Source organism: Neodiprion lecontei, chromosome 6 (genome assembly GCF_021901455.1).
Source record: "Neodiprion lecontei isolate iyNeoLeco1 chromosome 6, iyNeoLeco1.1, whole genome shotgun sequence".
NCBI classification, from domain to species: Eukaryota; Metazoa; Arthropoda; class Insecta; order Hymenoptera; family Diprionidae; genus Neodiprion; species Neodiprion lecontei.
The window spans coordinates 17,452,405-17,563,116 of NC_060265.1; the positions used below are offsets into that span (position 1 = coordinate 17,452,405).

General features: G+C 37.1%; 3 protein-coding genes and 3 long non-coding RNA genes across 17 annotated transcripts; 4 read left to right on the top strand and 2 right to left on the bottom strand.

Annotated features, from left to right (window-relative positions):
• Nucleotides 1-7,645: 7,645 nt before the first annotated feature.
• Nucleotides 7,646-12,885, top strand: LOC124295136. Of its 7 annotated transcripts, none has more exons than XR_006905051.1 (6): nucleotides 7,646-8,331; nucleotides 8,419-8,542; nucleotides 8,615-8,680; nucleotides 9,321-9,555; nucleotides 10,304-10,463; nucleotides 11,257-12,885. It is a non-coding gene; the product is annotated as an uncharacterized LOC124295136 (long non-coding RNA). The 7 variants fall into 7 exon arrangements; XR_006905052.1 differs by having other exon boundaries at nucleotides 7,647-8,331; nucleotides 8,615-8,672; XR_006905048.1 differs by lacking the exon at nucleotides 8,615-8,680 and adding an exon at nucleotides 9,844-10,100 and having other exon boundaries at nucleotides 7,655-8,331.
• A 984-nt stretch (nucleotides 12,886-13,869) lies between these two features.
• Nucleotides 13,870-15,627, bottom strand: LOC124295145. Its single transcript, XR_006905071.1, has 3 exons — nucleotides 15,544-15,627; nucleotides 15,242-15,474; nucleotides 13,870-14,288 (listed from the first exon to the last, which is right to left on the bottom strand). It is a non-coding gene; the product is annotated as an uncharacterized LOC124295145 (long non-coding RNA).
• Nucleotides 15,628-15,792: 165 nt separating this feature from the next.
• On the top strand, nucleotides 15,793-92,425 carry LOC107225769 (rab11 family-interacting protein 4). Of its 4 annotated transcripts, XM_015666339.2 has the most exons (11): nucleotides 15,793-16,172; nucleotides 45,817-46,190; nucleotides 50,756-50,830; nucleotides 51,448-51,495; nucleotides 53,881-53,919; nucleotides 56,572-56,689; nucleotides 78,370-78,534; nucleotides 81,342-81,711; nucleotides 84,612-84,760; nucleotides 87,425-87,475; nucleotides 88,773-92,425. In XM_015666339.2, exons 2-11 carry the CDS (start codon nucleotides 45,832-45,834, stop codon nucleotides 88,893-88,895), a joined length of 1,497 nt encoding a protein of 498 aa, XP_015521825.2. In that variant the 5' UTR covers nucleotides 15,793-16,172; nucleotides 45,817-45,831; the 3' UTR covers nucleotides 88,896-92,425. The 4 variants fall into 4 exon arrangements, with proteins under 4 accessions (XP_015521825.2, XP_015521824.2, XP_015521823.2 ...); XM_015666338.2 differs by lacking the exon at nucleotides 87,425-87,475; XM_015666337.2 differs by lacking the exon at nucleotides 51,448-51,495.
• Nucleotides 59,703-75,552, top strand: LOC124295132. 2 transcript variants are annotated; one of them, XM_046743990.1, is made up of 5 exons: nucleotides 59,703-59,750; nucleotides 61,293-61,892; nucleotides 63,740-63,856; nucleotides 64,748-66,893; nucleotides 75,048-75,552. In XM_046743990.1, exons 2-4 carry the CDS (start codon nucleotides 61,509-61,511, stop codon nucleotides 64,931-64,933), a joined length of 687 nt encoding a protein of 228 aa, XP_046599946.1. In that variant the 5' UTR covers nucleotides 59,703-59,750; nucleotides 61,293-61,508; the 3' UTR covers nucleotides 64,934-66,893; nucleotides 75,048-75,552. The 2 variants fall into 2 exon arrangements, with proteins under 2 accessions (XP_046599946.1, XP_046599947.1); XM_046743991.1 differs by lacking the exon at nucleotides 64,748-66,893 and having other exon boundaries at nucleotides 61,293-61,931.
• Nucleotides 90,721-109,190, bottom strand: LOC107225771 (tubulin polymerization-promoting protein homolog). Its single transcript, XM_015666343.2, has 4 exons — nucleotides 108,993-109,190; nucleotides 100,707-101,022; nucleotides 99,829-99,958; nucleotides 90,721-94,610 (listed from the first exon to the last, which is right to left on the bottom strand). Exons 2-4 carry the CDS (start codon nucleotides 101,009-101,011, stop codon nucleotides 94,431-94,433), a joined length of 615 nt encoding a protein of 204 aa, XP_015521829.2. The 5' UTR covers nucleotides 101,012-101,022; nucleotides 108,993-109,190; the 3' UTR covers nucleotides 90,721-94,430.
• LOC124295146 lies at nucleotides 104,437-108,099 on the top strand. 2 transcript variants are annotated; one of them, XR_006905072.1, is made up of 2 exons: nucleotides 104,437-104,679; nucleotides 107,739-108,099. It is a non-coding gene; the product is annotated as an uncharacterized LOC124295146 (long non-coding RNA). The 2 variants fall into 2 exon arrangements; XR_006905073.1 differs by lacking the exon at nucleotides 104,437-104,679 and adding an exon at nucleotides 104,737-104,848.
• Nucleotides 109,191-110,712: the final 1,522 nt, after the last annotated feature.

Below are 110,712 nucleotides of genomic sequence, written 5' to 3' on the forward strand. Positions count from 1 at the left end.
GGGCGTTAATTAGTCTAAACTAAGTGCTATTGTCTCGACTCTCGTTTGCGCCATTCAAGTTTACTCCCGAACACCGCGGTCGGACCGAGTTTCTCGGAGGAAGTGTGAGCCGTGGGTAGGACGGGTGGGCAGATTGGTTGGTTGCAGGTACGCGTCATTCCGTACGGCGACAAGTTTATTACCCGCACGGTCGGAGGATTTTGGTTATGCAGGGCGAGGGCGCGGCGTGCGAATCCACGTACAGCTATAACACCCATTTCTCCCTGTATGTATACCGGGGTGTGGGTATTATCTAACCCGAAGTTGTAGGAGATGTGTAACGAGGTTTTGGTTTAACTGGAAAACAGTTGATTACCCTTCAATTATTGGAATTATTACCGCAGCTTCAATCCATTAGCGCGCATATAAACTCGATTTTCAATTACCCCTATACGTGCAGGGTATTTATTACCTCCGTGTATCTGCACCCCTAAGCCTCTACTTATCCACAGCTATACCACGAGCACACAGGCCACATTCGCATATTGCGATACACACGCCGATCCGGCGACTATCGCTACGAGTTTTCACGATCTATATTTCCGAGCTGGTACAATCGTTTCACGTTTATCCGTACTTGTTTCACGAGACTCTTTCGTAAAATCCTAGGCAATTTTCATTTCGAAAAATATTCTTCGCCGCAAGGAGCTTGAACTTTATCGGACTTGATCGAAGTATTGTCACTGATGTATGCCCTTTATACATGCCAATCGAAACTCGAAGCGAGTTTTATGTCTTGTTGCTAACGTGTTGTTCTTATTGTTAACTGCGTTTATGTGTATACAATTCATTTCAAAACTGTTTATACAGGAAACGTATTTAATTACTATGCGGAAGTAAGGATGATCTCTTCGACTTTCTGGCTTGTTTGCACAACGCAACTTATTGCACAAGTCCCGTAAACTTGTAGCTCTTGAATTAACTTTTGCGTTGCGAGAAACTCTTTTTACGTCAATTGCATCACGGACTCGCAATACTTCGTTATTTAACATCGATTCTGAGCTAATTAATGCTCATGCTGGCCGCTTATTCCTTACCGTTGATCTAACTTATGATATGTATTTATTGGCTTGTCAACTAGCCTGCTTTCATTTTACTCCTGCAATGTTACTCGATATTAACAATTGGTTTGAATCGTATAATAATAATAATAATAATAATTAGTAACTAACTTTTTTCAGATTTTTCAAATCGTATGTACCCAGCCGAATGACACAGTCTTGAAATTGTTTCGAAATCAGAAATGAAAAAGTTAAGCCAACTGTCGTTGCTCGAAATCTGACTGTTCTCATTTCATAAGATAATCTCACCCGGTGAAAGATCTATTTGTGTATCCATTATCTCTATGATAGCCTGCATCTTCCGGCTGTCAGTTATAGTTATACATTTGAAATTTATCATTTTCGTTACCCGTAGATGATAGGACACGATTACTACCTGCTTGCCTGCTGGGCTCTTTTGTTTCACTGGCTAGAGGAGGAAAGAGGGAGTGGGGTAAGAGAGGGAGAGCGAGAGAGAGAGAGAACGAGAGAGGGAAGGAATATAAGCATGTATTATGTACATGTTCATTAGCCTAGGGATGTTACTCCTATGATTCAAAGATCGTATAATATTGCATACAATTTGAATACATAACGAAACTTTGAACTGAAAGTAACGAAACATTAACAAATTACGAGGAGCACGAGTACGGAATAGATAGAAGTCAAACATGCAGACGGTGTAACTTGTGGTACGTATATATTTTACTCGCAATCAGGGCCAGAGAAGAGTAACGTGGAATAAGAATCGACCTCAGGAACAAAACCAGACTTCATATGTTTCGTTTCTTATTTTCATTATTGTTTTTCAGCGCCGAATATGTACCCCATTCGTTCCGCTGACTGGCAAACTGCAGAATTTGTCTAGCACAGCTCTTTACACGAGTTCGTACTCGTGGCGTAGTTGTGATACGAAAAGAAAAATGATGGGAAAATAAAATACGGTTTGTGCTACATAGGTGGAAACGAAAATATACAACTCATCGGTTTATCTGCACGGCAGTGCGGCTTCGATGTTTTATGTAGGTGGTGGACCAACATGTGTGCACATATCTATGTACATAATCTATCCTAGATCCGTATAGTGTCGGCGTACATAAATATGGTTAGGCAGCATAGGCGGGTAATGGAAATTGGCCGTTTAGCGTTTATAGGTTTCGGGATCAGGTTCAGGACTAGCTCCATACACATGGCTGGTAGTGAATTGTCGTACCTTTTTGCGGCATCCGGTTGATTTGCGAGCTTTGGTGACTCTGGTGTTACGAAATCATCCTACAATGTGCAGGTTTATCTAAATTTAACATGTACACGGACAAAAAAGACTGCTCAGCTCGGCAAAATATTCTAATTCGTTCGTATAAATGCCGATTTTAACCCATTCTACGGTACCCTTATTGCGTTGAATAGTAACAGCGTTAAATATTATTGAATCATTTAGTAGCCCAGTTCCGAGACTTGAAAGAATTATGTAGCGAGAGCAATTTGTTAATTATTGCAACACGAGCATAATTATTCAACTTTATAATTCACGTAGCGCATCACGTTGCAATTGCCCCTAAATCGCAGGTGAGTATTATGTTTAGTACGTTCGTCGTCTCTCTCTTGCAAATAAACTAACTCCTCGAACTATTCGACACATGAGCGAATAAACTTGTTTTTTGACGCGAAGAACAAGATGTATTTGAAGGGAAGAGATCTCCCGGTCCGTGGGAAAGAAATTGTTCAATGTGTGATGGAACACCTGACATGTCAGTATAAACACGAAAATTCAGACACCGGTTTTGTTCAACTGAATGAGATTTTTTTTTTACATCACACGTTTTACGAAGGAGAAATTTTGTTCACTTTAAGAAAAGCTTGTCAACCTCGCCATATTCGATGTGCATGAACGATATGTCACATGGCATAGAGTCACATGATAACGGCCTTGATAGAGCTGTGTGTATAACACACAGGATATTTCTGTAATTCATGTTTTTAACACATGGTTAGCTTGGCAACTGGGTTAATTGATATTATATTCCCTCATTACTAGTACATACGTGCCTATCATGACATGAGAAAGCAGATTAGATTTTTTTTAACTAAACACTGTGTTTTGTACTTTTCATTATACGGAATATACTGTACGTAATAACACACAGTAATGGACGTACAAGAGAAGTTATGATTATCCATATTCCATGTAACGTGTCTCGGATTCCGCAGAGATTATATTATATTTTATCAATGTGTTGCGCGCAATGTAAATACAGTTTTCATTCTACTCCTAGAAGAAATCTTCTACCACAATTCTGCAAAGTCGAATGTTACTTCACTCTCACTTCCTGATTGCGTTGACAAATTCTTCGTCTACATAAAAAAAAACATTTGTTTTTTCACTCACAATATCAACCAAATTCTTATGAGATAAATTAAGCGGTAGCATGTTTTTTCTTTTAAGCCTAAAATCTATTTAATTGAAAAACTGACCAGGAAGCATTAATAAATCCTGCGCGACGCTGTTCGAGTTATATGAGAGGTATAAAAAGGTCGGGCACGAAAAAAAAAAAAATTGCACTCTGGTATCAAGCACGTTCATTATGTAAAGATGATTTTTATATACATGAAAATGATACTTTAAGCTCTGCAATCAGTTACACGTGTATGATAGGCAGATATAGAGATATATGTATAAAGGTCATTTTGTGGTTGCTCAATAAGGTTTTGATCTCACAATTTTGTATTTGCTGAAATTTTTTAAAGTGACTCTCTAATTAGAATCATCTCTAATGCCACATAATTTTTTTTCTATGCATAAAACCGTTTTTTATTTATGAACATTTAAGCCTCTTCATGGTTCCATTTTTTTCCGACTCTCAACAAATTCTTAAAAATATCATTTGTTGTTCAGATCATTACCCGATAGGCGCCATGATATGAAGTTCTCTGTTTTCTATCTTTTTCTCACACCTTGAACGTTTTTGATTAACAGAAATTAATGTTTAAGATTAATCGAATAATAGGAGTAGAAACGATTCAAGAATTGTTTAAAAAGTCTGAAAATGTTCAGGCGCTAATTTATCGTGAAATCCAAAAATTTTCAAAGTGTTGAACAATGCACTCAAAATTACAAAACAAAAAAAAAAGCCAATTGACAATTTCCTGAGAATTTAAAAAAAAGTGAAAGTATAAAAAAAGTTTTAATATTCGCAATTCTGAAACGGTTGCAAGAAGAGAAAAAAAAAACTTGAATAAAAAATAATTGAGGGTCCTAGAAGTTGTCTTATCGCCTGAAAAAGTTTCCTCTAAATAAGAAATGATTGATGTCAAAACCTGATCGACTTGGCATGGAACATCTTCACACGTGTGTAACTTGTATGTGTGGGTCATGCCTTTAACTTGACCGTAAAAAGCACACGTGACAATACGCGTAATTCGGTTGCGATTCAGGGGGAGGGGGGCTACAGTTGTTTGCCAATCAACATACAAAAGGCTCAATTTTACTTGCGGATTAAATATCACTCCGATGGTTCTCTAGGCGGACATGCTGTTACACACATACGTAAATACGTATGTGCATCCTGGTACAGGCGAGTCGGTGTAACATCCGTAGAAAAGCGATATTATTTCCCTCGCAGGAGTTTCTGCGCTAACGGTAACAATGCGAGAGAATAATGCGCGGATACAGATGCATGTACATACGCACATTGTACAATGTACATGGGGAATTCCGTGCGAATCCGACCAACGTCTTACCCTCACAATTTCTGATGTTATTTAATATTTTTTCTGCAATCGTCGCAACTCTGAAACAGTACCCTGATTTTTTTCAGATTTTTCATTCAATTTCTTAGTTATTTATAAATATTGAAACTGATTTTGAAGAGGAAATTTTTAAAAATTTTCAAAAAATTCTCATAAACTGTATTTCCTATTTCAAATACTTCAAGACCGGGCCCATGATGAGTTGATTTCTTTCCATTTTTTTTTTACGACTCTCAATTTTTAGCTATCAATTTTATAATGAAACCGGTCTAGAAATGTTCTAAGTGAAGAATAGAAGTTTTGAGGATTTTCTGGGAATTATAAGACTGTTTAAACAATGTTTTAGATGATCAAAAAAATTAAATGTGCTAAAAAAAAAAACTGGTTCGTCATGGGTGCGGTCTTGAAATGTTTGGAAAAGGAAGTACAGTTTTTGTGAGAATTTTTTGAAGATTTTAAAGAAGATCCTTTTCAAAATGACTCTTAATAGTTATAATTAATTGACAAGTGGAATAAAAGTTCTGAAAAACTTCAGAGTACTGTTTCAGAGTTAAGCCTATTGCAGAAAATTTTTTGAACAAAATCAAAAATAGTGAGGGTCAGGCGATGGTCGGGTTCGTATGGAATCCCCCAGATACACATGCTTTTCATCTTGATGGATATGGGGTGTTCCATGCAAACTCGATACATATTTTTTATTTTAGCCAGGGGACTTTTGTATAGTTCAGTCCCTGTAAACAGTTCTTAAAATTTTCTTAATTTTTTAGAACAACTCATGCTCAGTCTATGAATTTTCTAACATGTCTTAAAGGCGTTTCAATTGATTTTTTTTATAAGAAATCGCGGAATAAGTAATTTAGTTTTAGATTTAAAAAATTCTTACGCAAACCTCGGAGTCGTATTTTTTTTTTTTTTTTTGGTATCTAGTTTTCTGTGTTCATACTTATGTTAGAGTAAAAACAATTTACGGTCGTTCACACCTCAACATATTGAAATTGCACGATAACCTGTATTTTCAAATATTTCATACGAAACCTGTTACGTACAAGGGACAGTTCATACCAATTTGGCCCTTCGAAGATCTGTAGTACTTAGATTTTATTGTTGATTTTGTTTATGTGTTCCTGAGAATTTGAAACGCTCTCGTAACATAAAAAAAAAACTCTTAACCGTTTCTGAATTTGAAAAAAGAAAATTTTATGCAGTATAAAATCTGACGGAAACAATTAGAAAAGTACTTCTATTCTGAAGTTTAAATAAAAGTTTTCCAAATCGAAAATCAAGTAATTTAGTTTGTAAATGTTGAAAATCAATTGGAACATTTCTGATAACGAGAAACGTTTGAAAACTCGTAGTTTGAAATCGAGTTCTTCTGAACATTGGATATTTTGAAAAAAAGGAAAAAAAGGGGAAATTGAAATCTTTGTATGGGTTTTGAATCGGACCTGCTGCATTGTTTTTCGTTCTTTTTTTCTTTATTTATTTTCCTTCTGTCACGGTCCCAGCCTCGCGATGCGCAGCCAGACGTAAAAGGTCTGAGGACCTACTCTTTGTACCTTAAACGTCTTCTTTTTATTACCCGCGCTTTATGCGCGTTGCAATCATATATGCGAGGAAGCTCTACGTGATCTTGCATCTTTCAAGAAAGTGTTGCGATCCCTGCGGCCAACTTAACGTCATCTGTCCGCTACAGATTATCGTATACCCGGTATTTACGTATATTTTTTGCCATTGATTTTTGCTTCTTTTTTTGAGTGCTACATTATAGACACCGAATGATTGCACATGTGTAAGAGTGCGAACAAGTTCACAATTATTCTATTTTATATTATTATTTCCACTTACACATACTTCTGTAGTCGGTTTTTATCGCCTGGGACGATACTTAAGTAATAATTTTTTTCGTGAAACGATCAAGCATATCAAGTTATGTGCGGTGAGCGTCGCTTATATGGTGCATAGTAAATTAATATATGTACATACGTATGTAAAGATATACGTCCCGCGCAGTTTGATTTACTGACAATGAACGGCGTCGTGGTATTCTTTACAGCGTGATATTCAACACCTTTCATTTCTTTCTTTTCAATGTATCCGCGAACCATCTCCCGTGCAATTACTATAATAAATTATTCATGAATTTTCTGAGAGCTATTACGTATCGTGCAGATACATTTAGGTGGGTTACAGAAAGTTTCAGTTTCGACACAGATATTTATCAACGTTCAGAGGTCGACAAATAAAAAATCTGTATAAGCCCACTCGTTTTAAATGCAGATACGTATACAATTTTTTTACATTACGATTAGTCAAATTGATGCAAGCAACAGAACAGTTTCATTAAACGTATATATACCCATACCACATTAATAAAAATCAGTATGTCGAATGAATTAATCAATTCGAGGTAGAATTTCAATTTTTACCGTCTCTAATTTTTCGAAAGTATCCAGGCTTTTGAGTTATAGCTACAGGTGTGCAAAATTTGGGCAACAGTTTTTCTTAGAAATTATACACAAACAAACATTCTTTTGTACATAGTAAACCAATAACCCCAACTTGGAAGCCTACAGAAACAGGCAATACTTAAAATGTTGGTGAACTGATTACACTTCACGAAACAACCATGACATAAAGTTCAAGCATTTTTTTCAATAATAAATATTTCTTGACTTTTATACGTGATTAGTAAACTGAGACGAGTTTTAGAAATTCTGGTTTTTTATTTACATCAATCAACACGAGATTTCGAAGAAATACAATGAAACGCAACCAACTCGCTATTCCTCATTTCTCAAGATGAGCTTCTTCTATAAATTTTGTCACTGAAGCGGCAGCGATTATTCGCTATTCAGACGCGAGACGTTCAAATCACGCGCCACGTTCAAACGTGGGTCACGTGGCTCGGCGCACATCGGCCATCATGGTATCAGGCGTCTGCTTTTCTGCGTCGTTGCGTTACATCTGCGCTGCTTGCATTGTCTGTCAGATATCGAGTTCGCGATCATTTATGAATTCAGTCAATGTTTGTGGCTAGGACTTGGAACCAATCAATCTCTTGCATTGACATATTTATCAACGTTGCAAGGTTAGAACGTGGTTAGAACGTATTTTAAATCTCAATATCGTCCTTAGCGTCAGACTTGGAAATTATATCTGCTACTAAACACCAAGTGAAGTATTCGTCGCTCCGTGCTGTCAAAATTTATTCTTCTAGAAATGCTTACCCTGCACCGATCAATCTTTTCGCTTTTTACGCTACGAACGGGTGGAAAACAGCAACGGTATTTTTCATCGTTCTCTGCGATGAAAGACCCGCACCACGGATGGATCGACGGAAAGATATTTAAGTCTCCGATAGCCAGCGTACCAGCCCCTAACCTCACTTCGCCTGTCTCTTCGTTAATATCTGACGAGGCAAGAATGATTTGTGACAATCAGTGGTTTCTTAATATTTTCGAAGTTTACAATTTTTACTTGAATATTGCTACTAAGGACCGTTCTGGTGATATTCAATTTGTTTCAATCTCAGTACAATGTGATATGTATACTGAATATGCGTTCTTACATCAGTTTTGACTGTATTTTGCAGATATCGTAACACGGTGCTTGAAGCAAAGTTACCTGAGCAACCAAGTGAAAATCAAGTAGTGCTAATTAGCTGTTCGCATTGTGTCTTGGCAAATTTCATCGGAAGACAAACTTCTGGCTTCAGAGTACGTATAATTATCAAGCTTTCAAATACTGTGAAAGCTTGATATTAACTGGATGCAATTGATGATTTACAGCGATATGGACAACGTTCCTAATAATCCAGAGAATCGTAACAATGCCCTACAACAAAAAGTAAGTCGGTAGTAAAAATGAGTAATACCTTTGTTGATTTATATAATTTATCGGCGAGTATTCTAGGTACTTCTAAATAATAAAAAATTCAAAATAGTTTCACAGTTCATTTTATCGTAAACGTTAAAAATTTGAAAACAGCCAATCGTTTCAGATGCAAGGATGTGGCCATCATTTTTTAGCTCAGTCGAGCAATATTTTACTGTATACAAGGTTCAAGACCAATTCGGCCTTCAACATTGTGCCAAAGAAAAAACGTACTCTGCATATCATGTTGTCTTATATATTTACTATGTTTATAACATAAAGTATACAGTATTAGCTGTGTCTTCGTCATATTGAGATGTTGCTCGGAAATAGATTCTACTCCTTCTAAACTATGTCAGATTGTAATTAGGTCAACTCATGCTATGCTACTATTTGCTCCATAAATTGCCTTATCACATTAAACAGTGTCTTCAAAAATAGTTGTAAGTGTGAAACTTATCAAATCAACTATTCGTAAATTTGTATCGGATTGTTAAAATAGCTCAATTCTTAGTACAAACATCAATGGTCTTCTCTGTTTACTGTTCAAACATTTATATCTATGCGTGAGAGTGTTCTAGTAATTTCTTTCTGAACTAAATCATGAGAGTTTTGTTTCAGATAAGAACTGCTTTGACTGATGTGTGAGATATAAATAAACACACCATGTTGTGTCATCTGAGATTGGAGTTGTCAAGTGACGTATGTGAAGGATTGTAGTCAGCCGCTGAGGTAATTAGAACAAAAAATGAATGAATGTATGAAGATAAGCAAGCACAAGTAGTCGTACATCGTCACAACCATGGGCTCGTAGGAAACTAGTGCGAATGTGATAATATGCTTACTGCAGTGAAAGGTCAGTTAACAAAATTCTTTAGAAGACATAGGTATTTGGATCATTCAAATAAGACTGATAGAAAATCTCTTGAATGTATGTATCTATGAGTACATAACACGTACTGCCCACTACAATCATGTGTGCTAGAAAATTTATACAAACAACACTGTATGTAAGAACTGGACACAGTTTGCAATATGTCGTTTAGATTATCAGATAGCAGGGACATTGGTTATTAGATCAATCAATTGTTCTTATATCGAATACTTAGTTATCCGATGTTCAGAGTAATAATAATGATTTTAGACAATGCAGATAAGCTTGACAAATAGTAACAACTTCTGAGATACCATGGTAAAATTTCAATAGAACGGGAAGTTCGCTGGATTTTTTCAAAAAATATCCTGATGCAAAGGAATGATGAAAAAATAGCAGATGGGATGAAAATAACTTGAAGAAAATGCGTCTTTTATTCGTCAATTGACTTTTAATACATTATTCTCTAAATGAATCTAATAATGGACTGAACGATTTTGAAGCCTGGAATTTTTTTTTTTAAACTTGTATGTGCTTTATCAAGTGATGTGCTTTTTTTTTGTACTATAATACTAATGAATTGATTCCACATAACACAAGTGAAATAACTTTTCATCAAACTGTGGCTTGTAATTGTAAATGAAATTGGATTGTTCTGGAAAAAGAGTTGGGTACCTGTAGATAAAATAATCGCTGATTGACTATGAAAATTCATATTTTCATGTTACAGAATTCTGTCTTCGTACAAGTAACGTAAATATAGACCAACCTGGAAGCTATTAATGAAAATTCTTGTTTGACCGGTGGTATTATCAAACAAGAAACTGAATTCGATCATTGCTGTCCTCAAATAGCCATGTTATCAATACTGGTAACCCCTCCTTTTCAAGGTAAACTTGATCACCAGCTTTATCTTGTTCGGAACTACTTGAACTCATACTTTTTGGGAGCAGAGTATTTTAGTGAGGTATTGCTCATGCTTCTCAGTATATATATATACGTATATCGATAAATCGTGGCTTCGTACATTGGACGTGTTGGTAAAAACTCCGAAATTGCTCTCGCGATCTGTTCCATTGTAGATTCAATCCCCAAGTTAAATGTAACTACTCAAATTTTTTCAAAGAAAATTTGCTTCTGTTTTTTTATAATTAATAATATTAAAACAGCAGTATTAACCTGCACCACTGACGATCGATAAATGGTTTGATTTCTTTACTCATATTCCAATATTCTTTCTACTTCGAAATGACGACAAAGAAGAACAAATTTACGATGTGCAGAAATTATCTTACCCGTCTATTCAATCATTCCGATCGAATTTTCAGCGGCATAACCGAATATCAATGCACGAAATGAGACTCTATTTCTTTTCTTAATTTCTTGTACTTCCCATTATATTCTTATTCAAATGGGTTTGTTAAACTAGGCCAAAATTGAAATACCAGGTAACTCTTCAACTTACTGAATCTTATCAAATAGGTAATGTATCGTCGCCAATGCGTGGTAGTACCGTTGTCTTGGAGCAAGAAGTGCAGTTGATACGTATCTTAACGTTTCACAAGCTTGGCACACAGATAAATATCAAGAATTTATTGTTCCTTGAAATGAGCTGTGCTGACAATTAGGTATAGTTGAATTTATAAGATGGTTTTAACAAGCTGTTGCTTTACTTATTGTTAGCAGATATCAATCAGCATCAAGTGGAGTTGACTGAAGTTGGGATTATCGGAATGGAGAGAAAAACCAAGTAACTCCAACCTCCGAACGAAATTTGCTGAAAATAAAATGGCTTTTGACAGCTTAGATTGATTACCACGAGCCGATATTAAAGAATGTATCACAGATGAAATCAGCCACTTGAGATTGTGATCTTGTTTTCCATCACACATCTAGTAGATTGGACATCAAAATGCTTACATATAAAATCCAACGGCACAAAATAATACTTGACAAAGATTTCGTAGCAAATCACAAAATATCAGTTAAGCTTGAATTTAACTCGATAATTAACTTTAGAAGAGCAATCAGATATTTAAGTAGGCACTTGAGAAATACCCGTCATCCCGAATCGTACACAAATGTATATTAATATCTAATTGCCACTTTGATATAAGTACTTTATGCGAAGAACTATGTATGTTCTGTTCTTTATTGCGTTGTATATACGTTTTACAAATTTGTTTATCATGTTGTAAACTCGGTCCATTCTATTACTTATCTCGGTAATTCCAATGCAATCATTCCGTGTTAACTCATTGTCAGGCCCCATTGTTGACAAATTACTGTCAAGTAAGGCTACACGTATTTTTATTTATGACATTAGCAAAGTTACTCAATGTGCTCATATATTTTTCGTCAACCATGATATGTGCCGTGACGTCAAATATGAAGCTCAAACACTTCTATTCGCAATAAAGGCATGTGTATACTGCGTATGCATGCATTTTATATGTTATTAGCATTATTATTATTATTATTATTAGCAAACCGCCAATTAGCTTATATTCTGATTATAGTCTTGTGACTTACACAGTGTAGTACTTTCTTTCTTTCTTTATTACATCGAGTTACAATGAAGTGCAACTTTTCTTTTCGAGTATTCAATTATTTATATTCATAGGCACGGGTGAATACAAAAAAATGCGAATTCGCTGCATTGCAAAAAGTTAGACCTACCTTCACCTAGGTCTTGAATTTTCAAATCTTTACCTGATTTATAAATTTGAATCCCCGACATGCCGGACAATCGTTGACACCACAGACTTTACCTAAAAAAATTCAGCAATATGAGTACGAAGATATGCTGAATTTAAATAAATTTTTCTTCATCAAAAACGAATGGATAAACGTCGTAATTCAATTCTTGAATATTCAAAAGTGGCTTGTCCTAATTTAAGAATATCTTGCTATGAATCAGTGATAAAAATAATCTAACAATCCAATCAACAGTTGATATGCTTTCCCATGACAACTACGTGATTTTATATAATTCTTTAGCCGGTATAGAATCCATTGAAGATTTTGGGATAAAAAAAGTGTTACCTACTAGTGGTAAGAGTTTTAACTAATAAGTGAGAGAAACACATTACCTTTTTGTTTTTCTCAAATTATACAAATATTGAGGTAAAAAAAAAACTGTGTACAATTTTTAGAATTTTATTGTTACCTACAATTTACCGTGCCTTAATGTACGCCCAATTTGACAAAAACGATGACACCTCCATTTTCTATCCTAATCATGTGTGCCTATGAATAAAACTTGCATTACCACGGTCTTTCAGTGCAGACCAGTATTCAAAAAAAATTTGATACGTAAATAACAGTGCCATAAAATACTTTCATCTGTGAGTTGTAGCCCATTTTAAGAATTCTTAGTGATTAGAACTTTGTTAAAACCGAAATTATGCTTCGGCTGTTCTAATTGTCAGTTTATTTTCCATGGAATGATAATTGATACGTAACTAGAGACAAAAATAGTGTATCTAACGACGATCACGTTGATTTCTCCGCTCATTTTGTACCCAAGTTTGAACTTGTTCAACAAATTTCGCAATGAAAAATGTTTTCCTCTGCGTTGTGAACTCTAAATTTTTTGGACATAATTTCATGCCAAACATTTTCATCGAAGGGTTAGTTTTTATACCAAATAGTCGACGAATATTTTATCATTTTTGAGAATATAGTGTACAGAAGTCACCACTTGTGTACACCTACTGCTACACTGAACTGGCATTGTTAACTCTGAAAAGTGTAAGTATCCGTATAAACGCTATAACTTGCGAATTCGCGTGTATCTAGTCATTTTTTTTTCACAAATTCATTTTTTGTATTCAATTTTATGACGTAATGACTGGCTGCTTAAGTGCTCTCCGTCGTTTTATATTTACCATTTGAAATTTATTGTAGAGGCACAATTACTTTTCATCAGCTAAATGGATGTAGGGAAAGTACTGGTTTCTGTCAAAGATGACTTCCCAGTTTTAACAAATTTTCACCTTTTCGAATTCCGAGCATCCGAAAAAGAGGCTTTTAGAAAAATTTATTTCTATTTATTTATCTGTTTACCTATCCAGACGAACTACCGCGATGATCTCGGAAACGGCTCGATGAAACAATCTGATAATTACAAGTTTATACGAAGTACATAGCAAGTATTTTACAAATTACTATAAAAAGATTAAAACGCTGCAATAGGAAACAATTTTATTAAATATACAGAAACCATTTTATGAGTAAAAGAAAATACTAAGTATAAATTTTTCAGATAATAGTCGATACCTCTAGTAACTGAATTGGTTTGACAAGTAACGAAAAGTGCCGCGAAAAGTATTTCTGGGGTCGTATTTGTCACCTTAATTCAGAATACAAAAGAGAACAAAGCGTTATGAAGATATAAGTTATTGACATTTTGACTCAGCAAATCGCATGCGGTTTTTCTATTGAAACAACCTTTTGTACAACCTGACGGAAGAAAAAGGAATAGATTCAAATGACATGGGTCAAATGTCGTGGTATATCAAGTCCCACCAGAGCTGTATTATAATGTTTAGCGCACTTGAATCGTCATCTCTCCTCGCTGCGCAGGATGATATACCTATAAATATATTTATGTAAGGTCAGAGTGTGGAGGTCCTTTTCTTTCTCATGAGAATCACGTTTAAGATTGGCTGCAGCATTGATGAACGTGTACAGACATCGCTGCACCTACACACCTCAAGATCAAAAAGAGAATGGCTCAGGTCAGACAATGGGAATACTGGAGGTGTACAGTGACGGGTCGTATTTATCGATAGACGTTAATCCGCAATGTGTTCGATAACAGTTATTTATTATATTTCCTCAATCAATCATAATAAATAATTCATCGCATTTTAAATAAACACCTAAATAAATAAAAAAAACTTGATCTAAATCGGAAACAAGGTCAAGTGATCCAATCTACAAAAATTGTTCTCGAATGCATCCGTTCATTTGAACTGTCCCTGTCCTATTTCTACAGTGTAATTCAGTCTAAACGACTTTTAATGAATCCAAAATAACTGCTATTAGTTGAATCAAACGTAGGAATTAGTAGTTTAAATTGACGAGCGAAGAAAAGCAATATAGTAGGGAATCGTAGCGGTTTTAGCAGCGTACTGTTCTGCTCTCCAAATTTCCCCAGACAGTAAGCGTAGTTGTAAACGACGACTGTCGCGTTGCTACTAAAGCGAATGAATGAATCAAGGATAACTCTAACTTTTTCTATAATTTATCTTTCATTGTTTCGTAATTTCTTCGTACTATTATCACCTTCTTTCCAAGTTTCTAGTCTTCACAATGGAGTTTTTGTTCAACAGGCGCCAGTGGCGTTCACGTCAAACTTTCTAACGATAACTTTAAACACTTGTGGCGTGGCGTTGCGCCGCGCGTTGCTCTTTTGCAGCCAGTGTCCATTCGTACCGGGAACATTTTCGTTCACAAATTTCAACACAAGAAGAATTAAATAATAATCTCCGTTCACAAATATGCTTCTATTAACACAAGGGTGACAAGCGTATATTACAAACGAAAAATAAAATTCGCAATTTTCACCTAAAAAATTATTTGTCGTCGCAAAATAATACTTTGGCCAAAAAAACTCGAGCGACGAGTAAAACTATCAAGTAACGTTAAGAAAATTAAATACTTCTCGACAGGTTAGAAAATCATTTAGCCACATCTCCTCGAATTTTGTCAAATTTAGTCCACTATTCGACCGAAAGAACATCCCTTTCCTGCAAACGAGTCACGATCCTACTCGCGGATAGAGAAATTTGCATCTATTTCGAGGTCATTCGTGAAGACGAGTTGCACTCTCTTCGACAGCAGAAATTCGGATTCTTCGAAACTGATTCAATATGGCGAGCAGAAGGACGAATTCTGAAAGTCCCCAGAGGTAATAATATAAAAAGAAAAATGAATGAGACAAAAAAAAACATCCCCACTTACTGTTACATCCAACGAAAACGGATGGCGAGGTTGTCACTCTACGATAATTCGCACCGTTGACGCATTACGTAACCGTCGTACGAGCTCGGCGCGCATTGGCGGTTGAGAGACACTGGTGATCCCTCGTACCTGCAGGTAACAGCCTACATTTCTAGTTTTATTTTTCACCGTCTCTGCGCATGCGCGAGAGGCCTCGCAAGCAATGCTTCGCGTATGGTGTAGGTAGCTCGGTTATTGGTGCTGGCACCGAGGTTTCTCAGTTCGGTTGAACGTCTGATCAACGGCTCGTCGTCGCACGGTGACATATCCGAGACCAGGCGCAGGTGCCCGTCGTGTTTACGTCGTGCCTTTGCATTCGCAACGGTTTATATTATGCTCGCCTCATCTTCGATTCAATGCTAAAATACCCAAAGGCGAATAGTTAGTTGTTTTTGTTTGGTGCTAATTGTTGTAGTGGTGATCGCAAGTGGTTTTGCGGATCAGTTCTGTTGTGTACAAACACACGCACACACAGCGTGTCGAATCGTGCACCCTGCCAAGTAAATTGCAAGAACCCCAGACACCCGGGTGCTTTTGGATTACACACGTATACGGAAATTGGCAGCAACTCAAAACACCTTAAACTCAAGGTGAGTCTTCGCCCCTGATCTTCGCTACTTGTCGGTTCATTTTCGCTCCTTTTCTCTCTATCTCTCTCTCTAAAATTATGTGTCACAAGCAGTATGCATACGTTTCCGTGCACTTGCTAATAGGGTCGTGAAATCAATTCTTAATAGTTTTATTCATCTTCGTTGCAAGGATACCTACTTGGATGATTTTTTACGCGGAGAAATGGAAAGCGTTAAGTCAATGTGTATTCCACAGTACACAAGCCCATAATTCGCGTGACGCGCGGTGAAGTTTCAAAAATATTCCTTTGCTGTATTTCACGAACATAGAATACACAGATGAGATCGTGTCCCTTACGTCATTCGGCCGGTGACCGCTGCGCCGCATAGTCTGTATACAGAGTTGAAGTAGGTTGCCTGGAAAGGGGGGAGGAGACATTTTTCTCACACGCTGCATTCAGAATTTGGTGAAAATGTATTGGCGAGATAGTTAAATAGCTGTTTTGCTCGATGCTCAGCTTAATCAAACACTTTTGAATTTTCGTGAGTATCGTTGTCGTTTTGAATTCAACAAAAACAAAACAAAAAACGGAGATGACCGTGACGTTGCGTTGTTTCGAGTTCTTCTCTTCTTTGTTGCTTGCTTCATTTGCTTTTGATAGTCCTGTGTCCAGCGGCTTGTTATTCTTGTTATTGGATCGTAACATTTCAATTGGCAACCGTACAGACGTGGGATTTTAACGATCGTTTTTGTCAAGCTTCACTATTTCAACTACCGGAGTTTTTGTTTTTTCAGATGTCTGTAAATGTGGTTAGTCAGGACTCGATTACATATTTTCCTATTTCTATTCACCCTGACCCGCTTTAGCGCAGTAATTATACGCGTGTCCGTATTCGTGGATCGTTTTTATTCGTACATATCGTTGAAAACACGTATAATGAAGAAACTGTAGTCTACCGCAAAAGGATAACTGGCGGAAGATTGTTGTACACGAAATGCAACATAGATTTGATATTTGTAACACTGGGTCTGTGCAAGATCGTCATCAATCGTGTAGTATAGTTGAATGTTGGGAAAAAGGAATATTAACTTTTTGAACCATAAATTTTTTCTTACAGTCAAATTCCATGAAACTGGGTCCATGTATAAGGATTCTTGAGTTTGCTGATTTCAAAAATGGGTTCAGATCTGAGAAATTTTCAAAACTTCAAATGGCGGATCCAATTTGAGCGAATAGAATCAATTTTTATATCTTCAATCTGCCATATTTTGAATTTTGAAATTCTGACATCAGATTCGTTTCCAGCCACCCAGAAAACCCCCGAATAACAAATTTCAAGCGAAACGGATCATTTTTATATTTTCAGTCCGCCATATTGAAACCGCAATTTTGAATTTTTTGAAATTCCGACATCAGATTCGTTTTTAGTGACTTCAAAATCCAAGATTACCGAGTTCGATTTTTTAGTCTTTAGATTTTGTAAAAACAGGCATTTTCAACACTTTGTTTATCCATAGCGCCTATTATATTCACAGAATCATTATAATCCTTCTTAAAACATCAACATTGATATCTTAGAAGTCCAATCATGCAAAAAACTGACAACGATACCTCAAAAATTGAATATAAATCTTGAATCACCGATTCGAAAAAGGTGTCTCATATATGTTGCGCTGTGGCGCAAAGGGTTAATCGGTAATATATACTTGAACTTGTGTAAATCATCCTAGTATCGTAATAAAATTTATAAAGTAAACGATTCACGAGTGCAGGTAATTTATATATTTTTGATTAAGGAACAATGTCGGTGGTAATTTAATTTTATTCAAAGCGAAAACACAACGGCAGCCCGTTTCAGAAACGTTAACTCCATGAGACTTCGATCTGCGGCGGCAGGAGCAGAGAGTTTACTTGTGAGTAATCACAAATTGAAGTTGCGCGTTGCGGTTCGTTTTGATTTTAAGTAGGCAGACGGTACGAGGTCGTCCGCATCGTTATCTCAATTGGCATAAGGTTCATGTACGTATTAGGCATGAGGAACGGTGACACGACGACGGGCTTGCACTTGTGCACAAATTTTAGTTTCAGGAATGAGTAAGTATGCGAAGACGACTCCTATCTGTCCATACATGTGTGTTTGATTCATTGCACGTTACAGAGATCCTCACGCCCACGTAAGAAATTTTCTAAACAACGCGACGAATTTTATTCAAATACTTACGGTAACACTCGCTTCATAAGCCGCAGCTGCGAATTCCAGAAGTTTGTCATCATAAATATTAATTGCCGTAACCTCTTTACCTTTTGTCTAATATGGATATACGTACCTTCTAGGTGTCTATTATATAGCAATGGAATTGTAACAACTGTTAAATGACCTAGGAGTTCGTGAAATGATTTAGGAGAGGGACGGAAGATAGATAAATAGATAGGTAGATGTGTACATTAATATCCATATCAATGCTCGAAAAAGCAAAAGAGGTTTATACACATTTCATGATATTGCACATACAACGAGCATAAATCTTCTGAGAAGAGGAAGACGACTAGACGAGTCGTCGAATTCAGTTTCGAAATAACTAAGAGTGATGGAAATCTTTGAAATATTACAATATACTTGTTTGGATATTACTGTAACTGAAAGATATGTTAATAGTCAGATATAAATATAATAAATGTTGCATTAATAATAAAACGCATTACTTCATGCTCAATCAAAGCGAATTGGTCGGCAAGTAACGATTTATTTTGCGCAATGGATTTAAAGTACGTACTTTTTTTTTTTTTATAAACGAAAACCGCTATTTCGCGACTTGGGAATTGTCTGAATTCGAGTAAATCGTAATAAAGTAGGACACACTCATATTTTGAAATCCAAGTTTCTTTAAAGGCATTGGAAACTTGAATATAGTGAATTTCTTTCCAATGTTTTGTTACGATAACGTTAACAACTTCAGTCTCGTTCAAATTTCATACGAAATGCCGAAGAAATAAATATGTCACATCCATCATTCGGAGTAATTCGATCGTTACTTGCCGACCGGTTCTGTTTGATTAACCGTGAAGAACATGTCAAGTTATCGATATCCGGACGGATGTGCCGTTATCTTTCGAACATTTGAAAAAATGACAGACCATTGCGAAGTAAATTTCAATTCAGATTGCATTTTTCGATGAATTGAATTCCGTAGCATGGCTTACAAATTTTTTCTCGTGAATTCCAGTACGAAATGAATCAGCCAAAGTTTTGTATTGTTCCTCTTTCCAGAAAATGATCACTCTAGAAAAGTTTCACTCTTTACATTTTTCGATAAAATTTCTCATATTTATGAAATATATGTATGGATAATTTTGAAAGAGTTAAATTGTTTAAATAATCTATAGCCGAAGGTAATAAGACGATTCGGTGTTTCCTTTTTACTTCCAGTTCCTCGAGTTACTTCCTTTGCTCATTGCTCCGTGTAAATCCTTGTTTAAAAAATTCGCTTCAGATACACGTTGTCAAATATATATCTTCCGATGAAAAGTATTCCTATTAAATGATTTTTTTCTACATCTACCTGTGACGCATCGTGGCGCCATTGTTAAATAAACTATTGAATATTTATAGGCCTGCCGGCCTGCCGGAATTTTACGAAAACACACGTTTCACAGCTTTATAAATATCGTTCAATTAGCTCTATGAAATTAGAATAAACCGCCTTGTCAATAATGATAATATTGGTCTGTGTTTATGCTAGAATATTATAATATCAACGCAAGTCGAAAAGGTACTCTGCATATTCGGCAGGTCTATGTCCAGGGTGTCTACTGCTCCTTAAATATCCTTCAATCCTGGAACTAATCTGGGAAACAAAAATTACTCCTTAGGTCCTGGACAAGTTCTGGAATATTTTGATTTATCCTGGAAAATTTGATATAATACATTTTTGATTGAAAACTGCGACATTTTATTTGTAACACGCGGCCTTGAATGCGTTAAATTTTAACAAATGGATCATGCAGTCCTTAGCAATTCGTTCTGTATATGAACTACTACATATATGCATAAATTTTTTGATCCAACACCTATTCAACATTCCTATCCTTGAAAATTCGTACGAACACAAAATTAAGGTTCCAGAATTTTTTACAATCTATTGTCCAGAAAACTTCTGGAATGGTCCTGGAATTTAAATTCTTAATTACAGTAGACACCCTGCATCTCGAACGATGTATAGTTACAATAACGAAGTTCATTTCGTGGTGTAGAAAACGAGTTTGTTTTTATGAGTACGCGAAAAAATTCTACGTTTATCAAAAAGAATTCCGAAGATCTGGCAATCGTTGTCCAGACGTTTTCAGGGGCTAGGTTGAAATTCCGAATTTTAAAAGTTCCGAAAGCACCAAATTCCGAATTTTTTGATGGCGAAACTTGAAGTAAAGAAATCAAACTTGGACGAAACATCAATGTTTCGAATGGTCCGAAACCCGACACTCAAAGTTCCATAAATGCAAAAGAAAGGGTAAAATTCCGAAAGGACAAAATGCCGAAAGGGCATAACTCCGAACAAGTTGAGATTCCGAATTAGGAACTTTTCAAATTCGGAACTTGAACCCTGCCCCGTTTTTCAGGATGAGTTTAAATGGAAGTGCGTCATTCAATGTTATATTACATGAAACCCAACACATTGCAGGCGAAACCAACGCGATTAGATGCCTCGTGCAACAATATCGAGAACCGCATTGTATTGTGTTACCAAAATAATTATCCATCGAGCTACGCCCCCGTAATCATTGTATATATGGAGTATTCCACGTCAAATTAGCAGCCCATGTTCCTCATTCTCTTCGATTTTAATAATTTTTTGGTATGATGTTCATACCAACCCAAAAAGGTTTCGGAATTTTTTTCAGATTTTTTTCCAACGTTGAACTTTGAAATAAATCGAAAAAACAAATCCGAAAACAACATTTTTAAAAATCTGAAGTAATTCACACAGATTCTATGATTTGAAATGTGATTTTCAAGCATCACATGATAATGAAACCTCAATACTTACTATTTTTTTTCGAAAGTTTGTAGTTTTTCCATGTCGGAATTGGAGTTTCTGTTTTTTGATCCCCGGTCTAAATAGATCACAGAATCATGACAATAATGTGATTCCGCAATCTTTTAGATCGAGGCATATAAAAAATACAAAAGCAAAAACAATTCCGTCACGGAAGAAAATAAAACTTTGCGAAAAAAATAGTAAATATTGAGTTTCCATTATCGTGTGTTGCTGAAAAATTACATTTTGAAACATAGAAACCGTCTCAGTTTTTTAAGAATTTTACAAACCGCGTTTTCGTAACTGATTTAGCGATTTTGTATAAATTTCACCAGTGGCTGAAGGAAAGTTGGTAAGAACATCATACTAAAAAATGGTTCAAATCGAAGAGGATGAGGTTCATGGGCTGCTAATTTGACTTAGAATCTCCCATATATAACCTGATCTCCCTCACGCACTCGTCCTACGCTATACTTCCTCGGTTTCTTATGGGTCATTCGGAGTCAATTTTAAGATCAGAGCGCGTACCTGGTTTATACACCCGCACATACGTACATACATTCCGACTACCTTCGAACCCTGCAAACCGCTTGAAATTCTTTCTTGGCACGACGAGGTTTAGTCACGAGCTGAGGACGGGGACGTGGCTTGTTTGCCTCTTAGAATTTCACGCGTCATATTATATGCTGCATACCTTTACGTATCGCTCACTTCGCACTCTCCAAAAATCCTTGGATTTCGAATGATCAAGCGTGTATTTTCACTATACAGAAAACTGTGAATGGTGTTACGTATGATAATAAAACATCTAGTCTACGATTGGAACTGACGGAATTTGTCGTTTTATACCATTCGGTCTGCGCTAATAAATGACTATTGGTCACAGAAAGAAACAATAAAATATCTGTTCGTTGAAGATTATCGTTTTTATTATGATTCTTTGAGTTTATTGGTGCACCAATTATAACCTATAGGAATAGAACAGGCACTACCTCTATAATACTTGAGTGAAATATCAATAAAAATAGTCTTTATCGTGACAGATACTATTTAAGTCTTCATCAACAGCAATTTACAGTTATAATATTTTGTTTACGGTTGATTTCTTGCGCTATGAAAACAACAGCGACTTGCGCACAATTCTTGTACTGCAATCCATGATACATAAACTTTATTTGAGTCAGGTGCGTACCACGAGCTTGAGATAAAATATAAAAAAGTGACATTTTTTCAAAGGGTTTTCATTCAGATCTAAAAACCCAAAATATTACACCGAAAAGTAACGCAATGTCGAAACACTGAATGTTTCGAAACAAAAACTGTCCGCCCTGAATTTTCCTGAAAGAATTTTGCGTTTTCTATGGTACCTGCACGTGCACCTCTCAAGTCCAATACTTGGTGAATACTTTTCTGCGCCACTTTTAACAGCGAGGAAGCATGTTTCGTTGGGCAAGATGCGCACTGAATAGAAACAGTGAACATATTGTTTTCTCAAGAAAACTTTGGCTTCGTGTGAGTAAGCAAATTTCTGTTTCGAAGGACAAAAATTAAGTGAATATTGCTGATTTTTAGTTCAACCTAGAAATTACTCCATAAAGCGATACTTATACCCAGATATCGGTGCAGTTGATCATATTTTCTTGCAAGACTACACGAAATCCAGAAAAATTGGCCGAAAGAAAAAAAAAAACTTTGGCTAGTTCGACCAAAGTTTTTCTTCAAGTGTCGAATTACACAGGTGGATGAACAGCCTCAGGTATGAATTCTTTCTACCAACAGATCCCGGAAACCCTCTGCAATCTCTTCGACCCTAAGCTAGAGTCTGATTCCTGATGCGCCTACAGGAAAGGTGGATTTTTATTGTGATCTAAGTGGTCGTAAGAGTAAAATCCAACCACGAGTCTGAACACATAATTTCCTCGTCGCGATCATCCTTTCTATTATATTCGAATGCTGAATCTGATTCAATGAAAGTCGACTTTCATCTATCTGCTGTATGACTGACTGTTCATGCTCCACGAATTAGCGGTCAGGTCTTGAGTATTCAAGCGAACGTTGCAATGCGCTGCATGCAGCCATTAGAATGGGTGCATCTTTGCAGCGGATTATTTATCAGAATAATTGACGCATTTGCGAATTTGAGTTTAATGACTAAAGGTTTTTCCTTGAAACATGGCACAACTTTTATAAATTTTTCTCTTTGCAGAGTTATCATATGTACATAATTTATATTACAGGATTTTTTTTCTTACGTAGATACAGTATTAACTGAAATTAGTATGAAATCGGAGAAACCGCCACTCCTTGAGTCTTTAATTTGTTTCGAAATGAAACGAGAACATGACCATGGATTAATCGTATAATATCCAACAGGTGTGACAATCGATTTCAACAAGTTTAAACCCACGTACCTCCCTAATTACCTATTTCACAGTTCTAATTTTTTACTTTGCCGCATATGTTTGTCCGTAAATTTAGGCGTATTGTATACGAGGGTCTAAACGTGTCGAAATTAAGGTTTCGTTGTTTTTATTACAGGCGTACGGCTTCTTCTGCCCGGGGGGTTTTGTTCACGGCTACTGGTTACCGCAGGCTTCGTTGTTATAGTTATAACTAAGTATAGAGAGCCGCTCTCTTCGCGTTAACGTATTTATTTACTCACGTGACGGCGATGGGCAGCAAATCAACTTGCAGCCTGCGCTTCCAACGCTTTCAGGCGAGCTTTAAAAGACTCCGGGTAGTCTGGTACAGAAAACAAAGACAATCAGCAGGAATACCTGTATAACACTGCGTCGCGTCGGGTCTTTGTTCACCACTATCGGTACTGGGTCAGTTTACTTTACGCTGATTGGAACGTGTGTCGCGAGTTGAAAGTCTCGACCGAACTCACCTTCGTACGATAAGAATAAAGGAAATGGATACACCATCGGCGGGAAGAATAATAAAGCTGAAGGTTAATATTTGGATTTAACAGGTGTTTGTGATAACGCTGATGGAAATAAGGCTGTGTATTGGGCATTCCGCGTCGATTCGACCAGGGTCTAACCCTCAGCCTCTTGGATTTGGTTCGAGATTTTTTATATTGTTGTCCCAATTCGAAAAATCATTTCAGCCCTCTTTCAGATTTTTCCTACCTTCCAGGTGCCCCAAATTATATAAATTCTGTGGTTGAAACTGAAAATGTTTGAACCAAAGTCGAAGTAGGCAGGCGAAACGGTGATTTTGTATTAGATATCATTTTAAATAATATGTAACTTTTTTTAAATTCATTTCGATTTTTTTTCTTAATTTTCAGGGTTCGATATGCTGATTATGTCTCCACTGACACAAAAACAATCTGCAAATTTCAATTGAAATTCAGAAATAACATTCAAAATTCAAAACCAGTTTTTTAGTTATTTTGATTTTTCAAGTTATAATTTTTATTAAAATTTATGTGTTGTTGCTTTATTACGGAAGATACATCGAAGCCTGAAAATTCCCTCCAAAAAAATGTAAGAAAAAAAAAAAAAAATGATGGATTGGTTAAATAATTAATAAAAACTTTCTGTTTTGCCTGCTCTCTTTTAGTTGAAATATTTTTGGCTTCTCCCATACAATTTATGTAAGTTTTTAATATTTTTCAAAAATGTGGGAATCACTGTTAAAATACCATTTAAGGAGCTCTGAAAAACCTGAAAAAAATTGGAATGATTTTTAGAGTTGAAGCAACAATATAAAAAATCGCGTACTAAATCCGAGAGGGTGAGAATCAGAAGTGCCTCGTATATAGAGTTGAACATTAAATTTTGTCAGATTTCGTGGAGAGCTAATTGTTTTGTAATTTATTACATTGCAAACCAGCTAACTCGATGACGATTTAACTTTGTGGAATATTGTGTTGATATCAGTTCAATGATAAAAAAATATGTTCATTCCGTGTTCAATTGCAAGTCGCACGAGGCAAATGTTGAAATGAATCTTCCTCAACACAATATAGCTATAAGGAATGGGGATAATACGAAAACAATCGTGACTGGACGAATGGTACAAGGTATAACAATAGACCGGGTTGAGTAGGATTACTCCGTAGTTTTGTGAGCATATGTTGAGGTTCTGCAGTCACGAAATCTGATTAAATCTTCGGCAAGTTAGTCACGTTACTGCATCGACGCATGTTTAAGAAAAATTACTAATTCGCACCTTTATGACTTTCCGAAATTTAGTAAACCATTCACTGAGAAAAATTTCATTTATTATAGTAACTAGAAAAATTCAGTAAAACAGGTGTCGTTAAAAAAAACTATTCGAATATTGTTGGAATTACGAAAAAAGAGGTACGCGTAACCATTTTGGGCTACGTTCGATCCTATTTTGGTTATTGCAACGCAAAATCAGTTTGCGAGGTTTACTCTACTTTTTTAGTTAAGTAAGGCTTTAACGCCAATTTATTGTTGCACAAGCATTAAATTTTCGCAACAGTGATCGTAATGAGAAAGAATAGTAACGGATAATAGACTTTCTGGTAACAGCTAGAAAACCAATTTTCATTATCTACCTAGAACTGTATTTTTCGGTTGTGGTAAAAAATCGAAATAGTTAAGGACTGAGCGTTAACCGGAACTAAAAATTTCTCTCGCGATCGGTGTTGTAAATAAAATGTACTCTTATTTTGAAGAGCCAACTCCTCGAAAGTGATTCTCTTTACCCTGTTGTATCGTCGTAGGCCAACGTTACTAACTTCAGCCTCGTCACAATTGTCCATTGCAGGAAAATGATGAATTGTTCGGTTAGCTGGCAAGCCCGCGTTTAATTGCGCATCTTATACCCGCATTCTGTTGTTTCCGTCTCCTCGTCGTCTGCGTAATGTATAGTCGTATACCCTTTCATTACAATTCGTATACATAACGGGTCCCTGTGTTTAGTTCCACCTCGAAACGTCGTCGCGCAGCTTACGACAAAGATCACAGTATACGTTATCGGTACCTACCTATGTTTGTGTAGGTTATACGGTTACCGGCTGTATTTAATTGCTCGAAACGACCGAATCAGTCACTCGAAATCATTCCATTTTGTATTATAGGCACGTATCCCGAAAGCTTATTACACGGTATTAATCTTCGAGGAAACTGTAAAATGAGTACAGATCTGACATTCGAGCGCACAGACGACAAGTTTTTCGTTTCCCGGATAAAGCTGTTGGGGTATAAAACAGGCTAATGGATGACAGGTTCGTCGATAGTTTATAAATTATTATCTGCACCATTAAACCCGTCTATAGATATACTATACACACATTATACTGTGTAATATGGACATTTTGAATTTTTTACTTTCATTCAGCTATAATTGGCATAATGCTCGAGTACTAAATGTATTATTTAAATGTATTTATAATCCAAATGGGGGCGAGTCGTTGTGATTTCAGTTTGTTGTGTATAATGCTATATCTTCTTTGATCGACAAAATATCTTACTGGGCCTTGTAAATATTATTCGTGTAAACGGACAATTTGTTTAACGTGAAGCGTGTGGATCTCAATCTCTATTTAATTCATATTAATTATTTTTTATTAGTTCTAAATACGGAATTTTTTGATTGAAAACTACTTAAATTGTCGTTTTGAATAAATGTGCGCTCAGTACTATGCAAACGCATAGATTATTTGGATCAATTAATATTTATTAAATATAATAATTTTTTTTTCTCAGTGCACGAAATTACAAATTCAACAGTTTTGATCATGACCAATAGGTACTGTTGGTTGATCTTCGTCCGAATTTCTTGGTTCGTCATTCCGCCTTAAAAAATACGTGTTCATTTAATTTCTATTATTTCGTTAGTCAGTCACTTGCATAGTTCGCAATTAGAACGTGTTCGTCAATTAATTTCCATCCAATGTGGATAAATTAGCCCGATGAACTTTTACCTTTGTAATTTTCACACAACCGTGTTATTGTTTAAAGTCCAGTCCAGAAGCAGTAAGCATTAATCATCAAGTGTTGCGCATTCTTTGGAAAAGCATGAGGAAAATATGGGAACAGACATTGAGTAGTCACTCATACATGCATGCGGTGAATCGAACGAAGCATTGCATACAAAAGATACACCATTTGCATCTGGCCTATCGTTGCCCGTTCGTTTATAAATTATTTTGCGTCACTCTACCAGCGTCGTGATTATATATATATATAGAATTAGTTCGCTAGGTATCGGCGTGAATCACGGGACAGTATACGAGAAGAGAGGAGGCCATACAAGAATTTCCGACGCAGGTTCCACGGTCACGTGCAATCGAGAAATTTGTTTAATCAATTGTAAGGTACAAGGTATGCAGAGTTACCCGCTGCCACGTGGCTCGTACAGCACGTGTGGTATGCTCACGATGATTTGTTACAGGAAACTTGTGTATATTCAGCCACGTTATCAGGTTAGTTGATTTTTTATAATATCGACAAAGGTCGAATACGTCGTTGAGAAATTTGTGCAGATGCCAACCTATCTGAAACGTGTTTGCATCAGGTTGTGTACACGATTACGTATAATTTAGTATCGGTCGAGTCGGTAAAACTAGAAAATTACCGACGCGTACAAGTTGCGCTTTATTTGTAACGTTCTCACAAACGGCAGAACTATCATAGCTTCTGCAAAATTGCAACGTAACAAGAAAAACGCCCCTGCACTCTCTCTTGTCGGTTGTTCACTGCCTGTTCGACTATACCATAATTAACCTGAATGATTGTTATCATTCTCTCAGAACTTACTGAAGTTTATTCAGTCTACCAAAACTGCTGCGTTTTGTGTCATGTGAATTACAATCTAAATTTCTTTTTAATCTCTACTTTGCGAGCGAATAACGAATTCCACTGCGTGGGAAAGATCTAAACAAATATTGAAAGTGTTTTTCTCGTCTTGTTGCGCGAAATGAAAGCGCCGGGTACACAGACGTATGATAATATCAAGTGTCGATTGGCCGAGGAGAGAGAGTACGAATTTTTATTTTCCAACCTTGTAACCGCTTGCGTTCTGTGTTAGCATTTGGTCTTTGATAAACCGCAATACGTATCCACAGTCGCCAGCAGTTGCGGTAATGGTAACTGCAACTGTCACGGAAAGCAGCGTTGTATGGACGAAATAAAATTATACCCGGACCATATAATGTAATATCCACGATGATACCTTATTCAATGGTATACTTTGCCCAGAGATCTGGCTGTGTTACGTTTCGTTTAATTAAAATTTGATCCTCGTAACTGCTACAACGGTATATGATATAAAATTTCGCAAATGTAATATATTATTTTTTTTTACTTTCCATCAGTTTTTTAAACATGTGGGCAAAAACTTTTCTGGCAGTTGAAGTTACAATAATTTTGGTATATTGGCTTCAGTTTAGCGGAACGAATATTAATGAGGCAATCTAACTTTTACTCCAATAATGTACTGAATTTACGTATCTGCTCGTATAAATTGCAATAGATTATTTTTCTTTACAATTGAAGTCATGTTCAACTTTTGTGCGGAAATTTCACGGGCTCAACTAATTTGTGGCAGCGAAGTTTGCAAAGTTGCAGAAATCTCTGTAACAAGACTTACAGTGAGTCATTGTAGACAAAATGTGATTACGTACTCGAATAATGCAGCACGTGAGAATATCACGTTCATTGTTTGCACTTAATCAAGAGGACTACTCCATGTATACAAAATGAGGACACTGCTCAGTGACTCGTCTTGATATCCGGTGAAAAAAAGTTTCCTGGATGGTGTTGAAAGACTTTTAGTGAACTAGTTTAACGTCGTTAAAATTCAATCTCACGTTGAGAAACGTCCGAAAGACGAGAGTATTTTTTGGCGTGAACTTGACGCAGACTACATAATACGTTTGGGTTTGTTCGAAATATACAAAAAGCAAACTAAGTCAAGCTCTTTTTTACTTCTCCAGCTGTACAGATTGATGTATACAAAGGATATGTAGAGCTACTTATACCTGCAGAAAGATATGTATGGCAGCGATCGATGCTAAGTGGTTTATTATTTTCGTAGAAAAATTTGCAAATCAGTTTAACCTGACGACTAGCTCCTTAATATAAGCGGATTCCCTTCTATACGAGTACACCGAGAACAGCTCCATATAACACGGTGCTGCCCATCTGCTATGGTTCAGTAGAATCAAGTATGTTGGGTTGAAGACTTTTGCGTCGTTTACAGTTAAAAAAAAAAAGGTTGCGGATGCGACCTTATATCGTTTATAAATGTCTTAAATAAAAATACATTTTGGTGTTTAAAGGACGTATCCACCTAATGTAAGACATTTTTCCTTTATGTATTTTTTTCGGCTAATTTTAATGTAGATATGCGTTTTGCGTACATTTGTAGCCGATGCCGTGAAAAAAAAATCGTCGCCCTTTTACTAACAAATTCTATACCGTTGCAGGCACGTTATATATTTGGGACAAATGGAAACGTTTATTTTTACGACAATTTGCAATTCCTCTACCTCGTAGCAGTCATGCTAATTTTCGTTTTCAACGGTGAAATATTTTGAATAAGTAGGCTATTTGTCTTTAACTTAACGGTAAGTTAGCTTGATGTTTTTTCGGCTCACTTGCGTATTTCTTCACACGGCAAAATATCTATACAGCAGGATAATCTTATAATGACGTGGTGTGTCGACACGTTTTGTGTTATAAATAAGAAGCTGCCTATTACTCGAGGATCATTACTGATATTAACCAATTAATAATTTCATTTTGTACCTGGCGTGTTACTCTCGAATGTAAAAAGTTCTTCAATGTAACGGTTAGATCGCAACTCACTTGGTGAGTATCTATGCAACTCAGAAGTTCTAGACTTTTTCGTGTCAATTATATTCAAACTTTATTGCCCTTTAATGAAGGTATAGTTGCTGGTTCAAGAAGGATTGCCATTACCTTGTGTAACCATTGAACAGTTAAAGTTCCGAATGATGATGATTATTTTTTTTATAAACATCAAGTCTTCATGGGTATTGTAAAGTTATGGAGAAGAAAGTCGTCAATCAATCTGGCGAAGACCTTAACTTCAGAAGAAAAGATTGAATTCATAGGACGTTTCTTGGTCTTTACACAATTTCAAGCTACGTCGAAGTACTTTGAACGAATTCGAGATACTTTTGAACCATGCGATGTTCACCATTCTATGAATCGGGATATACCTGCAAGATGGACTGCTCTTAAATACACTCAAGGGTATTTAATAAAAAATTTATATAATATAAAATTTAATAAACCATGACTACTGATTCCATTATCATAATTATTGTACATTCTAGCGTGAATACTGCAGTTAGGAACAGCGTCTCAATTCTGTTTCTGTAATGGTAAAGGGTGAATTGAGGAGGATGCGTCGCGTCTTTGTATTCGACACAAGTGTAGGCGGAAATGATTTCCACGCCATACTATACGGCGTTTAACAATTCATGTTGTGTCTCATGCCACGCACGATCGCTTGGAACGGAGTGTCTCGTACGAAGTAAGTAGGTGGACACGAGTACCTGCATGCTTCATCGTACAAACTCCATTCAGCGTAGGTGTCTCGATACTCATTGTTGGTTATTTAGTTCTATTAAACAATATCCAAGCCTCTAGCATCGCTGATCGCTTGACGGCATCGCAGGTCGCAACTTCTCTCGCATTATATAGACTCGAATATGTATACAATGTACCTTATTTATCCTCCCTATAAGCATGATGTCACTCAAATACTGCTCTTCCCTAGTATTTGATCAGAGGCTCATGACGGATTTTCACCCTGGGTATAGACATTTTTGTGCAGAAGAGCTCCCCGAATCATCCAACTCAGTCCTAAAAATTACTGCAAATATTCGGATCTTGTCCTCTCTGAGACTTGCATTCGAAGAACGTATTGCGGTTGGTGGGTATGGGTCAGAGGCAGTTTCGGTCGGCATGAAATGAAATGACCCATTGCGACTTATGCCTCGATGTATAAATGAATAAACTCTCGCCGATGCCACGTCATGCTTAGCGCACGAAATTTGTAGATGTAAATTAGAGGCTTCCAAAGCACTGGGCAGGTGACATTCGTTACTACGTTGAATTGACGGGGAATGGATGGATGATTGTGAATATTCCTGATCAACCAGCGAATGAGATATCAACGATTGTTCCTACGTAAAAACTTGCTGAATCACGAATATCGGTGTGATTTCACAGTAGCTTACATTATCGGTGAATCGGCTGAATTTTGATGATCACATTCGAGTGTTTGAACTCTACCGTGCGAGTTTTTTTTTATACCTGTATATTTGCATAGGCGGTGAGAAGCGGGTTGGGTTCGAATATTTGCTGAACCATCGCTCCATTGATATAGTATAGGTAGGCATTTCTGAAGTGTATGTTCCGAACCGTCTTTTTTATTCTTAACTTTTTTCATTTAATAATAACGTCGTATGCGAGTTGTCGGCCGTATCGGATAGACCAACTTATCGTTAGGAGGTATCTATCGCTAGCTATTAATTAATGAGTACAAATGTTTTGGGGATGATAGATTCGTACCTACTGATCGTAAGTATACTGTACAAGTGATCTAGTTCGATGCAATAATAAGTCGTTATCGCCTTTTCATAAATTGTTTCGCACAATAATTCAGATAGAGTCAAATCTGATGATTATGCTTGCGTATGTTGGTACGATGAACGAAAGGTTTGACACAACAATTTTGAGGTGAAAAATTGACGTGACGAATCCGCGCTCTTTCTTGTCTCCCTTTCGTGTTTTAACACAAACAGAGGAGTCATAATGTTGAAACAGTTCCTTAGCACGATCTGCACAAAGTCAAGTGCCTCCTCGATTTGTCATCGTTGAGAAAAAAACTTCAGAAGACTCCAACCTGGAAGTAAGAGTTGAGTCACTCGCACGTTCGTTTTTCAAACGCGCGTTATCAAGTTTCAAAACGATGAACCGACTCAGTTGAATCAGTTCAACATCGCGAATGAGACACGGCTAAACCCATGGAGTGAAGATGTCCCGAATAACTTTTCATGTCACCCCCGTTTTTTGGTCTGCAGAATCGTAACCTCCTACAAACTGTTTACGAATAAATTACTTGCACGATGCTTTGAAGCTACAGAAGTACAAAAGCTCTTTTTTCTCAATCGACTTGAATTAGTGCTAATGCATCTGGTCTGAAAATAGGTCATAAGGTATACTGTATTACGATCAAACTGCATCGGATGGTAGAAACTAGACTTGGATTGCCAAGGGGCTATTCACATTCGAGTATACTCGCTTCTTACTACCTTACTACTGGCGACTATCGGCGAGTATCGACGAGTATCGACGAGTATCGACGAGCCTTTGAATAGATAGGCAAAATAAGTTAAATAAGGTAGTAAGAAGCGAGTAAACTCGAGAGTAAACAAATAGTCCTTCGGCGATCGCACACCGAACCATCCTAATACAGTAATATTCATTAATGGGTTTCCAGTGGCTGACGTTTTTTTTTTAAATCAAAACTGAAACGAGCTTTCTTTCCACGGAAATTTTACGAGTCCACGATGAACGTACCGTTTGTTTCTCCCGTCACTTGCGTCGTTAGTCGTTGGCGTGTAAAATTTTCTTGGAAAAGAAACTCGTTCCAATTTTGATTCGAAACAAATAGCGAACCACTGGGAACTTATTAATGAACATTAACTGTGTATAATCATCAACGGATTGAGCTAATCTTTTTTGCTTTATACTGCTCGTACATTTTTCAAGGTGAGGTCGTTATTTCAGGCTATGTGTACCTGTAAGTATACGAGATGTGGACATAGTGTGCATGTAGGTGTATCTTACCTACGGCTTACCGTCGTGCATACGTTCCTGCCGATACTTATATATGTATGTACAAAAGGCGAGGCTACATGAGAAAGGTGAGATCCAAACGGTGTGTCACTCCATTCCTTATAAGCCGGCGTACCCTGTGTACCCACGTCAAAATTAATCGCGGATCGGCTTTTGACGGAGATAGCATTTTTCAGCTGACGTCATCTCGTCAGAATAGTCGACAAACAGACAGGTTGCTGACTCTGAAATTTCTCACCCGTGTTCTCATCTTGCTCGTGTTTCAGTTTCCAGAAAACGAATCGGGTAAATTCTCTCTGCATTCTGGTTGCACAGACTATGGGCTCGAAAGTTTGCTTGCAGCTTATCCAAGTGGACAAACAAATCGTCTAGTCGAACTTATTGTTAGACCGAGTGTTGTAGAGTTAGGAGGTATATCGAGCGCTAAACAAAACCATCGTTGCAGCTTAACCGTTGTTGATGTGACATGTGCTGTTAACTATGCATACGTAGGTGTAGGATGGCTCTGGGTATGTGGGTACTGTACACACTATGGTGCAACTCGATACGAAAGGCGACGTGGCGCGTAGAGTAGGTATATATCTATGACAACTTCCGTTTCCGGTTTCTGTTATTTCCTATCATCAAATACCATCGAATCAAACCGGCTAACCGATCGGGGCGGCGCTACTGCTGGTTGTAATGATCGGTGTCCTATTTCTATACCTATAAAGATTTTTTTGGCATTCTGGTGAAATTCATTCGTTGCAGCTTGAAACTTTAGATGAAAGCAAGATGGTCCGATTCGAATTCCAACACTATCCCTCCAATATCTCTATACAAGTATAAAAAAGTCCTGAGTGACGTTTTAACGACCAGCCACAATCCTTGGACCGAGAAACATGGAATTTGGGGGGGATGTTCCTTTCATCACGTAAGCACCCATGATGGACGGATTTTTTGAAAATCGACTTCTGAGAGGAGGAAAAGGATTGAAGCGTGTGTTGTTTTTATCGATATCTATTGGAAGTGATGAGATATCGACTTGGTTTTTGCTTCTATGACGGCTGCTCATTCAAATACTTGAAAATGAATGTCGGCATTTCTTTTTTTCAATTCCATTCTTGAAGGTGTGAAATAGGATGAAATGTGTTTTTATGAATGGTTCGATATTTTTTAGACCCAATGCGATATCGACTTGGATTTGCTTCTAAAATTTTTAGTGTGCCAAATCAATTCTCCTCACTGACAATTCGTAAGGCGTACAGGGTCGGTACTTAGAGAGATAACCCCTAGTAATTCAGAAACTAAGATGTGTTTGGAGGTATTATCTGTATCTGCACTCGTGCGACTGACTATTTGCCGTAGAAAGTCATTACAATGCAAGTAAATATATGATAAGTTAGAGTCTGATATCTGATTCTGTAGCATAATATGATTACACCTAGCGAGTTATGTCTTCCTAGAGATCGCTGTAGGATCACACCTTACAGAATGATCCCATACGCGCGCACATCGACGAACAAAAAGTGCAGACGCTAGACGTGTCAAGTAGGCCATATTACACGATTAATTCGTCTGTAAAGTTTGTTAGTGGGTCACGTTATGTGGCCCGCTGTTTCAGGTCGCGTTGTAGTATGCGTATCGTTGCAAAACAACTGTTTATAATTGTCCGATGCAGTAATTAATTGTTTTATGTCGGTATAGAATCGAACGGAATGGAATGGAATGAACGAATAAACACATTACGAAGCTCTTTGTCAATATTGCGAAGAATTGCCAGGCTGTAGGCTGACATTCCGTCTGATGCCACGGGATTTTTTACGTATCTATATCGGTATGCATTGTATATTTGCATTGATTGCTGCCGCTGATGCGTTGCTTTATAATTAACTGCGAATATGTTCAAGTACGAGAAACAATGGGAGAGCTGGATCTTTGATTCTAGCCTCGCGAGGTTTCTTTTCCTGGCAGTTTCTTTCGTCGGTTAGCCGCTAAAGAACGCTTATGGCCATGTATACACTAATTTGCGTATAAATATCGTGACGCGAAAATGTAAAAACTTTCCCTAGTTGTGTCAAGCACTTTCTACCTACCTGTCTGTCCTCGTGTAGTAACGAAAGATAACACACGTGTTATGTAGGTGGGTACTTTTTGCGATTCGGTCTATATATAGCGGTTGAAAACCTTTGCTCTGATCCCGTTTACTAGATGACAAAGTCCTACTTTCAATCGGCATTAGTAACACACGTCTTACAAATTCGGAGACGTTTATGCAAAGTGGTAGGTATCCGGCTGTCTGAATATTTTCTATATATAATTTATATCCACGGAACCAAATTTTTGTTATTTTTCAACTGGTTATAAAATTAATTTTTTACGTGTCAAGTTTATTCGATGCTATGCCATTTTTTTTTTTTTTTTTTCACGCAAATGTTTTCGTACTGCATCGAGAGTGTTCGGTGAAAAGTCCCAACGCGAGCGATTTTTTGCTGGGAGATGGGAAATCCGATAGCCATGCTATGCGGGACTATGAAATGAATGTGTGTGCAAAGTTTGAAGTTATTCCATCGATCAGCGTTTGAGTTAAGAGGCCCACCACATCGGAAAATGTTGTTTCGAGATAAGCGCGTTTATAGTTTCGCCCTTGGATTTGAAGTTCATTTTCAGTCACATTCGCAGCTTTCTCGCAGGCTGATCTTTCTAGCCTTGAACTCTGCTTTAACGATGCGCACACGGTTGCGCTATTTCACTCAAGTGTTCACAATTATTTCAATTTTTGTAAATTTCCCATCGGCTTTGGGCCAAAATGATTTTAAAAGATGTTGCTGTAATAATGTAGAAGGAAAATGTTCACCGATTTTTTTCGAAAAGTTGCGACCGGATGTCACCCCTTAAAGTACAAAGTATAGTATTTTTAAAAACATTCGAATGGCATACAGGTACATACTTTTAGTTACGCACGTTTATTTGGATTTCGAACGTTTGTTGTTAAAGAGTCAAATCATGCCCTGTGTGTTGGATAATGTATGATTTCCTTTTTCTTAGTTTCCTAAATGGATGGCAGATCACTTTCACAGGTTTTTTTTATACACGCAGGAATCGTTTCAATCTGCATGTGTGCTGCTAAAAGGTGTATTACCGTTGCTCAAAGCGGGTGGCTTGTTTATTTTCACGATAATGAGTTTACCTGATATAGATATATCAGTGCATCGAAAATCCATTACATAGGTATACCTTCGAACAGCTGATGTAACGATGCCAATTACGTGACCGCGAAAAATATTATTCGTAGTGTTGATGAGAAAATTACGTATTATTAATAGAAATAAAAACGAATATAAACTTTACTATAGGAATTTTACCGACGAACGGAATATAATATAACGCAATAGAGCATCGATATCGGCCGACGAAGATCGACCCAATTAATTTCATCCACGAGGCGTATATACGAAAAGGGCTAGCGTTGCGTCACGCGAAGAGTGCGCCGACAAGTTTAAATTTACAAAAACTCTTGGCTTCGGACCAAACTTGTTCTGACCACCTCGAGAGGGTCCCTCATGGATTCTAGAGTGTACGAAGATGACGACGTCGGGGCATACAGGCAGAGGCTATACCTACCTTTGTGCCTTGGTTACATACGCAGTCGGACGTCGCCTCGAGATAGCTGCGAGAAAACGCGACGTCGTCTGACCGCACACGGCGATCTTGCGAACGACTCAATGGCTATTATTAGATCATTGGATTTTATTCAAATTTAGAAAGCCTCTACGCGTCCCGCGCGCTGTTCTCAATTCAAGCTTGAACCCGGAAGAATTTTTATGCGGGCCTAATCTAGAGTAACGCTGCTTATGTATGGGAAATTCCATGCGAATCCGATCAACATTGGACTCTCAAAAACTATATTTTCTATTCCTTATAACATTTCAAAACCGGGTCGATGATGAGGCCGATTTTTTGCCATTTTTTCCAGTACCTCTAATTTTTTTGATCAATCAAAACATTGTTTGAACGATCTGGAAATTTCTGAAAAATTCTCAAAACTTCTATTTTTTACTTGCAATATTTTTAGACCGATTCCTTTAGGAGCGATTTTTGTCTATTTTTTGGCACATTCTACTTTTTCTCATCAACTTCATAATAAAACCGATCTAGAAATGTTCTAACAAAATAACTGAGAAACATCTTTGATGGAAGTTCAGAGAATTGTTTTGGAATTTCCGGACCGTTTAAACAATGTTTTAGTTGGTCAACAAAATTTTAAATGTCGAAAAAAAAAAAAATTGAAAAATCAGGCTCATCATGGTCCGGTTTTAAAATATTTGTAAAATGAACGGTGAGGATCAGATGTTGGTTGGATTTGCATCGAACTGCCATATGCATGTATCCTCGAGATTTTACCGACCGTCATTCTACCCGTGTGCGTTCCTTTTGGCACAATCACGAATTACACGCACAGGTGTTAAAGTTGTGTCGGAGCGTAGGTATGAATTTCGACTGCGGAACAGAATGTAAATTCAACGCCCGTAGGACCTTAGCATGAACGGGTATGCAAAACTTTCCATCAGCAAATGGTGTATAGGTACGGTCTGCTGGTCAATTATTTATGGAACGAAGAAGATCGATATGCGGTAAGGACCATGCTGTCTATTCCTGTACGAGCAAAAATGTAACGGCCCAGCGAAATTCAGATTCATGCAATAAGTATCGAAGAGTGCAGTCTCGTCATCGTGAAGATATAGGCAATGAATGGGGAAAAATTTTGCACTGATTGTAAGGTCAACGAAATTACTTGATGGTATTATTTAGCCAGAATTTGAATCGTTTTTATATTCACCGAATGAATTTTTGTTGGTAAAATAAACGTCACTTTTCAACTTGATGCGTGCGTTTTTTTGAAAGCGAAGTTAATTTTATCGACAAAAATTCATCCGGTGAGTATAAATAATAGGGTCCGTCAGCTTTCCAGAAATATTATGCCAGACACAGAATTGAGAAATACAAAAGAACTGTTTGTACAACTTTTTGTGAAATTATAAACAATGGAGAAAGTCGTCATAATTTTCGTGTCCAGAGTAATTACGAATAATCGTTCCTTCACCTTGTCCGAAAACTCTTTCGCGCACGGCGGTTACAACTCGATATTAAATTGCAACACATAAATTACTGCGTGCAAAAGCAACGTTCTTTTTTACACATGGAATACTTGCAGATTTAGGGTAGTTCGCTAAGTTACCAGAAGGGCATCATATCAGTGATAAGTTGAAAGTTATACAGATTGTTTTTCCTTCCATGCAGAGTTATAACATCCTGAACATGATCATGGAGTTAGGATGGTACTCGACTTCTTTATACCTCGACAACTGGGTTACGAACAGTGATTTGGTACATTGGAAGAAGTCAAATTTTCAAAATCTGAGTTTGCTGATGCTGTATTGACGGTTTGCTAAATTCAGGTAATCCTAAGGTTGAAAAATAACGACATTTTCTGAAGAAGAATCAATAACGTTGCAAATTTCGGTCTGATGTTATTTCGCGGTCAAGTTTTCCCTTTTCGCAAACACTTTTCCTTGCACGAGTAAATTTTTTTTCTTCACGCCGAAACGCACTTCATACGATTTCGTGTCGAAGTGGGCCTCGCCAATTCAAACTTGTTACACGCAACTCCTCGATCATGTTATCATACAAGTACAATGTATACCTATACCCATTCATATATCAGATATATCGGCATTCATCTAGGCCGCCATTTACGCGATAATATAAGTACATATAGACTATCGTTGAGCTGCAAGTAGACTTATTTTGCAGGCTACGATACGAATTAGCGGGCGAATTCTATAGATAGAAACGTGCGTTACTCCCCTGTCAATTACCGAGGCTCTGCTCTTGGCATTGGCTCTCTAGCATTGCTGACGTGAATGTTTCCTGCTGTCCAATTTACTTCCACTTCGCGGTCGTTAGCGCTAGGTATTAATTGTTTTAGCACCCAGGCACCTCTCCTGTAGGTCCATGTCAGCGGAATTCTGTATCGTCCGAGTAGGAACTGAGCTAATTCAATTGACATCTGTACACGATAGTCCTCAATATCGACAAGCACCGTGTGAGGTGCAAATATTTTCATAATTTCTTTTTCTACCAACACACAGACTTCAATGATTCAAAAATCCAAAAGACCGATGTCACTTTGGTTCAATCAGTAGTTCCAGCTGCAAATGAATCAACGGGCACTGCACTTTATAGGCTCTGCGATTCAGCGAAACGCCGTCAGTTGTGACTCGATTATTTTTTTGCTTGCATGAGGGAAAGCCGAAAGTCTGCACTCCTGGGTTTTTAGTCCTGCCGTGCTGCACCAGTGAGATTTTATCGCTTACATAGCCACCGTTAGCTACGTCCGACGAATTGTTGCGCGATGACTTTCACTGGATTTAAGGCGGCGCAAACTTGCTTGGGTCAATTTTTCATGACATTCAGTTCGACAAGTATATATACGTATAGTTGATACGGTATAATACCTGCGCACATTAATTGATTTACGAAATTGAGTACTCGGCGTTGAGTTTCTTGTACGAAAAGCGATCGTGGTTCAGTGAATCTTTCACCAATCATATTCTCTTCTAGGTTTTTCCACTATACGACTGAAAGATCAGATTAGCAGTTTTAATCCCGTAGTCCTAACATCGCGATTCTGGGATATCATCATCTGACTATGTATACCTGTCGTATGAATCAGTATGCGAGATGTGTATAGTGCGAATTTTTAACAGTCACGGTATTATAATTACGCGAATTTTTTATATACTTAAAAAAACAGTCATGTTTGGAATCGATTCCGGCAAGTCTTCACTTCCAAACTGTGTAACAGTGCAGTGTATTCTTAGATCGGTGGTAACGGTTACCAATAATTTTCTATTCCATCTATTCAAGCCATTTATATAATATTTAGATTAATTGAAATAAGAGGCAGCTGTAAGAAACTGCTCTTAACTTAACATAACGGAATATCAACGCACTTTACTCCAAAGGCTAAAAACCGTCTGACCCGCGATAACTCTTCTCGAATAATAACTCAGGTTTATGGGTTTGAGTGGAACTAGAAAGCGCCGACAGTGTCATCGTTCTTCACGCGAGTGCCGGACTCGTTCGTTCGGTCATCGGTCTGGCCGATTCACGAATGCAGCACCTATAGATACACGTTTTCCTCCTCGTGGCTTATCCCACGCTTGTGAGAGGCACACCGTAAATTTATTTCCAGTGACTCATTCGAATTCTGTTGGGCTTACGGCGCGAGTTCCTCTGGCTGTTGCAGGTCGGTCGACCTCCCCAACTTCGGATTGGCTCATCGTCAGTTAGAAATATCTTGCACCGGTGCGGCATGGAGAAACTTGCAGACAGACCTGAATAGCATAGGCAAAGATAGAAGAAGTTCGCGCGATTTCACTCGGTTCGTTGCTGCGGCAGCTGGATCATCACGCGGACTGCGATTCGCGTTTTCATCGCCATTCGTGGCTTCTCTGCAATCCAGCTTCGTGGATACAAGTGGCAATCTACGTTTACAAACGCCGACCACGTCTTGTAACTCGTCTTCGTCCCGGTATTGCGGATGTAATGATCGTCTGTGGAATGCAGATCAGCGGTCCTCTATCGTGTTTTCGTCCGTGCGATACTCTCGATATTCAAAGTGCCTCAGGTACATGGTCTTTGAGCTTAATAATTCAGGCTATTTTTCTCACGCTCACGAACAATCTCCACTTTTCCCCCTCCTCTATTTCCGCCTCCGTATCTTCACATCCCGAGGTTCCTTCAACATCGGGCAGTTTCACATGGTATAATAGTCTTTATTACGCTATACCCTCACTGGGAAAATATCCGGAGACGCCATGCTCAGCTGTCCCCAAACGTTGCAGTTAACATTCGTACTCGCTGTCTATTTAAGGGTCGCCTAAGGTTTGAGTTGCACCTTTTTTAGGTACTAGCCAAAACACGGTTAGTTTTACTATCGTTGCATAAATATTCAATATTCGTAAACCATTTTCACAATTGGGTGTCAGGCATGAAACGAAGAAAACCTAAATTGCGTCTGCATGGTCATTGAAAGGTTACGGTGCTTTTTTGAGTCAGCAACAAATAGACCTGAATAAGTACGCGCAGAAGTCGTAGAGAGTTGGCTGCGATGCTGGTTCGATTTAGCCTTTTTGTAAGAAGGCAGTCAATGCAATTGTCGATAAGTGCTGTATCTCTTTCGAGATGACTTCACGAGTTGTAACGAGTGAGAAATTAAACGTTTGTATACTGCTCGCGGAGTACAGCGTAGAATCTGCCAACCTTGGAAAGATTCCCTCTGGTCCGATGCATCTTACCTCTCACGCTTTATTCTCGATACTTAATATCCGCAACTGGTTGTAAACTGGATTTCGTTGAGCACGAGTTGTGCAGAAAATTGAGAGTCAAGGCTGTTAACAACGAGCGATCGAATATCTCTAGATTTTACTTTTCTTGCTGTGCAATCTAACCCAGCTTGTATGGTCATATTTTGACGTATATCACGGTAGAAAAATTCTATCCCCATATCATGTTTCTCCGCAAGTAAGCGGACTAATTTTCAAGAATTAACAATCAGGCATCGATGTCTCGCCGCGGATAACCTTACCTGTCGGTACAACTCCTAGGTATAGTTTACTTCGTAACTGTCCGTATGTGCATGGCAATAACTTCCGTTAACGGTTAGATCATTGAAAGCGGTGTGACCGGTTGAGTCGGTTGAGCCGTCTAGAAACGCTACCGTTAAACGGTGAATGAAATCTCTATTTACGTTATTACTGACTACTGCAAAGCTTGAAACATGTGTACGTTGTTATATTATACGAAATTACGAACGAACTATAGGCAAGGAAAGTGTGGAATCCGGTGAACGCAGGAAACAGTCGGTTAGTAATTAGAAATCAAGTTGAAAGTGTTGTCAGTCTATCGGCGTACTGGAGGCAACGAGGTTTTCGGTATTACATAGATTATTTTCACGTGCGTCATCGACATACCGCTTGTTAAATTAGTGCATCATTTGACCGTTATTCATTATTCTTAAGAACAATCGGTTCTCAGTGAATGTGTGTATCATAATGATAGAAGAATAGCCCAGTAGTAATTTGTTTGAAAAGGCGAAACGAGCCTTTTGTGAGTTGTATCGGAAGACCGAGTTTTTCTCTTTACCCTCGTCCTTCTTCTTGTTCTTTTTCTTCTTCTTCTTTGAAGCGGGGAAGACCGCTCTGTTAATTTCGCGTTGATGAGATATACCAGAAGGCTGAATTGTCTCGAGGGGATAATAAACGAGAACGCGAGGAATGGTATCGAAGTGCAAGGTGTGTAGAGTGTGTTTTATTTCTTATCGTCAGTCTTATCTAATTTCGCCTCTTTCTAAAAGTCTTACGGTGGTGTTTCTGGCGTGATTAGATATACAAATCTTGAAGTTTGAGACTTGCGATAACCGACTTGTGCACGTGCTGGACGATGGTGTGGTCGGATAATTTACTGAAACGTTAGTTGTCACGCGAAACGAATTCGGCCAAAGACAGCCAGAGGTCAGAGGTCGCGAAACTAGCGGAATGGCGGTTCTGACGTAGAACTCTACCTATACCCAAATTATTGAGCGTTATAGGTAGACGTGTGCAGACTGCTGGCGTATTTCAAAGAAACTCAATACCTTCTTCTTTACACACTTAAAAAAATTGATACGTTCTAAGTAGACGATTACTTGACTATACTTAGCAAGTGAATTTTGTTTTAATTTGAATTCATTCACTTGTTCCAAGGAAAGCTTTTTCATTTTACACCCAATCAGAATGTATTTAAATCAATATCAATTTATTTCATTCCATATGATCAATTTCTTATTTATGTATGCTAATACACAAGTAATATTTTACTTGCGGAGATGATTTAAATGTTTACTTTTCAGTGCAGTACATTTCGGGATTCATCGAAATCCTAATTTGCCGTCGAATATTGTTAGCGTGTAATATAAAAAAAACGTTAATTATTTCAATTCCATATAGCCGTTGGTAGTCTGTAGGTATTTTACAGTGAATTTTTGAATCAATCTCGATACTGTAATTGTAGTGAATTTCTTAAATTTATATTCAAGTCATATTGTATGATAAATTTCATCCGTTTCCTTCAGCTTCAAAACCATTCTCTTTCACTCCATAATTTCTACAACACGCACATGTAGGACACGTTTTCAATAAAAATCTTCAAGCAGGTAGTCACACGTGAACTTGAATACGTAACGCGTTATACGTACGTAACGTATATATGCGCATTCGTATAGTACAGGGTTATGTATTTGTATAATACCTATCCACGCATGCATGTATAAACAACTTTTAAAGAATGCGCAAACGCATCTTTTCCGAAAATTTACGTCTGCGCATGAATTCTTTTCAATGGGATTGAACAGTTGTGTACCTACGTCTTACACCGCATGTAATTCCTTCGAACTATGAATAAAAGTTTCATATAAAATCGCCGGCAACAAACGATCATTATAAATGCAGCTGCGTCCGTTTCGCCGATCCGACAATGAGTTCCAACAAGTACTGCGTTGTTCTCTTATTCTATCCTCTCCTTGTCTTTTTTCACATCCTTTGCTCCTTCGTGCATCCTCATTCTTTCCCAGTGCACGATCCTTCGCAACGTCCTGCGTCGCCGGTGTGAAACGCCGAGGAATTTACTTATTTACGCAGGAATTTCTCTCGGAGCCTCCCCCCCCCCCCCCCCCCCTCTTACCTTTCTGATAATTAAACCACTGATTATTCATTCTTTCATATTGTATACCTGCTTTTCGCACGCATTATCACGGGTTGTTTACCTGTCGCAGTTCACCGCTGCTTGGAACAATTTTTCCACGTCTCTGTACATTGGAACTTCCGTTTCGTATAACGCGTACTTCAAAAAGATCCCGCCGTCTTGTTAACACTATATGATTCGGTCTCTGATAATATGGTTTACGTGAATAAAGTTGTTACACAATTGTCTCATGTGCTCAGGTTCACGTTTATACACGTATAAGTGAAGGCGGCAAAGTTCGTTCTGTTACCGACGGTATGACGGATTAACTAGTAGTAAACTACTACCTGTAATGAGAAAAGGTTATCATCTTACTCGAGAATCATCCGTGACCTGTGAGTGATAGAATGAATCTCGCTGACTGTAAGTGCATTGTTGTTACATTGAAAATTACCCAACGTTACGTTTTATTCGAATGCACGCTAGCCAAAGTGGCAGTTTTTATATCCTCTGTTTCATTGGGTATGATGTACAACAGCTTGTACGTACAATCCGCGTGTAGTTTTACTGTTCTCGACGGCATAAGAGAAAACCGATTTCATGAATAAATCTAATGGATTTATAAAGAATTTTTTTTAACTGACATATTTTTCGACGCGGCTAATTTTTTTTTACATGTAGTTACGTGTTTGAAATCAATGGATGGTAATTTATTCCAGAAGAGTAAGTCTCGATACATCTGATCACAAGCTTGAGGGTCGTATCTCTTTTTAAATTATATTCCAATACCATATATAGTTGAAAGCAGTGATTCAGATTTGCTGCACTCGAGACGGTGGTGAGATACGTACTTGGAATACCGATGAACGGAATAACTAGATTATTGAATATCTATTTCGCGCGTTGAAGTTATTTTTGTTTAAAACAATGTATTTGATAAATTTTAAGATTGCTGTATGGAATTTGAATCGAGTTACACAAATGTGTTATTAAATTCGCAGATTGTGATTCGCTTTCATTCAATTTGTCGGAAATAAACTAATTTGTTACGTCATAGTGATTTTCTTCGGGCAACAATTATTCGAACAAGCGAACGAATGCGAATAATTGCACGAATAGACGGCGTTGAAAAGTGACGACCAATGATTGCGCGCACAAGTATCGTAAGAGCGTCTGTTACACAAGTCTTGGAAATCTCGTTATATTTATAGATTTCTTAATATTGCATACTCGGTTCTATAAAAGATGCCTCAAATTTTCTTTAATTAACAAAGATTCAATTCTGTATTCGGAAGTCAAGATACCGATGAAATTCCAGAATTATCTCATCGAATGTATGGAATCACTGTTGTTTCCAGTTACGGAAAACTTATAAAATCTCTGTACCAATAATAACCAGAAAACCTGCATCAAATTTTGTATTCAAATTTCGAGAAAATTGTAAGACTGTTGCACAGTAATATCGTGACTAATTTCGGCCTTTTCAAGTTTAAATTACTCCAATTTTATAACCGAATATGCCAATCAGATTCAGAAGGTCCCAAGTCACATTGATATCGCATATTTAATCATTTTTCCAACCATATTTCATCTTGTTCGGTTGATTGAATTAATTTTCTTTGAATCGAGAAGCTTTGGAAAGATGATTTTTTTTTCTCACCTAAATCCACTTGGTAGTTTAAAAATATTCCTTCTCCGTCAGCTTACACTTATATGATTATATTAATGGAACATAGAGTGCCGTAATTACTTCAAACTATCCTATAAAATGTGTAGCAAAATTGTATGCTGCGCACATCCCAGAATTGAAAACAACCATCCGCAGTGTAGAATTGTAGAATCAGTGCGACATGTTGGGAAATGACGACGTAAATTATAATTCTGGGAAAGGCATCGTCGATCTTGGAATTCTCAACGCGCCCGACTTAAGTTAAATGCATACTGTAAAACACCCCATCAAAACTTGTCTACTCATACACATTTCGCTGTACAGACGTTCATACCCATAGCATAATAAAATATGTCGGCTAATTCGCGTCTGCAGGATACAAGGTCGAGTATGGTGAGTTCCCGATCCCAGACAGCAACGTCAGCCGGCGAGGATACCAGGAGCGAACTCCCCTACAGGAACTACTATTCAGCGAGTGAACTTCCTACGGGGGGAGGCGGGGGTACGAACAGCGGCCCGGCCTCCCTTTCGATGTCCGTTGACATCCACAACCTGGTCTCGTCCTCCTCGGCACCCGCCGCAGCGCCATGTCCCCCCAGCCCGGATCCCGAGGGACCGCCGAGCGTCGCCCTTGGAGCGAGTAAAAGCGACCCCGAGGAGGAGGAGGAGAGCTACGAAGGCTTCGGATACGGAGACGGCGACTCGCCCGGAAGCTCGGCACCCTCGCCGACGAGGTCCAACCCCCCACGGTAAAAGATCTCTCGAGTCTTCCTATCTTCACTGCACTTACTCTCCCTTCCGAGTCCCTCAGCGTATGACCTTTGCCGTCTTGCCATTTGCGTCTGCTAAACGTGGCGGCTTGTTGTCGGTGTGCGGTTTTCTTTTCTTTCCTAGCGCGGTGTCTGTTTTCATTACCTGGTAGCGGAAAGGTGCAGTGTGTAAATACCTGCTGAGCGAAAACTTACACCGGAAACGGAAGCCCTGGGACCCGGTTTCTGATAACTGTTTGACTTGGGTTTGATTATTTATACGACGCACTCTTGTTACTATTGATGCATGGATAATCAAGCTAAGGAATTATGTTCGAGGAGCTCGATTGTGAGTGAGAGGATGAAAAAAGGCCAGCTGCGTTGGATTTCTGATGGACCCAGTGCATCTGTTAGAAAAAACTAGACGAGTATATGAAGCACTTCCAAACACTCGGGACCAGCCTCTTTATCCTTATACGTACCTGGCTTTTATATTTGTTTGGGTATGGTGCAAGACTGTGGGAACAGCTCAGTGCTGAGTAATTTTTAAACATATACTATTAGGCGAAAATTGTACAAGTTAGTAAATTAGAAAAAATTATTTGAATGGTTAATTGGATCATACGTTGAAAACTTTTTGAACTTGAAGAAAAGCAAGGTTTTCGTGCAATGTAAAGAAATTTGTTATCCTTTGGTGATATTGCGAAGTCTTCGGTCGTAGGTGCACTAGAAAATAAAAAACTGATCAGCTTTCAACTTAGGGACCTAATTCTAAACTGAAATTGGATAAAGATTGAAAAGTTAGTGATCTAGATCAAAGGAATATTTCGAAACTATCTTAACAAATCCTTGGAAGATTGCGCAGTCATCTCTGTATCACCTTTGTATATCTTGCAAATATCGCGTGATTGAGGTCGAAAATGTTCAGTCGTAAAAGTTAGAAAAACAATTTCTCCAGGCAAACTAGAAACATCGGGATTCTGTACAATGTTAAGATCTTTCAAGACTAGTAAGACTAGGAATCGATGGTAAATTTATCAGCTGCGAACCTGGAAGTCCACTTCCTTGATTAAAATGAGGGTCAAGTCGAATATTTCGAGTCACTAGAAAGCGATGGATGGATAGATCCAGAAGGATGCTGGAAGGATTGGAATTTTAAAAGATAAGGGACTCTGTCGATGCTCGACAAGAGACGACGCGATGAGGGAAAGACTAATCTTTCGTTGCAATGCGGCCAACGTTTCAAAAGTCAAGGGCCTGCTGCACTACTAATTCAAGTTTATCTTCTCAAAAGCGAGCGTGGGAACAGGGGTACAATATTCAGATCATGATCAACCGCATCTTTTTGGGCAATCGGAAGGCTGTGGATATTCCGCGTGTCCGCTTTCAGAGACAAAGTTACGAGCTGTGAGTTTTTCCAAAAATTTAATCCGTCCTTGGCGTATAAGGAGAGAGAAAAGGTCTATAACTGTAAGTTGCAGGTACGAGTAACAGTCGATAGAATGCATATAGCGGACTTTTCGATTGTCTCGAATTCGTCAACTGTATCGTGAAACTAAGTGGTGTAACAATTATGACGATGGTCTAGTGCCGTGCAGACATCCGTTTGCTGCTCGGCCTTGTGCATGAAACTGTATCCATTGTAGATATGATGTAGTTATTTACACCACTATAGCATAGGCAATAGGCTGCTACACATATGGGCATGGAGCGAGAACGCATGCTTTGGTACGCAAAGATCGTAGTTGACTACCAGCAGGTGGCCTTGACGGACCAAACGGTCCCGACGTGTGTGCCAAGTGCAAAACAAGTACACGGTGACCACCTTATCGCACTTGCAACAGAGCACAGCGTGAGAAATGCTGAAGTTGGAGTTAATTGCTTAATTGCGCGTGATCCGATAGTGGCATTCCGTGACAACTCGATCTGCCGCTATCTTCAATTTCTTCTTGCAATTATAATAATTATGTTTTGGAACACCTGCAAGCGAGAATACGTGAATGTTTGCCATTTTTTCCTAAAACTTTTTCTTCGTATTATAGTTCTAATACCTTTTAAATGTTGGTTTATTTTTCTTAGCATCAAGCGTCTGTACACTTCGGTTACTGCACATAATTTTTTTTCGCGAAACTCAGTTCAATTGTGATTTTTATACACTTACAGGACGTTGTCAGACCTCTTGAAATTTCTAAAACAAATATTATTTTCGTGATGTTGTTATTATTTTTGTTTTTTGAATAAGACTCGAAGTTAGAAATTTCAAATTGAGAAAATGTAATACCAAAAATCTTTGTGCGAGGTAATTGGAATATTTAAAATTATTTTTTTCCTTGTATAATTATGCAACTTATTAATCCAATTAGTTGAACTATAGCAACAAATTTCACGTACTTGATATACTCTATACAACGTCCCGTTGATCGGAAAAAGAAATCGGAGATGAAGAGGGTCAGCGCCGGTAACATTTACTGGAATGCTAGATTATAGTAAGCTTCATCGGCATGCTTACGAATTAGATGTATAAGTATATATTTAAAGTACAGGTATACACGCTTACGTAAGACGGCGAGGGGGAAACGGCAGTCATGCAAGACGGGGAACAGGTGCTGCGAAAATTCCATGCGCAAATCAATTTCACACCGTTCCGTTCGTTCCCCGCGTACAATATACTGATATATTTTTTCCAGTCTTGATACTGGTTAGTCCATGCCGAACACGATTACTTGCAACAACTTCTGGATCACGCAATGCGCAAGTCACCGAATGTCAAGTTTACACGTCAAGTCAAGTTGCACCGGCGTTATCTAATATTTTCACTTCAACCAAGTGTCGAGATGAATCCATGGTGATGATAGTATTTAGACTTCAAAGTTTTCGAAGCAGACGATTTTCTCCGGCCTAATTTAGATGGTTACGACAAATTTAACTGATTTTGAACGAGGCTGAGGTTAGTAACGCTGATGTAAAAAAAACATTTTTAAAAAATCATCACTTTGGAATCTGAGAATGGTTTCGAACGAGTTGGTTTCTCAAAGTATGAGCCCTTTATGCTTCGTTACGGTTTAACCAATTTCGAACAATCCTTGAGTTGCAAAAAAATATTTTTCCTAAACATAAATCGTTACGCTAACGTTATTAACTTCAAACTTGAAATTGCTGATGATTCGAATCAATTCAAACCTGTGTATCGGAGTATCGTAATCTCGTTTTACGGCGAACAGGTCCATGCGCATAACCTGAGGAGATAAACTTCCACAGGTCACAATTTATTTCTACGACAATGAAGGGTGAACAGAACCCAGGCGTGCCGTAGGTTTAGAGCCAAGGATTACTAGGTGCATTTTATCTTTCCCAAAAGAGTGGATCATGACGAATGAAATTCTGCAGGGCTGTGAAAGCTCGAACTCTTCTCTTCTAAAGTAAACTGTGGCGTCCACAAAAATTGTACTTAAGGTTTACACTCGGATCTAAACTGCGTACAAGCTGTTCTCTACTATGCAGCATGTACACATATTTTCTTACGCGACGCTTGGGTACACAAATATACATTCTCTAGCCTTCGGATGCAGCCTCTGCTTAACTCAACGGCCACCCCATGACGCGTAACGTGTCGACTTTATTTATCGAAGACGGTTCGAGGGCTGAAAACCGTTCCTCAAATGTATTGCATCTGTGAAAATTCGTTATTAACAGAGAACAATAGGTAGACAAGGACAATTTTTGCACTTGAAGGCATATCTTGATCAGTAGGCACACGTTATAAGAAAGTGAATTTGAACGACGGTCAAGGTGCAGTTTCCGGTGGTAAAACCAGTCGTCGTTTGAATACACATTTTGTAACGACCATTTCGAGGGCTCGGGAAATCAAGCCCAGTCATTATGGTAATTTCTCATGCAGACGTAAAGAATTTACCGTGCCTTGCGATGATTAACAAGCATGCTATCTCGGAATACACAATCCTCTAGTTGACTGAAAAAAATCGCATTTATATACACGTTTGACCTTAAAACCAGTCGGAAAGGAAGGACTTGTTAGACCCGCAAATTCGTGGCTCGGAAGGACATTTTGGTACAGGTACACCTCGGTAAGATAAAAGCCGTTTGCATTGGAGTACGTGTTCCTAACTACTTATACCAAGAGCGTCCTGCTTGTAAATTCGACTATTTGAAAGCCTCGGTTGGGGAGGAGAAAAACACAAAGGAAGCCAAGAGCCAAGAAACTCGCGTCCCGTCTGAAATTAATTCACAATGCCATGTCGAGATAAGGCTCCGGGCTCTAGCTAAGCTCTGTACTCCTTATATCTTACAGCTATACTTTTATATACTCAGGAATTATTTGACGGGTTTTCACCGGCGTCGCGTAGCTTTGCCAGCGGTAATTTCATCCTACCAACAGTAAAAGAAGCTTACGATAAAGAAGGATCTAAAGAAACGTGGAAAGTACTTGCTAGCTAAAACTGGCGCCAGAGGCACTTACCGCAACCATGGATCATTATTTTACGAGGGATAAACTTACCTAAATGATGCAAGATGTTTTCTATTCCTCTTTTTCATGTACCAAGCAGAGACGGAAGAAGTCCTCCATGCAGCATCGGCAGACATTCTTGGCTCAGAACATCGTTGAGACGAACTCCACCTAGGTAAGCCGCATTATCGATTATGACGCTTCTTCCACCACTCATAAGTTATTACATACTCGAATTTGTACTCATTACGCGTCCCTCTACAATATTCGATACTCTGATCTCACCTAATAGTTGCGATCAATGTACAAAAAACGATAATCGAAATCGCAGATTACAAGCAATATTAATACGATATTTAAAAAATTGAAACAAATCCAGCAGTTCGTTTTTCTAATAACATGTGTCGCGGATTGATTTGATATTGCGGTAGTTTGTTAGAATGAATAAGTCTCCGAGTTGAATTTCTGTTAAACTTCATTAGTGTGAAAACATTTCACAGAATTGCCACGGTTGCGAAATGAAAAATTAACCACAGAAGCTTGTTGTTTTCGTATGAACGCAAAAAACGAAACCAAATTAAGGAAAAGAAATAAAGCTTATTCCGTATTCATAAAAACAGTTTTCCACAATATCACAGTTGTAGTTGTAGATTCTGCGTTCTGTACATTGATCATAAGTTAAAATATCTGTTAAACTTCATACATACTTACATCTACACACGCCACACGTAGATAAACATATATGTAAATTGAGAGATAAAGCTTAAGGTAAGGCTTGTGATTGATTTACAGCCATATGGAAGAAGGTTTACCGAACAGGCGCTGGGGTTCCTTCAGACAGTAAGGAAACAATCTACATCTAAATAACCCTTAGCATTTTCCCGATTGCAGTTCGCTATGTAATCTCTGATCTATCTTTCTCTACCTTCTATTGCATCCTAGTGTTAAAGTTTAACCTTCGTACGTGTGATGGGAAACTAATGAAATTGCGATACATTATACTTGTGGAATTTTATGCACTCGGGAAGTTGAAGTCTTTACTGATTCGGTACACATTGATCAAGTTACTTTAATTGTCTCTCCTAACAAATGCGTTCTATGTATACGTATAGAGAATATAACAAATTTATATGTTACATATCCTCATCTTCTTTGATTTTTCGTGCTATATTTGCATTCGTACAATTCTGATTTTCTTCGGTGCGGTAGGATATCCTCACAGTTGATCGAAGCCTAGTCTAATGCATGGATTTATGTACCCACTTGTTCAGGTATATTAACCTATAAAGTATGAGTCATCGAGAGACTAGATTTCTCCCGCCAGGAACGGTGTGGCTTACCTGCTACTATAGAGCTAATATAATCCGCTAGAATAGTGATTGATCATGGCTTATCCTCATCGACGTATAAAAAGACAAAGAATTCACGTCTGCCGTTTGTTTCATTATTGATACTCTTTGTATAGGTATGTAGTTGTGTGCATTCCATTGATACATATTTATCGTTTCGAAGTATGACCGAGTAATAGTTACGTTGCAATAGGCGTAATTTATTATCTGTTCGGTGTATACTGTGCAAAAAACGTTGAATCATGATGAGACTAAACTTACGTAATGCTTCGACTGCATGTAAAACTGTTTATTGCTAGTCGTGAAAATTTAAACTCAATAAGAGCTCACGTTAAATAGTTTCAAGTAGTTCCTCACAAACGGTGAGGAAAATTCGGTTCGATAGAATTTAGGTCCATCATTTCAAGTATGTATGTGTATACATCGTACTAAATTAATATTTGAGAACATGTATCGCAAAGTTCGCATTAACAAGTTTTTTGCATGCGTAGATATATAATTTACTCAGCTGGGCGTAGGTAACGTGTATACCTGAGTATAATGTGTATGTAGTAGTATTACACGCAAAGCCTGAAACGGTGAGAGGCATCTTCTGTAATGTAAATAAAAGTTATTGCAATGGTTGAAACACGCGCTTCGTGTTATCTTAACGGAAAGGGGGAGTAAACATGAAAAACATCGCACAAATCACGTTATGAGTTTCATGCACTAAATTTTTGATTCAATACGGTTTAAAAATCACATGTGCATGAAAAGTGGGGCTTTGCTAGGCAGTTTAGCGGGAGGAAAGTAACCAATTTCACCTCAGAGTCGTAAACATAGGTTCGCGCATGCATGTACGTGAAGTCAGCATATCAATTGTCAGCAAATCAACAATAAAACGAAGTTCTCTTCGCATGCAGCCGAGTTCTATAGTTACTGATACATTTTAGTATTAGTTCTGTCGATTTGAGTAAAAAAAAAGTGAATCGAAAAAATGATCTGCCAACTTCCCCTAGCAGACCAATTTACAGCAAATGAAAAACACAACGGAGTTCTCTTCGCATGCAATCGAGTTCTATAGTTCCTGATACATTTTAGTAATAATTCTGGCAAAATTGCCCGAAAAAAGTAGATCGAAAAACAGAACTATTACTAAAATGTATCAGGAACTATAGAACTCGGCTGCATGCGAAGTGAACTTCGTTTTATTGTTGATTTGCTGACAATTGATATGCTGACTTCACGTCCGGCGCGCATGCGCAGTTCACAATTGCTTCACTTTCGCCCCTAGGGAGAAAACATTGAGCACTACCAGGCAAAGCCCCACCACTTTTCGTTCGCTTGTTGTAAAAACTATCGTATGATTCGGGCGAAAAGTTGACGATCGCAACTCGCGTGATTCTTTCGTCCCTTGGCATACAATATACTATTGAACTATCGATCAAATAATTACAGTTTAATTATATTTTTTATTCTCTATCAGTTATTCGCACACACTTCCACTTTGGTTCTCATAATTTCGACCGTACGTTTATAACATCAACATGCATATGATTGCCTCTGTTATAGACTCATCATAAATTTAGCCACGATATAACACTGTTAATTAAAGTCGCTTATAATTGGAAGAACAAATTGACGGTGATGCAACTGAAATGACAGTGCTTATGCAGATTTACAGGTGCAGGGATACCGCGGTTATTTATTAAGTTTATTTTGACGGGAAATTGAAAATTGGTCAACTATTCTAAGCTTAAGCCTGATTGGCCTGTTAACGTTTTCTGTATAACCACCTTTGCGGCAAGCCTGTGTAACATACTCCAGTATATAACATCTCTCCATATCTTTTTTTGTCTCATGTTTTTCATTTCATTCTTCCATTCTTGTTTTACAGCTCTGGGAACAAGCGGCTCAGCTCCAACGCGTTAGCAAGGTGAGAACTAGATGGAAATAAGTAATTACTTAAAATTATACAGTACTTATAGAGTGAAGTGAACTTGTGTGGTGTACTTATTTTATTGTTAGTAACTTTGTTTTTTCCAACGATCTTGTCACGTAAAGACGTTTATAAATCCGTAATTAGTGAAAATTCTGTGAGCTTGTTTCGAGAAGAATAACCTTTGCGCAAGAGTGGCTTATGCCGCTTAGGTAGGAAAGGGTTAAAAAAATTCATGTAAAAAATTGAATGAAGCTGTTCTGAGTTTCGGGAAAACAAAGGCTGAAATAGAGTGCCCGTTTTTCCCGCGTAAAAATAAAACTGTCTACAATAAACGCTCAGGAACAACAGCTTCTCTGTTATATTTACAGTTTTATGCTCAATGAACCAGGGTCTGCAGAAGATTTGAAAAAACACATCTGTGTTTATCTGCGGACAAATCGCGGGATTGAAAATATTTTTTTATCGTTTCCTCGTCGCCGCCTGATGCCGTCGTAACCCGTCTATTGACCCACTGACAACGATCGGCTCAACTAGGTGTATACATAGTTTATTATTTATGTCATATTGATTTACCTGCGCGCAATGTGCCGGCCAGCAGCCGCTAGCTTGGTCAACGCTCTACTTGCGCCGTCCGCCGACGCTCGGCAGACAGTCTAGTTTTCTTGCTTTCTACAATTCGGTATATTATGACTATAAATGGGGATAACTATGCACACTATACGCTCAAAGGAGAGAGCAAATACGCATAAAAAATTGAATCTCAATCACTGAACTGATGCATTTTGAATCCGTCGTTGGAACAGTTAGATTCGTATAAAAAACATAAAGTTTCGTTAGTAAAAATTTTTCTCCATGCCTGAGAAAAGTTGGCAATAAAAATCTACTTAATCCACAATTTAAAACGGGGACTTGTATCGATTTCCAACGATCGCGCATATTCGCCGTCGCGTCGCTTGATTCCACTTTTTTTTTAAATGTGTATACTGAAAGTCAGCAGAATTCTACATTGCCGACCGTAGATAGCTTCCCTCCAATTGTTTCTATCTGCTCTACCGTTGGCGCCATCTGCTGTTAATCTGTACGAAACTCGCGCGGCTCATGCAATGAAGTTTGCGCTTACTTGGTAACTCGCCCGTTCTTTCCGTTGGTAACTGAAAATAATATCTCTCGAAATATTGGTATGACAGAACTCTGTTTCGATACCATTCGATGATGCCAGTACTTGAGATTCTGGGTGTTTAAAATTTACAGGGTTCCGTACGCACAGGGAAAACCTGGAAAACCGGAAAAACTTGGGGAATTTCGAAAATAAGACTGGAATTTTAACTCTGTCGAAGAAATAAACTTGTTCTGATACAAAGTACTTTCGATCTTGAGAAAAAAAAATGCACCTAGAATTTCGGTTCATCGCATGCACGCATATATTCTATGTTCATTACTTAATACCAAACCTTCTTTTGTTTTTTTCTTTCTTAAGGAAAATCGCAGGCTATTGTTTGTAAATTAATGATCAAATAGCAAAATATTTGCTAGATAATATTGAAGGAACATATTAGTATTAATGCGTCAAAAATTATCCTTATTCAGTGGCATATTTCTTGAAAGATTACTGGAAAAATTGTATTATCAAGCTCGCATACATAGAAATCTCGGGGAATTTCAGGTTCCAAAAGCTTACAATTTCTGAATTGACAATGATTTTTTGTTTGCTTTAATCATCATTGCTTTCTAAAATCAATGTAATATATAATTATTTCATACGATTTCAATGCTCTGTCAATAAGTAATTATATATTTCATTTTCCTGCAATTGCAGCGTATAAAATAATAGAGTATAAGAGTGAAATGCAGGATCAAAAAAAAATTATAAATGGCAACAACGAATTCTTGGAATATGAAGTGTGGGTGTTTATAATAGCTATTTTATGAACTATTAAAACGATAACGTTGAACGTTAATAAAGAAAAAATTTGGAAATTTCACGACTAGAAATTGTTTTAGTAATAATTTATATTTTATTCGTTCAATTTCGAGGCAAAAAGAGAGTTGACGTATTTAGAAAATTACAAATTTATACAGACCTGCAGGGAAGAGGCAATTCAATGTAGTAAACGAAGCTTTGATTGATTTAGGAAAGTTTTAAAATTTTTACTGATCGTAGCACTGGCTTATGCTAAACTACAGCCCGACACACGAATAGGTAAATTTAAATTCATCAGCAGAACTGTTGTAATTATTATAACCGCACGTAATTATCGGCGAGTATTCATCTGTCGTAACAGCTTGAGTTTCATTTATCCTGAGAACCATTACAGGGGTTGCCATATTTAACGAACGGCAATTATCCAAATGACTGAATTAGCTACGATTAGTCTTCGCAAAATGATCCGAGCTCTGTACATCCATTCGAAATTTTAATACCCAAGATTCGTCGAGCGTCTCTGGTTCTGTTTTCGTCAACAACCCCAGATATGGTTTATTAGCATTGAAACAGATTCTATTTGCATCGAGCCGTGTCAGGCCGGCTGAAGCGCCAACAACTGTGGTTCACTGATCACAGTTTCGCAATTATCTGCGAAGATCTGCTTCTTCTTCTTTTTACTTCCGTATTTGCTTAGTATACTGACGAGACTTTCCGCCTTGCAGTCAACTCTATCGAAGCAGCAGTTTCAACAGTTCTGGGAGAGGATCAACTTGCGACACGGCAGACGAAATATACAGCGACGTGTCCCTAGAAGATGACGTCTTAGGTCTCAGCCATAAGGTGAGTGGTCATCGATCTTTTATGCTTGACAATCAGTCGTCATTTCAATTTCACGCCGCAGGGAACGGAGTTGGAAATTTGCTTGCTTGCGCGGTTTCGAATATATTTAGAATTGATGCCGCTTATCAATATTTTATTCTTCATTCTCGTCGTGCAAAGTAACAGTATAAAATTACGATTGAATTTTACTTCCTGTACTATACGCTAAAGTCGATTTGATTACTTCGACTTATCAAGCGTCGTTGCCCCAATCCGAAAATATCGTACAAAAGCCCATCGATATACATGGTAATCATAAACTATTTATTGCGACCCGAAGTAGGCCAAACACGATTTTTTTTTTTGCGAATTCACCATACATCGCGATTAAATATGGCCTAAGAATTGATTTCCTAATTCGAATAAATGTGGTTTCATTTAATTACGCAAGTTATTGTTCTGGCCAGTTTATTGTTGAGTCCAATAATGTTTCTTTGTAAAATTCAATTTGACAAATATTTTCTCTATGTGTGGTATTCAAGAATTGATGTGGTTGCAGATTTGCAATGTGAAAAGACAGAAGTATGTTTGAAATAATATAATATTTCAATATTGAAGTAGCTTATCGATATTTTCTGTTGAATTATTTTCGTAGATTAATCGCAATCAAACCTGAATTCGGTTTTTATGTTGATTTATTCATCTACTGGAAAAATGATTCATTGAGAAATTATAATTGTATATTTATTATTTTGAATTTGAATTTATCAATCTTTGTAAGTATGGTCGAATTAAAATTCTCAGGGTCCTTTCTGTTTTTCTTCCGATTGATGATTCAAATTGTTGAAAATAAAATATTTAGTACGAATAAATTAAAGTAATAGTAGAAATACGGTTATTCAATCTGTCCGGACAGAACATAAATTTCTTGATTCGAAAAACCGCGTTTCTGGATAATAATAAATACGGAATACAAACAACGAATTTCACTTGGGAAAATTGCAGAATATTATAATTGCCGGGCATTGCCCGATGAGAAATCGACTTTTTAACGTCTGCTGATCAATCGAGAGTATAAAATGTAAATGCAACCCACTTTAAAAGTAGATTACACATTACACTTGGAGTTCCATACGTTCTGACCTTCTAGCGCTTGCCGATGCTTCGGAAACTGAAGATTCTCGTTAGGAGCGAGGGAATGTCAACGGCAGAACTCGATCAGGACGACTTTTACTCGAGTCACACGATCGACTCGCGACTGCCGCCACAGCTTTCCACTTGGAGATATTCGCTATCGGATCCCTTACATATATGTGTCGAACGTTTTAATTGGCATTTCTAACGCAAACACTGTTTCAATGACACAGGTGTATCCGTATATTCAATGCCAAATCAGCTCAGGATTGTTTAACCCTTCGTTGTCAGACTGGATCAAATAGACCCATAGTCTGACTTCGAAGCTGAATATCTGTAACGGAAAGGGCACAAATGGGTCCTTTTGTACTATCTAACAGTAGTTTGCGGAACATTGTGACCAACTTTTTGTGTCAGAATGATTATGCTTTTCGAAGCGTACACGACCGAGCCATTTTTTACCTCAGAGTAGCCCATTTTGAAAGTATCGCCCATCAACTTTATGAAGAAATATTCAAAATTGAAAAGTTGTAATTTTGTACGTAAATAGCGTCTTTTTGCAAATTGGTAGCATTTTGATTTTTTTTTTCCACTACCTCGATATTTTATTTTTGAAAAAACGATGGATTTTTATTCTAGAATGGCTGAAGTATGGTTCAGATTTTTTTGGTTGACATCAGACTGATAGTTTGCTTGTAACAGCCATTTGAAATCCGACGTGGGTTAATTTGACCCAGTGTGACAACGAATGGTGAATTCCAGTCGATGAAATTTATTTTTATCGAGGTCCTTTTAGCGATTTTTTATTCGTTTCCAAAAATTGTAACCATCTCGTAGACGATAAATAAATTATTGATACGGTGGAATATTTTACTTCGTGTAAAAACGGACTTGCCTTTTTGGATACCACGTGATGGATCGGTGGATTTGCCACGCGTATTGATTGACAGCTGGCAAAACAACATCGCCACGTGTTTCAATGCTATTTATAAAACTTGCAAATACAACACAGTTGTCAATGTTTCGTAAGGCAATTTACCACTTCGGTACGTTGCACTAATTTCGATTTGGTTTAGAACTTCCAAACTTGCATTTCGTATACTTTGATATTTTCTCTTGTGCTGTATGAGTGGCTTTTTCGAGTGAAATTGCTTGAACTGTGCCAATATTTCACCCAATCGACTTTCTCAATATATAATTCATGTGTTTATCGTTAGTGTAAAGTTTAATACATATAATATAAGCGTCGATCTGAAAACGTCCACTCTCAGACGTTCCGAAACATATAAGACTGTGTCAAATTTTATATTCTGTTTAATTTCTACAATATCGCATTCAACGCGTTTTTACCTCTATCGTAAAAATCTTGAACCGTGCAACGATCGAGGAACAATCTACGGTGAACGAGCCGAACTGAACCGGTCACCGGAGTCTTTGGGAAGTTGTCAGTCGGCGCCGGTCACTTGACTGGGACGGACGATTTTCATCCGTTGTGCTACCGTCCGCAGATGGGATTGTGCGTGAAATGGTACGCAATTAGTCCGTGTCTTTCGAATCGGTAAATCGCCTTCGCCTTGAAGTCGATCGGTCTTCGTCAGCTTGTCCGAGTCTCGGTGGCGGGTAATTCAATCCGTAAGCGGGATGAGCGATCGTGTCAGGCGGCAGAGTGTGGCGAACAGAAGTGGATGAACGATTGAATCCGAGCTGGATTGGAGGTGCAAGTACGCGTTTAGTCGTGGGTGGGTCGAGGGACGCCCTGGTGCGTGAAGTTGAACGAAGCTCGAGTGTTCGGTGGGTGCTGACGCCGAACCCAAGACTCGCCTTGAAACAAAGGAATGAGTTTTCGAGAAGAGAGCTGAAATCGCGTTATTCGATGAGTGCAGTGAGCGAATGGCGAGGGATTCGTAAGTGCGGTGACGATTAACGACGTTGAGGAATCAACTCGGAGGTTGAGTAATGATACAGATGGAGTTGATGTAAAGATGAATTGTATACGTATTGGTATTCGTTCGTAATTGTTGATACCTATCTGTAGAAATTTTGGAGTTTTTTTGGGATACCGATAACGAATCCACGATCAGACTTCCAAAATTTGTAATGGTCGATCCGGTATAGTGGTTCCATTATCCGTGGGCTTTAAAATCATTAATCACGAATTTGAATGCGGAATTCGGAATTCGAATTTTATATAATTATTTTTTTTTTTTCTCTATGAAATTGCAGTCTGCAGTGTGAGACGAGAAATTCGAGAGCTGGTTCATGGCTAGTCTAAAGCGATCTGTATGTTTTTGCATGGTGAAAATTAATTTTACCAACTTATCAAAAAATCTAGTAATTCATTCGAGTAAACGGAGGCTTAGGATATGTCTGAAGCTCATTGTCTTCAGTTTTATCACCAGCTTTACGCGATAATTGCGAAGAAATTATGAAACTTCAAAGTTTCAACATAGTGACTCGGTTTTTAAAAGATTTCAAAGTTCATCGTTGGGTTAATTTCACATTGTCAGAGCTTTTGTAACTTTTCGCTAAAAGAAATATGTTTGAATCTTAGTTGAAAAACTTAAGAAATATATCAGAATCGTACTTTTCAAGAATAATACCGTAGACACAATTTGATATGTATTTTTTCGTACATGATACGATAGAGGCTTGGATAAATAGAATTGGGTACCCAAAAACTGAATTAATATCACGGATCAACAATTCAGGAACATGGACACGAAAATCTCAACAGCAATGGGTTGTAATTTTCTTATTCCAATGATTCGCGGAAGAATGAACTTGGTTCTACATATTAGAAAATTATTTCTTAACAACTGCGGTACAGGTTTTAAAGGAATGTACCTTCGTCAGATGAAGGAATGCGGACGATGAAAATTATTCTTACAGTAGATACCTCGCATCATTAGCCACATCGTAAAGTTGCATGCACGTGTATGCACTTATTTGTATGGATAGTCATGGCGATGATTCGATCGTGCGTTTGTTGCGCATACATACGCATGCATGTATATACTCGTATTGACGAGTCGAAAGACGCGAGCTACGGAAGTAATGTAAACCCCGGGAAAACTATCTTTAGCCCATTTTATACACACTGAAGTATAAACTTGACTCATCCAACCGCTGTAGATGGTTTTATCGACGCCGACTTACCCTATAAACATGTATAATATAAACGCAACGATCAAATAAACGAATCAAAAAATGTACAATAAATACCGAATGTTGTACGGATGCACAAAAAATTTATAAATATTTTTACTCGATGTACCGCTAAGGGCAAGCATCCTCTATGGACAAAAAGGGCAGATAAGATTACGCGATACTGGAATGTTCGACCATGGTGCACGAACCTCGGTAACGGAAAAATTGGTATCGAGCCTGCCTTCAAACTGATAAAAAGATCCCAAAAGAAAACAGAAACGTTCTCTACGATAGCTACATGCCAACGACGACCGAATACCAACATGGGACTCTGTTTGTTCAGTCGTCAGACAGTACACACACTTAAAGCGGGTTATCACCATACGTTCACTTGACCGTTCAGCGCGTACTTCACAACGGACCTGCGTTGTCAACTAATATAGCCTACAAAAATATCCCGTGCAAAATTCATTCTCGAATAACCGTGTTTTCAAAATTCTCCGTTATGAAATTGTCTCGGCGGAAAAAGATCCGGTAGTTTGTGGTAAAATTCGGTTATATGGGATCGAGTCCGGAGAAATGTTGCTGCCAGTCTCCTCACTCGGCATCAGCGTCCGCGACCTACAACCAGGAACGACAAACGCATCCGACCTACGACCCTACGACTCGGAACCAGCAGCCGCCGTTGCCCCGGAATCAGAATCAACCCTGTCATAGTTTTACCCCGTACAACCCGCCCTGCCCAAGCAGATTGTACCCGGAACCTAAGAAAAGCACGTTTGGATCGACACTTTTTACCGGGCTTATCATCCTCTCGATTTTTGCCTTCCTGTACTACTACTACACGTACGTCCTACCCAGGACAGGGTTTCGAAACCTGACTCGTTCCCCCTTTTACGAAGGCCACAACCCGACGAGTTTTCACTTGACCAGATCAACCATGGTAAAGATTTCACCGTGTAATTCAATGTTGTATATTCTTGTAAGTAGATTCGTGAATTTGTCAAAAATTGATGGAAGGTAGATTTTTTTGTCAGTCGATCGTTGCTTTCTGGTACTCTGTATGATTAGGAAATTGAATTAGATCGAAGAGATGGAAATATTTACTTACACATATACGTATGAGTATTTCTTAGGTAGACCAGATTCAGGTTTTACCGGTTCGAGGTAATTTCGTGTCACTAGTTAAACTTTTCCGTTGATGGTGTATAATATGTGTGTGCATGTATAATACATATGTATATTATATATTCTGTCAAGGTATGATATGATTTCATGTTAGGCTTGATAATCGAGATGACCATTTTTTGTCCCGACGAAATCATTCGAATATATAATTTAGAAAATCGAAGAATCTATTGAGATCCATCGGATTGGACTTAACGATCACTTGCATTTGAAAGTAACACTCTCTTGAACTAAAATAAAAAATCTCTGAGTAGGCAACTTTTTAACGATTGCGTGAAACGTGTTAACTTATACCGGAGATTAAAATTGCTCAGCGTCGCGGATGCTTGTTCATTAATAAATTGTTTGCAAAAACGAAGGCATCGAATGCTACTTTGATGAGAAGTGGATTTTTTTTTTCGCGTATCGCGTCGCCTTAAACAGGAACTAAAGTGAATGCTGTTAAGATCAAGCCCAACTAATTGGATACATGAGTAAATATTTGTGTCTCTTTGAAGTTATATATATATATATATTTTACCATACGATTTCTCCTACATTATATTTTTGTTTTTTGGGAGACTTTTGGCTGCAGGTGTTCATCGCTGGACTAAAACCGATACTTTTAAATGCACATATATATATATACATATATATATATATACTGGGTGTCCCATTTTAATCTTACATCTAAATTATCTCGAAAAATATTGCTCTGATCAAATTTTGTTTGAAACAAAAGTTTTAGAGTTCAAAAGGGGACGTTCAAAAAAAATTTTGTTGAAGGTCCCAAATTTAAAATAGCGACGCTACGATGGCTGACATGGTTTTTTTAAGGGAAACCTAACTTTTTTTTATGACAAAACAATGCATTGCATTGAAACTAACAACTTTTGTAAGAAACATTTTTCGATTCGATTGTGGTTTTCATGTTGGAACTCCATTTTTGACTATTTAGCGCTGTCCGGAAGGTACCATACAAAACCCAAACAAACCCAAACAAACCCAAACGAACCCAAACAAACCCAAACAAACCCAAACGAACCCAAACAAACCCAAACAAACCCAAACAAACGTGTGCATGCATCTGTATGGTTTGTATGGTACCTTCCGGACAGCGCTAAATAGTCAAAAATGGAGTTCCAACATGAAAACCACAATCTGAATCGAAAAATGTTTCTTACAAAAGTTGTTAGTTTCAATGCAATGCATTGTTTCGTCATAAAAAAAAGTTAGGTTTCCCTTAAAAAAAACCATGTCAGCCATCGTAGCGTCGCTATTGTAAATTTGGGACCTTCAACAAAATTTTTTTTTGAACGTCCCCTTTTGAACTCTAAAACTTTTGTTTCAAACAAAATTTGATCAGAGCAATATTTTTCGAGATAATTTAGATGTAAGATTAAAATGGGACACCCTTTATATATATATATATATATATATATATATATACACACACCAATGACTGAAAATGTAAGCTCTCTTTATTTTCGTTTTACGCAATTATTTATCCTTGTCCTGGTCCCAGAAAGCTTAGACTTTGGATTGTTACATGCATCTGCTTCTAAACTTTAAGAGTTACTTCACCTCGTTCCGTACCCTCGTCCTCGACGTTTTTCCTTGTAGGGATATGCGTCGGCGGATGAGGTTGGCGAGTCTGACGAACCCGACGATATTCACGAAAATGACTCCGCCGAGTTCGTTGCCCTGCAATCTTCCGGAAGGGGCAGGCAGCCTTCGTTGGTAGGTGCCAAAGCGCGACTTATTGATCATCGACCCATCCCTTGACCGCGATATCAACGATAAGCCTCACGTCACTCACGCTAGTCGTCTACCGCATGGTCATCGATTCTTATAAGATACGACGTGTGTGCAGAGCTTTGAACTGTGTCAAGGTGGAGTCGAAACTTTGGTTCATTTGATGATGGATACAATACGCACGTGTGGTAAAAATTGAAATGTATTTTTTTCTTTCATTCTGATAGAAAATCAATCTTGTTTTGCAAAAATATCAACACACTATTTTGACGTTCGAAAGTGTACGTATACGACCGTTGAGGCTTGTTCATTGAATATATAATACTTGTACTGCACAGAATCAGTTCAGTCCGTTACCGACTTGCTGATAAATCGCATAATTGAGAACGAAAATCTGTGTGGGTTCAAATATTTTCAAAGTATTGTTATAGTTTGATATAAATTTTATTTTACATCTAATTAATTGGTAAACTAATTGAACATTAGTCAGATTCTTTGAGAATATATTTAAACCTCAATTTTCGGAACAGTTAATTTTCCTCAAATGAATCACAGTTTTTGGCTAGTAAAATATTTTCTTTTACTGTACGAAGAAGCCTGGTTTTCGAGATAAGTTTTAGTGCCGCAATTACGTAGATTGCTGAGAAAACTTTCCAGACGAGAACTGTTTAGTACAAAGTTTTGCCCAAGTCGACAAGTTCCGCTTCATCCATAACGCACACTGCACAAGTATCGTCTAGGAATCGGTGACAATCGAAAAATTTCACATCTCTAAAATTCATGGAAAACTTAAATTTATCGGTTTGAATTATCACGTACAGCCAGAAACTGGCTGGCAACGATCGACTCACGTGCAGTTTGATTTTTCAAAAACAGCAGGGAATTCGAAGAGATGTAAAGCCTGGTCAATCGACGGAGCCTTACCTTCGCTGCACGAGGGTTTCCATCGATTCTTCGTCAAGGAGACAAGACTCTTCCGACAACCTGTCTGGTCACGGAGGCAGGAGCAAGTCCTGCCTGGATGGCGTGCCACGTTTGAAAACTAGAAACGCCGGAATATAACCAACTTTACGTGCAAAAGATACTTATATCTTCCAATCCCACTTCTTAGATCTCCGGCGAGTCTTCCGGCGATAAAGTACGTTCGTACTCTTATAGGCGTCGTGATCATTATACCGAGTTTCATAGTTACCGGGATATACGGGGTGATTTACACACTTCAGGATCTCGGCGATCATTAGAGGTCTGATCAGTGATATTTACGTACAAAGTGAGAGAGGGATTTTCATTGAAAGCGATGGAACTAAGCTACTTGCTGTGAGAGATGATTCAAATAATTACATTCCTTTGCGCAAATGTGACGACAAGGTGCATATTTATAATGCAGGGACACTTATGCAATTACAACTGTGCAAAGACTTGAGCCGTCGTATAGGAGAAGGTATCTCTAAACTCAAAGCTATGATTCTCGCCATGTCGTTCGAATTACATCGTTTTAAATTCATTAGACACAAGATAGTAAACAAACCGTTTGATCAAACTTCACGAGGCAAACAGACTCCTAAAATTTCACCAATTTTAACCCCAAACTAGTACAGTAATGAGAGTATTTGAAAGTATTGAACAGATCATAAACTTCTCCCGAATATTGAAGTATGCTAGAGTTCCGGACGGTTAAAAAATGTTTCGCTCTGTTTAAAAAAAAAAATATAATCAACATTCAAAGAGTACGGTTTGATCAGTTTTTGGCTTTATTTTAATGCGTGTATAATGCAACGTATACATCTTTAAGCTTGCTATTCAGGACTATATCCTTGAATTCAATCGTGCAGGTAAAGCATATATCTATCGTTTCTAAGATACTGTAAAGTGTAATGCATGTCATGAACGGATGAAGTTTGTTAGGATTTAAGGCATCTCTTACGTTTTTGCATACCGATGAATAACGTAAACGCACGAGTTTTTGAAATTCATCAAACATTTATGGTACGCTAGTGTTATAAACAGAAAACAGCGGTACGACTGGATCTTGAGAAATAATTCATTGCTATAAGTAGAGCAAATATTGACAAATCTGCGTCGTTTAGAAGTTTAGAGACATGATATCCACTCAGACCACAGATAAAATATTGATTGTACAACTGAACACCAAATAGATTAGAATGCAAATCACGTCTTAGTATCTCGATTCGTTCGTTGAATTTTCTGAAATTATGTAAAATCGTTTAAATTTTTTATGCTCATGTGATGCCAACGTCTTGTGTCATAACTAATTGTAAGCTAATGATAATCCTGACAAGATTCGCAAAGTATTAAACGGCTCGCCGTTCCCGTTTCGCATATTGTTCTTGTGATCTACTTTATTTTGAGCAATTTTTAAGAGCAAGGCTCATTCCACACGAACATGCTTTTAAATGCGGTTTCTTTGAATAGCTGTGACGAAGCGTTTGGCCAGTCGCAGGATCCAGTGGCGTGAGTACAGTGGCCATGTTTAATAGTGACGTGGAGAATCGAGGAGGAAACCATCGCGTAACAATAGAGGAGCTGAGCAACGTTGGCGTGAAAAAAATAAAAAATAAAAAATAAAAACGCGAAAGCAAATCCCGTGATGTTCTTTTGATAAATTTTCTTTCGTCAATATCGACACTAACTTCTCTATGCGATAGATAAATTTTAAAGCGTAATAAAATTTCTATACATACATTAAAATTTGTTCAGTGGAGCTTGGTACAGATAATTATATAGTGAATAACGTCATCCGATGAATCAGAGCGTTTAACAGAGTCCGGGAGTCTTGGTTGCTTCCGAAGACGAGCGACTCGGAGAGGATAGTCATTCTTCCGATTACCAGATTATGGCCTGCAAGATGCAGCGCGAGAGCTTCATCAGTTGGAGCGGCTGGCCTTTCATCAGTTTTTTGATTTTGTTGGGCAGCGTTGGATACACCGCGTGGACGATGTACAAGCAACACGCTCAGGGTGGTTCTTCAGAATAGGGAAGAATCATTTCTCAACCCAAGAAAGTGAGAATTTTTTCCGATTAACTGTGACATCGTTGCAAGTATGTATTATTCGTGAAAGCCAAAGCCTTGGCCGCAGTATTTGAGCAGAGTTATTGAATGATAGGGTTCGATATTGCTGCGCGAAACGCTGTCAACACCTACTCGCTACACTGAGAGAAATTTTTAATTCCAGTTACCGCTCAGTCCTTAACTATTTTCATTTTTCACCACAATCGAAAAATATAGTTCTAGGTACAAAATGAAAATTAGTTTTCTGGCTGTTACCAGAAAGTCTAGTATCCGTTACTATTCTTTTTCATTACAATCACTGTTGCTATATTTTCTTGTAACTGTTGTGAAAATTTAATGCTTGTGCAGCGATAAATTGACGTTGAAGCCTTGTTTAACTAAAAAAGTAGAGTAAACCTCGTAAACTGATTTTGCGTTGCAATTACCAAAAAAGGATCGACGATAGCGCAAAATGGTTGAGCGTACCTCGTTTTTCGTAATCCCAACGATATTCAAACAATTTTTTTTAACGATACCTGTTTTACTGAATTCTTCTAGTTACTATAAGAAATGAAATTTTTCTCAGTTTATCGAAAAACCGTTCCCATCATCTGCATCATGTATCTAATTCATGCTTGAGCAACGCGCGGACTGGCTCTCGTTATCGGCATAATTAAACCACATCTGGAACATGGCCATCGTCTGGTCGGACGCCATCTGAGTTTCGACTTGCAGGTTCACGGTGAGATCCGTGGATTAGAATACAACTGTTACCCATTAGTGCCTCTTCGAATCGGTCGTTGTACGTACAATATTTATGTGTCTATGTCTGTTCATATTGTCAGGAGATGTTTGATGTTAGCGAAGCGGTTTTCACTCGGCGTTGTTGTTTGGATTAATCGAACTTGATGCAGCTAATTATAGAAAATGTAGTTGTTGCTTGACGAGTGCAAGTGAATGGCTCTATTTATGTGCGTATCGGCCAGATAGTGACCACAGTGATTGAAAACGAGTCGTCATTATTTTTTCTGGTTAGCGGTAATTGAACTCTTACAGTTACAGTCACGATATGACTGCCGTATAACCCTATTCGGTTTTACCCTTTCTTTATTCTTTCATGTTCAGAAGAAAGGTGAAAATTGATTTCACTGTCAGACCTCTCCATATACATATAAATAATAATCTTGTTTGTTATAGGCTCGTGATTATTCGTAAGCCTCTGCTTTTTAATTCCTCTCTTCGTCTTTAAATCTTAACCGTCTTGATGACGGTGCAGGTCTCTATTTTATGCAGCCTGAAATTTGTCTGCTAGAAATTATATTTCGAATGATATTGACGAATGCAATATTGCACTTCATTACTCACCGCAACTTTGCGTTTGATGCAATTTGTAAGGTTAACTTTTATCCGATGATTAATACGTCGTACACTTGTAGTCCAGGAATTTATCATGAGTTATACGCGTCAATGAGTCCATGAATCGCGAGCTTTCTTGGATCCCGAGAATTCCTTGCGAATTAAACAAACCCATTCATGTTTACATACGTTCAACCCGTTCCACGTCGGACGCCGTATATTACAATTTATCTAGAGCAGTGACGTAGCTTGAAGAAACCCCAGCGAATTCACGCTGTAGGCTTTATTATTCCCATTCAGGGTGCTCAAAAGTCATATATGAAGATTTTTCAAATTGAGCGTAGAATCAACCGATAAGTCAAAATATCATTACGTGCATTCTTAACAGAAACATTATTCATAAAATGTGTAACATGCTGAGATCACTTGGTTATCGAATAGTCGCAGACGGAGAAAAGACTTTTTATAGGTACTTCCTCCAATAGATGATCATCGGTCCCAATCTTATTGTTAGACATTCATTACCGCATGTATTTAAGTGCGTGGTGGGTATATATGGGACCGTTAAAGTTTTCTTATAAGGAGATAACCTCTCAATAGATGGGTTTGAGTAATGGTTTTTGTTTCTTCTTGCATCCTAAGTCAAGAAGTGAAAGAGACAATGGCATTAGTTCTTCGATGTTATTCATTCCGAGTTTGGAATTTTCAATTCGCATTATATGCTGCTTTCTGTTAGTTGAGATCATTTTCTTTCGTCTTATTGATCAAATCGGTTCGGTTAGAAAACTTCACTGAGGGTAATATTCACGCCTTTTTCCGAATTCTGCCATTTCACACGTAGACGGTTTAATTGGAAAATGTCCCAAATATTGCAAAAAACTCCACATCCTACGGTACTTACTGAAAAAAAGCGTTAAAGGAACCGTATAGGACGCAACATCAATCATTTTCTCCTCAAAGTGCGTTCGATGAAGCATCGGACATTAATTTTACGTCCGTCAACATTATTACGGTACACATTTCTTCCTCGTTCCAACGTAGCTTTTTTCTTTCATATATTTCATCGTTCAATTCTGAAGGAGGTCAAGTCATTTTCCCCTCCATGCTGCACCGCCGTATACAATAAACTTATCATACCAATGAGCAAGCTGTGCGTGTTTGGCTTTCGAACTGTTACCAGTGCGAGCTAGAGTGATCTACCAGTTTCGACTCATTGTTTGTATTTACTCCATTATTCATCCCCGCCTTCAAATCATCCATACCATTTATTTTTATGTGCTTACATAATATATTGAGCCTTTGTGGCCGAAACTTGTCGACGGTAATGTGAACCAGACGATTATCATTGCGTATATTAAACGTGTATAAACCCCAGAAATGTTTCGTTCTATCGTAATTTTCGAATAGCGTGAAATACTCGCCGCTTAGCCAAGTTAGCAAATTAGATTCCATCTTTCGTGGGTTGTGTCCGATGTGCGCACCAGTCAATTTACTGCCAACCGTGACGTGAGATGGTTGCAAAACGAGCACTGCGTGTAGTTTCAGTCATTCTTTCGAACTGTAAGTAATCTGATTTTTCTATCGTTGTGAAAAGGTATAACGCCCATACGTACAACTTGATACGAGCACAAATTTTTGATGAGGTGTTTCCATTGATACACAACTATCGAAAAGAAAGGTTTCTTATAATTTTTTGTCACGACCGATTATAGGTGTCAATCACTATTTTTGCCATTATTTTACGTAGAGTGATACAAGCGTACAATTATTCTGTGGTGCCAAATAAGAAAAGTTCGGTTGAATATTTTTTTTTTACGAATAGCATCGAAAGCCTGATATTCCAATAAACCACCGAAAGAGTTTTCGAAGTGAGGAAAATGAGGTATTTTTTGCTATATAGTTCGAACCATTTATAGTTTCACATTCCGTAAGTTTTTTTTCTAACAATAACAACAGGCAGGTTATAAATTTTACTTCAAGTTAGTTCAGTTTTTTTCCTAGACATTTCAAATTTCTTATCTAACAATATATTCTCATTTTCCATGTAATTCGAAACTTACAGATTGAATAATAAGTCTTTTTCTTCAACCTTCCCAGTGCTTTGACAAGTTAATTTTCTTAACTTTTTTTCGAAGGCAAATTACGGAGAGTGAAGTTGATTCGTTGTTAATAATTGATTTACGGAGTGTGTCGTTTCAGGGTTGAAATTCAATAGAATTACAATTGTTTTGGTGATTCAGCACACTGTTTTAATCCCATGTTTTACAATTAATTTTTTTGTCAGAAAAATAACGAATAATTAGACCATACCAAAAGTGAGAATTTAATTAATTAATCTTTCAATTTATGCACTATAATGACTAACGGAAAGTGAATGTACCGAAGATATCTTACTGACACATGACACACTGATTTGTGTAAGAAATTCATTTCATTAAAAGAAAGAAAAAAAATGTATAAACTGAAGAATTGAAAGAACTGTACTTTCGAAACAGAGCCATGACCAAATTAACATCACTCTTAAATACTTGAATTTTGTGATTAATAACCAACCGAATCAAAATCACAATTCCATGATTTTTTACGCAGCAAAAACTTTGAGCGATGTAGCGAAAACATTCGTGACATGTTATCACAACCGTTTTTACAGGCAAGATGTTTTTCTCTTTCAAGTAAACGTTAAAGTTAGCGAAATACAGCGACAGTCAGTGGCGGGTCAAGTTGATGCACGGTTAGAAAAAAATGTCCCAGCAGGTCCACTACAGTTTTTGGGTTCGTTTGACCATTTTTTTAATCTATTACTAAGTGAAAAAAAGAGGAAAATTTACGGATTACACGTCGATATGACAATTTAAATGTTAAAATGACAAGCATTTGTGTCATATTCACTGACAGAAATGTAACAAATAGCACAAATATGAAACGGACCTGCTGGGACATTATGTTGAGTTAAATTTTTCCGACTGTGAATAGAATGGGCCCATAAACGTGGTTGCAATCGAACGTGAACAATACCCAACGTCGCATATTGGCCGCACCCTTCTTGTTTTAAAGCGAATGGGTCGCCTGTTCGTCCGTTGCGTTTGGAATATTTGAAAGTCGTAATCAACAGCAGCAGCAGTTTGGTATAAGGCTATCAGAGCACACAGGATACATGAGTCATTGGCTACGCACCGGGTAATCGGAGGGTCAACAAGGGTCGGATGACTTGACCACCACGGCCGGAGTTGGTTTATAGTCGGTTGATTCGCTCTTCGTGTCGTCTCTGGATGAACGTTACGTTACGACGATCAAACGTACCTACGTTACCCAATTCTATAACCCCCGTACGTGCCTACCCACTTGTAATGTGTGTTTTATTACACTACGCGGCTCACACACCCCGGAGAGTGGGCGCGTCCGTAGGTAGCGTTTGCATATCAGAGGCTGGAAACAGAAAAGCATGGAGTGAAAAAATAGCAAAGGAAAGTACTCACCTGGATCGAGCGGACACGTGTGTTTCACCGGTGTCGGCATTTAACTACGTATATATACCTTTTATGCACACACTCTGGGCACGCACGTTAGCCGTACTTTCTCACTGCGGAAAGGAACCTGAGCCTGATTATTATTACATTAATCATGTTTTATTGTACGATTTAGAGTGTTTTTTCATTATTATCAAAACCATAATATCAAGTGGGGGTTCCTAACATCCATTAAACCTACATCTTCCCACAACCGGGTTAATAAATCTCGCCCAGGAACTATTGCTTAATTGTTTTTTTTTGGTTATTGTTATTAATCATTTGTCGCAGAATTTCCAATGAGTATGCCTGGCCATGCTCCGACTTTTTGGAACTGACCGTCACATCCAAGATTTCCCATCCTTCTTATATTACTTAACAACGGTCACAAAGAAAATTTCTTTATGTTTCAATGGAGTCTTGATTGGAATAATGTAGAAGTGTATTTTGGTCCAGGAACCAGTGACAGTGAGATACCTGTACTTATCTGCAACAAGTCACTTTGTCGCAGTTTGCCTTCGTCATTCCGGTAATTTTTTAACTAGTTGTAACGTATACACTGTAAATTAATGAAGGTATCAGAATGTTTTCTCTTAGGAATTATAGATCGTTTTTGTATTTTTTTTACATTTTATAACTTTCACTTACGACGTGCGAATGCAGTACGATATCTTTGCTTTTGTAAAGTGACTTATTTACGTTCCCTCTCTTGCATCAGTTGCTCATATTAGGAAGTAGAGTCTTTTAATTCTTGAAGCGTCGATAAAAATTAATTGCTTATCTCAGCGTCGATGTTGACCTTTTGATAATTGATCCAGAACGATTTTCCTTTCCCTTATCTTACGAACTAATGTCGTAGGAATACATTTTATCGTTCAAGGTCGAACAGTCGTTGCAGTCAGAATAGTTGACGTTGCCTACTGAGATCATAGAAGCTCTTTTCGAAATTAGAACTGTTGAAACAATTAATTTTCTCTTACACAAAGTTTTATAACTTGGTTAAATTTTATGATTCGAGTTATAACAGTTTTTCTATAAAATCATCTTTAGATTACATTTTCTTTAGTAATCTAATGTTATCAATTGTACAACGTATGGCATGAGATATTTTTCCTTTCCTTTGTCGTTTCTATTACGTTAAATCATTTTTCTCAATAATCCGTGTTAACGACTATATATACCATAAATTCCGTTTCAACGATGTTATTTCCTGCTTTTTTCCTTCAGCCTGAAGGCGACGTTACTTCGCGGTTATCACGTGATAGCAGTGCGCACAGATTTATTCATGACGGTCGTGCGTAATATATATAATATATACATATATATACATGCGTATGCGTGTAATTGTATATATAACGCATTGTACGACGGGTGTGCTCGTTGCTTGGTAGCTCTGCATCGTCCATTCATTCCTAAGCCGCAGTGGTGGCCGAGCGTTTATATTCCTAGACAGTTTGATAAAAATGCAAAAGTTAGCAGATAGAGAGCATATTTAACACGGCGCGTGAGCTTGCGGCGTAAATAGCCAGAGCTTTGGCGCGTCGGTTAAAGTCCGACGCCCATGTAAATGTAGGCAAGTAGCAACGTTCAGTATCCGAGGCGCGAGCGCCGACTTCGCGTCGAGGGAACAACGCGCATTTAAAAGTCAAAGCGGCAGTCTCTCTGGCAAAGCAACGCGCGTGAACGCAACGAGGATAAGAAACGAGTCCGTCGCTGTTGAAGAAGCTAAGGAAATTCGCGACGTGTCGATTGTTAATTTAGCGTAAGACAAAATAAAAAAAAAAAAAAAAAGTAAAAGATGAAAATAAAAAAAGAACCTTTTCATTTTACTCCCTGATAATTATCATTGTCGTACCGCGGGTGGGTTTTACGTGCGTCGAGTGTAGATGCGCCGATTATCCTGTTGATTGACCGTATTCCGCGAGGATTCGAGTTTCGTTTAACGCGGTGAAAGTGAAAACGTGAAGTTGAAAACGAAAGAAACAACAACTAATATTAAAGACTTAAACATGTACGTAAAGATGTATCGCCGTTGAAACGTACCTACTTATATATATGTGTGTGTGTGTGTGTGTGCGCGTATGTACGTATAAACTGTACAACCTACATGACGACTGTTTTATGATTCTTCGGCTATTTCTGCAATAGCGTAAGTTCGGCGGATGGAAATTATAAAAGCTATACAGGTTTTGATATACTGTAACGGTGAACGCAGCGGAGAAAATTGCGAGCAAGAATTCCCCCTCGTGTAGTTGTTGTATACAATATGGTATTGTGAAAATACTCCATGCTGGATCATATATATTATATTACCGCGTATATTGCAATTTCGCGCACGCGTCAGCTCGAGGTTATAAATTGATGAGCTAAGCGAGTACGAGCTGTACGATTGTATTAAGTGTTTGCAAAATAGAAAAGAATTATAATAATGATACGAGAATACGATTAAGCGTTAAAGAACTCTGCGGAATACGTTTTCGGTTCGAAGTATACGTGCTGCATCAAGTGTATCGTATACGTTAATGATTGGTAACATGCGCATAGTTTAATCGTTTTGAACCGACAGAAACACGTTGAATTATTGCGAAATTTTTACGCGGACGTTTCACACTGACCAAATTAAAAAAAAAAAAAAAAAAGAGAACATAAAGTCGTTAGGAGAGTCGTTGAACTTGAATCGTACCCGTCATATGTTCATAAACACACTTATAGAAATCTTATAAATATTCTGAAATGATGAATTTAGATTTGCGTACGCGTGAAAAATTAATGCGTGTAAATTTCTAACTAATAGGAATAAATTGTTACTCTCTGAATTGCATGATACGGAAGTATGATTTATTTGAAAATTTACCCATTGCGAAGAAATATCGTAACAGTCCGTATTTCCAATTAATCATTTTTCTCGTTGTATATTTTTTGATTGACTTATAATTTAGCGTCTCACATTTATTTTCCTTTGCGATATTATATATATATATATATATATATCTGTATATGGAATATTTTGTTGCAATTCATATATAAAAAAGAAGATAAGCTCCTTTCTCCGCGTCTCTCCCCCCTCCTTCTTTTCAATCTTCCACATGTATTATATATATACACCATTACGCGCAGTTGCGATACGTGTCGCTGTAATATCATATTATATCGCTTATTGTTAGTTTGCCGGTGCTCACATCGACAGCAACAGCCCAACGATTCGAAACAGCGTCGGGTGTAAGAATTCCTGCAATACCTCCGCGTTTGTCTTGTCGTTGAATTAAATCGCGATCTGCTCAGTTCAATTTTTTGGTGATTACAGGCAGATGTATGAAACGCTTTTATCAATATTACGAACATTGAACGAATGACAGTCAGAGAGGTCATTTTAAACTGCGAAGCGTGACCCGCTGATTTATTGTTATTGCTGCGTTGTTATTGAACGTTCGAGTGTCGAAGTATATTACATGTTATAATCACGAGACATTAAATTTCTCGATTGCGGCGAAATCGGTTTAAAACTGTGTAGTGCCAAAGTGAAATAACAATAATAATAATTAAAATAATAAGGTGTAAGTGGCAAACAATTGTGTCGCACGTATAAGTGAGAAAAACAAAAACTTGGGACAAGGTTTATTCGCTTAAATAGCCAGTGACTCACGCAATGCGCGACGTTGCTCGTCGTATTCGTGTAAATATAACTAGGTGTGTAAATTTATCGATCTTTCGTGCTGGACTGCAGTGATAATTTGGGACGCGGTGGAGATATCGTAAGGTATTCGGAGAAAAAAATCGGGACCAAGAATCAGACGGAGGTTATTGGGGCGATGAACGCCGTCGCCGTTCCCGTCGATCTGCAGGAATCGGAACTGGAGAGCCTCGAGAATCGTCGACGTCGTGGAATGTCCGTCGATCGCGGAGCGGGGGCGGGTGCAGGTCTTGAATACGACATGTGGGAGGGTCAGTTCCAATTTCTTGGACCCAACGGCGCGTTGATGGCCACCAGTCCCGTAGGGCATAACTTTGGTCAAAACTTCGATCAGGACTCACCTCAGAATTCGCCCAACGACGGATACAAAGTTACCCAGGTCAATCAGTGGTGCGATCATCTCACGGATCACGTAAGACACCCATCCAGTTGTCAATGAACATTTTTCAATTACCGCCGAACCTTATTCAGACGGCTTTAATCGCAATTTCTCAGCCAGTTCTATAAATATTTACTTTACACGCGTCATTGAAGAAAATATCATTTTTTATATACTTATTAGAAACTTTTTGTGAAACGGGATTCGTTGTAGTAACGATTTGAATATTTCTTGAAGCGCAACAAAAAATTTGGTACTAGTTAGCATTTAGTATTAGAATTTGACATGTCAGTACTACATTTTTTGGTTACTGCAATATTAAATATGTTCCTTTAGTTGTTTACTGCATTTTTTTTTTTTTACTTTTTTACACTGTTATGAAATGGTCGCAATTGGTAGAAGAAAACATACAGTACGTGACCACGGTCAAAAAGAATAACAAGATCCATTATGAAATATATATATATTTTGGTCATAGTTACAAGCCTCATTTTCATTTGCTTCCCGAAAGTTTTTTTTTTTATAGTAAAAAAGGAATATAGTCAAAGACTATAGTAACAACCGGCAGAAAATTTTCTCAATGGGATTAAGCGTAAATTTAAAATTTAGGCGGAATGCAGATTCTGTCACTTATGGGATGATTAGTTCGAGTCTTCGAACTCTAGCACAGAAATCAGACAAACCCAGCACTTTCGGTCAATGCTCAGGCTTGTACTGTAAATAATTTTTGGTTCCTTGATGAATTAGCAATTGACTATTGTTACGTAGAAATAAGCGAATTCAATTTTTTTTGTCGTCGAAAATTGACTGTGTTTCTGTAAAGTCGCCCAATCGATTATTTGTTTGAATTTCACTTCCTTGGGTCTCTTGATTCGCCACAAATGAAGCCTCTTTCTTACGAATAGAAGTAGCTTTCGACGACACGAATATTTTGGTTTAGACGGTTATTCGAATTTTCGTCGGAAGGTTTGAAAAAGATTACCGCAATAATGTTGATGAAAATGAACCAATATTAGATTCGGAAAGCCTGAACCTTCATTCGCGTCATTGTGTTTCTCAGAATACAATTTTATGATATTGTGACGAAAGCTGCATTTTCCCCACTTGATAGAGTTGATTCATACTTATTGTTAGTTACACTGAATAATCTAAACTCCGAGAATTCAAACTGATTGGCAAATCAAACGCTCCTCGTATATTTTAAACGCATTACCAGTCCTCAGAGCAAGTATTCTGATTCATTTAGAACTTATTTGTAACATATATTGTATAAGGTATAGCAATACCTTAAATACTTTAGTTCACATCGTGTACCTGTTTACAAATTTAAAAATAATAAATCTCAAATACCTGCCGATGCTAATTCGAAGTAAATCGGTCAAAGATACAACTCGATGACGTTTATTCTATACATATTATTTTCTATATATATCATTTTCTAAAATGATTATTTTTATTGTGAGGATTTTACACATTAAGTGATATAGGTTTATATACACATCTATTTCACTTCGTAATGACTTATGATTCTAACCGAAACAGTGATCCAATTTTGAAGTAGCAACCCGAATCCCTCACAGCTACGTAGTGAATATAAATCAACCTGCCATCTATTTCAGATATTTCTATTTTGGATAGACTCAAATTTGGTGCCTATAACATTCGGCACAGGTACCCGCATGATCTTATACGGAAACAATTGATTCAAATTACAATTGTAAACCTTCGGTTAATTTATGTCATTGTCGGCAATAATTGATTTGTACATGTAACGATTTGTCGGAAGATTGTACTCTCGACTTGTTTTTTTCGTAGAGAAAAATAAAAATAATGCACAGACCATTTACGATCTAATTTTTCATGCAATGTGTATTTTTCACCTTTTCCGAACAATCAGCTTGGTAACGATCACGTGCCGTAATTACGACGAATATTTTTTCCCTTCTCTTTTCGATTCCCGTTAGATAAAAGCCAGTGACGAGGCGTTTTAACTTCGCCACTATCAGTGGTGTCCATTTCGTTACCAATATAGCACATTATCGTAGAAAATAATTAAAGCTGATCGATCGAGCGTATGAAACTTCATATCGACAGATTTAACTCCGTCGGCCATCATGAAGATCATCACGGCCATATGCACAAGAGCGATTTTGAAATCGTGGCCATGTTTTCCTGACGCTCTTTGGCAGACTGCGTATAAGTGGCAGGTTTCCAAAAGAACGATCAAAAATAGTCAACTCGGCAATGTCCTCTCAATCTTGCGGACGGGCAAATTCAAACGGTGAAAAATGTTCCGACGCTTGTTCCAAAACTCGCTCACCAAGCTCAATGAAGTACTGTATATACATATATACGGATATTTATTTGCGTATTAATAAGAATTACACAGAGTATATCGGCAAAGGTTTATTTTTATCTAATCGTAATTAGATTCTTGCATAAGCTGATCGATTTACTAATTTTTCAACCACAGTGACACTTGACAAGCGCAAGTTTGAGTATTGGACATCTTTTCGATCCTCTTGTTCAACTTTTCTTCTTTCACTTTTGTTCCAGGTTCAATTGCTTCAAGAGCAAATGGACGCTTTGGCGGACACCCGCTCTGCAGGCGAGGAACGATACGCCAGGGCGAAACAGGAAAATGCCACCCTACAGGCCAGGGTCCTCATGCTTGAAGAGGCGCAGCGCGACGCCGAGACAAGAGCCGAAGAACGACTTCAGGTGAGAATTCCAAGTCGAATTTAACGAATATAAATTCTATAGCCCGGTCTTCAGGTGCAATGAGAAAATTTCATTTGTTATAGTAACTAGAAAAATTCAGTAAAACAGGTATCGTTAAACAAAACTGTTTGAATATTGTTGGGATTACGAAAAACGAGGTACGCGTAAACATTTTGCGCTATCGTCGATCCTTTTTTGGTAATTGCAACGCAAAATCAGTTTGCGAGGTTTACTCTACTTTTTTAGTTAAACAAGGCTTTAACGTCAATTTATCGTTGCAGAAGCATTAAATTTTCGCAACAGTTACAAGAAAATATAGTACCAGTGATCGTAATGAGAAAGAATAGTAACGGATACTAGACTTTCCGGCAACAGCTAGAAAACTAATTTTCATTTTGTACCTAGAACTATATTTTCTCGATTGTGGTGAAAAATGAAAATAGTCAAGGACTGAGCGGTAACCGGAACTAAAAATTTCTCTCAGTGTGGCAGGTAAAAATCTTAGACCAGTCATTTGAGTTTGGGTAATGAGAGGAGTTTCTTCGAAACACCTACGAAGTTATTACTTGTGAAACCAGTTATCAGTGTTGAAAATACGATTGTTCCGAATGATATTTGAAAGAAATAGAAAATCGCATAACTTCATCGATTTGGATATCAAAGGTTAAATGAACTATTGCAATGAAATGCTCCCGTAATTATTATATTGTTTTTAAACGTTTGGCTGATACATTATCCAGTAAATAGATTACGGGATAATGCGAGACGTCCGAAGGTATACATATAGTGGTAGAGGATACATAAGATACGTGATCTATGACGTTGTACGAGTCATACGTGTTACGTAATGGGATTTGCCAACGGTCGATAAGCTTAGAAAAGAAAACTGCACAGGGGAGTTTGAACGTCTTCTCTAATTCTATATTCTCTTTAAAGTAATATATAAGTATACATGGATCGCTCCATGCCAAGTCGAGACCAAACTTCATGCAACTCGGACTTTTTATATAACATTTTCCATCTTCTCGGCAGAGATCTAAGATAGTTTTCTGATGTACCTGAAAGAATTCAAAAAGTCTTGTATATAGTGAACGTTTCTTCTTCAATACGGATGAATTCCGGATATTTACAGAGTATTTTGGCTGCAGTTTATTATATACAAATTAAAAAAGTGAAAATGAAATGAATTATCGGTTAAATCCTAGGTGATTAGGGTTGAACCTGATAATGAGGCCGATCGGCGTGGAATATTTTATACGGATGCGGTTGAAGTATTCATTAAAAAATTAAGAAACTTAAAAAACGGAGATAATTATCGTACCTTCACCTCCGCAGCTTTCTCATAAATCAATCCGTTCTTGCGATTTCGCATGACAGTGACTTTGATAGAATTCCATAATTAGTTTACGTCAAAACCGATTTGTGGCTGACCCCATTAAATATAAATAGACGCAAGTCTTTATTCTGCACGCATTCGCGTAATTCAATTCCATTACGATACGTGGTCTAATTTAATTCCGGTTAAAGATGTATAGGTATAGCTATAGTCAGAATTATCTTTGTGAATCTTTTTTCCTGATTATAAACTAGTTCTGTTCATTCGTTGGGGTGTTCACTCATTTTAACATATTATTTAGCATTAGCTTATAATCATCCTGTATGTACAGGTAAGCGTCCGAAAAAATACTGCTAATAAAAGTTTAGCAATAGTTGATAGAAAATGTGTTAGTGTTTTGTTCACTGTGGTGTGGGATTTTCGAATTGTTTGGAAATTGCCAAAACTTGAAGTGTATTTCAAGACTGATTTGAATGACAAGAATTCCATTTCCTGGAAGCTCCCAATTCTTCGAGAAAATATATGATGTTACTTCATTTCTAAAATCACCTGAATCTAGATATATTTCCTACTTCAGAGTCTACAAATATACAATTTGAAATTCTTCAGAATATTCGATCAGCTCAATTTTTCGTATATTTTACCAGTTTACTCGTATATGCGAGTCCTATTGATTGAACAGAGTCAAAGAACAAATTCAAGTCAAACCTATTAAAGCCATTTTAAGTAATTTTAATCAGCCATATTTTTTTAGTGCTCTACACTTTGATAGACTGCAACGAATGGAAATAAAACGAAATTTTAGGTCAAAGGAGTTTGAAATGAACGTCTGGAAAAAATTTAAAGCTAGCGGTGTAATCTTAAATTAAATAACGTCCTATCCCAAATTTCCGAAGTTTGGAATTGTTGAACGTATTTTACTTTACCGAGCCCTGCAAGCTATTATTTCTCCCATCTGTACTGAATTACTGATACGTTAGGAAGGTCCCTTATAAAATACAAGCGCTGCTCGTTATTTGGTAAGGGACCTTTGGCTACTAACCTAAAAATAATCGATCATGACTCGATTAAATCGATAAAAATACACCAATTAATTGATTATTTCGTAAATTTCAGTACGTAGTCTTAATGTTGGAAAAGTTTTCTGGTGATTTATAATTCCGTTAAAAATATTTTTCAATTTTGGGTAAAAATATTCATATGCGTTTCACTGATTGTATCAAATAGGTACTTAGTAAGTAAGATAATGATAATAATTGATACTTCAATCACGTAAATTGCCATTGTATCGCGTCGTTCATGGGTGTGAAAAACAAAAACCGATCGTGAAGAAAAAATAATCGATTGTACTCGATCAATCGGGAAAAAATAAAGGATTTAATCGAAAATCGATTATTTTCGGTGATTATTAACCAGCACCAAATACGCAACGGCGGAATGTAAAACGTATTTAAAATTTGTTATACCGCAGGCCGAGCAACGACGACACAGGGAGTGGGCCGGGCGTTTGGAGCGAGAGCGTCAGCTCCAGCTTGAAAATTATGCGATAAGACTGCAGGCAGCCGAAGTCGAGAGTACGAATCTTCGCGACGAGGCGGCGCGGTTACGGGAGCAGCTCGAAAAGGCGCGAGCTGACCGCGCCGCCCTTCAGGAGGCTGTCGAGGACGCTCGCCGAGAATCTCAGGAGGCCCAGGAAGCGGAGCGCAAGGCGATCGCCAAGGCGAACGAGGCCCAATCACTGATGCAGGCAGCGCGCGAGGAACTCGTTGCCAGGACTGAGGATCAACACCGACTGGAGGAACTCGTTCAGGAAGTGACGCGGCTCCGAGCTCGGAACAAAAGTTAGTTGCCGCGGTGTCGCGAGACGATTCGCGAGGCGCCGATTTTATTTTTATTTTATTTTTTCCACCATTTGAAAAACATTTTTCAATCAAGGGGTCCACGAAGTATAGATACAAGGAGTCTGAACGTAATGTTGAACGAATGGTCGTAATTTAGGGGACAGGTTTTTTTGCCGGTAGAGTGCGCCACTTTTTAAGAAGCACTCGTTTAAATTCTTACGCGGGAAGTCTTGTTGCTATTGACACCTCTCTGGAAAAAAATATTCTGAGAAATGTGGAATTAAATACAAAGTTTTAGGATTTACATTTAACTTTTCTCTCCGTAGCACTTTTATTAAAACATTTGACTAGAAAATGCCCCCGCATTATTATGAAATTGTTAATTATTTTTTTTGTTAATTCTTTTTTATGCTCGTCACAGCCAACAAAAATTGATATATTTCTTGTCGTATCGTCATTTATATCAGAGATTGTTGAAGAATCATTATTTAATAGCAAGCTACAATTGTTTTCATTGTCGTCATTAGTATGTGATTTTGGCTCAGCTTTCTTCCTCAAATGAACTTTCTGGTATTCATACACATATACACTACCATCTTTTAAAATCTCTCGATCAGTTTTAATCACATTCTCTGGATTAAAGTGTAATTCGCAAATAAAACTGCTAGCTTTTAATTCTTGTCCCAAAGCTGAGCTCCATTTACTACGCAATTCAACATCCTTAAAAGTAATATATATTTTTATATTTAAGCACATAAATAAAAATATTTTTCAAATATTAGAAAACTACATAAATTTTAGAATTATTTGTTAATAACACAAATTTTCAATATTATTTTGAGGTTACTCACTTTTGGTGCTTTGAATAAAGCTACTTTCTCTACATTCTCACTTGCCTTTCGGCCACTAAGACAACCATGAACAGCACAACACCTACCCATTGTTTTCTTAAAATTAATTTTAAATAGATAAATTTTTATTTTATATTTAATTTAATTAATTTTAACATTCGCGAGCTAGTATATGGTGTATGTTTACGTGTAATAATAATAATAACAACGGTACGTCCTGAGTACTTGCGCAGCCAGTGGCAGAAAAGAGAACTATGATTTAGGTTTATTATTGCGTACATTAATACTATGAAAACCCCGATACCGTTCAGACTCCTTGTATCTATACTCCGTGAAGGGGTCAATCACTTTGTAAAAGTTGCGGGCACTGTCTACGATTACACGGGTTACACGTGAATACAAATATTAGTAAGATTGTGAAAAGACTGCAAAGATTACAAGAAGATTACACGGATCGCAAAGAGATTGCAAAAATTACCAAGATCCCAGAGACGGCAAAGATTACAAAGATTACTAAAATAATGCAAAGATTTCACGAAGATTACACGGATATGAATTTTGTAAGAGATTACAGAGATTACATGAAATTGCATGACACACGTATACCAGATTGCAACGGTGATTATCACCTTGGTTGTAACGTAGTGGAAAAACAATTTATCGTTGAAGGATATCTCTTAAATGTAATTTTTAAACATCGCTGTCGTATTTGAAAATTTTTCATTTCAATAACGTGGGGAAAATCTCATTTCTTTACGTTCGTTACCACTCACAATCTGATCTTGACAGTATTTCGTAGAGAACTTGATTTACTACAGTAGCGTCCGTTGCAGACTAGCCAAATTTGTAACTCAATCGACTCAAAAGTAACAATCAAGTCTGGAAAGTCAGTTTTATGTAAAAATACATCTTCGAACATCTTTAGTAAGTATATTATTGATTTGAAAGTAAAAATTTCAGTAACAAATTTGTTGGCAATACAGTTGTTCATAAACACTTGCGTAAAACAAAGTCTGTAGATTGGACTGTTCACACGTCATGAGTCTTGATGAAACATCGATCTCACATCGCAATTCGTTTTTAACCGTTCTTAGTGTTTTTATCAGAAAAAATGACATGTTCCTCGTGTTAGTTAAATGGCAATACTTCGAATTCCGAAAGCGATTTTTTAAAATTAGACCTAAGATATATCCTTCGGCGAGGCGAGTCCAACACCCCAGTGGCAGGAAGTTACAGCGCGTCTGGTGTACGCGTATTAAGGTGGACGTAACGCGTGGGCAATACTTGTCCATATTCTTAAATTCCTTTAGTTTATTCGTCGATCAGTGGTGGGCTCAAACCTGATCCTCGCCTACGGAACATCTTAGAAGTCAGAATTACAATATCGCTCGCTCGCCCACGTTCGACGATCGTCTTATTATCATTCTTTGTACTTCTGCAGTCGAACAAATTGTCAATCTATTTTTGCAATACGCTTTCACACGCAGGAGTTGGCAAAACAGTTTTACTTTTACCATTTGTTTTGAGGATTAATTTTTTTTTACGTTTAAAACTTGTTTTTCGATACGGTTTTTACACGCTTACTCGAGTTCTTGAAACTTCTTTAAATGGATACGTGTAACGTGCAGCAAAAATCTGCATAATATAATCAGATTTTTAAAGTTGTAGTGTTCGATTAGCAAAGCTGCTAATTACGATATTTCTTTTGACGTTTTAGCGGCACTTCGGCGATCATTAAAAGTCTTGAAAAAGTAATCGCAGCTTTTCAACGACGCCGCACGGCTCCTTATTTGTCCCCCGGCAGTATTCTTGCGGAAAAAAATACCTGAAAACGGTCGAATGGAATTAAAAAAGAAACTCTCCGCATTACTGTTCACAGCATACTGGAATAATTTCATTTCAGACAACATGATTGAAAAAAGTTCCAACTTGTTACTACAATATACCGAAAGTGTTAATCGCTAAGTTTGCGAGCTGCGTGACTAGAAATCAACACAGCACAGACTTCTCGTGATTTTAATATCCCTATAAACTTTTCATTCCTTGAAGGTTTGGAAGAATGCCGTGACGAGCTTCAGGCGGCAGCAGCCCTGCAAGCCGGCCGAGAGCTTTTGATGCTGAATCCGATGGTCAAGGAGAATCTCAACGTGGAAGCGAGTCTGGCAGCGGAATTGCGAGAGGGAATGAGTCAAGATCAGGTAATTAACTGCCCTTGCATTTTCAAAAGCTTATTTAGCAGTGACAAAGTTTTTCACCCGTTTCCGACATTCAATTACGACACTGCCATCAACGAAAACGTTCCTCGAGTTATCGGCTGCCGCAGACCTCGGATAACCACGAACAGAATTTTTTGGTCCCTTGTTTTAACGTGCCAAAAAGGCAACGTATCGCGATATAAAAGTCTGGTCATAGTTCGGAAGACTTGTTCGAATGACACGATTTCGATACACGTAACCGGCGGAAGCTCTGGAATTCCTCTTACATCACAGGAATTAGCGTGGAATGATACAGCGGATAAAAATTTCTGCCAGCCTACTGACTCGATTGGTTTGTTCCACTACGAACCTGACGATTTTATCACTGATTTTCATATGAAACAAGTTATCAAACTTCTCTTTGAATTGTACCAGTATGTTCGAAGTCCAATCATGTGATATTTTACAGTGACAAACATGAAAACTGACTAAAATTTTGATTGAAAACGAATAATTCATTGAGGGAAAAATCTCAGCTGTTCGCGTAGTTTTCCAGTAGTTGATTTATGATTTGTCTAATCCAAAATATGATATTTTTTTTCAAGATTTTTGTAATAAAGATAGAAGTTGAGATTCGTTCCAACCCCAAGTCAAGGTTCCGATATATTTCTTTTCTTAATCACCCTGAGAAATAGGCATTTCAATTTTCATTGTCCTAATTAATTATCCGGTTTTGAGCCAAAGTCGAGGAACGTTATTCGCATTATATATGCAAAAAGTTGCATTGTACAAAGTTCGTTATATTCATTGCGTAGATAATGATTATTATATTTAGTAAAAGACACGAACATAGAATATTGCCAATGCTGCAGAAACTTATTCCATAGTTTTTGAATAACGCTTACTTTTTGACCATGATTCATTTGCTTTATTTACAAAAAAAAAAAAAAAATTTCCTCCCAACCTATGAGTACATTCTGTTGCACTGTACAAATAACACCAATGTAGTGTGCACAGAAAACACCATTGCACATAATTTTGACTTTGAGGAAATAAGGGGACCTACTTGCTGCAAATCCTTGGTACATGCCTTATTATGTATCGTCAAGTTTTTTGCTTTTATAATTATTAATATTACAGGTAATTTGTCTCGTGTTATACGTACATATCGTTGATAATTTGGTTAGATGTTCAATTATGCGGATATAACACGGCAGTGAAGTCATTTAATCATATATATCGGTAGAAATTCAGTTCCATTTATCTTATAATATAATACATCCGATTTATAAAAAATTTTCGAACTCACTAACCTAACATAGTACATACGTATAAGTTTTGACAAAAATCTTCTTCCGAGGACTAGATTATAAACAATAATTGTGAAATTATGTAATATTACGCGTTCAAGTGATTACACGCTGGTACCAATTTGATTTTGTCATATAATATTGTGACAAATTTGTAACAATTTATCTTTTTTTGTTAATTTTTTTTATTTTATTTATTTATTTATTATTTTTTTTTTTTTTTTTGTAATGTATTTCTGATTAAATTGGTTTTTACTTATCTGATATCGCTTGTTATGCTTTTATTTAGAAGCATCAGTGCTTTTTCGGGGCTGGTAGCGGCACGTGTTTAATCAAATGATTACCTTCGATAAGTTTTTGAGAATCATCGTCCTGTCGCGATCATCAAAAATTCACTCAAGATCAAGAAATTATTAATTATTATTTTATCATTATTTTGAATGAATTAAAATTTTTCGATGCATACAATTTGTCAATAACACATTTTTTTTCTTGTGTCCAAGGCTGTCTTGTGATTTTTCGAATCATGAGCATCCTATTCGAGAGTGCATCTCGTCATTGGTGAAAGCACTAGAAATATCATACGAAATTCTCCGACTAGCGACGCGATGACGAGCTTTCACTTGTATGTCACTTTTTAGTTCGACATTTTCTCACTTTCTAGTTCAATATTTCGTATAGTCAATCCTCTTTTTTCGGTGTAAGTTTATTTTTTCTTTTTTTGATTCGTTACTACCGGCCCTGTTATTCGTACACACCTCGTTGCCAGTCGTCTTAAATCCATATTTCGACCATAATTACTCCCAATCTATTGTTAATCCGATAACATACGATCCTTGATACCATTGTCCGTGAAGAAAAATCAGCCATTGGTAAATTGTGAGCTTTAAGTATCTCTATTTATTACATGAGGGCAAAACGACATAGTGTTAATTTTTACTTCTTTTTTTTTTCAATTACATTCCAGCTTGCTTTGCTTTTTACGACATTATAATGCATACTCATTGTAATTTGTAATACATATGTGTATGTAATATATACGTATATGTATGTTAAGAGCTGTGCGTACGCCTGTATTGTTTACCTTTGATTACGCGAAAGATCTGTATTAGACAATAATAGCTGTACGAATCGTGACGCAGTATTCCGTATTGATTTGTGTTGTATTTTTAAAAATACTCTTATTAATTGAATCCAATTTTGAAATCGTTTGACGTTTAGCAGCATGTGATCACCGCCAGTAAATAATCCCGTTGCATTTATACCCTTATCGTTATTTCGTTTCGTACTTGTACACCTGTGTTTCTACGGTAAAAATTAGGCATTCGATTTATTTGTTTTCTTTTTTCACATACAGACGGACGGACAGTCGCACGCTGGTCACGGCGAGTCCTGCACTGTTTCCGAGGTAAAATAATCACTCTTACATGCAATATAACGTGAAAGAATTAAAGCTCTTCTTCCGTTTTCTCTATTATATGCTTCCATGCTTCGATAACTTTATGAAATCTGGTGCATACTAATCACTCACAGCTTGCCCTATTCCGTATCGATAATCTTCAGATCTTCGTGCATGATAAGATTCTCAAATAATAATAAGAAGTCCTCAAATTCAACCGAATCTTTTCTGCGTACGTTATACAGAATTGGGCAAAGCCGGAATTCTTTTTTGGGCAGAATGCTGAACGAATATTGGGAATATTGTTTACCGCTCTGTGTTACTCCTTCTGGAATCGAAGCCTCCACCCTCACTTTGCATGGTCATGGTGCATGGTATTTTAAGCCCGTATGTCGCGGATCCGAATAAACCTGTCCAAGCATTTCTTACACACCCTGCGAATTTATATAATGGTGTTCCTTGATTTACCGATTACCAATATTAATTTTTAACACCTGTATACCGTATTGACACCAAAACCTTGAATGTATTCCTCTTGATACATACATAACACTTTGAATATTGCTCTGGACCGTCATCTCATTGTAAATCACTAGCCATATATTTCAGCAAAGTTCTGTTGTGTGACATATGAAGACCGAAAACCTTACTTCTAATACTAACACCTTTTCGAAAATTTTTTGATTTGTTGTAATGATTAGTAATAAAAAAATAACGCTTTTGTATACATACGATTTTTTTTTGAGTATTCTGATTTACCGATTTTTGATACGCCTCGTGTTTTATCAGGCGGTGGTATGAATAGAAATATGAGTAACTACCGATTTTTATTGACGAAATCATGACGGCGGAAAAATGATAAAACACCAATCGCAATCTTTTTATGATCAGGTCCACCGTTGAATTCTTGACCGATAAAAATTCTATCGTTGGTTAAAATTTGTCCTAATTGCATGTTCGATGATAGATTAACAATTCAAGTTATATAGAAACTGAACTTTCATGCAAAAGTTCAGCTCGTTGCATGATGCCGGAAGTAATGTCAAGCAAGTGCCATGTTATTTTTTTACTTACTGACCTTCACGCGCGCGAGCAAAAACAATTTACTCATTATTTCTGCGCCTGAGCATACCGCTAGAAAATCAACACAAAGTAGTTCAGAGGAAAAAAAAGTTGACTCTTTCTAGTCTGTGAATATTTAATTCCCATATGACGTTACTAGGAACAAAAAACGGAAACGGTCTCACAACGACAGTTAATATCGTGAGGTTTGAAATAAAAATGTAAATTTCATAATTCTTTGCAGATGAAACAGGCCCTGAAAGAGCAACAGGAGGTAAACACCCAACTGAGGGCGTATATCGATGGGATATTGTTAAATATTGTTGAAAATCATCCGCAATTGTTAGAAGTTAAGCACGGGCATTAACACACCCTCTCTAGTCCCTGACAAACTCCCTCCTGTTTTTCTTTCTCCAGATCTCTTTGAATTCCTCGTATAATAATCCTTATAGTATAGACATCATTGAGTTGACCCACTGGTATCTCCTGTTTAACACATTTCACCTGTAATTTATGTAATTTATTTTATCGCATAAATTATTGTGGTTGTAAGAATAATAATTACCGTATATCATCATATTACACATCCGAATGTTCGAAACGTGATATATCCGTCCACACGAGCGTGGAATCAATATATATGTAATACATACACACATGTGCATGATATAAAAACAAAAAAAAAAAAAAAAATGAAAGAAAGAAAAGAAAACAGCAAGAAAATTATCTATCGAAAACAAGAAAAATAGTGGGAATATAAAATAAATGAATATATATACATATATATATATGTAAATATATATAAATATGTATATATGTATATATATGTATATTATTGCAGCCTTCCATTTATTTTTTCGATAACAATATTGTGTCTTTACATAGCTGAAAATTTATAAAAGACGTTTTTCTTTTGTCTGTTATATTAATATTCTAATAATAAGAAAATTTTTATACTCATGTTGTATCAGTTATTATCATCGTAGGATATTATAGATATATACATATTTAGGTGTATTAATACAGGTACGCGTAATCTCAATAACCTGTTTTACATATAATACAGATATGAAGTCAATGAAACGACTGTCTCAAAATTATATTCTCAATCGTCATATTGAAAGTTTTGAAATGATCCGTTGTTAGGAGTCATGCAGTATAATTTAACGCTTCAATGTGTATTGATCCATACATTGACTGTGATTGGACAGAGTTAGATCTGCGGCTATGTTTGGAATGTATGAAGTCCCTCGGCGATCGAAAATATGGTATAATATTATAGCGCGTTACTTAATGTGTAATAATAAATAATTGAATTTAGTCTTATAATAATTGAGAGAGAAGAAGGATATATAAATATAGATATTTTCTTATCATCCGCAACGTTTCCTCCCATACTGTAATATGGCCGTCCCTTCAACGTCCTTTGCCGGAGGCGCCGTCGGTATTTCACCGATGAAAAAGTCCACGACAAACAGATTGTTAACGATATGAAGAGCTGCGTGTTTTATGCATCTATTTAATCGTTTAGATTCATAGTTATGAAAGGAATATGCATGTGTTATACAGTAGTTGTGTGTAAACTTAAAACGCGTGCAACCCCACAGCAGCCGTGTATTGTACATCATTTTGTCGGCATGACCCATCTCTAGATATTTTCAATTAGCAAATTTTAACACACTAGACTGGGAATAATGCTACTTAACAGGCCTTCCATTGTACGCAAAGTTTTTTTTTTTTTTTTTCAAGTATCTAGACACATTATCGGTCATCATTTATTTTGGGTTACATACCTACGTCAACGAAAAATATTTTATAAATATGTTGCACCGTAAGATTACGAAAATCTAATCATATTTGTTGCTATTCCAAGATGGAAATATCCCACATGTACAATACTATATAAATAATGTATCAAATTAATATCGTGGGTCACATAAGATATGGAAAATTGAAAATATTCTACAAACGGTTGTTCCGGGTCGCATGGAAAATGTTTTTGAAAATCGAATAATTATTCCGTGTACTAGAAACATGCCGATATTACAGAAGTAAGGAAAAAAGAAACAAAACGAAGTTCACTTTTAATTGTTGAAAGGGAACTTCTTTTTATTTTTTTTTCCTTACTTCTGTAACATAGACATGTCTCTAATATGTAGAACAATTTTTGGTTTTATTTTTTGCGAATAAAGTACAGATCTGAGGAGGACCCCCTTCGAAGGGCAGATACGTCAGAAAACAGTTGACGGCTTATTTACTGACCTCAAAATCTTGAACTTATCTTTACCTCACAATATGCAGTAACGTAGTAATATCTCTTTCAATTTTATATACTTACATCCATAACTTGGCTTGTACTAAAAATGAGTGGAAGACCTGCTTGAACGGAAAGATAATAAATTAACTTGAATGAAGTTTGGGAATAATTGCAATAAATTGGGTCCCTATCTATCGATCTGTATACATACTTGAATATTATTAACGGCAGATTTGTAAATATAATTCCGTATCTGCGAAATCTATAAAACGGCTCAAATACGAAATGACGGAAATAATAATGTATAAAATAAACTTTAATATGTACAAGTTGAAAACGTGTGTATAATGTTTATAGAGTAGCCTTAACCCGGCAAAATATATATATATATATATGTAGATATATATATATATATATATATATATATATATATATCTACAATCGTGAACCTATTTGCCAGTAGAAGAAGCTGAATCTCTTATTCTAACTATGTATATTATAACTGAATTACCAACGGTGCTGAAGCTGTCTCCAGAACAGATTTTTCGTAATCGGTTCACGAGAGATTTCTGCACCAGCCTCTTTACGATGTGCAGATATACCGTAAGTCCAAATCACGATGGGGTTTCGATTGTACAACTAGCCGATAATTTCATCGAATCTCGTGAAATTTATGCCATTTATAATTGTCTATATCGTTTAATCGCGACGTTGCGATCAGTTGATTTTTTGATAAATGAAAAATAAATACGCAACAAAACTGACATGATCTACAATTGCTTCATCTGCTTGAGTTTGCGCACAAGTACTTTACCTTTTAGAAAATCATTCCGCCCTCCAAATCCCAGTAGCAGTATTTTCGTCTAAATTTTTGGCTACAGATGTGAATATGTGTGTAAGTAAAAAAAACGGACTGATTCAGACTATCTTCTTTACAATATAAACGTCAACCTTTATTTGAACTCGATTTTTTGTTATGTGTATTAATAATATGGCCGTAATATTTAATTTTTATATTTCCAATGGTGATATAATAATGACAATAATAATAATAATAATAATAATAATAATAATAATAAATCGTATCACAAGTATATAACTACACCCACACCTACGCGAGGATAGTTGCAATATTTAATATTAATATTTATTTCTAATAAATCGAAAATCTGCATAATTGTTAATATTATTTTCAAATAAATTATACATTCGTGGGAGGATTGCGCTGAAGAAAGCCATAACGTAGAGCTGAATCCGACTTCTAGTAACTACAGGTTAATCGAGCTACATGGTAGATAAAGGCATTATCGTTATAATGTAATGTATACAGATTATGGATAAAAATATGGAAAATTTGGACCTACATACATATACCTATAATATTGTATGTATAGTTAATTTGCGATCCGAAGTCTCGAGATCATCGGTAAAAATTATGATGGCACGAGAATCGTTTTTGAATTTATAATTTCTAACTCGTGACCGTAGCTGTCTGCGAATATGTCACATACTGTAAAAACGAAGACACAGTGACAAATAGTGTAATAAATTGCGGGCATAAGGGGGATTTTAATTCGATCAGCTAGTCACCTCAAAGCTCGGTTCTTTGATTTGCATTATTTTTTTTCTGCACTTTATTTGTCAATTACCAAAAAATTAAGTTTCGTTAATTTTGAAAATTAACAAGACGTGTGAGTTCCTCAAGTTGTACATTTTTTGTAATATTGCAATTTACGTTTTACAAAGTATTCATATAGCTGAAAAATTTTGGAATATCCATCGCAAGGTTTTGCCGAATAACAGATCCGTTCCTTACGTGTCTTTACTTACTTGATTAAACTTATATTATTTTCTAAATTTGATAAATTTCTCGGGCAGTTTATACATTTCAACTTATTCCTTTTCCAAAAATTTCATGTTAAAAAGAACTGAGGTGAAGTTCACGATCGATTGTTATAATTTCGCTAGAATAAAAGAAGAAAAAAAAAAATTAAAAATATTCCATTACCATATCGTCTGTGAAAGCTCGAATGAATTTAGTTAAAGAAACATTCATTCAATTTCCATTGCAAGTGTACAAAATAACGCATTTAGCAATATGGTATTTAGATAATTACTGAATATAGAGGATCAGGAAATTTTTTGAAAATTTATATAAAATTAGAGAATATCACGTATAATTCAGAGATGGATAATACCTTTCGCAAACTTCAAATATACAAAAATTGTCTCTCTTGCTGCAGTGAATATCAATATTTTGTTAAATATCACAGAATTCAGCATAGGAGGCTAGTTGAATTGAACTAAAACACCCCGGATATTCGCACTACGTATAATATATGCATCCTGGAAGGAAACTGATCGTGATTGTGCACAAGTATGGTGATTCGGTACGAGAAACGCGTACATAAATTGCCGATGAAGTAACCCTGAGCAACTCAAGAAACAAGGATAACGAGCAAAAACCATCCAAGGATTTTTTATTACATAGTAATTTTGATTTCCTGTTACAATTTCTAGACTTTTTTCACTGCGGTACAATAAAAAAGTACTCGTGCAAATATGTGTAGAAAAAGTCGTGTCAAAAACAGATTAGTCTTGTTGATTATGCGGTAATTGCCAGTTGAAGCAGATCAAACGGTTCCTCTGGACTTCGAAGAAGCTCAACTTCAACGAAGGCATGTGCGTTACGCCTAAATGCAAATCGACACCAGTCATCGTAATGTTCGTGTGAAGAGGCGTGACAGAGTCTCGTGCCAAGCACGGTAAAAAAAAGTTACAGATCACGTAACCCGTGTTGTACGTTATCTAGATAATATTATCTAAAATAATCATCTTAGACATATTCACCCGATCCTTTATCTTACGGAGATAATGTGAGTCAAGTTCGTCTTTCATATTCATCTAAATAAATCCGCTGTACATTTTTTTGTACGACTTGATAAAGATAAGGTCGTGGTTGTTTGCTCAACGATATTAGGCGACGCGATTCAGAGTTAGGTCTGTGACGTAATTTCGGAAAAATAAATAATTAAATAAAACGTCTCTCTAAAGGAAACTCTTCTAAAGAAAAAAGATTCTACGAGCCAAGTTTTCTTTGGAGTGTTGAAAATAATATTTCGTTGCTTGATCTAAGCTTTTCTTTATTTTACCAAACCGTCCGTTGTTAAAAAAAAAAATCTTCCTCTCTAGTTGATCCCATCAAATCTTTCATTGCCTCAAAAAAAAAAAAAAAATTATTCCGCAATATTTTTTGGGACAACAATTCTTTTGTTCTCTGTGTAACAGAATTACCAATTTTTATCCTTATCTTTTTGATTATATAGATGAAAATGAGGATGATCTTATATTTTATAGAGACAATTGCACGAGAAACTATCCGTAATCTTACGTAGATGAATTTGTACGTGAATAATCTTATCCTCATACTAATTATCTTGTACAACATCGATGGGTTATACGATTGCTGAAACTGTGATGTAGCTGTGCTCATCCCGCACTTATTTACTGTAAAGCTCGTTTGGTGCTCCGGGCATCAGACGTGCCTAAAAAGCACACGCGGCCGAGCTTCGAAACGTTGAAAAATAATAAAGCATCTTGTGCGGATTTTTGATCGAAGGCTACACGCGAGTACTTTAAATTCGGTTAATGCGCTTTGTAGGTGTCCTTGTTTTGGTACCCAGTCACGTATCCCGACTGGTCGGGGAGGTCCTTCCGCCCTGCTATCCCTTTTCCTTTTCCACTTTCGTCAAACCGCTGCTTGTGCGATCCCGTGTACTTGCTCACATCCGTTAGTCTGTCCACCGTCGATGCCGCCTTTCCTGCCTGATCGTCGGTGCAAAAGAGGACAAAGAAATACCTTCGTTAGTCATTAAAGTTTAGAAAGATCCGTAAAATGCGTTCACCAAATTACCGTGGGCCCAGACAAATATCAGAACCCAGATACATGGGTATAATACAGGGCGATTCATTTGGAATAAACATTTTTTTTCTATCGTCGGAAAAACTTGTAGACAAAAATTGAAAAATATTCTTGTCAAGAACTCGTCGGCGCGATATGCAAAGCAATCTGTTGAAATTCTGTACAAATGCGTTGAACTTTAAGCGCTCGTCAGTCGTTTACATGGAACAGGAATATACGAGACGTTACGTTTGCAAAACGGATATGCATAAACCAAATATACTCATATCTATGCCGTTATCTGCGGGCATGCTTAATGTTACAAGTAAAAGCGCTTTTTTAATGCCTCCAGGTCATAGTCGCGAGGTACAATGAAATAGCGATTTGAACGGCTGTTTCTCAAACCACATATCTCTTTCGTCTACATTGTTATTTTAAACGACTAGGTTCGGTCGTGAAAGAGACGTCAAGTTTCTATAGACATTTATTAGCGTGCCGAGTGAATAGCTTGCACGTATATTTATGGGAAGGGCTGGGCTGCGGGAGTCTTGTAATATGAATTGATGCCAATCGATCGTCACGAGCTGTAGGCAAGGGCGCGTTGTTTTTAATTTAATAATATTGACCTGATTGTACATCGCAAACATACCTACATATATATCTATCTTCAACGTGTGTCGCGAACTGTGCTTCACTTTTTGTGTCTATATTTGTATGTGTATACAGGTATATGGGGCATTCCAGCTCAGTTCAGTTGGATAGTGACGCTCATGTCCTTCGATTATTTTTAACATTTTCAATTTAAGGTACTGAGCTTACAAGGAAAGTATACCGGAGGTATATATCACCGATTTTCACCATTCTGTGAGAAAATGTTGTAGAACATAATAAAGTACTGGACATCATTTTTTTTTTTTTTTATTGCGTGCTAATTCTGTCGTTTAAGGGGTGAGAACCACTCCTAAAGCTTAATCCCAAAACATAAAGGCTGCAACCCCTAAGAGTGAAAATGCTGCGCATATTATCGTTGGTTGATAATGAATAACGTACACTGAGAAAAATTTCATTTGTTACGGTAACTAGAAAAATTCAGTAAAACAGGTATCGTTAAAAAAAACTGTTTGAATATCGTTGGAATTACGAAAAAAGAGGTACGCGTTACCATTTTGCGCTATTGTCTATTGATTGCAAAATCAGTTTGTTCGGTTTACTGTAATTTTTTAATTTAAATAAGGCTTTAACAATAATTTATTGTCGGACAATTATTCAATTTTCGCAACAGTTACAAAAAAATATAGTAACGGTGATCGTAATGAGAAAGAATAGTAACAGATACTAGACTTTCCGGTAACAGCTAGAAAACTGATTTTCATTTTGTACCTAGAACTTTATTTTTCGATTGCGGTATAAAATGAAAATAGTTGAGGACTGAGCGGTAACCGGAACTAAAAATTTCTCTCAGTGTACAGTTGGTTTTATCAAACAATGTTACCTTCTTATCGCGAAATCACAGAAACACGATTTTTGTGGATAAACTTTACGGGTAAAAATACATATCGCATGTTTTTTCTTGTACTATAATATTTCATACACGTCACAGTATAAAGATAATCGGTGATGTACACTCCAAGTACTTTTCTTGTGAGTCCAGAAACTTGACGATCTTTTCTACATTCTTATTAAAAAATACACCTGAATGGCGTTATTTTTTTTTTTTTTTTTTTTTTAAGAAGAACGATACCGTGAGTGCTCATAAGTGATTTAAAATTAAACGCAAAGCAAAAAGTTGTATGTTGAAGATACGAACGTGTAAAAATAGTAACAAGATTTCTGCAAGAAAATAAAACCGAACTTCTTCCTCTAACGAGGCTGGTTGGCCGAAAACCGATGCTCTTTACTAATTTTATTATGAAATAGTCGTACATTGAGTATTCATCAAAGTATAAAAAAGTCTCTTTAAACACGTAAAAGGAATGAAAAATACTAGAATTATTATGCTTCTCGAATCGCATTCAAAGTGGTTTAGAATCTAGTATATTTATCGATTTTACTTTAAGATGGCTAATTTTATTCACAAACAGAACACTATTTTCTACAAATTCACCACAATACATTTTCTGGTCGTGTTGGCATTGTTAAATATTCAATCGTACAACATTTCACCGATATTAATTATCATCAACAAATCGTAGCGTCGAATCGACTGCAAAAAAAAAAAAAAATCTGTTTCAGCGATGTAGAAAATAATCTTCGGATTGAAATAAACCACCGTAGACTGAAATCGAACGAATATACTAGATTCTTAACCGTTTCAAAACGATCTAAAATGAAGCATTGATATCTAAAATCTCATATTTTGAAAATATTATCAATTTTAGGAGAAAATAAAAACGAGATCTTTAAATAATCCTTCTAGAAATAGAAGGTTATCATTGTTTTATACACTGAGAAAAAAAAGTCAACAACTAATTTTCTTCATTTCCAGTTTATTTGGTTCGAATAATTTATCATTCGGAACAACCACTTTTTAGTTGAAACAAAAATATTGATGCATTGATTTGAATGCTATATGCTGTCGAGTTTGATGCATTTCAAACAAGTACGTATTTTATTTTATAATATTAAACTGGATATTTCGGAACGACAACTTCGCTTGAATCAACAAACCTCATTTAATTCGTGAAAGAATAGTACTTTATCCGCTTGAAATAGTTCTTGAGTTGCTATAATATGTACTACATTTAATTCAATTTACTGACTAATGTAATGAAATATAACTTTCCTCGGTTATTAAACAATCACGTGTAGTTCAAAATAGCAAACATACACTTGAAATTGATTTCAAGAACTCTCGATACCATCGCATTCGCGCTTGCAATAAATGAATCATTGTTTCTACGAAATGAACATTATTTCACTGAAATAAAATTTTTGTTGATTAGATAATCTTTTGATTTTTTGATGTGCATGTTTCACGGTTTTCAACCGGAATAATAATTCATTCGAAGTAGTACCAATTTCGGTCACTAGAGGGCAAGTTTTCGCACTTGAAAAGTAGCTTCAAAGATGTTTACATACTCAAATCATTCGCATTACTCTTAACGTGCCAACTAAACATGACGCGATATGTTGCGTTACGGTTTTGATCCATTCATGTTTTCCAAAAACTATTTCGAAGTGACGCTACTACACTTGTTTGGTCGCATTCAAAAACAGTAGCATGTCGTGTTGAAAAAATTTTTTAAATTTGTAACCCAACGATATTTACACCACGTTTATGTATCCGTAATACTCAAATACTAAAGGATCATTGAATTTATTTAAATACATTTTTCATCCAAATACGGGTTCAATCGTTGTGATATCAGTTTTTTCTGTACAATGCCAAATCTTCTTTGATCGGAACAATATCCCATTGGTCGTTGTAAGCATTATTTGAGTGAAGTGACAAGTTGTTTACTACTTGAAGCATGCAGCGTTTGGATAAAAATATCAAACCAGAAGAGCAGCTCGGTGAGTTATGTCGCTCAATCTCTATTTAATTCATTTAAATTATTTTTCATTGTACCTAAATACGGGTTTTTTTAATTGAAAAATACATAAATTGTCGCTCTGAATAAGTCTGCTGTCAGGACTATGCAAACGCATGGATTATTTGGATCAATTAACATTTATTGAATCCAATAACTTTTTTTTTCTCAGTATAGTTTTTTCAAAAATTCTGTGACACGTTTAAACGAACACGCTTGTTTATTTTTAACACAAAAATTTGGTTGAATCCATTCCTTGTCTTCATTCCCATAATTGCAAAATTCTATCCAAATACATAATAATTCGCATCTGACGCATCCGTTGCAGTTATACAGCTATTTATGAAAAAGGCACAACTCTATAATTTCGATCAGTATGACCAGACGTATAAAGTTTGCAAAAAAACCGAAGGACACGAGGGTCACGACGTAGCTACACAGAGCTGGAATATGATATTATAGACCTTATAGGTATGCCTGACTTTTGTGTGCCATAGTGCGTAATAGCCTTACGCGATCTGGTATTCCGCCTGAATAAGTATAGCTTGTCCCGCATACGTCACGGAAGGGCATTAATTTTGCGATACAATCTAGCGTATAAATATCCACTCCGTGTTTATGTTTGCGCGTTAGTATAGCAACAGCTACGTCGTATATTCTGCCTCACAAAAGTGAAAATCCTCATTCCGCGTATTTTTTAACACGATATTTCTTTTTCACATTATTTTGTTGCTTTGCCAAACAATTTTATTCTGCGAATATTCTGCGTAACTCTGAGAAAATTATATCTATATTACTCAGAAGGTTGCGTGCATTTCGAATCTACAGATAAATTGAAAAAAAAAAAAAATACTCGGAGCTATCCGGACAAGAACCAAGTACTTTTTTTGAATTGCGCAAGATTTTCCTACGTTTTTATAGTTGGATGTTTGTAAAATTTTGAGAGTCGTTATCATCTAATAATTATAAGTAAGAATTCGGCAATTGTCTGTAATTGGAAAAAATCATATTTATGATCTCGGAAGGGAATATTTAATTAGTCTACGGAATATTCGTTAATCTAAATCAAAATCGTTTCGGTTTATTACAGAGAGAGTACCCTGCTACAGATTTCATACGGGTATTTATAATTTTAATAAAGAAATTCAATACAACATGAAAAATTTACGTGAAAATTGAAAATAATTTATTAAAAAATTCGAAATTCAATTGAAATCGAATAAATTTCAATGTAATACAGGATTGCTCTGACAAAGTTAATAAATTCTCAAGATAGAGAGAAATCACCGAAACATATGAAATTCGCAGTACTTGGGAATAAATCAGAGAGATCACAGGAAAATTGTAAATATTTCCACAACGAAAAATGTGTAAAGAAAATCTTCATCGGTGTATAGATTCAGTCTCGAGATACATATCTGCACTAAATAGGAACGAAATTGCCCCGCTATAATATAATTATCAAGTACGGTATATAATCATAGGCAGATAACGCTTTCGAAGCAATTACATGATCACCGTATCAAAATTATCTTAGAATATTATCGATACTCGCGCAATTAAGTTATATTATCGGGAGAAAATTATCGATATAATTAAGATAGAGACATACCGCATGCGACGAGACTCCGGGCGCCCCGCAGTTGGCCATTTTATTTTTGAGCTCCTCCACATCGACTTTCTTGTTCTTCGCAAGATCATCTAGGTACGCTTTGTACTGTTCCAAGCCCAGCTTGACGGATCTGGGACATGAATGAAAGTCTCGCGTAATTAACCTGCGGTTCGCAGTTCACAGTATTGTCAGTTAAGTTCATCTTTTATCCTCGTCTAGATAAAGCTGCTGTTCGTCTTCATCTTTGGCTGATTTGTAAAGTACAATAGAGATAAGATAAACTGCCAACTGACAACCTGTACGTTGAGACATATAGGCGACGCGATTCGAAGTCAAGACTATATTATGTAATTTCGGGTAAGTTGATAATTAAATAAAAATGTCTTTCTGAAACAAACTCTCCGCAATCTTTTACACTGGGATAAAGGATTGTTTGATCCAAACAAATATTTCTTCGACGGTGGCAAAAAAAGATTTCTTCCTGGAACTAAATTTTACTTGATATCACAAAAATTTTCGTTTTTCAAAAAAAAAAAAACCTACACTGTCTTGTCGATCGCTCCGAATATTCCATTACCGCAACAAACAACTGTTCGCAGTAACAATAACATATCTTTTTCGCCATCTGCGAAGAAATATTTTTATAAATCAATGATTCTTTTTTTCACAGTATATTAATAATCTCGCGATCTTATCGTTATCTTTTGTGTTATCCAGATGAAAATGAGGATACAATCTCAACTTTTATACAGATTGTAGGAGAAACCATTTTTCATCTTTCTTACAGGTGAATTTGTACATGGATAATATCATCTTCATCCACAGATAATATACTCATTATCTCGTACAACGCTGGACTCTAATAACGGCAAACTCACTTGTGTTTTTTGAAGTATATCCCCGTGTCAGTGGTCGTGATTTTCTTCCCATCGATGACCTTGGCCTGCTTCATCCACTTGTCACTCTGACTGAGTGTTATTTGTTTGCCGTCGCTTTTTGGGTCGCCAAACTTTGAGAAGGCCTTGAAACTCGCTGTGAACGATCCGGCGCCTGCTGGGCTTGCCGGACTCGCCGGACCGGAACTTCCGGTCCCTTCGGCACCGGCGTCGATCTTCAAGGCCGAGAGGCCTTCGCTGGGGGGCGTAGCCGCCGCTGGCGAACCGTTTTCCACGCTATCCGACATTGTATACTCGTCTGTAAATAATCAAGGGGCTATAACGATGATGCCGGTCTATGGCCAGTCCTTACCAACCGAGTAAAGTGTCGCTTATCTCGACTGTTATCAGAACCTAAGCATTGCTGACCCGAAAACATCAAAGAGAAATTTGTTTCCAGCTGCATTCCTTTAATTGAACCGCCATCACCGGTGTGAAAATGTCGCGGTTAGCGCGATTCTACATGCAGTACCGAACACAGATGTAATCCAACAGCTTTTACGTTTCATGCGAGAACAATGCGAGAAAATGTATTTCTACCATAAGTAGCAATCCAATTTCAGTCATACATTTTATGGTATTATCGTTGTGTGGAACAATCTGTTTTTTTTTTTTTTTCATATTTGTGGCCGGAAATACATGTAGAATTGTGCTACCTGCAATGATAATGTTCTGATAATAGCTTAAACAAGTGATATTTCACTCGGTCAGAAAAGACTGATTGTATCCTCTTAATTCAGAAAGTTACAGCTGCCACTAATCAACGGGAGGGAGAAAAACTTACGATTAACCCACGCGTCACTTTTGCTTGCTTGTCGCATTACAATTAGATATCCTACGGATCGAGACTAATATCTTTGTATCAAATTATCGAGATAAAAAGCCGGCTCATTGGATAGGCGAGGCGTCGAGAAATTTTTTGCCGCTTGGTAACAAGATATGCAGCTTCTACGTATACACCGAATCATGATGTTATTAATTATACCTATATTATAATTGAGTTTTCATTCGAAACTAAAAATATCTTGTCATAATTTTCATCTATACAGGTATACATTAGGGTGGTTCAAAAGATCTGCTATTTTTTTTTCCAAATCACACGTTTCATAGTTGTAGGAACAGGAAATAAGACGCTTGTTAGAATTTGAGCCCTTAATGTTAATATTTAGTGGTGCATGAACGCAATTTTCCATTTTCTAATAATTTTAGTTACTTTTAAATTTTGTAGCTCGGTAACGAGACAACGTACATAAATGTCCGATACATATTCTTGTAGAGAATACAATACTCTACGAAAAAGATCACTTGTAATTTTTTCATACCTCGACTCTTTCAAAAGTTATTCAAAGTTAAAGTTGAAATCTTAAGTGCTTATATAGGTGGAATTACATATTATTACTTGTAATAATTGCAAAACAAATTTGTTAAAGTTGAAAATTAATTGAATGACATAATTTTACAGCGGTTAAAATCCTTTTCATTAAATCCTCAACATTTTGTGATAATTCTAGTGTTTTCGCAGTTAATCTCGGAAAAAAAGGAAATTTATACATGATTTCAACTTTAACCTTGAATAAGTTTTGAAAGAGTTGAATGGTCGAAAAAATAGTACCAGACCTTTTTGTAGAGCATTGAATTCTCTACAAGAATATGCATCGGACTACGTACATTGCCTCGTTACTAAGCAACAAAATTCAGAAGTCACTAAAATCATTGGAAAATGGAAGGTTGCGTTCAGGAACCACTGAATGTTAACATTAAGTTCTCAAATTATAACAGGCGTCTTATTTCCTCTTCCTACAACTCTTGAACGTGGAACTTTGAAAAAAAACATGGTCGATTTTTTTGGTCCACCCCAGTCTACATGTGCAAGAAAGAATGCTCAAGAATCACTATTTCAAAAATAGTACCAACATGACATTCCAAAAGCCCAAACTACCATAAATTTTGAGTTGCGCCTGATTTTGAAAAATCGCATAATTTTTTGCCAGAAAAAAAACACAATTTCGAGACAAAAAAAAATATTCACTGCAGGTGTAACAATTGAGCACACCTAAGTACAGCGGCGGTTTACGTGCAGTATAGATACTAGTGACGTATGTGCATGCCTAGATAGAAGTATGCATATCACCTGTTGCGTCGTACAACTTGCAAGTACGATGTTAGTCAAACGATTAAGTTCTGCAAGGTTGCCTTGCGTGACTCGCTTGGTTACGAATACTAATTAACTATCGATGCAAATTCAGCTAGATCAATTTCAGAGCTTGATGAATTTCTAAGAGAAGGTTATCGAATCGTTACGAGTCAACAATCGAAGCATATACTCGTATGTGTATATCTCACGATCTGTGATATACGTATGTATTACTTAGATTACATGTAACACGTATCGCGTGCTCCAATTATTGAAGGAGCAGCTGAATAGCGAGATTAGATTGAACTGTAAGTTAGAGTATAGATTAAGTTAGGTCACGGCTGGAAATATCCCGACCGAACCGAAGTTTGCTTTAACCCAACGAATCTGCACTTAATTCTAGATCTATTTATAAATGAGAAATTAACTTCATACAGTATAAACCAAAAGCGGTGTCGTTACTTTTAGACTTCGAGTAGGCGTGGTTTTCGACATTGTACGGTTAATTACATTTATGTTATGAAATCAGTCCTCCTAATGGACTCGTGCGACTGTCGAAAATAACACTAGTCGAACGTTCTCGCTTTGTAACAGTATGCTAAAAAAACATAAACAAATGCGATTTGCAGTCCCGGTTGATAATTAGCTACCGTTCGTAACCGTGCCGCTGGGTGTTGCTAATTTTTTCCTTTCTGATAGCGGTCTTACAAATGGTTAAAAATTTACGTTTCCACTTTAGATTCAGCCGCAATAGTCCAATGACATCGTTTAGCATGACTATGTACAGTCGGTTATTGTACAAAATTATATACCTGCGACCAGTGTCCGTGCCAAATTCAGAGAATGTTGAAAAAGGAGTCAATTTATTATAATTCCTCCGAAGAAAGGAAATTAATTTCGTTTACGGTGCGCATCAGCCTGTGTGAATCGCAAAAACGATTTACTTGAACGAGAATTAATTGTTAAGTAAGACTAATAAATACACGTTAAAAACTAACAAAAAAGTGTCTCCGTACGAATTCCTCTTTTTTGTTTGTTTCTCTTCGCAAATAAACTGGCATCGATCGAAGGAAAGTTTGGCCAACCGAAGGTCTGAAAAGACTCAAAACTTGGATGCCACAGTGGTATTTAAGCAATCCTGGTTTCTCGCAAGGCACTTTAGTGGAGGGAGGTGACGATCACGCGTTATAGAAAATTGATATTGCGTTACATTTGCACCGGTTGACGGAAGGTACAATCTTATCAGCGATAAGATTACTGTGGATGTTTATCGTGCGAGAGAGCTTACATTATGCCTATAATTTGACACAAATATGTAGGCGATAAAAAGAAATCGGTAAATTATATTCGTGCGTGCTGTTTACAAGCCATTAGAAATATAGGTACTTCGCATTTGACGAAACGCGCCCATTGGCAAACACATCAAGTCGAATACCTGAGGTATGTTGTATACACAGGTATGATATGTAAATTGCCATAGAGACAGTCCCTCGATGCGCATCGGATGTTCCCCCGATCATCCTATTTGCTGGTCGTTGCGTTACCGAACACAAAACTCAAGCTAGTCTCTAAACGCATTAAATGCGAGCCAACGCTCAGGTCGAGGTCGCGATAATTGGTAATGCGTTACATCGTTCACCGAGCGTTTCAGGGCCATTACGTAATGTGGAAAAGAGCTTAAGCAAGGGAACAAGCGTGTGCAGTTGACTTTGGCTAATTGGAGAACTGCAGCTTCAGTCTCGCTGTGGTTATTTATCAAAATATTCGCGATTTTGAACTCGGGTGAGAATTGAAAAGAATGTATTTTTTGAACCTATTAGGTTCAAACTTGCTGTAACTCGCTTGATAATCAGAATGTGATATTGATTGTTATACAAAAATTGACGAGTTACAGCTTTCTTTTTATTAAAGATTGCTGGCGATTATCATCAGATAAACAAATTTATCGCTGGTACGTACTATTTTAAATTTTAGTCTCCAACTCTTCCGAACAAGAGCCTTAATTACAAAAATACATGAAATTCTGAAAGAATTTGAGACGTCGAATTAGCTGCTCCCAACAAAATTCGATCTTTTTTGATATTATTGACGGAACTGATTGTGTTTCATCTCCGTTAGAACATGTGCCACTTTTTACGTAAAGATTTGGAGAGTGTAATAATTAAAAAATATCGTTACGTACCATGAGTCCATAACTAAAATTAGTGCCTTGAAGTTTGATTTGCATGAGTGATTATACTTCTATAGTTGGTTGTAGAATTTATTTTTTCTCAGACTATTACAACCTGACTGAACTGAGATTTTTCCTACTGTCGAAAATATCTTATTTGTATATAACTTAACGAGGAACTTTTCATCTCTTCCGTCTCTCACTCTGCGATGATAATTCTGCAAAATTGAGATCCATCGACTCGTTTATTCATATTACATTACATCTTCACTGATTTGGGCGAGCTCAACGAAGATGAATTTCTGTCGTCCATGAGATTATTTGTAGCTCAGACTAGGCGATGATATTACTGCAGGGTGTAGGAAGGGGATGATGTCATGGGTCGTTAGGATTGCTGAGTGTAGAGATAATAAAATCAATATGACTCGAGGCTCGTAAGAAGCAGCGTCTTGTGATCACGGTTTTTAGCAACCGCATTCGGGGATATTCTGCGCATGAAATACAAACATATTGTGGGCGTTGAAAAATTCTTCTACCTGTGCTCAAGGGTACTTACAATGTTTGAACTATGGAATTTACAGACGAATGGATCGTATCGTCTGAATCAAACGTTAGGAAACAACATAGTCAAAAATGGCCAACGGTGTTCAAGAAATCTCACATTGTAGTATGATTACAATGCGGAAATGGACTGTACTTACACACATCTACCTTTATCCTTTCTGACGATAACTGTTTGCATAAGTTTTTTCAGCCCGCCTCTGTAGATCACGATGGTAGCCAAAATAAGCCCAAAAACATTACAATTGGGTCAAAAACACCAGACCCTAATCATTTTGATTGTTCTGATTATAAAATATTTTCTCACATTGTCGATATCTTATTGTTAGCCAGTATCATTCGAATCCGCTCAGATTCGTTTCTTTTGCACAACACTAGGGATATTGTATCATCTTTTCTTAACTTTTGATTCAGACCGTTCGGCGATTCATATTTCCGAGCACGCAAATTTCTCGAGAATTGTGTTTAAATTATCCGCGAAACGATAAATCTATAATCAATATAGGCATGCTTGGATTCACGTATCGTATCTCACGTACGTGAGCATCCGAAATGTGTGACAAATTAACTTGTTTCAACCAAGCGAGTAAAGTCAGTGGCTAATCCGCGTTATTTCATACCTATAAATAGGCAGTTATGCCAGAGTTGCTTATTGTGTCATCGGTGGATATGGAACCGGAAGACGCGAGGTAGGTTTTTTGTTTACCACGAACGTTCGATACTGTGCGTGCTACGAACACCCGAGGCTCCCTCCAAAACTAATTTCAACTACACACGCGGCGTCATTAGCGTCGTACGGATAATTAAAAAACAACTGGATCATGCCAAAAATTTTCAATCTCACCAACTGCCGCACTTCGTCAATGAAAAACAATTTCCGTAGTAAAAACTTCTCTTAGAAATTTCAAATCGATATATCAGAACTGTCAATTGCTGATTGCTTTATATAAGCTGTCCATTACACTGTTATAATCCGATTACGGTACTGATTGTAAAAATTAATTCTGTCACGAGAATACTAACGTTCAGTGATATCAATATCCGTTTAATCGAACAACATACACGCAGACAATTTATTTACTCTGATCTGACCGCACTAGAATATTGTGTTTTAATAAATAAAATAATCTTTCAAGTTATGATAATGAGTTTGTAAAATAAATAACCGTAATAATTATTCACGTGCAATTACTTAGTAGAAAAACAAAGGGTTAATATTTAGATTTTTGCAGTCCAAGTCTTTGAAAATTCTTCAGTCCCATTCAATTTCACCATGCACTTATAATCTTTTTTCTCCTCGTTTGCTTTTCCGCAACTTTTCTGGCCTTTCTGCCCTACAAAAAGCACGGCATTACGTTTCTATGTACCTACCACCCTACCGTCGTCAAGCTTGACGTACGTACTTCTCCGCCATACAAAACACCCTGCATGCAATGTTTATTCGATTCTTTTGTTAGTCTTTTACTCCCCTGAACCGTGCCGAGGATCGGAAGACGAGTTTAAGGTTTCAACATTTTCTGTTCGCTTTAACAAATCTAAACATAGCTTCATAGCTATACCCGAGCATATAAGTGAACTGAAGACAATCTCTAAGAATCGACATTTTTATGTCAAGTTAATATTTTCTACCATAATCGAAAAATATAGATCTATGAAACGATAATGAGTTTTGTAGCTGTAGCCAGAAAATCGGAATGTGTGCTGTGATTTGTAATTACAGTAATTCCTATTATATTTTCTTGTAACTATTGCGATAATTGGATGTTGGTTCAAAAATCAATTACTTTCAAGGCCTTAGTCCACTGAAAAAATACACCCAACTGAACGTATTTAATTTAATAAAACAGGATTAATACTACAATAAGTAGTATTGTAGTATTGATAACTGCAATCGCACATATATGTCTGGTTCGTTTAGCCAAGTGTTCTTTTAATTCCAAAAATATTTATATCGTTATTGCAGCAATGTACCCATATTATTTGAATTTTCCGGTAACCATATTGAACAAAATTTTTCTCCATGTAAAATTGTAGTGTTTCCATTTCGCCATGAAACTAATGTCAATGTCCTCTCGGTGAACACCGCTAGTATATTTTTCTCTCTCGGTAGGTATAGCCGAAGAGCAGGTTCAAGTGAAAGCAATTTCGGCAGGCCGTTTCAGCCCTCTCGCAAGGGGTGACAGAAGGGAGGGCGCATGTGCCATATTGATCAGGGTCTCTACATCCGTGAGCCCGCATCTGGGAATGGTGTTGCTCTACGCTGTTGCTGGATCCCTAACACGTTTCTATGTGTAAATCGTCAGGTGTGTTCATTCGTACGTACACGCGGAAGCTTGAAATAGGTTGCGTATTACGTTCCGTACGCAGACGCGGAAGGAGAGCATTAATGAGGGGGGAAAAATCACGGGAATCGTCACCGAGGAGTAACGAGAAGAAATTATTGGATAAAAAAATTCTTCGATATTTACGCGTGTGATTCCAAAAAGCGATCCGGGCAGTTAAACAACCAGATTTAATGGCATCGTTCAAGGATTTTTTCCCCTTGGTATACCGACCCTGCACTTTGCATCGATGACGTGATTCGCTGAGTTACGTAATAACTTAGGCAGGTTTACCACGATGTAAATAAACAGGTAGAAGGTCGATAAAACCTGTTGACAATTGATCCGAACACGATATTCGCTGCAACGTTATTATTATAACTTTGAGGCTTCCGGTTGGGTCTGTCTTATCTCCGAATTATCATCGCACTCGACCACAAAGTCTCGTCGACAACGATCATTTGTCTACTCACACGCGATACATAATATCAAGACGATGCATCAACATACATCGGAATACAAACTGATCGTTGAATTAGTATTTACGTGAATTCCGAATTAAATGAATTGTAAACGTACGGCTCAGACTTAGATAATCGGTCCGTCGATGATCGTTTTCGAAATGCGTATGTGCTTGTATACCGTACGTGCTTGAACGTAAAATGACGCAACTACGAAAGTTGAGCATCGAATTAACACTCTGTTGCCGTCATTTGTGTATAGAAATAACTTTTTATCCTATTGGTGCAGTGTGTATACATATATATTAATTTAACGCTGTAAGTATTGCGCGTGGCTCGACTCCAACCGAGCGCCTCTCTCGCCTTGGCCGTGTTTCAACGTAAAAAAATAAAATAACAAACGAAACGTAGAATAAATATAAAACCGTCAAAAACACAGCTGCAAAAATTCCCTCATATCGATATATCCGGAATTTCGCACTTTCGCAATTCATAAATAATACCGTCGTACAACAAGTGCGGTTCGGAAATTGACGCCAATGTTGGCGATTACGTCCCTCTAGGGTCACCCACTGAACTCACTTTATGTTTAGTTGACTTGACGTGCCTGCGGCTCGGACCCTGGATTCCTCCGATGATATATCGCGCGAGTGAAAAGCGAACGACGAGCGGTTCGGCTGATTAGAAATATTCGGAATTGCCGCGCCGCGCTTGCGATTATGTCTGGGAAGAGACTGCGGCACCCGTTCCTGAAATCCTCGCCTTCGCCTCCACCGCCCCAGCTTTGCCGCCGCCCCCACTCGCCCCAGTTTGGTTTGCTTGCCTGCTCCACAGGGTTCATAGATGGCCAGTTTCTCGTGCGACACTTGCCAAATGATTAGCGGCAGAATTCATCTCTTGTTTTAGTTTTTTACCCAATTTTTATCGCGTTTTGGGTGCCAAAATGAATACAAGTTCTCGAGTGTGGGACTCTTTGATATTGCAGCCACTGATAAACATGTTTTTTTCCAAATATCGACATATTTTTACTCAAAACTACACAGACAATTTTGTTTGATAATTTTTTTCAGATATTCTGCAAATCTTCTTTTGAGAATGTTTATATATATATCAGCGGTTTATTAATGGTTCTAAAATATTATTTTCTAACAATAAGTAATTTTGTATTTTGTGCGGTTCGCGTTGACATCATTTCATCATATTTATCTGAATACTTTTTCACTTTTTTAAAAAACTGCATAATTGTTGATAAATTTCGTTAGCATTACATGCAATTGGATAGAACTCGTCTTTTTTTTAGGAATATTTCAATTTTTTCCTGACCCTTCATCTCGGTTTTTACTATACATTAACGGAGGGAATATCTGAAAGTGTAAAATTTTGTTCCAGAACTTCATTCGTGGACTTCTAAAATATAAGTATTCAGAAAAGTTGTACATATACTTCTGCGTAAAAAAATGTCCTTGGAATGAGCGGATTTCAACGTCTCAATACTAAATTTCATTTAAGCTTGAAATTTGGCATTTTGTCTCACTCTTGTAAAATATAGTGTACAATAAGAAAAACAAACATGGCATGCGAAAAGTGTGATCCATCAGTTGGTCTTGATCAAATACTGTACATAAAGAGAATTGACAAAAATTCATTTCAGTTAATTGATCTCTGCCCGATTTCATTAAATATTTAATGATGTGGATATATTTAGCTACTTGTATCCTGTGCAAGTACAGATTTCCGCTGAATTTCATTGATCAAGAGTATATGATTTTTTCAGGTAATCACAGATGATATTCATGCGAATAGTACAAAGATCCGAAAAATACATTTAAATTAATTTTATATAACGTCAACAGTTTTGAGAAGCTCTTTACTCAAGTTCGGTTTTGTTTCCCTAAAATCTAGTAGTTAAATACAAAGAACCGATTCGTTGAATTTACCAAACATTACGAAAGAAATGTTTTTCTCCAATACCTGCTTGAAAATTTTTACTTTCGAAGTTTATGGAGTGTGCGCAAGGTGCCCCATTTCCGAACAGTGCGGTAAAACGATGTTGGCGCATGCGCACAACTGAAGTATTCGATTCTACACAGATAAGTTGGGCTTTCTTTGGTGCATGCGCAGTTTCGAATATCTCAATTTTACACTCTATAGGATTGAGTACAAGTTACCTATCCCAAATTTAACGCACTGTCAGTGGCACCTTTGCTGCTTCTGAAATCAAACTTTCTTTAAGAGGTTTTGGAAAAAAATCGTATATCACACGTGCAGATGGGCAATAGCTGACTCGTGTGGTTACAGCGCT

Bases quoted from the DNA above. Each gene is read 5' to 3' on its own strand.
- LOC107225769 (XM_015666339.2), top strand. From the start codon at position 45,832: ATGGTGAGTTCCCGATCCCAGACAGCAACGTCAGCCGGCGAGGATACC. The intron at 50,831-51,447 runs GTAAGCCGCATT...ATTGATTTACAG, and splicing joins TTGAGACGAACTCCACCTAG to CCATATGGAAGAAGGTTTAC. The intron at 87,476-88,772 runs GTAAAATAATCA...AATTCTTTGCAG, and splicing joins AGTCCTGCACTGTTTCCGAG to ATGAAACAGGCCCTGAAAGA.
- LOC124295132 (XM_046743990.1), top strand. From the start codon at position 61,509: ATGGGATCGAGTCCGGAGAAATGTTGCTGCCAGTCTCCTCACTCGGCA. The intron at 61,893-63,739 runs GTAAAGATTTCA...TTTTCCTTGTAG, and splicing joins ACTTGACCAGATCAACCATG to GGATATGCGTCGGCGGATGA. The intron at 63,857-64,747 runs GTAGGTGCCAAA...TTTCAAAAACAG, and splicing joins GGGGCAGGCAGCCTTCGTTG to CAGGGAATTCGAAGAGATGT.
- LOC107225771 (XM_015666343.2), bottom strand. From the start codon at position 101,011: ATGTCGGATAGCGTGGAAAACGGTTCGCCAGCGGCGGCTACGCCCCCC. The intron at 99,959-100,706 runs GTGAGTTTGCCG...TTCATGTCCCAG, and splicing joins ATATACTTCAAAAAACACAA to ATCCGTCAAGCTGGGCTTGG. The intron at 94,611-99,828 runs GTATGTCTCTAT...ACCGACGATCAG, and splicing joins CCGGAGTCTCGTCGCATGCG to GCAGGAAAGGCGGCATCGAC.